Source organism: Megalops cyprinoides, chromosome 17 (assembly GCF_013368585.1).
Source record: "Megalops cyprinoides isolate fMegCyp1 chromosome 17, fMegCyp1.pri, whole genome shotgun sequence".
NCBI lineage: Eukaryota > Metazoa > Chordata > Actinopteri > Elopiformes > Megalopidae > Megalops > Megalops cyprinoides.
The window spans coordinates 8295276-8439454 of NC_050599.1; the positions used below are offsets into that span (position 1 = coordinate 8295276).

Consider the following 144179-nt stretch of genomic DNA (forward strand, 5'->3'; position numbering starts at 1 on the left):
GGTGAAGGGGCAGTAAATTAATTTCCTTTGTGTGTTGGAATCATCAGATGATTACAATTCTACAGGTATAGGAACTAAAGAATTTTAGCCGCTGTATGCGTCATGGATCGACTGGCACCTCTTGGCAATAAAAAATATTTCTTTCTCAATTCCATGTTATCTAGTTTATGTAAATGAACGGCAACTCGATTTTACAGTGCAGACATTCAGTCAAACAGCAAAGAACGGGGAGATGGTATTACTCTTGAGAGATGGGTAGTGCAGTGACAACAATCTCCGTTCGCATGATAGCAACGGGGATTTCTAACGCATATAACCCATATATTTCTTTGACATGGTGTAGGGAAATAATCCGAAAACATGGATATACCAGACCGTGATCCTTAATACCTTGGCTAATAAACTAGAATCTAATACAGGAAGGTTAGACCTCCTTGTGGGAAAAAAATCAGTAGGCTGTTGAAATGCAGGAGCTGAAAGCTAATAGAATCACAGCTGCTATCACTTATCAGCAGAGAGGCAAGCAAGCCACTGGAAGAGCAGTGGAGAAAAAGTATCACTGTGCACCAAAAGGGCCAAATGTTTCCCAGACCTGGCTTGCTCATTGGAGAGTCTGTGGATCTGTCTTGGCTCTCCTGTGCCAGCAGCTGGCTAAGATCAGCATGAACAAGGTGCAGGTGCACCTCATTACAGATTACCAGCAGCAATTATCAATCCCTCCTTCCCCTGCCCTGCTCCCAGGGAAACCATGTTTGGCCATGTGACATTCTCACTAAGGGTCGAAACAATGTGTTTACAAGTTCTGATTATTGTACTGATTAAGTCACGCAACAAGAAGGCCATACTGAGAGGGTGAATGCAGTATTAATAGAACAGACACTCTAAAATAATGGCTAATAATTTTAATACACATTGTATCTCGCCTGCATATGGACATCTGGCTTAAATATAAGTAAATCATTTTTACCAAATTAAGAGTACAATATTGTTTTGAACAATGTAGGGGTAGGGGAAACAAGTGGTGGTAAAGCCCACATGGTATGACCCACAGCCAGGTAACAATAGCTTGAACTGTGAAACATTGAAATGTACTCTCTACTCTCTCCCCTCAATCTACTCAGACAAAGTTTTCCCCATTTCCACCTACAATGTTCTCATTGCTTGTCAGCACTTTTATTCACTCTTGACACACCATTGAGCACTCGCCTCAAGGATTGCAAAGCCATTTCTCTAACCCCTTGGTATACTGGGGCACTATGTGCCAATAGGACTTAACAGCACTCAGTTGAATGGAAATGGAAAAAAAAAACGTTGGCCAGTATCCTCTCATCATGCTCCTATGCAGGCTCATCAGCCTAAAGTAGGGTGACCATACGTCCTCTTTTTCCCGGACACGTCCACATTTAGAGACACATATGTTTTAGGTCCCAAAACGAGGATGTGTCCGGGAAAAAGAGGACGTATGGTCACCCTACCTAAAGCGTTCCATTTTCTACCAAAAATTCATGCAGCTTCTGATGTATCTCGAAAGTTATCTTCTCCCTACTCAATCCTCCTCTATCTTCACCGCCTTCTGCCTAACACTGCCAATGAACATGCAATCTACTTTCAGCCTAAGGTGACAGACTTCTCCATCTGCCCCCAAACAACACCTCCACAGTCACACTGCAGCTAGTTCCACTATCAGCGTACATGCTTTCTCACTGCTCTCTACTGTTTTCAACACTGACCTCCTACAGCTCGTAACGGCTAATATACCAACCCCTCTGCCCACTAGACTCTATCCCTTAGCCCCTCAAACAAGCCTCTGCACCTGCTATCTTTCCGTTTATCTCCTCCTTGGTGAACTAACCCCTGACCTTTGCCTGCATTTCAAAAACCTTTAAACATGCATGAGTCAAACCGCCAATTAAGAAACCAACTTTGGACCCCTTGCTGATATGGTGATATGATGTTATTAGTGTCAGGTGCACTGGAGTTTGCGGCTCGATTCCCAGCAGGTTTCTGTCATTCAGCATCTCCCATGCACAGTGCATATTACAGCATATTACATTATTTATTTGGTTATCAGGTTCCCTTAGCCATATATATATATATGTATATATATATATATATATATATATATATATATATATATATATATATATATGTTAGGGGCATTACACTATTACAGTATGTACAGGCTAAGCAGACACACTTACCTGAGGCATGGAGCAGTAGCCATATATACAATTCAGAAATATAGCCAGCAGCAGAGAAGAGACGTGTGAAGAGTTGTGATCACAGAGATACGTATGGTAGCAGCAGTGCAGTTCTGGGTTCAGGGTTCAAATCTATCTTTGTCCGATCGAGTTTTTCTCTTTGCCATCATCAAGATGCTGTTATGTGCACTCTGAAAAGACTTGTGACAGACCGTCTGTTGCCTTGGAAACCTAACAATGTTGCTGCCTTCCTTTCTTATTTTGAAGGGGGCAGACTTCTGGTGAGAAAGGCTCATCACCCAGAGTAGCCCATAATTGTGACCGCATTACTTTTGTTTTAATGTATCAACACACAATATACATGGACCAGCTTATAGTTATGACTACATATACAGACAACCACAATAATGAAGTGACTGGAAAAACGTAACAGAAAGAATGGTGTGCAATATGGATACGAGGAAGGTTTTGAATATCTTTCCTGAACTGGTACTGAAAGAAAGGAGAGTATCTAGAAACATAAGGTAGGCTTTATTTGATGGTGTTCAAAACCGCTAAGGTCTTTCATTACAAAACATTTTTCCACACAGTTGTACGTGACAGAGATTGGAATGGTACACTCCGACAGAAAGGCATCAGAAAGACTGGACCGACGTAAAGACATACACACCACCCCCCTCGACCTCCATCTTTTACACGCTTGTCCTTCACCCCCTTTTAAAAAATTCACATCACACTTCTACAATGTGCCCACAGGAAAATATATGTTTCATTTCTTTACATCAGCTTTTACTGAGTCTGTCTTATTGTTTTTTTTTTTGTTTTTATTTTTTGGAAAAAAAAAACACTTAATAAATCTGTGCCCATTTTTCACTCCTCTCTTTTTAAACAACTCTTATTAATACTTTAAATAGTTTATGGCTGCATGTCTTGAATATATTACAGTAGCAAACGACCTTTATTATCAGAGAAAAATATGAAACACCCAAAGTACAGGAGACCACAGGGTGGTGTTCACTCAGGTTTCCTACAGAAACTCACTTGTCCCCTTCCCAAAAAACACCTGCCCCCCGCCCCCCCCAACCCCATTATTGGCAGCAGTGTGGAAAAGCACATACAAAATAGACAAATCTTTAAATAGCCACCTATGTTCTATATGTGCAGCACAATCAAGAAAAAGATTTTTCAAGTCATCATTCTCATACCTCTGCCCCCCTTTTCCACGGATTTCATCATAAGGTTTATTTAATAGTCAGTGAAATAACTGAAAGTGACAGAGTAAATCTTTGATTCGACAAAGAAAAAAAAAGGTTACTAATATACTGTGGCCACACTGTAACATTGAAAAATATTCTTGAAATATAGTTGAAATATATATATTTGTTTCTGCCCCAAGAAAATAGCTGGCATTTCAAATATCTCTTTATATATAGATTTCTCTTAACATACTGCTGAGGTTTTAATTTGAATCTTTTTTTTTAACTTTTAATTGGATTTTTTGTACGCCCCACCCCCACCCCCAGCTCCATCGCGGAGAGTTCCCGAGCTCTTCCTCCAGGTGGAGTAGAAAACCGAGTCCTGTGTTATTTGGCACATTCGGTGCTTTCGTCATCCTCGATGACCACGGGCGGCGTCTCGTCTCTGTCGTCAGTGGTAACTGAGGTGCCGTTGCTGCTGCTGCTGCTGCTGCTGTTATTGTTGATGTTGTTATTGTTGTTGTTGTTGTTGTTGTTCTGGGCATTCTGCAAGCTGTGGCTGTTGTTCTGAACTCCTGAGGTATGCTGGATCCGTAGCTCCTCCAACTTCTTCCAAAGCTCCTCTCTCTCCTGCTCTTTTTTCTTCTCCCTGTGGATGGGACATGGGGTGGGGGGGCACATGCCCGTTACACACACCATGACACAGAACCAAACAGTGGAAAAGTCAAGGAGCTCATCAAGGCCAATGGTGTGATGACCAAGGCAAGGAAAGAGCAACCTTTCACAATACAAAAGTGAACATTTACTTGCAGTAAAAGTTGTGCACTCAAATGCTTACAACAAAGTCTGCTTGACCTGGTCATTCTGACAAAGCGCATTGTGACCACAAAACAGCAACTATTATAACAGAACTGTCTGTGTGTATCAAAGCACAGAAAATAGAAAAAGTCTGATCAAAGAGCACAAACATTTACCATAAGAAAATGAGCCCACATTGTTTCAAAGAAACACAGCAGTGGACGTCCTCTCTTACCGTTGTCTTTCCGCTTTGTACGACGCAGTCAGTTCATCAAACAAAGTGCTGTTCATCTCCATCAATGTTTTCAGCACATTGTAGACAAGGGCTACAATCGTTCTGGAGAAAACGGTAACGGAGAATAAAGAGTTAACAGCAGATCGCACTTGAAAGGAATAAACCGAGGACCGATGTCAATCACCATAATGAAACCCTTTTGAAATAGTGCATTTACAACCCATTCCAATGCCATTAACAACAACTACGAACTGAGGCTGACTTACATCAATTACAGGCTTTTATAATGTCATCCATTTATACAGCTGGATATTTTACTGAGGCAATTGTGGGTTAAGTGCCTTGCCCAAGGGTACAGCAGCAGTGCCCTTGTGGGGAATCGAACCGGCAACCTTTCGGTTACGAGTCCTGCTCCTTAACCACTATGCTACACTGCCGCTGTGAAGAGGTCTGAATTACTTTCCTGAGCCACTGTATGTAATACTGGCCTGTAAGGGAGCACCAAATGGACAGTGAGAGAAAGACAGGGAGGAGGGTACGTACGGGTTCCAGTGCTCTTTGGAGATTCTGTACAGGCTGCCAAACATGATCGGTAGGATCTTGTCGATGTTTTCCTCGATGAGGCTCAGTATGTATTCATTGTTCCAGAAGTACAACGCTCTCTCAGCAACCTGGAGACAAGGGACGAGCAGAGAGATGGCCAAACTTGAGGACACGTCCCCACGCTCCTTAGGGGACAGATATATGTGCAGTGCCAGTAACGGCCCACTCCAGCCACCTTCAGGCTTCATTCTGAGTGTGAACTGGAGTCAGTGTGTCACTGTCTAAAGCACGATATTGAAGGGTACAAAACTCAAATGCCACTTCTGATCTGACAAGTCATTCCATACATGAACTACTCTGAGAAGAAAAACTCTATAATGTCAGTGTGAAATTTGCTTTATACTGTACAAATTCACACTTGTGTCTTCTGGTTCTCCTGGCAGACATTATCTTGAGATGTTAGCTTCATATGGTCTTTTATAATAAAGGAACCAACCTGAAAATGAGGATTGGCCACACACTTGGAGATCTGCTTGAAAAGTGGCTCCTGGATCTTTTTAAACTGCGTGGGTTCGATGACATCCAAGATCTCCTCAATTTCACCCAGGAACATGACCTTTGCACAGAGACAACAGCAAACACACAAACACACACTCGTTTAGTGTAAAAAGAATGCACTCTGACTTAAATACCACAAGGTGGTAGAAACAATACAGTGTTTCCATGTATGCCAAACCTGTCGTGCAACCATTTCTGAAAAACATACCTCCTTCTGACTACAGGTTTTAGGCCAAAACTTCAAAAGACCCCTGATCACCTACAAAGAAAAACAGAATTCTGTAAATCATTTACAATGTCACTGCTTTCAATTCACAAAGTGATTGAACATATTTAGTATGCACACACTATATTAAATATGTACTGACACTGGTACGGCATCACATCATGCCTCTCCTCATCACTCCACACTGGCAACCTGTTATAGCTCAGATAAAACTCAAAACTTTGGTTCCTGCCCACCAAGCGTTAACAAAAACTGCGCCCCAATAATTAAAATCTCATCACCCTACACTCCTGCCAGACTATTCCACTATGCTTCCTCTGGTCACCTCACAGTCCCCTCCTGGAAGGGTCGAGCTCCCCAATACTGTCAGATCAGAAGGACCACTGTGTATTTCACAACAGACTCAAAACCCATCTTGGCTCCCCGAAGTCCAACTGCCACCCCCACCCACACACTGTGATTAAAGCTAGTAGCAGTAAAATGAATGGCAATTCAAGCATAGAAGATAAAAGCTTGGTGTAACTGTGAGCTTTTGCCGTGGATAGATCTCAGTGGTCAGCACAGTGTGGCTATACAAACTTTTGGTACAATCCTGGTGGCTGGACACTGGTGCTAATACGTTAAGACTGTGTTCCCTATGACATCACTTACTCCTATTATGGCAACGTTTTCTATAATGGCACTATATTTCAAGGATGGCCCTAATGATTCATCTAATATGGCTAGTTGCATAATACTACTAGAATGCACTTTTTATATGTAGCTCTGGATAATGTTTGCCAAATAAATGTAAACGTAATATTTCTTCATCTTACATGAAAGCCACTCAACACCACTGTGAAAACTGCCCTGAATATGATTTTTTTTTCTTTTAAATCCCCTTTTGTTGAGCTTAATGTCAAACAAAACTGTGCGAAACCTTGAGTAACTTTATTCTTCTATGCAGACATCCCTACAAAAGCCAGAGCTATTTCTGAGGATTACTGAGAGAGCAGGCGTACCGGCTCAGTGAGAGTGGGGTCCTTTTCCAGGAATTGGACGACACAGTAGGCCAACTAAAAGACAAGGCACAGCACACAGACAACTAAATCACATTATGAACAGTCTCATGTTGTCTCATTTAGACTAACTCAAAGTTATTTAGAAATGCCACCAAGTATTAATTAAATGTAACAATGTTGTGTAAATGGCATGAGCTTCTTCTATTATACTGCAAGTATTCAGAATTATGCCACACTGGTTATGCTGTGAGTTTACAAATAATACAATAACCACACATAATCAATACCAATAAGTTACATATGGTATACAGTGATCTAACAACTAAAACACAGTCCAACAAACATGCATGTAATATATACACTACAACCACCAGAGGGTGCCATTGCCCAGTGCAAGAGAAACACCAAAGCCACACAAAGTAGACATTTCAAACTGTTGCTGGTGTTTCTTAATAATTATCTCAGAGAACTGATGCTACATGCCCTCTTTAGTTCCACTCATGGAAATGAGCTACAGTTTGATAATAACTTTATGTAATTTGCATATGTCAGTGACCATGTGCCAACAAAAGATTCTCTGACCGGACAGTGACAGGTCTAGAACAGGGTCCAGGTGGGTCATAAGCCAATTATGAATACTAACACACAGTATACCGTACGCAATATGCACACTGCAGTATACATATAGATTTTGGTTGAAGTCTCCTATGCCAGCTCCGTTTCTCCACGTGGGCACATTTAGAGACCAGACATGTAGGCTTTGCAACACTGTGGTTTGTGATAAAATGAGAAAACTACGAGGAGGCAAAATACCACGTTGATTTCCCCCTGGTGATGTCCCTACCTTTAAACTTATGGTTACACAGAACATAGCCGGTATGTGTTATGCCCTGCCAGCCTGTTACTTAGTGGACAGTGTATCCCAATTGTTCCGACATTCATCTACACATCTCTTCATAGTCAGCACAGATCAGACACATATTTTGAACAAGCCAGAAAATAATGGCCAAGCCAAATGTGGATGTATCTCATTTAAAGTAATGACTATTGTGTATTAGTTTCTTTCCTCTTTAGCAGAGAATGTATTGATTCTGCCAGACGGCGATCGCCAAAAATGCCGTAAGTGGACGGGAGCGAGGGACAAACGTCATTGGCCATAAAGAGTTAACTCACAGAGAGAACACTGGGAATATCTGATCAGTTTACAGATGCAGACGAAGCCACAGCATATTTGCTGCATGTCTGACTTTCAGGGGAGAACTCTCAGATGTTGAACTGGTTAGACAGGTATTCAAATGAACAACCAAGATGAGATTACTGAAGAAAAAAAAAAAAATCACACCTGCGTGGGCCTCAGTAAACAATGTCCCAAAGACTAAAACATACCCAGAGTGGCCTGCATGTATTAGACTGTTCTTTGGAACTAGATCATTTCAAGATACTACTGACAGGCAAGAACAAAACAATGATTAAAAAAAAAAAAAAAAAAAAAGAGTGAAGCAGTGGTCAGAGATTTAACCACCACTTGACCTAGATTAGAGAGAAATGTCCTCTTGGGGGGCGAGGGGGGGAGGTCATAGGTCGTGGGTTCTGGCTGTACCTGCGCGTGGAAGACAGCCAAGCCTTTGGCTGTGTGCATTGGGATCAGCACTTTCATCAGAAACTGTTTGTGTTCTGCCTTCAGCGGCAGTGCAAATCCGTTTATGATGCTGGAAAAACAACAAAAAAAAAACCACACACACACACACACACACACACACACACACACACACACACACACACGCAAGTGTGCACACGTGCAGACGCATACACAGACAAGTACACACACACAATTAGGAACAAGAAATGCATATACACATATTACGTCTTACTATAACTATCGGTTTCTACCCACTAAATAAAAATAAATTGCAAAGTAAGTCAAAGACAGACTGAAATACTGGCACTGAGGGGACACACAGGGCAGGTGTGTTGAAGTGCAACTTGTCGTTATTTCAAACTTCCAGAACATTCCGCATAGCAAAAAGGACCCAAACCAAGTCCCCCTCTGGGGAGAGGCTAGTGAATACCAATACATGTACTGAGGGAGGAGGGGGTGTGATTCTAAAACAATGCAGACATGGAAAGGAACAGGATGTGCTCAATACACCTAAAACTTCCTCTGTCAGCTTCAACTGGACTATCCCAAACGCACAGAAACATCACACAGATGTGTGTGAGAGACTCCCTTGCCCAGTCCCTACACTGTTCATGTTTTACAATGTATCGAACTGCATAGAGGCGACATGCTGTCAACTGCAGCTGGAAAAAGACCTAGTAATGGAAAATGAAGCAAAACAGCATGACTGGCTCAAATCTACCAGCCACAACCCATGAAAGCCCCACTCACATTCTGATCCCAAAGCCCCACCTCATGTACTGAATTTAAGCAAACAATGCATTTACACGCAATATTTTCATCTATGTCAATGACCACTTAAGTTGTGACAGTGTGTAGAGTCACCAGAAGATTACACACTTGTTTCAGTTCATTACATTTGGGGCCAAAGTACCATTGTGGTTAGATTGAATGAGTCTGTCTCTCTGTCTCTCTCCCACCCTTTGCATCTTTGCTCTGCCCTCTCACGTTCTCATCCCAAGAACCAGTTGCCATCTCATCAATTCAATTTTATTTTGTATCCAACATTTTTAAATCGCATCTCTCCCTGACACTTTATGAGCACTTCTATTGTGATGGAAGCTTTGATGAATACAAAATGTTTTTTTTTTTTTTTGTACAGAACCGAATCTCATACAAGATGGCAATCACAAGACGAGGTTTGACTCACCTTCCCAATATCTCCAGCAGCTCGGCCACTCCATTGAAGTGATCAGTCTCGTAGATGAACCTGCAAAAAAAAAAAAGACAAATTTTAAACCCTGGAAAAAAACGAGCAAAAGAAACAGATGAATCGGATTAGCTCAGGTTTTACCCTGCTGTAGCTGCCACAAATGTCTGCCAGTTTCACAAATATAAATACATGTTCATATGGTAGATGCTCTTCTGAAAAGTGACTTACGAAGCAAGATACATAAGTGCACATGATAAAGTCCCACAAGCAAAGGTACAAGAGGGAACATCTGAGCACATCTGCACATTTATCTTTCGTAAGACCTCACAGAAAGCAACAGAGCTCAGTATTCAGGTGTGTTCCCACACACACGTACACACGCGCACACACGTGCACACAGACACACACAGACACGCGCACACACACACACACGCTGCTCACATCCCTTTTCACACACAAGTGCTGGTATTTCACAGACTGGTACTGCCCCCTCTGATGCCAGTGTGAGCGTCTGTGTTCACAGCACAGAATCATTTGATCTCCCCGTCCCAGTTAACACGATCTCCTCAGCTCTCCCACCTTGCCTTCCGGTAGCACAAATGTACAGTATGGAGTAATTACGCCAAACGCCACTTTTTTCTGTGACCTATTTTCTGAGAGCTCTGTGTGGGGTGCTGCAGGAGCCGTTAGCCGCCGCGCTATTTTTGATTCCCTGCGGCAGATGGTCAAGGCGGATGGGGTGGCCGCTCTCCTACACCTGCAGATCCATGCCCCAATCGAAGGATCCAAGCCCAGGGCCTACTGTACCAAACTGTGCTCAATCCCCCATCTTTAAGTAACAGCCATTAGGAAACAATACCCACTACCCATTGCACTGTACTGCACACAAACCCTTACCGCAAAGCATCAAAGCCAGCGGAAAGCAACAAAAAACTGCCTTTTTAAGTAAAATGTGCAGTAAGACAAGAGGGCAACAAAGGGCAAAATTTACCTGAATGTAAAATATAAATATTTGAAATATGCTCAAAACTGCAGATTCCAAATACAGTAAGCCCACAGCGTTTGGCGAGCTTAAGAGCAAGGTGTTCTAAGAACTCATTTCAGAGCACTGGCTGTTCCGCAGGAGCACGCCTGCTCTGTGAGGGATTATATTCCCCACTGAAGCCTGCTGTATTCTCACCCACACAGGACGGAGACGGGAGGCAGTGATTGGACAGAGGGGCAGAGGTGCGCGTGTCTCGGCGGACCTGATTGGAGGCGGCCGACCTGGGTGCCGATGCTTGGTTACCCTCCACAGCGGCGCAGCGGGCGCGCAAGGGGGGAACTCTCTGTCCCTCAGCCCCGCTCTCATTTCCCATTTTAATTACCGGCGGCAGAGTAGCATAGCGGTGAGGACAGGCTGGGCTCATAACCGAAAGGTTGCTGGTTCGATTCCCTGCTGGGGCACTGCTGCTGTACCCTTAGACAAGGTACTTAACCCAGAACTGCTTCCAGTAAATATCCAGCTGCATAAACAGATAGCATCTAAAAACTGTAACCTATGTAAGTCGCTCTGGAAAAGAGCATCTGCTAAATCACAATAATGTAATGCAATTATGCTCATTGATTCCCTGTTGGGTTTGGTGAGACAAAGTCTGCTTAAGTGCTCTGTTAAAACTGTGGGAGGGTTATGGCATTATATAAGGCCGCCTCATCAGGAGTATTGAAAGAGCTCCCTTGCCTACCAGCAGGGTAGCCCAGGCTTGCCAGGCATGTTGCAATACCTCTGCTGAAAACCTGTGTAAGTGATATAACATCTTCATAAAAGTGAGCAATCAAAATCAGCCAGTGATTAATCCACCCAATCAGTGCATGGTAGGCAGAACTGTTAACAAGCAATGCTCCTCTCTGGAAATTCGGGTGGTCTGTGCATAATTTTCTCAATCAAGTGTTCAGCTGTTTATCATGGAAGTGTGACTGTGGGTCTGACACGTGGCTGGGAAGCAAGGCTAACGATGTTGATTCTGGCCGATTCAGGACGATGTGAACTAGCAGAATCTCCTGCAGTGCACTGTGGGTAATCCCGAACCTGGGGAGACTTCCTAACTGTGTTTGTGTGCTAGACACAGATCTAGACACATTGACCGGGGGGGGGGTGGACTTCAGTGTGGGCGGGTTTACAGTGTGGCACAGACAGCTGCTTCTGTCCAAATGCCAAAATGAAGGCGTGCACCCGGAAAATGCTTTTAACAGGCCGCACACTGGAGCCTGGAGCTTTCGCCATGCCAGCAAAAACAGAGGAAGACGTCAGGTGTGGAACTCTGGTTGGGGTAAGAGGCGTGGCAGACACAGCTCTGTGTCTAGGCCTTCTGAAAGAATGCACTGTGGAAATGGTGACACCACATGACCCCACTGAAGGTCAAACAGCACATAAATGGTGTACTTTTTTTTTTTTTTTTTTTTTAAAAGGCAGTCTGTGAGGAAGCCGGCTGTTTCAGTGTCAGGGGGAGGGCGGGGGTGGGGGGGTCTCTCTCTTCTTACCGTAAGAAAATGTTGTTGATCTGTTTCCTGATGAAAGCCCGTAACCCCAGGAACTTCCCGTAGATCCGATGGAGGACGGTCTTCAGGAAGTCCCTCTCCCTCGGGTCCTCGCTGTCGAACAGTTCCAGGAGCTGCGAGGACAAGGAAAACAGAAAAAAATAAATAAATAAAAAAATCACACTCGCGTCATCCCTTCCTCTGTCGTCGCACCCCGCACGCCTTGTTCTAACCTCCGCGGGGCCCCTTTTCTCTCCGGGACACCCTGTGACCTCTTCCGTGTCACATGACAACAGTGGTTCTGTTTACCGTGCACACACACAACGGTATAGGAAGTTCTTTCAACACGCTTCCATTGTAATGTCAAATACCAGCAGAACGCAGATCAACGAGGGGGACACTCTCATTAACTGTCCCTGTTAAAATAGCTAAAATACGGGTTGTGGCTACTGTGTGAAAACTAAACCGCATGTGCTGTGAGGCTCTGAACAAACTGAGGGCGTAATTAAAATACAGGTTATGTAACACACTGCTGAGGATTCTGACTGTAATGATGGAGTGGCTTTCAGGCACCACTGGAATCTCTGCAAATGCTGAGTTACGCTACCGTAGCAACGCCCTTGCACAGCGAAGCACAAGGAAGCTGAGACAGTGCTGCTGACCCAACACAGGGGCTCTCTGTCAAGGCTGGGTTCCTCCGACAGGCCAGTGCTTGAAGCTGTACTTATGGTCGATACCGTGCAGTCGAGTGTGTGCAGGTACAACTGGCCAGGCCTCCTTAGAGGGGACAGAAAATCGATCCCACCGTCGTGCTCGAAGAGCTAACGTAGCGCTCTCTCCTCCCCGCTCCCCCGTTATAACCGAGAGCCAGGTACAGACCGTTCTGACATTCTGACAGAGGCCAAGCGCCCCACGGGTAACAGAAATAATCACGCGTTTACTTCGGTTTTCAAATGTGTATGGAGGAAAACAGAAGCAGGAGCTCCAACACAAGGCCTGCAAACTCATGTTTAGAGCAGAGAGTATGACACAGCTGCACATCTGTGCTGTTACCATGGCAGTGACTGCACACGAAGGTCAGCAAATGCGCATGCGTTCAGAGATTCAGCTCGAACTTCTCGAACCTGGCAAAGAAAATTAAGGAAGCTGATTTGAAGGGAACTTCAATCTCAGAGAGTTTTGTTTGCCAGAATCATTAAAAGCTAAGAATCAAATCCCCATTGTCTCACTGTTCCTCCATCTTCACACTGAGCGTAAGGTGACCCATTGGCTGAAAAATCACACACCATTTCAATGTACGCACTGTGCTTAGCATTTCAATAACATTCACTGCAGATGGGTGTCATTATCATGCTCTCCAACTGGCCCACCATTTGGAGTGTCAACTGCCGTTCCAGATTGAACCAGTTGTGCCAGACCACATTTGTCTCTGACATCACACTGGGCAGATTTGATCGACGCAGCTGCTGCAGTGTGAATTGGACTTAATGGAAACACAGTCGTCGAAGGCAGCTCCACCAATCAGAAGCCTTGAGGTCCTACACTCAGTGAGGTTCTGTGATGTTTTGATGGTAGGAGTCTGTGACAGGTCTCCTATTACTGATTTTAAAGAATAAATGCTCACTGCGGCAAGTGAAAGAAGATGTGCTTATGCATCCTCCGCATGGCAGGAAACCCTTCAGAAAGCCGCTTCTTAAGTGGCAACAAACAAGCTTATCCAAAATACTCCTGACAATGCTCCGCAGCTATTCCAGGAAGAAACAGCATTATTTATTCATATTAATACTTCATATTTATGATTAATTACGTTACACTTCAATGCCACAGTATAAATCACAACAGAATAATACATACTCATAGGCATCACATTAAAAACATAATACATAAGTTTACATTCCATACAGATTTTCCTATTGTTATAAAAGCATTATGATCTGTTCTGGAGCTTCTTGAATAGTTTCAAGACATGGTGCTAAATAAAGACAGAGAATAAAACTCAAAATGTGTGTACTAATTATAGATCTTCTGTGCTGCAAGATTAAATAGCTGGCCCTTTGGCACAGGATGGCAGGAGACAGAAAGAATGCCACCCCCTCCATCTCCAGGTCCACAGAGACAGACAGACAGAGAAAGTCAGACAGACAGAGAGGGAGAGAGAGAGAGAAATAGAGTGACCAACAGACAGTTAGACAGAGACAGAGACAGAGAGACAGACAGACAGACAGACAGACAGACAGACAGACAGACAGACACAGAGAGACACAACAGACGAACAGACGAACAGACAGCCAGAGAAACAGCAGGGGTGGCGTAGCCGGTGTGACGTGGAAGGTGGCTAGGAAATGGGACCGAAGCAGCTAAGTAAACAAGTCCAGTGTATCCGCAGGGGAGCGCAGGCGGGGTCACGACCCCTGCATTTCCTCCCTGCTGCGCGTCTCTGGACCCCCCCCCCCCCCCCCTCCAAGGTGAAAACAGCCTGTCGCTCTTCCTTTTGCTACGTGCCAGAGGCGTGACGGTGCTCTTAAAAATATCCCTGCCTGGGAACTCTCAGCTCAGACCCAGGGACAGCCCACACTGAGCGCTCTGCAGCCCTTAAACCTCCATCACACCCCCACCGCTGCCACACTGCTGGATCCAGCCAAGCCTCTGACACAAACCTAATGCTTCTTTACCTTCAGTTCCCATCCTTAACCGTTTACTGACACGTTATTAAATATGTACCACTGATGAGCACAAGTCCCTTATTGTGTGCGGTGTCTTCTTTTGGACAACTGCAGAACAATAATATTGATAACATTATTATATCTTAACGCAATCTGAAAGGTTAATTTGATGATACTTTAATACAAAGTATTACCATAAGTTTTCTGTTGGTCTGTTTAACTGTGTTCATTAGCAGGTGCCCTTTGGCACATCCCCTTTCAAGCATATTGGCCTGGCCAATCAGAGGCTGATCTGCAGTGAAATTGAGACTGCTGAGCATCATGGGAAAGCTGCTGGAGGACAACCTAACACTGTCAGAGCAGTTGAATGGCCTTGGGTCTTTATTCACTCTGGACAAATAAACGTAGTGGAGACGGCCCTATAAGACAACGGACAACTTTTTTTGAGGCAGGTGTCTCAAATACCCAAAACCTCTGAAGACGATGCTTTTTCTCTACGTACCAGATATGTGTGCATTCTGTCCTTAGCTTTGAACACACAATTTAATTAAGTGCTGCATTTTTTATTTTGATCCCTTGATCCCATTTTGATCCTCCACAACATTAACAGTTCATTTCAACAAAATGAAATCAAAACTCAAACTCACAATGCTAAGCATGCACCTAAAAAACTGTACATTTGACAGTTAGGGACTGACATTAAGCAGATTGCAGTAGACATTGAATCTGGGAACCATCTCCTCAGGAGTCTGCCAGCAGCACAGAGAGAGAGGTGGAGAGAAACATTCCTCCATTACAGGTACAGGCAGCTTTCAACCCCAAGGCCTTAACGCTTCCAGGGTTCACAGCTGAAGCTAGTGACTGTTTTACACCTGAAATACCTGGTGAGGTGACTTCTTGGCTAAATAATGACACTGTAGAGAGTAGATGTCACACCATTAATGGTCACCTGCAAATCAGTCAAAATTCCATGAACAGCATTTTAAAAATCATTTCCTCAACACTTCATGCTGACTTCAAGGCTTATTTCATACAACCCACCCCTAAATATGTGAAACAGGTCCACCCTTCTTTATGTGTTGAGAAATACCAGACACACTTTAGGAGCAAAAGGAAATCTGCCCATCGTTGCCTCGGTTTGAACACTTGAAATGCACACAGTCTTTAAGGCTACACAGTGCAAAAAAAATTGTCAGTGGTTAGTTGAAGACAAATAGCAAATTATGCTTTTCCCATGCAAAATAATTAAGCAGCCTCAGTTATTTTACTCCAGTAGCGGTAAGACCTAATTTGCAAAATTGAATAATTCATTCCAACTAAGGTGACATTTTGGTACTGCATCTAGACCAAGAAAAAGCAAAAAAACGCAGGAGCAATTACAGTACAAGCTTAGTCATTCTGACTAAGGATATTTTAGCTATTACAGGACACAACTTAACAAGTTGCGATTCCATTCAAATGTCAGGGTTTTCAAATGGCATTTATAATTAACCATTCACATTCAACATTCATCCTGCACCCCTGTATCTCATCACATTCACCCTAATGAGAGAAGCACCTGACATCTCCCTCTGAAGTCAACTCAACCCTCAGAGATGAGAACACAAGACCAAACTCCCCAGGAGAGTATACAGCCGTAAGAGCAGTCTCATACTGTATGAACTGACATTCATCTATTTCTGTATTTGTTGCCGATTTAATGTTCATATGAAGATTAAGCAAGGTCTGTGATTAGTTTCCACACTGCTCTGGAACGGGGCGGCAGTGCAGTGCAGTGGTTCAGGAGCAGGACTTGTAACCGAAAGGTTGCAGGTTCGATTCCTCATGGGGGCACTGCTGCTGCACCCTTGGGCAAGGTACCTAACCCAATAATTGCCTCAGTAAATATCCAGCTGTATAAATGGGTAATATTGTCAAAAGTACTGTCAGGATACAACATTAAGGATTAAGGCCCCATCAGGAAATTCACACATGAAACCCTCTACAAACAGAGAAACTGCCGAAAAGAGCAGATATTGTAACAGATTTTCCGGCAGTCCGACAAAACTCCCCTTGCCTAATGAAACCATGTTCAACAGCATCCAAAAAGGCCAATCAGAAAGGCAACAGGAAGAAGCTGATGAAATCCGTGTTTTGTGTCTCCTACAGCGCAGCAGTCCATTACAGAATGTAACGTAATGGATATGCAGAAAACGGGAAACGATTCGCATTTAACATGAAAGCAGGACAAACACCGGCCATGTTAACCTATTGTTCTGAATGCTTTGGAGAGCATGCTTTCCTCCCCTGGACGAATCGCCCATCACACAGCAGCCTCTGTTTGGACTGTACACACGCATGAGAACGCCTCATTGAGCTGGCCGCCTCTGTCCTTGTGCCTGTAACCTTTCAGGACACAGCGGCCCCAAAGGGACTATTCAAATTTGCTTTCATTGATTCAGAGAGAGACGGCAAACAATAACTGAGTAATTAACACCAGCATCGGTGGGGACCAGACTCGCCTGCTTTAAACAATATATTTCCCAAAAGACATGTACACAGTGACATTGTAAGAACATAGGAATTGTAATATTTTATGTGCCTGTGGAACAGTGGCACTGAAAGAGATTAAAGGGATTGTAATTCTGGCAGCAGGGGCCACATGTTACACTCATTATGAAGAGCCTGTCTGAGCCACAGTAACAGTTGCTCTTGAGTTTTAAAGCCATGCAGGCCTAGTGCTGTGTGTCTCCAGGAAACGTGTCAAAACAAAAATCGAAACGCACCTGCAGCACGAACTTCTGATCGATGTAGCGTTTCGCAATGCTGGGCTGGAAGTCTGGGTTCTCCAGAAACCTCAGGAGAAACTCATACACCAACTGAAAGAAAGATTAAAAAAAAAAAAAAAAACACTGTATATACACTGTGTGTGCATGTACCGTGTTGCAGTGTCACATGGTCAATGGCCACTGCACCACTGTACAACAAAATGTGTTTTTGTGCTGCAGCCATCTAAAATGCTACACTGTTTAAATATAAAGATATTTTTGTTCATGCAAATATCAAAACTCCCAGAGGTACGTAACTACCGGCACAGCTGGAAGGAAAAGTACTGCTAAGGGTGTGTTTGTGCTGACTGACAGATGTAAAAAACTGTATTGTTGTACTGTATGTCTTGATCACATTTCTGTTTGTTTTGTGCCAGTTAAACAAACTATTAATACCGATTAGGACTGAGATTAACTTTCACAGCACCTAGAACAATTAACTGAATAAATAATCAAACCCATTCAGGACAGCCACCTCAGGTTTGCTTAATGGGTGGATATTCACAAAATTATATGAAGCAAATAAATATTTAGTTGCATGCTGATTTACAGAAACACACATCTGAATAACACGTTTTCCACAGAGAAATTTTTATGGCTGATTAGCTGTGCAGATATGTCAAATACAGACAAGTATTCAATGAACAGCTTCATCAAGTCTTGTTTAAAGCCGAACACACAGTTTGCATTTCAACTGGCAACTTTACGTACTGTGAACACACTTAACACCAAACTGCCATCTCTTTACCTGAATGTGAGGCCAAGACACCTCCAGTGTGGGCTCATCTTCCTCTGGATCAAAGTCTGGATTTTCACTGGGCGGAAGTGTCCGGAAAATATTGGTGCAAATCTGTAGGTGAGAACAAGGACATATTTCTTAGTTAATATTTGGTCTCTCCATGTTGTATTAGATAGATGGTGGTGATGTGTGTTGAGTATAGGACTGGGTTTTTAACCAAAATGTTGGAGGTATCATTTCTTGGTGGGGTGAATGAGCTACTTAACCAGAACAACCTCAGTAAATATCCAGCTGCATAAATGCATTACAATGTACAGCCTGTACTATGGTAACCCTGGGTATGGGTGTCTCCTTAGCTAATTAATGTAATGTGCTGACAGACGAGGATTTTCATATAACAGGTATGACTGACAGTTGATGATTTGACCACTCATCTGTTAAATTGAACCAAACCCGTTTTTTCTTTCTTTGATGTGTAATGAGTTTGCCAGATCAAGCAAAGACCACTCATCAGTAGCTGATTTATATAACTTTGTAGTTAACTGTATTACCTTCGCACTGCACTTTATAAAAGATAACTGAAATTGTAACATGGATCAGGTTACTATAATAAATTCAGACTTGAGATTGCCCATCACTGGGTGACAACATAGTTATATGTACACTATTCTCCTGTATACCCATTTGAGAAGTGAATCCTACCCAATCTCACGGTATTCAACAGATGGAAATTGAGCTGACTGGAATAGAATTGGGTCCCCAATTACCAACCATGGGTGGCAGTAAGGTGAAGTGTTTGAAGAAACATGCTAAAAATCAGGGGGTTGCCAGTTCGATTCCCAGGGATGGCACTGCCACTGTAACCTTGAACAAGGCCATAAGCTTGAATTGCTACAGGACATATTCAGCATTATAAGTGTGTAATATGTGAAAACATATGGTATGGATGGGGGAATACATAACCATACTAACAGTCCTGCATGTATGTAAATTTGCTGTACAGCTTGCAACATTGTGCTGGAGAGTTATCCTTACAATTCCCTTATGTCCCTTATGCCCTTACTTGCTGGTATTTAATGAGACACCACCAACAACATAAAATAAAAAACAGATAAATACTGCACACTCTGTACATTATCATCTGCAGCTAATCAAACCACAAACAAGATACTAATAATAACCAGCAACAGAATCAATGCATACTGTGGTGCAAGTATTGAACTCAGACTTTGTTTATCAAGCGCAAGCTGAAGATGTGACATCAGAACTTTGGACAAAGGAGGAGTCACACTGAGAGTAGATTCATGTACCTGCTGTTGGAAAGAAAAAGTAATTTCATCTCATTCTACATTCTCACCATTCTTAAAAAGAACAACTTCTCAGAGCCACTTATCAGCATCCCCAGCTAAGGGAGATTACTTCCAGGTTTCTACTAATACGATCACATTGAGAGAATATGAACTTCTATATTTAGCCAGTAAGACTAAGATATAGCAGTTCTCTATGACACATTATAGGCAATTACCTCTGGCAATAAAGTTCTAATTTTGAACCATTTGCAGCTGTGCCACAGGGTAATTATAATGTGAATTAAACATCTGACCCAGAAACTTTCCATGCCTTCAATGCATGTGACTTAATGTTCTTGGCATTATTCGAAAACAGCGTGTTCTGGTGCTATGTTAAGTTGGCTTTTCCAGGAATTGTAGAATTTGTGCAGATCACACATCACTAAGTTTCTATGTACAGTTACAGAACAATACATTTACAGTAAAAGGCAGTGTACTGCGTGGTGGGTGAAGAACTGGTCTCTGGACCCAGATGACCCCTGGTGTTGCACTCTTAAGCAAGTGTACTTTTCCTGTCCTCTAGTACGCAGCCATCAGCACAAATGTATTATCCTCTGTTCCAATTTTGATACCAACAGCCCTCATTGATATAATCTTACATATTTTACATTTTATATACAGCATTAACCATTTGTGCAGCTTAAAATTTACTGTAGTAATTCAGGCTAACTACTTTTTAACGTTTTTAGGGCGCAAGACCAATGGATAGGTGTGGGTAAGGAGCCTCAACAGCTACATCACAGTGGCACTCATACAGTGCACCACTGGCTTGGAGTGGTGTAACAGCGGATGAAGGCATTTGCAAATTAATACTAACATTCAGGCCAGACTGTAATGGGGTTTTAAGGCTAACGTCGATAAGCAAAATATGGGCAAGTGTCCATCTCATGATCCGAGTAAGTTCCTTTGAACAAATGAAGTGGAAATACTTGCATTACCTAAATTTAGAAAAAAGCGCCCCGCACACCAACTGCCGTGTTTCCGTACAGGTTTTCCAGGCTGTGTTGCCAAGGCAAAAATAACCAGCCGGACTAGACCACCAGATTGCCTAACCAATGTGTTTGGTTTTAAACCTGTTGTGCTTGGGAAACAAAAAACTTGTGAAGGCATATGTACATATACAATACCATTATGGAAATAACAGTGTGCACTGATCTGTCACTCAAAGTAATTGCAAAAGAGACTATACAGCATTGTAGCCGGAGTGAGAATTGTAACTGAGAATAACACCCAAGTGAATAAATAATCTCTTGTGAATAATAAGTGAAATATAACATGGTTCAAGCAATCAAGCCCTACAAAAACACAGTTCTGTTACACAAAGGAACTGTTAAGGAGTGCTACACCGAGCGCGTTATAGAGAAAAAAGGCAAGTTGTAACAGATATTGCACAAAGCGGATTATAAAATAACGAAAATTATACAATGACAATAGAGAACAAGATGCAATGTGAATCACAGTGCTCCACCAGGCAGGAAATGTTCGACATGAGTCAGCCCCTGGTGGGCGGGTACATACCCTCCTGTAGGAAAAGTGATGTGAAATTAGGAAAATATTGTATAAATATGGGATTACAGTAAAACAGAGAAAGAGGGGTGGGAAGTAAGGTGACTGTTTGCTCGTGCTGATATCGTGGGCGACTCATCCGTTCTGTGAAGAGTCTGCCTGAATGCATGATGAACAGGCATGGATAATGGTTGGCTTTGATGCTGGACATGTTCATTTGAGGACCACTGGGGGCATTTGTGTAAAGTTTTATTACAATCTGTGCATAAACACTCAGAGTCTGGAAGCCTTAGGAATTCTAAACATTATCACTGTGACCAGGACACAGGCCAGTTTTGTGGGGACAGTCTGAATGGCATTTGTGTCATTTGCATTTAAGGCATGCGTATCAACAACAAAAAAGCTCCCAAGGTCAAAGACCCTCTGTGACCTTGCCCTCTGACCTTGTGACCTTGAGCACAAATGTCCTGGGGGGATAGGCAAAATAAGTGGCATCAGTGGTGATCTGGAGGCTCAGGACTTGGATGGAGTAACATTAACAAATGAGTTAACAAAAGGGGTCATTCTTCCAGGCCCACCACGTGACTTCAATATTCACTAAATGCAAAAATGTCCAGCTGCAACACCTTACAGTTACACACTGCACAGTATTTTTTACAAGATTTGCCTGAAAACAAAAAAGTGCCCCAGAAAGTCCTCCCATTGACTACCCCATGGTTCCTTAAAAGCTAACAGAAAATCTGCCCCTTCGGTTGTATCCTTATGGAAGGGACATAATCTGCTGCTGAAACCGTCAACCCAGCAGCCTCTGCAGGGCCCACCTCCAGCTAGGGCCAGAACAGTGGTATACTCCGCCGCACCTCGCTGGCAACCAAATCACTACACACAGCTCACTGACCTTTAAGAGGAAACCGCTGGAGAGCGTCTCTGATCACAAACCGCACAGGAATAAACATGGACGATCGATCAGTGCCACAGCATGGGGAGGGAGAGTGCTCCCCGGCGCTGGCAAGAGCAACGCCACCTTTTTGTCTTTCCGCCCAATTAGCCGGCCACTATTTTTAGCGACTGTACTCTGTCAGACAGCAGCATCTCTGTGGGTGTGTGGCCACCGCCGGGCCCTCCTTCAGAGTGGCCTTTTATTCAGAGGGAAAACTGCGGTGCGCAAAGCCCTGGCTCGCTGCACATGGGGCGAGAGCCCGTGTGGCGGCTGGCAGCAGGGCTTGCGATCGCGAACAGCTTCTGACAACGTACAAAATGCACAAGAAACGTAGACACTACATTACACCATCATTGTCATTTAGCAGATGCTCTTATTCAGAGCGACTGCCATAGGAGAGAATTTTATCCACAGCTGGCTATTTTACTGAGGCAGTTGTGGGTTAAGTACCTCGCCCAAGGGTAGACCGCCAGTGCCCCAGCAGGGAATCGAACCAGCAACCTTTTTGTTACAAGCCCTGGTCTTTACCACTACATTATCTGATTTCAGACAGGCCGTTTTCCTTTGGTTCAGAATGAAGCAGTGGCATTTTCGTGGGTGCGATATTGCTGCATGAAGGGACAGGCGAGGGATGAGGTTGAGCTTTTAGAGGCCGTAGATTGCCGGAAGCAGTGGGAAGCAGTGAGACTCTCACCTGACAGCCTGACAAAGGTCCTGTTTTAGGACACCGTGCTGCGCAGATTCTCTGATCTCAACCTCTTCGACGGTTAGTCTCATATTCTCTTTTCACTGCTCCATACCATTTGCATACCAAACAGATCAGCAAATCTTTTGCAGCATAACAGCCCTGAACTAGGCATGTGCATTTGATTTTTCTGATATTTGGAAAGCCTGGCTACCAAGACCAAATATTCAAACAATTCCCCTAAACACTGTTAAAAACTATGACTCGTCCTGTGTAAATGATCTCTCACTGCAAACGGCATCTGGTAGTTCTTGAAGGTCTATTCCAGTTATTGCTTTTTAGTGATTTTTACTCCTGGGATATGCATTTCACGTTTAATGCCATATTAGCCTAGATAGCTAGCTAGCCAGCTCTGGATACACACACCCAACAAATACACACGGTGCAGATGCATTGCTGACACTGAAGATTTGCTTTCTGAAGACTTAATCAATGTGTGTTCCCCGTGCTGAAAAAAAGAAGGTATGGCTGACCAAGCTGACCAGGCCAGCCGTCTCTCCCAGTGTCACGGCCTACCATAGCGTGCTGGGGACTCTTTGCTGTCCCTGGCAAAGGCAGACACCGCGTAGATTAGCGCTCTGCTGATCATGTGCAAATCTCATCTAGTTTAATTACCTTAAGGACTGAGGGTGTTGAAGGACACCCTGCATTGTCTCAGCGTACCACTGGACTCTTAACGCTGAGGGCCTGGTGTCCTGGGGGGAACAGGGTCAGAGCTCCTTATGAGGAGGGCAAATGCAAGGTTTACACCTCTTTTGCTTTTAGTTTTCCGTTCTTTTAAACCCACCCCCCACCCACGATGTTTTTCAGCAAACTATTCGAAAAAGGTAAGTTAAAATGACGATTGCCCCATCACAGAAACATCTGCATACAAACAGGAAAGCAGGACAAGGTGCATGCCATCCTTCTTTACACAGCCAAGCCAGTGCAGGTCCTCTTCACACTACAACTCCCACAGTGCACTAGGGGGGGCAGACACCAAATGGAGGACAGGTGCACCCCCTCTGATGTTAACCCTGGCCAAACTACATATGCCTGTTAATGGTGGAACAAAGCCAGTTCCTGTTGCCCACGCCAAGAACAAGCACCTTTACCATCTGAACCACTCAGGAGGCCTGAGCGGGGTGATTTTCCACCAAATTATCATGACTAAGCACCTTTTGAAAACCGGTTTTGGAGGGAAAAAAAAAACCGCAAAACCGAAAGGATGAGAGGGAGCAGAGCGCGCAGAGCACACGCCCTGTGGTACATCCACCCGTCATCCCGTTTCAGATTCAGCGCTGGAGACGGCGCTCTGAGGCAGGTCATCGCCGCCGCAATCAGAGCCGGTTTATTTTTAGCAGGCAGAGATTGGAGGGGAGCGCGGCAGCTCTGGCAGAAGGGCTCCTGTTTTTCGCTCTCTATCCGTTCTCTCCTTCCTGTGCGGAGAGCACAAAAGCAGGTAATTTTCACTCCAAAACAATCACAGCCGTCGCTGGAGCAGCGCAGAGTGGGGGACACAGGCGGGAACGCGCAGCAAAGCTGAACACAAGTCACTGAAGTGGGAAAAGAATGGTAGAGTCATAAGAACTCAAATTACAGGTCTGCTCTTTCCGAATACACGCCAAACTACTAACATTTCCCACACTGCATTTTCCTCCGTACCAAACAAGCTACTGTAACGCCTGGCCATGACGCTGTACATCTGACCAACTCCTAAATGGTACTCCTCCATGCCCATTCACTGAGCCATTTCCTTTGGAATTCAGTTTTGATCATTAATAACTGACCACAGTTGAAATGTAATTAAAGTGGGTGGAAGGTTTCATGGTTAGGGGGAAAAAAAAAAAAAAAAAAAAAAAAGACTGGCATCCACCAAGTCCCTGTGCATAATAATGAGAACAGGTTATTCACCCCATTTTAGCTGGTCATTTCCCTCATCCCAAGAGTGACTCCAGCTCTATATCACTGTGTAAAAGCTCTGCAGCTGGACTGACAGCAGCATTATGCATTTTGTAATCAGTTGCCACCTGTTTCTTATGGCAAACTTTGCTTACATCACATTACGTGCATTTAGCAGACGCTCTTATCCAGAGGGACTTCAACAGAACATCGTATCCAACCGTGTATCCATTATCCAAGTTGAATGAGCAACAGTGTCAGGCCAGGCTAACAACACTCCCAGACCAGTGACAGTGTGAGCACAACGCCATGCAAGCCCTACCACATGTTAACTTGTGCAATCTGACTGGGCAGTGGAAGCCCAGTATATTATGATACATCAGTTTACACTGCGAGGCAGTATGTTAGGCAGTCATCATTCTGCAAAGAGAGAGCAGCTCTGCCACTGGCTCCCACAACAAACACAATGTTCTATTTTTTGGTTAATTCAATCACTACCACCTGAATCCTGGGTAAAAAAAAAAAAAGCACAAAGAAAAAAAAAAGGAGCGGGAGGGGGGCTGTGGGGTCCTACAGCAGCGGAAAGAGTGGGGTGCTCAGGCCTGGCATGGTGGGCGGCGGAGAGAGGGGGCGCTGCTCCGACATTCTTAAGTGCTCTCCTGTTCCAGGCTCTGTAACAGAGTCATCCCACTCACTGAGGAAGCACCACAGCAGCGGGGAAGAGGACAAGCCCGGGGTAGGGACGTGCACGCCTGCTTGTTTGATATTGAAATGTCCGACGGCTTCCAAGACCGAATATTCAAGTGGCTGAGCCCTGCCACCCGCCCCCCTCCTGCGCAAAGAGCAAAACTCCAGTTTTCTGGGTGAATAATGACTCAGAGCGATCCATATTTACTCACACTCTCAGGTGGGAACATAAATAATAATCAGCGGATTATCTGCTATTTTATACAGGATTCACAGGCCGCGCTTCAGGACTGCTGAAACACAACTGGATTCTTCTTTTCTTTTCTTGTTATGTTAATTAACAAGCGTTTCAATGCGGAGCCGAGCCAGCAGTTGGTGACCTCACTCACCGAGCGTATGAATATAGATTTCTTCGCCGGCACGGGTTAATCAAACCCATCGCACCGTTTCCTGGTGCACTCCCGATCCTCGCACCGTGATCTGCCGCTTCTCCTCAGTAAACAAAAGACCGTCTCGCTGAGGGACGAGTATTCATGCATTTACATAAAGGGCCTCATTTGCTCTTCAAAAGGCGATTTGTTTTGGCAACACGTTTGTCGTGACATGTAAAAATGCCTGTTAACAGCCTGCGATGACGGATGGTCTACACTAAACACTCGGCGCTCTCTTCTCTGAAGATTTCCACCCCACTCTCACCCTGCGACGAGGGACTTCCTCATTCAAGCCACAGTCAAACCTGTAGTCTTGACGACATTCCAGAAAGAGAACAGAAAATATATTTAAATCCTTGTTCCTTCTTCTGAATTAGACTAGTCACACATGGATATCAATGGCAAGTTTGAAATGCACTATTTGCATACCAAATACCACTTTACTAACAAATGACATTTCACAGTTAACTTTCTTGAAAGCACGAATGATGCAACAGCAAGAATTTGTAAGTTCAGGACAAGTTTAATAACCAGATATTCAGCTCTGCATGCCATAATTGCTATTACTAGGAAGGTTCTGTTGGGGAACAGGAGGTTCTGCAGCTGTTCACGTTGCTAGGGTCACGATGGATATTCTCTCTTCAAACACAAGTCCCCGTGAATATTCATAAAGGGCCAGCAAATGAAAACTCTTATCTTCAACAATTGTATAGACAGTATTTGCAACATTAAATACAGAGATGAATACCTGATAAGCAAACACAATATCTGTGGTTCAGTCATATCGTAGGTAATATTCTAAAACAATCTGTTTATCCGGTCTTGTCTTGCTAGGTCTCAGACACCCTGTCTCAGACAGCGGATAAATAGAATAATGGCATTGTCACTGACTGCAGGCCATGAAGCTTTTTATCTGTGGCTCTAGCTTTGTCAGACGCTCAAGGATGGAGACTTCTTTTTTTTTTTTTTTTTTTAAACGTTGTCATTTTATTTGGCAAAACAGACTGAAAATTAGATTGGACTAAGTATGTTGGAAAATAATATTTACCATTAAAACAGACTTTTCCTGCTGTCTACTTGTGCATGGTAGTGTTGCATAGTGGTAAGGAGCAGGGCTCGTAACCAAAAGGTTGCTGGTTCAATTCCACTGCATCTGTACCCTCAGGCAAGGTACTTAACCCATAATTGCCCCAGTATATACCCAGCTGTTCAAATGGGTAACATGGAAAAATTGTAATCTATGCAAGTCACTTTGGATAAGAGTGTCTGCTACATGACAATAATAAATGTAATAAAAATATAAATGTAATAAATGTACTTAAATGTTAAATTACGACAGAAATGCCCCTACAATCTGCATTCTGGGTTGCGGTTCAACACCTCCCTTAATTTTGATTTAGCTCATTTATTCAATGGCTCCCATCGGAGGCAGGCCCGAGCACACCAATATCCTGGCATGACTGCTGGCAGATGATAGGCCATCATTACAGGTTTATATTCGTCAGTAGGCAATCGCTCGCCACTGTAGGGCGCAGTGAGCAGAGACACAGGGAGATCAACTTTTCCTGGCGTCAGGGAATGTGCTCACCAAATAAATTTCCCCCCTTTGGCTGTGAACTCCTGTGGGGAAGAGGCGGGTGGGGGATTGCTCCAGCATTCTCAGGAAAAGACACCCTATCCATCTGTGTGTGACTCGATTGTAAAAGTGCCAGATTACAAATAAACACTGACTGATTAACTGGGATAAATCCACTATGTCTGAAACACGGCTGCCATTCCCAGCCTCTGACAGCATTTCCCCATCACCTTCCTCAGCCTTGGCAGGGGGCCCCTGTCACCAGCCGTCTCCCGGGCCTCACCTCCTCCTCGGCTGAGACTGATCAGTCAACACAGCCGGTGGCTATTCAACTGCCTACTGAGTGTCCCCAAAGAAGCTGTCAGCTTTTTACTGGCAACTATTGTTCGTAGGCAGGCGGAGCTGGAGTTACAGCTGATACAACATGCAGGATTCGTTATTTAAACAGAAGTACATAATACTCTCCGTTATACCCCACTCCTGTGAGATAGAAAACACAAGAGAAGATTAAATGCACATATACTCACATATACAAACAATAGTAACACGACAGCAATAATAAAACTACAGTACTGACAGTATTCAGGCTATGATTTAATTTTCATGACTGTATCTCCACTAATAAACTCCAAGAATCACCATAATGCCTGCCATCAGAATGCCTATGTTGATATGCACAGGAGCAAGACAGGGGCATTGTTCTTAGTATTCTTTTCTTTTTTAGATTGGGGGGGGGCAGTTGGTGACTAATCTGCAACTCCATATCAAGAGAAAAAGACATTCGCTGAATACTGACGTATAGCCTAAAATAAACGCAAGAACATATATGGCCAGTCCAAAACCCTTACCCTATACCCCTGACACCCTATACCCATAGCATGGACACAAGGCAGGGGTAGTGAAACTAGCCGCAGAATGTCCAGCAGAGGAAATTTAGGTAACGCTGCTTTTAGTACCCAGTACACCCTTTTGTTTTCACATTAGAAAGTGAACTAATATGAAAGACGTGCCCTTTGTGACAACATGTAAACCAGGAATAAATTTGCAAATGAGTTTTAAGATATAACCAGGGCATTTAGCCAACATGACATTAAATCTGTCACTAAGGAGCATACTAATCTGCAGTCCACCAATTAGACAGCACCTGTACTTCCTAACTGTTACTGTTCTCCGCTAATTCAATAAAGTCATTTCGGCCAATGTGGGAGTCCTCCTCACGTGAGTGTTTTACACTCCTGTAAAAAAGCCTGAAAACATGTCAGGCTCCTATACAAGGCATGCACCTGTTTTTATTTGCTTTCCACCAGTTAACATACTACAGTATGTGATACAGTGTTTTATTCCCTGAATGCAGGGAAGCAACCTTTTGGTTATGAGCCCCGCTCCTTGCCACTATGCTACATTGCCATCCCAAAACATATGCATGCACTGTTTTTGATTGATCAGTGGTTTAAGTTGCACACATATTGAGAACAAGGCACATGTAACTTTCAACAAACGAATGATGAATGAAATATGTTAATTAGAATAAAGCACTACTTTGGGCCTATGTTGGACAGTGTCAGTCAGTTGTATCAAAAGAAAATATGACAATGATTCACTCCATTGACAGAAGACCGCTTTAATATCACACAGGGCTGCACACAGAGCAGAAAAACTGAAACTGAAATGAAGTAATAAAAAACCTCACCAGATATTCTCTGGACACGAGCAGAAATAAAAATAGGCATCTCACGCCTGCGACTCGGGCTCTGTGAGAATCCCCGGGAGGGAGGCAAACAGCAGCTCGCAGCTGTCGGGTCGGCCAAAATTCTCACGCACGCACCCCGCTCTTCCAGCACACGCTGGAAGAGAGGCTGGCCCCTACGCCGAGGGGCGCCAGCCGGCCCTGCCGCTCTGTCTCAGACCCCCTTCCGCCCTCCCCACGGTACACCTGTACACTCCATGCTGTAGGATGACCCCAGCCCAACCCCCATTAATCCCCCACAGGGATTACTCCTAAAGAGCGGTCACACAGGATCTTTGCATGGTCTATCCCCAGTAATTAGCGGTGCCCTTGGGAGGCCTGCGGAGGGGTCAGAGCAGGAGAGGCGAGGCTGTCGCTGTAAACCATAACCCCCCCACCCCCCCCAAGCCATGGCCCGTCCAGAACTCTGAAATTAAATGCTAAGGTGGTAACAATGACAGTTTCACCTCTGTTCATGTATGTGTGCAGCCCTGTGTGATACTACAGCTGTCTTCTGTCAATGGAGTGAATCACTGTCATAATTTCTGTTGATACAACTGACTCACACCATCCAACCCTCCAATCCAAAGTAGTGCTTTAGTCTAATTAACATACTCAACAGGGTGGCCGTGTAGCATAGTGGTACGGAGCAGGACTCATAACTGAAAGGTTGCTGGTTCGATTCCCCACAGCAGCACCGCTGCTTTACCCTTGGGCAAGGTACTTAACCCACAACTGCCTCAGTAAATACCCAGCTGTATAAATGGATAACACTGTAAAAACATGTAATTGTTCTAAGCTGCTCTGGATAAACGTAATGTAACATACTTCATTCATCATTCATTTGTTGAAACAGAAAGTTCCATGTCTGTTGTTGTACCTTCAAAATGTACGCAACTTAAACCACTGATTGAAGTCCATCAGAAACAATACATTCATATGTTACATGACGCAGTGAATGAGACAGACTGCCATTACCAGTATTCAGCCCTCCCCACCTCACCTCCCAGAATATCCCAGACGAGGTGGGGCACTCAGAGACACTGAATATTTCCCAACCGCTGATGTGTGCACTTGTTCCTAGATGCACAGGTCGAGGCCTGCCCTCCAGAAAGGCGAGGCTTGCCTGTGTGCCTTCCATTTCAACACTGTACGGTTTGTCACACTCAGACAGTGCACACTGGTAATGCAGGACGGTGATCATTCATTCAAGTATACATTCAAGTATACTTTCGCAATTAAAAAATACCAGACACTGGTGAGACTCTGAGTAGGTGGAGAGTGACCTAGGAACTGAATGTATGTACTTAGAAACATTATTGCAAAGGAATGCGAGAACTGAACTTCCTGGAAGAAAAAAAAAAAAAAAAGATCTGAAGGGTAACTTATCAGGAAGCAATTATATTTTCACACTTCTTCCTTAAAGACATACCCACGGATTTTTTTCCCCTATCTGAGAGCATCAAAGGGGTGTTTAAGTGAAAATAAAACAGCAGCACCAGCTGCGAGTATGACAGTAAATTCCTCCCTCTTTACCTCCAAACCTCTAAATCTACTGGCTCCTGGTAACAAGGCTGACCGGTCCTTAGCCGTTTAGCAGGACCATGTGGCCTAAGTCTGTGAAAGGTCAAAGGGTTAGGAGTGACACAGGCTACGCGTTTCGGCTGTAATCGGCCTTGAGCCGCCTCGTGTGACACTCCTGTGCACCACTTCCTGCGCACGGTGGCCTGCTCGCAAACCGCATCAGAGGAACAGGATGCTGTAGCACCGGCTGTCGTCTCTTTCGAACGACACTTCGGAGCCTGCAAAAGACACCGCCTCTCAGATTTACTGGGGCCTTGCGCGCCGTGCGGGACATTTTACCCTCTCTTTGCTTTTAATAGTGCCGGCTCGTCAAGACAACTTTATTACTACAATAATAAACCGCAAACTGCGCCGCATTCAACTTCTTGAAAATCACTATGGGGGAAAATGATTTAATTTGGTTTTAATGACCCCCCCCCCTCACCTCCCCCCTTTCCTTCCCTGGGGGAATGATTCTGTGCTTTTGCACAGCCTTTCCATTTGGCACATTAACAAGCACTCAAGAGAGCCAACGCTGTTGGCCTGCAAATGTTAATAGAGCTGCTGGGACGTTGGCTCTGAAGCGCTGTATAAACACTCAAGGGCTTAAACACTGCCATTTCATTCTGTTTTCTCTAAAACCTTTAAAAGGAAAAGGGGACTTTTAAAATAAATATTTCAAACCGTGGAACGTGAAAGCCACAATGGAGACGTGTGACAGACATTAGTCTGTGTCTGAAAGTAAATACAAGCTACAAATGGTTAGCAACTGTCAGCAGAACATGCTACGCCAGGTCTTGTGTCTTACAGTACAGGCACCCAGTTTTAAGTATGCGGTCAGCGCACGCTTTGCTCGACCGCAACGCGATTAATAAGTTGCTGAATAGTTTTAAATAGCTGTGATGGTGACACGGGGAAAGTAGGTTAGGAGATTAAAGGAAGCCACTTACCATGTTAGCAATGTCTGGGTAGGCGGACTCCACCAGCACGCCTCTGTTCGTGGACACGTAGTCAACCAGCTCGTTGAGGGTGGCCCTCTTGACCTCTTTGCTCTTCAGGTCCGTGACCGAGTCCATGAAATCGAACAGCATGCAGCACTGCTGAAGCTTCTGGGTAAAGAGCTCCTGCTGCTCTGTGGAAGGGGCATCTGAACAGCAGAGAAGAGACAGAGATACAACTGGTCAAGACCTAAGGATCCAGTCACATCTTTACATCACAGCCTTTTACATCACAGAACATTGGTCAGCATATTTCACACCAAAAGAGCTTCCACCAAAAAATAGAAATCTGAGAAATCTGCTTTCTTGTCATTGGAGTATCAGTTCAACTTCAAATCTTGTTTTTTAATGTAGACTAAGCTGATACCATGAATTATTTTACTTGGGAAAAAATTATAAAATTATAAATAATTTATATCATAAAACGGACGATGTCATGGGCAGCCAACCTTGCTTGTGGAGTGCCACACACCTGTAGATTTTCCAGGTCTCCCTGCACAGGGCCCTGAAGAGCACAGTAACCTGTAGCTCCTTTCATCAAAAAAACTGATCCTATTATGTAATTAACAGATTGGATGGAATACAAACCAGAGCGATATCTCCAGCACTGCAGGGTCTGGGTTGCCAAGTTCTCATTCCTGGCTCACATGACCAATAAAATTCCCTTCACATTAACAGGGTCAATGGACACCTGCTAAATTCAGCCCTCAATACTGATATTTCAACTTGTATAACCTATTCCACAGAACAAGAAATATTTTGACAACTAGATATATACAAGACCTCCTGTATATTAAAGGGTGTAAGAGATGTGAGTTTGGGTGGCTAGAAGCTTGTTATGTTTTAAGATTCCATCTACAGCTATATATTTCACTGAAAGGAACACATTATGTGCTCTTCAGCTAAACAGTCTCTAGCAGCACTAGTTCCCTACACAAGTATAACTTTCCATAGACATAAACACAATGGAAACCACTGTGGTGTAAAATTAACACATCCAGTGCACGAGTTTTGGTACTAAGAGGCAGTCAGAGTACAGGCTGTGTGTCCATCTCCACTGAAACCTGTCTTCCTGTATAAAGCACATCAGAACAATAACATCCCGTGAAACAGATGTTTAGGGTTGCTGATTTAAATACACCTAAATTTGAAACTGGACTGAAAAATCAAAACCTCAGAAATACTAAAATTTACCAGAGGATTTCCTACTGCTAGCTACAGGTATGCATGTAGCAGCTGCCCTGAATACATGTTCACAACACGGTATAAATGTACCGTAAATCAGATGCATTCTTTTGGAAAGGCGCAGCCTAATAGGTTCCTGTTATTGTGCTTGCATGTTCAAACCCATCAGACATGCTTTGGCATGGCACACTCCTTCTGCCGTTTGGCTGGTGCGTTCGGCCAGGGAGGCGGTGCCGAGCTGAGCTGCCTTCCGTACATCTGCAGAAATCTGCCTCACGGTTACGAACAAAGCACGCTGGGTAAACTTTAGACCTCAGATCTTACCCAGCCAGCTCTACGCTCTCTAAGAGCTCTGTGAAGGCCAAAAACAAAACAAGACTCTGGAGTCTCCTGCTGCACAATACCCCCCCCCCCCCCCCCCCAACCACACACACACACACACACACACACACACACACAAACAAAAAAAACAGTTAGGTCTTTTCCGACACAACGCTCTGTATGTGTGGCTTAATTGCTGTAGACCGTGTGGGCTTTTTTATCGTGAGACCATTTATGGATTAGATACCGTGCCCCGTTATTACAGACGTCAAAGCTGACCCCTGCGCGGCTATAAACAGCATTTGGCAGCTCTCCAAAATACATGGCATACAGTACAAAGCTAAGCAGGAGCCTTGTGCCGTACACTGTATCAGATCGGCGCTGGAAGGGACTGCCTGCTCTACATCTGAGCCGACACGCAAAGCTACTAACTTAATTCATGCCTGCTGAAACCTCATCCTCAGTTACTCAGAGTGACGGCACCAATTTATTTATTTTCTTTCAACATGGGACCCTAATGAAGTTTACTGCCCTCTGGCTATAAATTGAAAAAAAAATATTTATAACTGTTCTATCATTCATTTGCTTGGCAGACACTCTCTTCCAAAGCAGGTTATAACACTGTCATAGTAAGACACACATAGTGTGTATCACAAGAGCTGGAAGACCAAGGGCTTTGATACAGAATAACACATCAGTGATACCATAAATCTAAAGAAAAAGTCTCAATAAAGCACACAGCAAATCAGATACAAGCACAAATAATGTTAAAAATGATGGTAAGTAAATTGTTTACTAACCTTACATAAATGGGTAAAAATAAAGGCTGTATGCTGTTAACACAAAATGAGTACCTACAAACAAGTAACTGCAATACATAATTCAATTTTACTTATTGTCCTATTGTTTTATGTTTTTTTATGTCGTGTGCTTAACAAAAACCCACCATGTTAAGATTTAGGAAAGTGAAGAATATGAGCGCCACAGTAGTATGCTGATGCAAAGGTAACGTTACAAACCGAGTTCTGATTACTGGGGGCCACTTTTCACACAAGGGCAGGAAGACAGATTTTGCCACCCAATACAAATCTGAATAGCCAAAAGTTTAGCAATTGCTGATGCACATCTTATCTGACACTTCCCTGACTGAGTGTCTGATCTCCAAAGCCTCTGCTACCTGTTCACATTTTCCTGAGACAGCTGACTGAGTCACCTGGTTTTCCATGATATGAAAAACTCTTGTGCTATTATATATCTGTAAGAAGGAGTACTTCTGTGCACTGTTCTGGCCTCCCTACACTTTCTGAACAGGCTCCTGTTCCAGGCATCAATACAAAACAGGCTGTGGGAGTGTGTTCTCAAAACCTTTCAGAACATTTCTCCTATATCCCATAATGCACCTGCTTGTTTAAATGTATCATCACATACCAGGGACCATATTGGGTCAAATACAAAATTCCCTTTGTGCATTTGAACATACCGAGATATAACTGAGCTGAGTCTGAGATATTCCAAGGCTATACGATACTGCAATTTATCCATTATTTTGACTTTTTTGTTGTTGTTGCACTCACATGGGACCAGCGTTTGTTTCACCTGAGATGGAAAATGAGAGGGAAAAATCTGTCTACATATTTCAACGAAATTAAAGCATTGAACATGAAACATGTTGCAGTTAACTTCTGAGATTAGTAGCTTCAGCAATGCTCAACCTCAAAATTCAAAATTCTCCAACACTCGTCTTTTTGGTTCTAGTCATGATTATGTTGTATGTATTCACTTTTGGTAGTCATCAAGAATTCTGGGGGATGACAACACCCCCCCCCCCATCAGACCAGCTAGGCCAGTCACAGAAGCCAGAGGGTAAAGCCAATGGCCATTTGGTTAGCTTGTGGACAGAGCAAGCTCCACCTGTCATTCACAAAGTGATAATCAAAATGTGTTTGTCTGGCTTAGTTTTCACAAAGCTTTGCAAACTCAGGTTGGATAAAGAAAGAGAACCTGAGCAAGAATGCAATTTGGAGCTTCAAAGCTATAGAAGAGACAGTGTTTAACTTATTAGGTAGAAGAGTACAAGAATGTATACAACCATAAATAATCCTGACATGCCAAGCTTGGCATGTTTCACATGCAGAGTAATAATACATTTTGTTCGTGAAGCACTTTCACATACTTAAGGCCCTGTATAGAGTACACAAAGATTAGTCAAGGCAAGCAAAACCATCTCATAAGGAGAAAAGAGCAGACACAAATATGAACATCATAAAATGAAGCCTTGAGGCTAAAATAAAAGAAAAACACAGGAGGAAATCCACTGTCCTGATTTTTGACATTCAGGGTTTTGTCCAGCCACAAAAATGCTTCAGTCTAAAACATGGTGTATTATGACCTAGTGATGGGAGAGGGAGGCATCTTGAGCCCCACAATGGGCAGAACTAACTCGTGCTGTCAATCACAGACTTTGTGAACCAATCAAAATACTTTGCTTTCCATAGCAAAACTCTGACTGGTTCAAATTAGCAAGCCCTCTTAGCACATGTTAGCTCCCGCCCATGATAGCTCTGGGGCTCATTTTGGGCCTAAATCACACACAGTCGCTAGGATGAGTCATGGGGGAGGGATGAACCGTCCTGTTTCAGCATGTTAGATAGGGCTGGTTCTGTTGCCGACTGATCACACGCCGGGCTGCGCGGACAGTGTGCTGTGAACACGCACTTTGTTCTGCACGATGACACTGATGGAACGGCTCCACTTCCACAAAGGCAGGGCTTGTGGACGGCCGCAAGCAGCGACAGCCTTAACTTGCATTCGATATGGCTGCACTGGAATGGTTTGGCATGGATGTTCTGCTTTTGCCCCATCAAACAACCCATTCATACATTTATTTTGTGGCTGAATCGAAATTTTCCACTTTATTCCTCATGGTTAGAGCAGCTGAAGAGTCAGATCTGGAGCTACCATCGGAAAATAAGTCACTCTTCATATTAAGAATAACTTCATAATATTCCTAAGGCACCCATAACACCACATATGTCATATGCATGGATTAGTGTGTTACAAAACATCCATTCTCATAAAAGCAAAATCCAATTTAAGAATGAATACCAGCATATTTTGGTAAAGTCTACAGTGTTCCCAATACCGAAGTTCCCTGCAATGTCTCTGAAGTATCTGTCATCGATGTTTGGAATCCCAAAACAGCCCACTGGCTCTGAGGTAGGAGGTGTCACCTTTTCAAGTTTTTTTGTTCAAGTCAACCTGAATCAGAGCTATCTTTCGAAACCCAAGTACACACGTTCACGACAGACTGTCCAGTAATCCATCAGTATCTGCAGAAGATGTACTGCAGAAAACTGCAGCGAATGTGAAAACTGCAAAGGCTGTTTCTTTCTGCTAGTGTGACGTACCGTGAAATTCAGGCTAAAGCTTGGTTTTCATGTGCTTCCACTATCAGGTGGTCCTATGACCTATGAAATGTCAGACACTTTTACTGGTACTGAGGCTGCGGGTGGAGTAGATGAAGGGCTTATTCCTGTAGTAGGTGTGACATAATGATTACATTACATTACATTATTGGCTTTTTAGCAAAAGCTCTTATCCAAAGCGACTTACATGCAATTTTTTACAATGTTATCCATTGATACAGCTGGATATTTACTGAGGCGATTCTTCGGTTAAGTACCTGGCCCAAGGGTACAGCAACAGTGCCCCAGTGGGGAATCCAACCAGCAACCTTTCGGTTACGAGTCCTGCTCCTTAACCACTATGCTACCCTGCCAGATATCACATATAACTGCCAGATGCACACTGCAGTCATTGAAAAAATTAACCTAATAATGTAAAGATACATAATTATATACAAAAGAAAACAAACCACCATGTCTTCACAATTTCGCACAAAAACTGCTAACTGCCACCCACCGAGTGGGCAGGAAGGCGGGTTCTCTCTTTGGGACACCCTCCACCCTAACTCAGCATGTAGCAACAATAGCATTCCAACACAGAACAGTTCAAGAGGAAAGGCGCCGCTCAAAATGTGCTTGGTTGATGGTCTCTGCAAACACTAAGAGAAAAATGTTCACCTAAGCAAGCTAACTAAGTTAGCTAAAGGCCTAACAAGCTGGATAGTTACCTAGTTAGTTAAGCATACTAGCAAATCCTGTGTAATACCGATTAATATGTAATGTTGCCAGAAATAAACAACCCATGTACTGCTGTTTGCATTTAGATTAACAAGTGTCTGCCATGTTTTTGTGTTGGACTTCTCCGCATGTGGCAGCTGCTGACCACAGATCAGTGGTTTGAGCTGCCTCTGTCGTCAGCCTGAATGGAACTTTCACAGACTCGCTCAAAGAGAGCAGCTGAGGGCCTGACCAGCCCCCCCCCCCTTCATTCGCCTGCTGAGGGCGAAGGGATTGAACAAGGGTGTAGGGCGCGTTTCGGCGGGGTACAGCCTGTGTCATCATTCATACTTGGTTACTCCTCCCAGATCCTACAGCGGAGATGCATGTCATGCCGAACTGGGAGGCTTTCCTGAGTATGTTACTGCATGCTGAGGGAGAAGCAGTGTGCACTCACTAACTCACTTACTCATGTTGTACAGCAGGCCCAACAAAGCTGCACAAAAGCTGCTTGCTAATTTATCCAGCAACACATTTACATTTACATTTACATTTACATTTACATTTATTTATTTAGCAGATTTATTTAGCACAGTGTTTTGGCTAGGAGTCATCACTTTCTTGTCCCTCTTAGTGGATAACGTTGCAGTAAATACTAAAGATAAAAAAAAAAAATGCCGGATGAGGTGGCACAAGAGTGGCACTGAAAACAACTGAACACAGACTGTGGGAGAGAAACTGGCAAGGGAAGCTGTGATATCTGCCTGCAACTGGGGCTTATTTATTGGCTGAAAACAGGAAGAGATCCTGCCCGCACATACCCAAATCCACAAAAACCCCCCAAAAATCTGCAAAACTGCAAATGGTAAGGGAATGCTGTATTGAGAAAGGTGACTACATTTAAAGGAACTAAGTAGCAAATAAATTGCCGTAATGCAGCAGACATTTCTCTGGGATTCCACCTGCCTTTTTTTGGTATTCTCCACAAAGTCATGCCCAAATAAACGGAGCTGTCCATTATGTTTAGGTAATTTTGCATAATTTATTTTGTTTCTTCAAACATTTTTAACATTCTTGTCCTTTTTTGCCAATGTTGTTTTTATGGGATGGAGACACGCGTCGCTAAATGCCATCAGTTTACTCAGGAGTGCGGGGGAGGGGGAGAGAAATGCACTTGTCACTGCAAAACACTGACTTTGAATGGTATGCCTTCTGAAAACACACAATCTCAAGACTACAAAAACCTCAGTTTCACTACAGGCAACTGTGCTGCACAGTGAAAACAGCTTCATGAAAAAAAGAATACCTGCACACTGCAAAAAAAGGCCTGACAGATGCAGTGAGACCAAGATAGCATGTGTGGTTGTAAAAATCATAGGGAATAATATATTTCAACACAGGGTGCCATAGTTAAAAGTTAACCACCCAATATTAGCTACTGTAAATTATCTTCTATCAGCATGGCTGCGACTGATAAGAGTCTGTGAGGTGAACTGACACTGCAAACAGACTGACCAATCCATATGCTAGGCTAAATGAACCCAAAAACCTCTGACATGACTGTGTTTATATAGACTGATAGAGTATCAATGTTGTGACACCAGAACTGGAACTCTCAACCCAACAGAGCCTCAGACTGCAATCACATAGAAATACAGCTCAGAAGCACAAAACACAGATTTCCAAAGAAGGAAATCATCCTGTATCCCAGGAAATCCAACGATGCCTCTCCCTTCTAAACCCCAACTGCAACGCACCTCCTTCTCCTCTATCTATCTATCTTGTCTGTTGAGGTACTGCTACATTTTCCTGCATTTTCAGACACCCAAAACTGAATGGCACCACACTGGGTGAAGTAATACTTCACAGTAGTGTACATCCATCCCTGGCTCATGTCACCTCCTGGATGATTCTGGACAGCCTGCTTCTAGGCTGGCAAGAGTGGTATTGTGTCTGTGTCCAAGTCTTGGGGCAGCAGTGTAGCATAGTGGTAAGGAGCAGGGCTTGTAATCGAAAGGCTGCTGGCTCAATTCCCGGCTGTGGTACTGCCACTTCATCCTTGGGCCAGGTACTCAACCCAGAACTGCCTCAGAAAATATGCAGCTGTATAAATGGATAGCATGTAAAAATTTGTAACCTATGTAAAATTACAAGGTAAAAATACCTTGTAACCTAGGTATTGTAAAAATTACAATACCTATGTATTGTAAATGGCAATAATTTAATGTAATGTCTTCCAGTACATCAGATAGCAGTACCCTGTCCCATACCAATACATCAACCCTAGACACAATGTTCCCTAAACTGATGGCATTTTTATGGTGGCAGGCTTTCTCCCTCATTTTCTCCTTGTACTTGCGGTGCTGAGCAAACACAGCTAGCAGGAACACACAGGTATGCACGCGCGCGCACACACACACACACACACACACACACACACACACAGTGTTACTGCTCACTGCTAAATGCCTATGCTACAACTGGGCCAAATCCTCCCCCTCTCTTCAGCTCATCGCTGCTGTCACACAAACACAGGAGCAGTGCTTGTAATCAAAAGGTTGCTGGTTCAGTTCCCACAGGGGCACTGCGCTGCTGTACCCTTGGGCAAGGTATTTCACCCAGAATTAGCCTTTTTCTAGCCATATTGAAAATGAAAATGAAAATGGGTAACGTAAAAACTGTAGCCTGTGTAAGCCACTCTGGATAAGAGCAACTGCTAAATGACAATAATGCAATGGAATGTAATGTCATGTAAAGATGAGCTGGTGCTGTGAAGTGAATGAATCCTACACAAACGCCTGGTCCTATATCCAGTTTCCCCGGGGTCAGGCAGTGGAGAAAGGATGAGCCAGGCCCCTTGCTAGCCAGTCACTTGCCCTCTCTGTGGTCTCATATCCCATTAATCCAGAAAAGATCAGCTCCTCTGACTGGTGCGGCATGCAGGCTATGCTGTGAGGTCAAAGTTCAGCAGTCTCCGAAATACCACCCGTCACGCTTTCCAGGGATATGGAGCGGAGTGGCAACCCAGCATCAACGTCCCTCCTCGAACCCTGAGCCTTAAAGACCACACCTCTTTTTCCCAGCATGCCGTAGGCCGATCTTCCACCAGCCGTACAAGGCCAACCCGCTTTGCTCAGTGTTGGACAGGCTTGTGTCCATGGTCAGGGGCAAGTGCAACTACAACGCATTACACATGCACAAGCTGTCTTAGGTTAGCTTGTATTGCATAACAGTACTTTCTGAGCTTTCGGAGCTTATGTTCCATTTTTAACATGACTGCAGTAACTGCGAGTCTAACGAGCCGCTGGGGATTTCACTGCTTCAGGAACTCCAAGTGCTCTTTCCTCGTTCATCACGTACCGAAGAGGTCTCATCAAGGCTTTGAAAGGCTCAGCCCACTGGTCACATGGGTCCAGAGCCATTCCCTCAATTTGGTCCTGTCTCTTTCCCACCCCCACAACAGCAGAAGCAGGCTTTAGGTTTCCTAGATTCCAAAGGGCGACCGGTTATACCTCTACCTGCTACCTGCTGCTATGGTGATAAGGTGCATGCAAGGTAATTGTACAGCTGACAACAGTCTCACTATAGAGCACCCACACAATCGCTTTCCCAGCAAGCAATGGGCTCTGAGCCATGTTCCAGCAAGGTAGGAGTCCACACCATACTGCAATGACATGGTGTATTATCTTCTCTGCTGGTCTTTAACTAAACATCTCATTCAACATTTAAACTTTCTATCTAGAACTGAAAACTCACTCAGAAAAAGGTCCCTCCTCCTTCACAATGACTTTATAAACATGGCAGGGATTTTTAAAATTTATTATTATTGTTGGCTTACTCAGGGTGAGTTCTGTTTATTTATCCTGCTACCCCATAATGCAGCTGGATATTTTACCCTTCAATTACGTTAAATAGCTTGCTACTCAGCAGCATTGGACCTGGGAGTCAAATTTGCTACCCTGTAGTTATGACCCCAGTGTCTTGGCCACAGCGCTACGCTAGGCTAGGCTGCCCTGGTTACCAGCTGCATAGCGACCATGTTGTGGGATTTGTGGCTTGTATCAGTTACCAAAGAAAAACACCGCAGGGGTGCGATGTTGTGGCACCCACAACAGTTGGCATGAGGGCCGAGATGTACAGCGTGGGTGTCAGTTGGGTGCTGCTAACCCCAGAGTGGTAAAGTGGCACAGTAAAACAGTAAAGTCTCACAGCCACGAGAAACAATAGAAACAATGCAAGAGAATGCAAGAGAAACAATATCAGCTGCTCAAAAAGAGTGTCCCCTGGATGCAGAAAACCAAAAGGAACCACACTTCAGTGAGGATTCTGTATATACTCTGGGAATTAGTCCACGTGGTTTTGAAGGAGGCCGACTGCCTGTAAACAAAAGCTTTGGCCCATATTCAATCTAACCTGAAGTGCACTCCGTTCTCTAATTTTGAGTGACCAATTTACTAGTGTTACATAATCTTTTTTCTGCAATATTGTCAAAACAGTGAGCTTGGAAGGGGCGGGGGGGAATTAATGAAAGCTGTTGAATAGTAATGAAAACATAGAAGTTTTCTGAATTCCTCACTCAGCGCTCCTCACAAAGCACACAGTGGTTAGACTGCTTATGGGACAACGTCTTCAGAGAGAAACAGTTTTAACCTTCTTGGAAACAGCCTGGAGACTATAGCCTGAAATGGAGAGACCTTTCCCCTCGGTGTCTATTTTTGCCCTCTGGGAAAAAAAACACGCTTTGTTGCACACATTCCTCAGAGGGTTTCTCCGAGAGCCTCTGCATACCAGCTTCCAATGCACTGGGGACGAGAACAGCTGGTATTAGGGACACAGAGAAATGATCAGGATGATTAGATAAAAACCACCACAACCTATTCATATATGAGATGCATTCCCCATCAAAGGGGGGTGATATTCAATGTGTTACTGTCAAGACAGAAAATAACATCTCTTGTTGGATAAGAATATCCTCTAAGGATTTAATAATGTCTTATCAGCCTAGATCAATGATATTGTGTTGTATGTCATTACAACAAGCAGCAGTGTCCCTTAGTTATTTGGTTACCTTCCAGGAAAAATGCATAAATCCTGTTCATTTTCTACGACTGACACTTTTCCATTACTCTGATTCTTCCATTTACATACAGCCTGCAGATAGCGCAGCCAGAGTGAGACCTGACACTGACAGACAGATCACCAACACTGCCCACAAATAGCAAAGATATGTCGTTAACAAGAATTGATGGGACACCAGACACCGTGAGAGAAACCGAAGATTGTCCATGAACTCAAGAACTCAGGGAAATATTCCGCACCTGTCCAAAATTCAGTCCCCTCTCTCAATCCCCCGCCCCTCGCTGTGGAGGAAGGAAATGAAAAAGCCTTACATTTTCCACTCTCATCTGAGGTCTTCCACCAGCATCTGACTTCTGTCAAATCTGTGTGAGCATGTCCGTCTGCGAATGTGTGAGTGTCAGAGTATGTTCGTCTACACATCTGTGTGTGTGTGTGTGTCTGCATGCTTTTCTGAGGGTGTCTCCATTTGTCTAGGGCCTGAGTATCAGCATGTACAGATGTGTTTAGTGTTTGGAACACCATTTCTGTACTCTGAGAGGTGTGCAGTACTGCGCAGTCGGACACTGTGCTGAGCCCATGTGCTTTGGGAAGTGTGCAGTGCTGCGCAGTTGGACACTGAGCTGAGCCCATGTGCTTTGGGAAGTGTGCAGTGCTGCGCAGTTGAACGCAGTGCTGACCCCATATGCTGTGGGAAGAGTGCAGTGCCTGGGCTGGAGGATCCTGGATTACAGAGTTTAAGCTCTTTACATTCTCTCAGTAATGGAAACATGACCTGAAGTCTATACACAGGCAAGAAGAAGTCAATTCACACTGTGAAATGACCCAGTTCAATGGACAAAAGCACACTTCTTCAAACATATTCTGATACAAATGGGAGCCAACAAGCATTAGGACTTTTTTTTAGTTATTATTAATACTATTAATAAATTAATTAACTGTTTGTTTAGCAGACAACCTTAACCAAGGCAACTTCTATAGGTTATGCTAACTGTATTAGCTGCACTCATATTTCCTATGTATGGAGCCAGGTAATTTACTGAATCAATTCAGATTAAACACCTAGCTCAAAGGTACAACAATGGTGTCAAGCTGTGTCAAAGTTAAAAGCCCAGCTCCTGGCCCACTCAGCAATACTGCCACCTAAATACCAGAACTTACTTTGACCCAATTTGTGATACATTTCAGACATTAAAAACAGAAAAACAGACAACTTATTCTGTATGGTGATACTGGTTTTGCAAACAGCATGGAAAGAGGAGCGGCACAAACAAGGACATTTTTTCTCTTTTTTCACTGCTTACCTTTATCTGCTAAACTGAACACTTTGTTATAGATATTTCTCCTGTATCGGCCCTTACACCCAACCAGCAGTTGGCAATTATACAATTAAACTCATCACCACTGCTAGGACACCCGCTGAAACCATTCAGGAGCATGGGGCTAGATGAATGCAATCCTCCTATACACATGCATTGCTCACTGCCAGAATTTTCCATTCTACAAGTCTTGCAGTACACCAGGAGGTTAATGCCATCGGAGGATAGATGGAATCTCCTGATGCTATCCGAGTAGCTCATCTGCACCCAAAGTGAATCCTAAGGTACCAAGAGCAGGGCAAGGAGGGGGACAATGGTCAGCCTACCCACTCCTATCAGCAACAGAATGAACCCAATTTGTTCCGCCAATGCGGGCTCCTGGTCACTGACAGCAGCCGATGTGGGCAGTTTTGAAACTGGGCTGTAGGACTTGGCCTGTACTTCAAACAAGAGCTTTTACTGTCTGAGCCACACAGGAGCCGCTTTGAGCCCTTTAGTGAAAGACAGGGAAAAAGTGAAGCATTGTTATGGCAGGCTCATGAGTGTTTGTTATTGTGATTTCCAGACAGACTGCTGGTTCTGTCTCATAACTGCCAACACAACATTCTACACTTGTCAGAAACACACACTCACACATACGCACTCACACAGACAGACACACACACACAGACACAGACACAACTTTGTACTTTACCCCAACCTGTGGGTACTGTGTTTCTTCGCAATGAAACTTGGGTGTCTATATTAAAGATGACAATAGCACAGATTCTCTATTTAGGGGAAAAACACTCAATATATGCATGCATACATGTTTATTTCTTAAAGAAAAACAGACATTTTAGCCATGCTACTTTTAACAAACAAAAGATGCACCTTACGCTTTCCCACTCCAAAGGACCGGGAGAAGAACTAGAGAGAACTCCATCAAATTCATGCCATCAGTCAAAACAAATTTACCTTCCAAAAACATTACTGTCACACTTGGCAGACCTTCGTTTTCTGCTGAAAGCGGCCGGTATATTTAAATACGCAGGGCCTGGCTAGCTGGCTGTAATAAATACATAAAAGCTGCAGACAGAACAGTGGGTGTGTGCTACTTAGTGAATGATAAAGTTAAGGAAACACACACAGGAAATGTAACACTGCAGTGATGCCCACACATCTTATGGACGATCACCGCACTGATTATCTGCACAGGCCTGAACACAACTAATCTGTACTGACAGCTACAGCCCAGTGATTACGGGCACTGTAACTTAGCAACCCCGTATCTCACCACAAGCGACTAACAATGTACGCAACACAAGGCCTCTATTTACAAGACTCACTGCAAAGTAAACGCTTTGTTAAAGAGCTCCTGGATTTATGAGCCAGAATTGTAAAAGTGGGACCTGCTTTACACCAGATGCTCCTTAAACTGATAAAATGCTGGCCTGCGGGGCAAAACACTCAGAGCTACAGGACATACGAACGTCACAGGCAGATTTAATATGCACATGTAGCACATCCATCATGGCTGTACGCTGCCAGTACGCACAAGACAAAAGGCCCTTACAGGAGCGGCGCTTTACGACCGAGCAGCAGGGGGAAGCCCGCATATTAGTGAACGCACGCTTGGAGATGCGATTATGCAACTTCTGTCCATTTCCTGTGCTCCTCTGGTGAAGTATGTGTGCCGCCGGTTGATATTTTAGCGACTCGGCTATCTTTCTGCTTCAGCTGAGCAGCCGACAGCGCGCATCCCAAAAGGCCCGGAGAGACGCTACGCTTAGCACTGATGTATGACACATTCATTAGCTGTGACTGTCTGAGGCCACCGCCGTTAAGGGCAGGCAGGTCCAGGCTTCAGCTGCTGCAGTAGCTGTTTTTCATAAATCCATCACCCACCCAATCAATTAAATTTTGTCTAACACTGTACTCTGGCTAAAAGAACTGTCACAGAGCACTTCACATTTAATACAGAAAATTAAAGTAATTATGGATCTAAACCAAAGGAATTAGAGATGTCCACTTGGATCATCTAATGGTTATATACCATAAGATAAGATAAATGATTTGCTCTCCAGCAAATTAGGGGGGAATTTTATCAGAGTATTTTTACTGACCATCAAAGGTCAAAGCAAATCAAACTAAGACCATCTGCTTCATCTGTTCTGGTGGATGATAGAATTGACCCAACTTGAGAAAAAAAAAAAAAACTAAGCAGCAGCATCCACAGACAGGAAAAACATAAAAGAGGGCATGCTCAAAATTTACAAAGCACAAAAAACCCTGCACTTCCATGACCATCTCCAGAAGAACAGCTGAGCTTTTGACCTAAAAGCTGTGGCTTTGATTCCTGAGGGACACTGCTGTTGTACCTCTGATCAAGGCATTTAAGATGAATTGCCTTGGTAAACACCCCACTGTGTAAATGGATAATGTGAGCAATGAAAGCTACCCTGGAGAAGGACGTCTGCTTTGCAAATAAATAATGCGAACAACAACCACTGCACTTCTGCTCTGACGCTGCAAACGCTTATTGCAGGGTTGAGCGCATAGGGTGATGTTATAGTAGCTGACATTTCCTAGAAGCTTCACACCCCCCCCCCCCCACCCCCCCCCCCCCCCCCCCCCACACACACACACACACACACACACACACACACACACACACACACACACACACACACACACACACACACACACACACACACACACACACACATACAAAACAAATAAAAGCACTAAACATGCAGGCAAAACTCCCCCATGTCACACTTGATCACCGCAATCTGCTCACGGTGTTCTTGCGAACTTTCAGCCGGGCGGCTACCCTCTGTGCCAGTCCAGTCATTTGTTAAGTCCTCTTTGTTCTGTGACAAGAGTGTCAATGGGAGTCCCCTGTGGGCAGGCACTCTCGCTAGGGGGCTGGATTATTTAATACTGCTGTAACCTTGGACCGTCCAGATTACATGAGCATTTGTGTGTGTGTGTGTGTGTGTGTGTGTGTGTGTGTCTGTGTCTGTGTTCAATGTCACGCTCATGCCTGTGGTCTGCGGGACATCAGAAAAACCCCCTTCGGTCTAGCACGCCCCCGTCAATGCCAAAAGGAGTGACAGGGCCTGACAGCGAAACTCCCTGCGTGGCCCTGCCCAGGCCAGGAATGCAGCCGCGCCACGCAGACCCGGATACTGGCAGCTCGTATGCGATTCGCGACACGTTCAGATCTCTGATAACCCCAGCCTTCTTTATGTACATTTGCAGGAATGATTAAGGAGCTGGGCTTGTAACCACAATGATGCAGGTTTAAGTCCTCAGTTCAGGAGGAGCACCATCACCATTGTAACCAACAGCTACATGCATAATCTCACCTGTCTCAGTCAATATCTGCCTGTACAAACAGATATGTTCAGAGAACTTTACAAATCCCCTTGAATTAGGTTCTTTGTTAAACAAAGATATAAATAAAGCCTTCAAGTGATACAGTAATTAAGTAATTTAGTGGTGAAGTATGTATATGGACTAAATTGCTGTTTGTGAAAGTTAGCTGCAGTAGGAAGTGACAGAGACAGTCACTCAGCAAACTCCCACACAGAGAAGAGCTGCATCTGGGCTTCACGATTTCCCCTAATGATCTGCATCTCACTGATGCCGCCACAGAGCAGCTCCGGCAATCTGGCCGAAGAGTTGCAATGACATGACACAAGATATAATTTCCCAGGGGTTTGCTGTATGTCTTACAGAGAAGTTACCTGTACACTTCACTGCCATTCATGACATAGACAATAATAAGTGAATCTGTGTACTTTAACACAGCAGGAAATAGTGTTTTTACCACATATTCTGTGCATGTATGTGTATAGCAGTGCTGGGGCTTTCAGTTTTTCTACCATGTAAAATTATTTTTACTCATTTTCTTTGACACACAGCCTCTTCTACAATGACCATCATCTACCAATTATTTCTTACAAGTTTCCATTTAACATGCTGTCTACTTTTGACATCTAGATACTTCATGAGGTAATTCAAGTTTAGTACCCTGCTCAATGCTACAGCACCCTCACCTGGGAAATGAGTCTTTGGGTTCCAAGACCAGCTCCCTACCACTATACCACACTGCTGCATGGATCTTGCTCAAATGCAAAGAAGCATTGTCCACACTAGGACTTGAACTTGAAACCTTCTGGCTACAGCCCTAGGCTACTCATCACATCAGCATCGCACCGCACAACTGTCCATTTCACATATTAGACACGATTCCTCCGTAATACTCCACAGCACACAGAATGTGACCTTAGGATTAAACGCGCTGCTCGATGTTAATGACAAAGCACTCTATGGTTAGACTGAAGAGGCCCTCGGAACAAGGAATGAGCGACGGCAGAGAGCTCATGGGGTCTGAAGCCGACGGGGGCAGCACCTCCCGTCCTGAAACGCAAGCCGTGCGCGGTCTGAGCCGTTTGATCCCTGATAATGGCTGCAGCTGTCCCCCCTCTACGCCGGTCTCTCTGGGGGGGTCCATGGGGGTTGGGGTGGGGGGCACTGAGCCCACCAATGAGTACAGCCGCTGTTTCCATGCAAACTTCTTCCCGCTGGCACCGACGGCGGGTTCCTGCCAGGACCCAAAGGAGGCATGAGCATGCAGGGGTGGGGATATAGGGTGGCTGTGCGTTCCCACCTCGTATTTCTTCACCTCCTTCAGCTCTCCCCATCATCAACTAGACATGGGCAACTGGAAGCTGGGATAGTGATCAGCACACTTACATTTACAGTTTTAGCGTTCTCAATGTGCCATGCCCACCAGTGCAACGTTGGAATGCTCTCCATCCGTTCTGTCACAAGACCAAGAAAAAAAGCTGCTCTGAAAGTCTGGCCCAAGATATGTTTATACCTCACAATTTAAGTATGACACATTACATTATTGGCATTTAGCAGACGCTCTTATCCAGAGCGACTTCGGTTACAGTTTTTTTTTTTTTTTTACAATGTTATCCATTTATCCAGCTGGATATTTACTGAGGCAGTTGTGGGTTAAGTGCCGTGCCCAAGGGTACCTTTCGGTTTTGAGCCCTGCTCCTTAAACTATGCTGCATTGCCACCCCAATCACATGGGATATCATCATTGCTGAACGACATTTATCAGCAGAAACCTCAGAGTGCTACGGCTGTTAGACTGGCTGCATCTCTCTTTTGTGTGCAAGGCTCAGGGCTCACTTGCTGTGACGCCTGTAGACAGCAGCAACAGAAACAGAGCAACAAAGGACTGGGTTTGACAGCAATGTCATGCTCTCACATACCGGATTCGGCTGTGACATTTACAACACTCACCGGCAGCATTTAAAACACACCAGCAGATGGAAAAATACATGCACTGTGAACAAAAATGAAGTTTGTTCTCCTCCCCAAAAGAATCACTGCAATGAAAAGTGTCTGGTGACCTTGGTCTGAATCAAAGCTCGACAACAACAAATAACCACCCACAGTTAGAAAAAGATCTTCGGACTGCAAGGAGTGTGAAAATGTCTGAGGCGATATATCACCCGGTGGCTTTTTCAGAGAGCTGTTTGGAGACGTTTGGGCGGAGCACTCATCAAGCACCAGTGGAGCAGTATACTGAGGTACTCTGCAAATGAAGCCTCTGTCCACCCAGCATGCAACGTGCCACTTCCTCAGTTTCCAACAGCAACTCCGTAAACAAAACCAAGGTGTGTGCGAACACATCATGAGAACCTCTCCTCACAGCAAAATGAAACATGACAGGCCATGAACAACCGGCAGGAGTCTGGAACATTCCTACAAGGTTTATTACAAGTCAAACAACTTTGTGAAGCGCCGAGTATGTTAACATCTGCCCTAGAAAGCAGCAGAAACATTCACACATTCAATGCATTTTCGGGTGCGAGGTAGCACCTGAAAACTGGAACAGTAGCTGCCACCTGCAACAGATGGAGCTCTCAATCAGATCTGTCCGGTTAGCAATGGCTCGTTCCCAACATTCTGACATCAATATTACTTTGAGAGACAGCGCTATGTTCCTGACTGGTTTGCTCACCGCATACAGACATTTATTGGGAGATCAGTGTGCAGGTGGAGTACCAGCCATTTATTCAAACTTCCCCTCAGAGATACATCATTATTAATTTACTAAAGCGATATACAGCTTATATGACATAAAACGGTCTCCTGAAGCTCCCAGGAATGAGTGAAAGGGAGGACAGTTAAAGATTCCATGGAAAAACAAGTGACGGCCTGCTCGACAGGACCCAATTCATCACGTTGCATTTAAATACGAGCTAAAAGTCTGCATAATAGGACCTTAACTACTACAGCATGAATGAAGTGCAGTTACACAATTGACACTGTGGATACACTCCGTGTGTCTCTCTCCCGTATGCACGCCTGGAGATCAGATCAGACCCAGACAATCAATATGCACTGCGAAGGGGGCCTAAATGTCCCACCCAGCTCTGTGACCCTCTCTGAACCATCCACTCACATCGCAGCGTCGAGGACAGGAACAGACCACCTATATCCTGCCTCGCCACCCTACGGCAGGCTGACTGTCATTAAAGACCCAGATACGTGCAGCATGTCTATTCTCACATACATACAGGAGTTATCTCAATCGCCCTTTGCAAGGGGTCAGGGAACATTTTTCAGTGTTTCACATTCAGTCTCTTTTTTATCTATTTCTAAATAGAAATCAAATTGTTTTTTTCTTTTTTTTTTATTCCTCTAAAAAATGGTGCCTCTGTGAATATCTAACTGTAAAGGGGGCACAATACCAAAAAGTTTATTTGGGTTGACCAATCAATCAAGACAACACAATTTCTGAGAAGGATTAAGGGTCAGTACTGAGAACCATGAGGCTCAGTACTGCACCTCCAAATCACTGGCTTGAAGTGCACAGAACCTTGATATAGTGCACCCTACCCTGCAGTGAGGTCCTGACTCCTTTACATGAGAAGAAGCTTCCCACCCTTTGGTGAGGTCCTGAGCCCTTTACAGGAATCAGAAGCACCCTGCCCTTCAGCGGGGTCCTGAGAACTTTGTGTAAATGATAAACAAGGCAATAGAAAAAAAAAAGTGGTTGTCAAAACTCTGGATTAATGGCCTGCTCACTGTATTGAGTTACTTCATTTTCCAGTTTGCGGTCTGCTTCTTCCCCGTGTCCTGAGCTGCACAGCAGGGACAACGCTTTCACCCCAAACCGAAAAGAAGCGTTCTCAGACCAGTGTCAGAATGCACACACCGCACAGCGAGCTAATAATAGACTTTATGTAACGGATATCGGCGTGTTTGGCCGAGCGCAGTGCGGAGGAGGGATTGACGCTACACGTTCTCACACACAAAAACAAACAGGAGACAGGAATATTCACATCCACACAATAGGTGGTAAAAAAGGGGCTAAACCTGCCACTTTCATGTTGGCTGCAAAAATGAACCGCTTCCGACCATCCACGGCAGAAAGTACACGGCAAGGAGGAGTCTGTCCACTGAGAGCCCACTCACGCCTCTTTGATATCCGAGACGCTCAATTATTCACATTTGTTGGCACACAGCAAAAGCGAGTGACACGGTGTTTAAGGGCATCAGTCAGTCGGGTTAGGAGCCGGTGTCAGAGCGAGGGCTTGCGGCTGCCATGGCAACCGGGCCCGTTTCCACGGTGAGTCATCGCCGCGACGCCGACCGCACGGAGCAGGCGCTGCGGATGCAGCATCTCGACCGAGGGGGGAAAAACATCTTTCACACGCACTCCTGCGGTGATTCATGCTTAATCCCTCGCCAAATGCGTTATTATGTAAACCTGTCCACGGAGGCCTTTCAACACATGCTGAACAAAGGGGAAAAATGCACATTTATTTCAAACAGGAAATCAAAAGCAGAGGCGGCCGCTCCGCCACCGCACTGCGCGGCTGGCAGCTCCGGAGCGCATTTTAGTGGCCTTGTGGTTCGAGCTTCCACGGCATCACTGGAGGGCTGAGGGTTCGTGATCCAATCTAGTCGCACACTAGACACATCAAAGACTTAGAAAAAGGTGCTCCCACAACAAATACAGGGACAGGTGTTAAACATGCGGGCCTAATACTAGTTATGGAGTAATACTGTTATGGATGAGAGTAAATGTGATCAAATGCAGCAGCTGAAGTCAGCGCTGGTAGTTTAAGCTTTTATCTCAAGCCCACGATTCTAGCCCACCTGTCATGGTTGCCGAGCAAAGCATCTGAACCTCGAGGAACGTGTTGCCCTTTCATAAACAGTCATGCTAACGCCGCTCTTTCACCCATTAACTGCCAAGCAAGAGCTAGCAATTAACTGCGATTGCCTCTCTCTGCTCATTAAGGCGAAGTTTCACCCCTAACAGCATGTAATTCCATACGAAGTCACGACAGGCCAAAAAATAAATTCACTCCGTGACCACATCTTCCGCCGTGAAACGTATTACTATGGGAGACAAGGTGATGAAGAGGTTTGGAACATAATATCCACAGCGCCAGGCGATAGGCTTCATGCATCGAACCCAGTGGATGAAACTCCGGTTCTTTCTGTGTAAATAATGACTGACTGTAGAAAGATCTTTCTTCAATCACATCTGCAGGAATGTTAATAAGCACCAGTGTAACACAGTGTTTTACGCAGGCCTCTTAGGCTCTGAATTTAATACTGACGAAAGCTTGTGAACGCTGATCCATGTAGCCTGATCAATGTTATCTCATGGCCAAATAGTGTCATAATCAAAGTGAATGGGCATGTCACACTTTTTTTTAAGGTAGTATCCTCTATTCATAAACCTGCAGTTTATGAAAGGTTTCTTTTAATTCTTGAGAAGTTAACACATGCATTTTGGCACACTGAAATGATGTAAAATCACGGTACGCACCTTCAGGCTCATCGACTGCCCTTTGATTTCCCTGTCAATGTCTCGTCATATGGTTGTGGTGAAAGAGAGAGAGAGATCCATAAGTGGGCTGATTGCGTAACTGTCTGAACGGCTGTGGCGAATCGGAGGTACAGTGGTGCGTGTGCAGCCGGGGCCTTGGATTCAGCATCAAACAAAAGCGCTGCTCTGCCGGTCAGGAGTTCAGCTCTGCTGCTATTTTTGCATTCAGAATCGAGCTGTTATTGTACAAGCGGCATTTTTTTTTATTTTTCATGGAAACTGTGGTTAAAAAAAAAAAAAAACAGGATGAACTTTCCCTCGTGCTCTCTGGAGGACGGGCTCTCCTGCAGACCACAGATGGCAGATGAGTCTCAAACGAGCGTGACAGAAAACAAGAGCGGAGTTTGCACCTGAGACAGGGAACATACTCACACATGCCGTTCGTGTTGACCCGGTCGAGTCCAGGGTACCTCCCACACGCTGCAAACACGACCTGGTCCGGTCTGCAGTTTCTCTCGCATACCGGTCATACCGACCAGGTCATGTCCACGGTCCCTTTCACACACTGCTCAATACCAACCTGGCCAGGCTGACATCACTGCTCTGCTCTCGTAGCTGTCATTTAAAATCGTAAGCACTGTACCTCTCTCCCCATTATCTTGCCACTGGGTAGGAAAAGCACCAGAGAAAGCGCCCTGTCATTTTGCTACTCTTTCACGAGGTCCTAGGTACACAGAACCTCCACCATGTCCTCAATTTGCACGCTGGACCACCTGCTCTTCCCGTCCTGGGAGCCTTCCTCAAACGGCACAGAGGGGCGGGGCCTTTCAATGCTGCCGGGCTAAGGAAGAGTGGGCTGGCCTGTGGATGCACGATGGTGCAATAGTTGTATATGATTCAATGCAATAGTTGTCTATAACAAATTGTTGTACAGACCCACAGCCTGCACTCCTGTACACTATTGTACAGTAACTGTTCATATTTATTCTTTATATACCTCCTTCATTCCATCCTTACTCCACACCTGTGTCCTGTACTGCTCTTGTTTGTTGTTGGATGGTATTTGAAAATTTGAAAATCACTGTATCAACGCAACGAGAGACATTGAAACCGGAGTCAAACTCCTTGCATGTGTAAAAGCATACTTGGCCAATACAGTCCGATTCTGGTTCTGATTCTGTTCTGCAGGCCACAGAGAAGGTGGGCATGCAGCGGCGTTCAGGAGAGAGCGCAGACACAGCTGGACACCGAATCAGAGGCCCGGCGAAGATTAGCCCGCGGACAGACCTCCGATTAACCCCGTCCCTTGCGGCTGCGCACCTCAATCACAAACGCCAGCATGCCGCGAGGCCATGCCCCCCCACCCCCTGGGAGCTTCTGAGGAAGAGGCAATTACGCGCACACCCAAGCACCTCACACATGGAGTCACCTCTGATGCTGACACGGCTCTGCTAAAATTCTAGATGATTACACAGTTGAGGCAATCCTCTGCCAAGCAGCCCATTACCAAGGGAAAAAAAAATAAGAAACGCCCACAGGCCTCGGCTTACTGCGGCTAGAACAGTAGTGTCTCATACAGCGACTACCTGTGTTTCTTTACAATTGTTTTTTGCTTATGCGATGCAGCCAGACCCAGCGCTATGGGGGTGCTTAGTGGTGCACTGCAGCCCCAGATGGACCTCGGTGCACCCCCAGTTGTCTCCTTATATCCCAATGTCATACATAGTATTATATAGTAATTATGACTTTTGTGCATGGATTGCAACTGTACCCCTCTGCATTTTCTCCTGGTGCCGAGCCTGGCTCAGTCACCGGCAGCAGCCAGGGTGGTGACGTGAGGTCACAGGTCCTCCATCTTGTGGACCCACCCAGACAGGCCTCCTTCAGCTTCGTCTCAGCTGGAGCAGACCTGTCAGGTAGCTCTGCCCGGTCATGTGTAACGAGCGCTTGCATTCCATCCGAAAACAGAAAGCTGCCGACGGTTGCCAAGAGGAACTTGCAAACGGAAACGGACTACGACGATGAAACACCCTGAATTAACACTTCCACTGAATTAAGGTCAATTGCTTTGTTGTTGTTGATGTTGTTGCTGCACCTTGACAGGCAGAAGCCCAAACACACAGGGGTGGTGGGTGTACAACTTCCAGTGAACCTCCAAAGAATGAGTCTTTTTGCCAGGGATATGCATACCAAACAGAGCACAAAGTAGTTTCTCATGAAAAACACAGCACCAGCTTTAATGCTTAGCTTGAGTATGTACTTAATTCCCAGAGAAATCTTAGTAATCAAACAGTTCTGAAACAGAAACATGTCCTCAAAGTGCTGTTGTGTCCTACAGGCAAAGGCTTCCCAGGACCTGTGCAGAGCCACTGATCCTTAAATTATCTGGATGGGCTGAAAGCAGCACAGAGCATTAGATAATTTCATCCAGCCCACTCAGGGATGAGTGAATCTTTGTTCCAGAACACTAGGTTCCACTGGAGACATGAAAAAGGTAAATAATCTTCAACTATTCAAAAGGTAACTATCAATTAAGTTTCCCATTTAAAATGTTTTCCTTACATTTAACTTTCCTTGACTTCTTGAATCTATGAAAGGGTAGCATCATCAAAAAACTTCAAAAATGCATGAGGACAATCAAATGACCTGCTAGCTGTACTGCATTTAGTTAAAGTGAAAAATCAATCGGGTATACAGAAAAATGATCCCCTAGTTGTAAATTGTGTTGTAGTGAAAATTCATTATTAAAGATGCTTGTAAATGTGATCATGAAAGATGTTTGTAAACAAGAATGTGTCTACTTAGTTAATGACCCTCAAGGAACACTCCTGGGCCAACACCTCGTGCCTGTAAAAAACACATCTTTAAGCACAAACCTAAGACACATAAAGGTCCCATAAACAACCATTAGTGCTCTAGATTTAAAAGGTCAGGAGAGCCAATTACAAGGGATTAAAAAAAGAAGAAAAAGAAAAAGAAAATATGAGGCAGACTACAGTACTTAGAGTGGATTATTTAACTCTCTTCCAGGGTTGCATACAATGGCATCTGTGTGGAGCCCCGTACATGTGACTCCACAGTAACACAGAGGGCAGAGGGAAATTCATGACCTTAATAGTAAATAGGGTCATTCCTGAAGAGCCGCATAAGCGTAACATCGTGTTCTCCCGGCAAATGCGGGCCTCGTTTGAGCCAGCGCTCTCCATAGCCACTCAGGCTAATTCATAATTACCAGGCAAAGTCATGCCGAAGAGACAGCCCCCCGTTTCAGTCGAGTGCTGACCCCTCCGGCGCACAAGCTTTGCTCTGCTCTGCTGGGACAAGCTCAGAGTAAATGCCACAAGCTCCCATTTGCAGGTTTCAATAGTGGTTTCATCGCCCTTTGCATCTGAGGTGTGGCCTCATTAAAACTGCTATGCAGTCGGACTAGCTTTGTAGGTGGTGAACCTGCAAACACATGGCTAGTCACGGTCGCATTAAACTATTAAAATGGAGCCAGTATACCCTGATCAAACATAAGGCTTTTCACCATGAGGAATTAGCCTCGAAAATTACAAACACTAGCTTATGTTATATAAGTCACATTATGCTACAAGACTAAGTGCCGTGTTGTTACTAACAACTATGATCTTAAAGTGAAACACGACACTGCAAACTCAGCTGATATGCCTTTGTGTAGTACTGTGCGGCATATACAAAGTGGACTCCACTCAGGTAAAAACCTGCTGGAGCAAGGCCTTTAGAGACACTTTCCCTAAAGGCCATTTGTCTTCTCCCATAAAACCAATCCAACCGTTTCCGTTGCTCCATTGCCAGTCACACACAATATGTTGACCATGTGCCGAGGTACACTAAGAAAACTGAATCCATACCGGTCTGTGTTCTGCCTTTGTTCAATGAAATTACATTTTCACAAGAACATCAACGTCTGGCAACTGGAAAACAATTTTATGCTATGAATTGAGTTTTGTGCAGCTTTTTATATGTCTAAGCTTTGTCGAGTATTCGATCAATAATGGCAAGTGTTTCCCAGTACTTTGCAATTTTCTTTAAATCAATTAAAAGGAACATTGCTTCCACGCTCAATGCCAAAGCCCCCCCCCCCCCCCCCCCCCTTTTTACATCGTAAAGCAACTACCTACGGTAGCACGCACAAGCCACATTTAATTTCCGGCCCATTAAACTGAGGTTACGTCAAAGGCACTCGAGAGGCCCACAAGTATATCCTTAGGCTCCTCAGGAAGTTAACAGGGGCCTATGGTCCTCTTATAGGTGAAATGAGCAGGGCGAGCTGAGCTCTGAACAGCACAGGCCTGAACAATGCGCATCGACCTCTCCGCTTTGTCGGTCACTAAGGTTTCCTCACTCCGCGACAAAGGCCGCTTCCTCTCGGGCGGGATCTCTCGCTCGGCAACGTGGAGCGCAGCATAAACATATCCTGCAGCCCCGCGCACACATGTCACTTAATCATCGCGGGAGAGGGATACCCCCCTCACTGGCTGCGGACAGGATGATCTATGGTAACTGAAACGCTCCACTAGGTATAGCCTGGCCCAAGTTAAATAAATTATCGTGGGAGTGCTGGTGACACAAGCCGCGGTTTACACGCCGCTCTCTAAGGAGGCCGGGACAGGAGAGCTCCATCCTGGTCGAGCATTGAGTCTGTGAACCGCCGTGGATCTGTTATAGAACTTAATCAACAGCTTTTACAGTGACAGTGACAATGCGCTGAATTTATAATATACATCAATACCATGCCATGCCACACTGTCTTTAAAATGCACATGATTACTCTATCAGTAAGATCACCATCATCTCTCCATTCTGTATGATCTTCACCTTATGCAATATTACCTTACACGCCATTTCAGTCTGACCATTAGCAAATGTGTTAACAACTCAAACTTTCACACACAGCTGTAATTTTATTTTTATTTTGTATAGCTGTTCCAGTTGTTTTTTGTCATTTCCCTTATAATTTCACTTCACATGAAACTGCACTTGTTGACTTTTCTAAACATCATATTCAATCTCAGAGAAGACTAAGACGGGCCTGTATCTGTTAATGTCCCCAGAGGACACACGCTGTCTCAAGGTGTAAATAAAGGCCACTTTTTAAGGAAAATAATGGCGATTTTAAAACAGAGCGTCACTTCAGGTTATAAAACACAGAAAGTGGTGAGGCGACACCGCACCCGCATCACCGGTGTGTTCAGTGAAAACACCGCTTTCCCTGCATCATTACAGCCAGGAGAACTTTCTGAAAGGTCAGAGGGCGTGCCGTGAGAAGTAGCCTTCCACATGGCTGCCCACAGCCTGAATTCAGTCAAACAGGCATTTCAAGATGCCAGCCCATGAATTAGGCATGTCAAAACAGCCTGTCGAGTGCACAGCCCCATCTGACAGGGTGTCCAGAGCACCTGGAGAAAGCCCCACTACTCCAGTTTTACACACACTGTGGCTACACCTTTCATGCCTTACTTCACATCGTCCTGCTTTCTGAACTATGGGCTATATCTGGCTCCATTAGCCTTGTATATCGGTCTGGATACAAATATGCGCTGAACAAGTAAAATAAATAAATATACAGAAAACAAATGTATTTATAAAATGAGGACTTGATAATCTAGTCTATTATTATAATCTAGTATATTATATTAGTGCAAAAAAGTAGGTAAATGTCACGTTTAAATGACACATCTGAGGGCTTCAAACCTTGAAAATGAAACATGAAATTAGCCAATGCAACATAACTGATTCAACAAGAGTTTTCAAACACTGGTGAATTTTCTTTGCGTGATGTTTGCTCTCACACCTGTGGGGAGTAATGGAAAGACATGGAATGGAAAGTTGTGGTTCACTGAAATAAGCCTCAACACCTTAACCCGAGGTGAGAGGCTAATCCATCATCGGTGATTCTGCCACCTGACTGTCAAAAAGTGCTTTTCCCACGAGCGGAACCTGACAGACCTGTCGGACGAATTTTCAGCAGCTGCCAAGAGCAAAGGGACCCTCCACCTTTCTTTCTGCAGCTGTCTTCTCTTTTCTGTTCTCTTTTCTTCTCTCCTCTTTTGTTCTTCCCCATCTCCTGCAGCTCACTGCTAGCTGTGGCACTGACCCCCCACCCTTTGACCTCTTGACCCTTGTTTATCAGCACAGACAGCTGAGGATCAAAGACACTGTCCCTCAGTACAGACAGCTGAGGATCACAGATTCAGTTGCTCAGTACAGACAGCTGAGGATCACAGACACTGTCTCTCAGTACAGACAGCTGAGGATCACAGACACTGTCTCTCATTACAGACAGCTGAGGATCACAGACACTGTCCCTCAGTACAGACAGCTGAGGATCACAGATTCAGTTGCTCAGTACAGACAGCTGAGGATCACAGATTCAGTTGCTCAGTACAGACAGCTGGTAATCACAGACTTGGGCACTGCTGAAATATCAGTGCAGGAAAAAAGTGTCATACAGACAGAAAGAAAACTCGTTTCAGGTTGTTTCTCTGTCTTACAATTGGATATCACTGCACGTAAGTGATATCCAGTGGCCATAAGCCAAAACCAAAAATTATATTCAGTTACCTAATGTAATATTGAAATAACTGAAGGTTACTTTTGTGGTTTTTTTGACAAAGGCTTGAGGCCAAAACAGTATGCAGTTGACTGCCTGTCCAAAACGAATAATTTCTCTTTGGTTGTGTTTATTCCTCTTCTCCTGTGCTCAGGAGCAACCTTTAGGGACTTTCATCTTTTGCTGCAAAGCCATCTCTGTGTTTTAAGTAAAAATATCAGCATCACATTTTATTGCATGTTTTTCATACTCCTGTATCCTTTTCTACACAATATATTTGAGTCATATCACTAGGCCTCTCTACAGTTGCTGTCTTGCATGGCAGTTTAAGCAACACTAAACCTTAAAACAACTTTTTTTATGTTTCTCCTCACCCTACATCATTTGGCATGCAAATGGCGTGAGCGAAATGCTCCCAGGAGCACAGACCTCTCCCATTACTTTCTCAGTTTATACTCACAAAGCAGCGACATGGGACATTTTTCCACTCCAAGAAGTGAGTGGGTACTTGAGCTCCGACTCCTTGCAACAAGCCAGTGTTTTTACAATCTCAATATGAGCTCTAAAAACATGTTTAGATGACTGTCTCGGACTAAATAAATAATTTACATTTTAACAGGGATGTTCTTGCTTCTTAGGATTTCATCTGAAATGAACAATTACCCCTTCAACATTGGGAAAAAAATGCATTATGGGGTTTGTATGAGGCTTTGAATACCTTGCCGCTGGACATGAAACAACAGAAGAATTTCTACTTAACTCGCTTTTCATGCTTAAAAAATGAGGACTTTTTGATGTGCAATTGCACTACAGTAAAGGTGGCAAACGGCACATACTTTTTTTAAATCTGCAGTTATACTTTAAAGAGCAGTGCTTACAACCGACAGGTTACTGGTTCACAGAACTAAGACACCTTTGAAAGAAGGTGTTTAACCGGACTTGCTTCAGGAAATATACAAATGCAGAAATGGTTAATGTGTAAAATGCAAGCCAGGCCACACTATATAAGTGCATCTGTTAAGCAAATGAATAACGTAAAGCAATACAATATTGCATTTAAGCACATGGCATTAAAAGAAAATAAATACAGAGCAAAAATGCCAGACATTTACAAAAATGAACTAGAACACATTGGAATTGCACAGTGAGATTATACCAGGTGGGTTTTAAATGAGGTCAAACGTTCTTTCGGTCAGCAGCGCTGGCTCACAGTATTGTATACAGTGTGAGCACTGATATCTCTGTGTTGCCAAACACAGGGTAAAGCTGACCTGGAAGCAAACAAAAACATCTTGCACACGTTTCCCCACACAACACAAAGAGTACTGCAACAGCCCACATCCACAAAGAGACCTCGACGGCAATACTGCGCATTACAACACCTCCACTTCAACATTTAAGAGTGACTTAAAAGAGAGCTGAAGTCTGCAGCCTATCTCCAGACCCCCCCCCAACAAATGCAGCCTGTGGTACAGCCTGTGGACCATTCCTAATTATTCACTTGATACTGTGCTGTGTATCAATTCACTTTTTATGTAGCAAGTATGTTAATGTGAATCTGAAAGATAAAGAAATTGCATTACAATTCAGAACTGAGTGACTATCTCCTTACTAACCAGTATGTCGCCTCATTTCTTTTTGTGCTGGGTCACATTTTTTTGTGACTGGCTTTTTAGAAAGCAGTGCAATGAATGACCTACCCATGTTTTTGGGTTTTGGGACTATACCACCAGTCCCTTGGGGCAGAAATGATTCACTGTGGATTAAACGGTAATGACTCTGGGCTCCTCTGGTTGAATCCTGATAGGGTTTGGTGCTGCTTATCGTGCAGTCTCCTCACTTTCAGCACGAGTTGGTCAGGCCCTGTATTCATGTGGGATAACAAGTTGGCACGTGCGCCCATCAGATAACAGCAGTGTACCTGACCTTCCACAGTGCCGTGCTGACAAAGGAGGTCATCATCTTACTACAACTCTCTCTGCTTTCGCTTGCCTGAAAAAAGGGTCGGTAAATCTAGGTAATATACGCTCAAGATGTAAAACATTGCCTGCCTGTTTCTGAGTTTTAAATGAGAGCCACTTTGATTTTTTTCAACATTTGCTCGGTTTACTGGTAGTGACAGAAATAGCCACCGTCACTCATTTTGCAGAGACAACTATTTTTAATTGAAACCAACACAATTGTCTTACATGCAATAATTTAGCCTGTTTGTGCCACAACCATGGAAACAAAGTGTGTGTTTTCTATGACTATTAAAATGGAAGAGTTTGATTTCATATTTTGATGTTTCAGGACATTCACATTCTCCCTAAATCCCAGCTGTAAACAGCACCATCTTTATCAAAACTAACAGAACACGTCAGCACCAACCAGTAAATAAAACTGCTTCAAAAAAGGAGGCAAGGCATGGAGGTCATTACATCACATCAGGAAACCAGGAGGTAAAAGATGATAGCTAGATTCTTCTAAGGTGTTAGACGGATCATAATGCATGCAAGGATATCTACACTTACAAACCTCTCCACAGAAATAGAATACATAAGGAAAAAAAAAAGGTTGAATTGCATCGTCTGCACTCATTTTGGCAAAATGTCAGCAGGATTAGATCTGGATTACTGTGCATCTAAAACATCTGTAACTTCGATAAGAGTTTGACCTTGAAAAACCTGACTTTACTGACACACAGCGTGTTTCTATTAACACAAAATTTGTTTTATTTCCCATAAAGAGCTTTAAGTACTGTTGTAAACAAAAATTGTTCTATGATGTCTAATCAACATACAGGCCAACGCACAGTGGCAACTCTCAACACTAGAAAAATTACATAACATTGTTGTCATTTGGCAGACGCTCTTATCCAGAGCAACTTCCAGTTTTACCCATTTATAACAGCTGTATATTTAGTGAGGCAATTCTGGGTTAACTACCTCTCCCAAGGGTACAACAACAGTGGCCCTGTGGGGAATCAAACCACAGACCTTTTTTTGAGCCCTGCTCCTTACCACTATGCCTCACTGCTGCACATTAGAAACATCATCATTTTTACCACTGCTATCCTTATAAATGAGTTTCAGTTCTGTTGAATAACTCAGAAAAGCAAGTTACATTACATTACTGTCATCTGGCTGATGCTCTTATCCAGAGCGACTTAAAGACTACAATTTCACAGATAACCCATTCACACAGCTGGATATTTACTGAGGAAATTCTGGGTTGAGTACCTTGCCCAAGGGTACAATGGCAGTGCCCCAGCGGGAAATCGAACCGGCAACCTTTCAGTTACAAGCCCTGTGTCTTACCACCATGTTACACTGCCGTCCGTGTGGAAAAATAACACACAACCCATGTTGTAGCTATGTATGTCTTGCCTCTGGAGATACCAAATGAGGTTCAAGAGCCCACATGTAGGCCATTACTCCAGAATTCAAGCAAAGACCGGTGAAGTAAATAGTGCAGTAAACCATAGCTCACAAAACAAACACAAACACATGAACACACTAGCAGTGGAGGTATTGTCTTACGTGGAGAATTCGGAATTCTGCTGCGGTGCAAGTATGAATCCTTCATTAAGAAACAAAAAAAACGGATCCCTCAGGAAAACACATTAAACACATCTCAGCACACATGCCGTTGCTGACAGCAGTCTTGTGACCAAAACATCTACCTTGTATGCAGCTAGTGGCTATACTCAGGCATTTACCTCTGTTTCTTTCTTCTCATATGGAAATCAGTTCTCTCACTCTTATATATTGCTCTTATTTCACTGCAAGCTCTTGAACATCTTGCACTTTCCAAAACAGGTTCAGTGGTGTTTTCTGCATGCTTGAAAACTCAACTGCAATAGGCATTTTCTGAAACTGCGTGCATTCTTTAACTTACATGACCCCACACAGGATGTTGCCCAGTGGACTTTCAATGGTCAGTTACAAATTGCTTCAAACTTTTCAAATAATTGGAATGTTATCCTTTTAAACAAGGTTCTGAGAATGTTTGAGTCAGTTTTGACAAAGGGGGCTAACAGGGCCAGTTTGGAATTTAATGACATTGATTTACTTTCCTTTACACTTATTTTGTTTATGATTATCTTTGTATTTATCCATTTCATAAAATCAGTTGAATACAATCATTTTGAGGATGGAATATCAACTCAAGTCAACAGCACTGATAAAATGAAGCAAGGTAGCATAATTCATCTGTCATGTAATAAAACAAGTGTTACTGGTGCAAAACATTCTGCAGAAAGAGGATGACCCTGAACCATTTTTAGAAAGCTACTGTGTTTCCCTTAAATCACAACATCAGCAATTCAGATGCAGTGACCACCACACTCGAGTCATCTCAGGTCACTCTTCACCTCTACCAGCTCCCGCAGTTTAGGCGTTGTAATAAGAATGAGGCACTATGTCCCTGGCCCCTACTCTGACAATATGTGAAAATATGCAACTATGCCTATCTTTAAAAATACTATTTTATTTAACTGTATGACGGACTGAGTGTTGATTGTAGGTGGAAAACGAATATGATTTTGTTGCCTTCTAAACACCAACACTGTCATTTTCTCAAGCACACAAATCATAACCAGGAGTCTATCTCCATATCCATACGACTTATCAAAACGAATCGGCAAGGCCATAACACAGACCAGGAAATTCCATCTCAGTGTCACCATTCGATTTAGCAGATCAAAATAGCTACCTGCATGCTGGCCAGTTCCCTTTATGTAATTTTGCCGACATGACATGCCAGCATTGACAACTCAGTATCTTCCGTCTGAATGCTCTCACCCTCCGATATTTTCCGATCATTAATTTAGCGCAATGTGAAATTCGCACCTCAGCCCTCTATTACGTAAAAGAGTGCGCGTGCTTCAAAAGCAGTTGCGAGGAAAATGCTTTAGGGTGTTCCAGTAGCGAGCATAACGAAAAGCCTCAGAGGTGGTTAAAAAAAGGGTACATCTGTCTGCATGTGTGCAAAACTGTTCAACAACAGTTACCCCTATCGCAATATGGCACACGGCTATATATTCACACCATTACTTTGTCATACACCATTGCTTTCATATTTGGGCTCGGATCGTTCGTCAAACCAGCTGAAAGATGCGGGGGTCACAGCGGACGCAAGATCAGTTTTGATAACCCATCTAGTTAGGCACACTACTTGCGCTTAACACAAAACATTTAGGATGACTGAAAGTTCTCTTCAATTTAAAAAATCATTTTAATTATTATGTCTCCCACAGAAGCGATCGAACGACTCTAACCCCCCAAAAAAACATTCAGCCAAGTCCAAAGCGAAGCCGATGGAGACATATCGGGATTCATATTTTTATTTGTCAAACAAGTTGTCTTAGATGCAAGTGTCAAAAAATGATTGCATGCCCAATTCCGTGCCACTCGATGCCTTGTAGAATATGGATTTCGTGCCGTTTTGCACTTGCTCCCTGAGTGTGCTAGTATTTACCCACAACTTCAAGACTGTATGTTACTCTTTAAACGACACATACCTAATCAGGTCGCTGCACAGATAGACCATTTCAGTAATGTTTAAATGTCACTGCAATGCAACCATCGATTTGGTCAACTCCATAAGTGTCCTTTCGTCTCTGGTCGTGTGTTTGCAAGCTACCAACGATGTAACTGGCCACGCCACCGCTATTACAACACGGGAACGAAGCCTATTTCGGACGCCTTTTATCTCCTTACCTTTGAGCTGCGGCAGCGGCGAAAGCTCGACGGTGGAGCTCTGGCTTCGAAACTGAGACGATCCTTGCGACCTTTTCTGTTTCTGGGCCTTTCTCATAGATTTTCGCGTGAACCCGTCCACTTTCTCCGATGCAGAGATAGCCGACATTTTGATGCAATTACTGGAAAAACGTTTTCAGTCGGCTAACACATCCACTCGCTTCAGGCTTAGGGTGACACTTCGTTAGCTAGCTAGCTAGCTATATTTTTCGGCACATCAAAAAAGTCGACTATAAGTTCAAATGTGACAGCAAAACTATTCGGAGATCTTACTCGCCACAATTACTGTGCAATCCACGATTGTCAATTTCAACCAACAGTCTGGGTCATACGATTTACCTCCTCAAAGCTCACTTAAGTGTTCGGAATCTTAGCAAACTAGCAAACCTAGTGACTGCTTTTTGCTGCTGGCCTTTATTTTCGAAAGTAATAAAATCCAGACTGTGAAAAGGGCAAACTGGATCATTAGCCAGCACCAACAACGTGCCCTGCTGGGAAATCTACAGGTTGCCAAAGTTAACTTAAGTTAGCTGGCTAACTACCTAGTCTACACTTTCGAAAAAAAAGACAAAATGACGAAATATTCCAATCAGGGGGAAATCCGTAAATTAGGAAAAAAAATGGTTTAAAAAGAATCACATTTTATATCGGGCTCTGATGTTGAAAACCATGGTGTCTTCTAAAATGCATGCAGAACCTCATTTCGCGTCTCTTCCTCCTGAGCACTGTATTTTTGGCAAGATGTAGCACAGACCAGCCTCTGGAAATCTCAAACTATCTGAACAACCACAATACCAACGGAAACATTTTCAAACACATCCGCTCACTCAAAAAAACGCAAGGGAAGTCAAAGTCTTCTAAATATGCGTCTTTTTGGACAATGCTTCCAGCTGAAGTTCAACTTTTTTCTTTCAATAATTTAATTAGCTAAAAAAAAATCCATACAGTCTACGACATACCGTCGTAGGCTCCCCCAGCGGAATAACAACAGCGACCAGGCTGTTTATGCCGACTCGCCGTTCTTTGTTATTTGATGCAGAGATGATAGGCAGGTGCATTGTCCAACCAGAACCTAAAGAGTCTCGGCGATCAGCCCACAACTGTTTTAGCCAATGGAATTCAACTGAGATTAGGCTCTCCCCCGACGAATATTGTGACGGATTGTTTATAGAGTGACATATATCAAGCCAATGAAAAGCGAGAACGCGAACAACTGATAGACGTAAAGGACGCGGTCATATAAATAGACCCATATGCAAAAGAAAAAATTATGTATGGAGTGTAGCACCAGCAAGTGTTAGTTGTATGAATCTATAGTTCGACCAACTATAGCTTTCTGGAGTCTGATTTCGTTGGCATTTAAACATTAAATATGTTTCACTATGTAAAGCTACCGTGTAGCGCAGTACTGTATCAGTCTTCATTGAATGGAACTTTCTTTTGTACATCTGGCCACTTATAGTAGCCCTTTAAGAAGGTAGCTACCTGGGGAATGAGCAGCAACATTGCGACAGAAATGAGAAACTGATGCTATTACTCTGATGCAGAGCATTAGTTCCATTACCATGTGCGGGATCTCTTGTTCCAATGCATTTTAATTCCACCGATTTAATAAATTAAAGTAGATGATGGGCCAGAATAGATCCAAAAACTGAGCAGATGGGACACAAGCTATTCTGATAGAATGATGCTTCAATTGCTTAACGGTAAAGCAGGCATTTCCAATCACTTTAAACCCAAGCTGGTCCCTGGATTGACCTATCCAGGGCAACAGTCTTATGCGTTTGTAGATTTCGCCTGTCAAATAAAATCTTAGACGTACGAGTTGAGACCAATAGTGCCTACAATTCACATGTCCCTTCAGCAAAACGAGAGAAAAAAACTGTGGCACTGGAAGTCATGACAGTCATGATAAAAGCGATGAAGTGTCAGTTAGGAAGCCAGCGGCAAGGACAACCAATGCGCAACACTGTGCACGAGGAGGGAAGAACGCATCCGGTTCCAGTGTGTCAGAGGCTGGTTATCCTTTCCTGGAGGCTTGTTCAGGCATCTTTATCAGGCCATATGTATACGTCCAGCCACCTCCAACCGGACAGGCTCCGATGGTATGAACCATGCTGAAGTAGGCTACAGTAATGTAGTCAACAGTAAAAGAAACTGAATGACTGTGACAACAAAATGCGGACATTTGTGCGGAGCAAGTCGAAGCAATACAGTTTAGCTATTAAAAGTTTGTTTAGAGATATGGTGTGTTGTGAAGCGCAATTTAAACACCACGTGACTCGGCGAAGAGAAGCTTGCCACTAGTGCTCTACGCGTGTCTGTTGAGGTTGCGGTCTTTCATGCTGTTTTTTTTTTAGCTCTTCTCGTTTGTCTAATGAGTTTGTTCATGGCTGTGTGAGATATGTGGTTTCCTTTTTTTGCTTAAATTTCGCATGCTGGGCTGCAGTATTCATCGTCGTTTGCGTGCGAAGAAAAAACCTGCGAAAATTGAATTGGTGAGCAATGACTTAATTCGACTGAATACATGCAACCTTCCTGATCTTTGTCATATTTCATGTCGATTACGTGGTTTGAGTCTGTAATCCAGAATGGTTTTTTTTTGTGATGAACATCAAAGCAAAGAACGAAATTCACTGCACTTATATGGTTGCAATACCCACTATTCGCTATGGACAGACCCATTTTAGTGCGACTATTATTTACCGCAAGTGCTTTATGCTGTAACACCTTAAGCTTTCTACTTAGAAAAGCAATACCCCTTAAAGAACTGTCGCACCATCTGTTTTCTCCAAAACACCTCCCAGAGATTAATGAAGTGTCATCATTATGTCAACCAAATAGGGGAATACCCTCCTTTGTGCACAGGGACTTGGCCGCAGGTGGGATCCGTAATGTTGCGGTTAAATTATAAAAAGCAAAAAAAAAAAAGGCAACAGTGACACGTTCAATGCGAAACCCCGATCTGCGCAATGTTATTTGATTTCTTCGGATATTTGAGGTTTTGCTTGTTTTTGCACCAACCCTTTTGTTTACTATGACCATTTTACAGGCCTGACTCTGTACGGCTTTATGAACACTTGTTTTATGGTCATGCATCCGGCAAAAAAGGAGGTTATTGGTTATATTCTGCCAGGAAACTGTGTGTTTGTTTGGGGGGGGGGGGGGGTGTCATACTAAGCACAAGCAGTGTCGGAGGACAAAGCGACGGGCGATGGAGAGCTCAGGATGTACATGTCAACATAAGGCAGGACACGAGTAAACTGCCCGCATTAGGAAAAAAAACAGCATGCCTAATTCTACAATCATACTGGCACAACATAACAACGGGGAAAGAACAACTACTGCAGTCACGGAGCACCACGCTTGAAAGTGACGCGGTTAATGATAAGCAGGGAGACAGAGGGGAGAGCAAAGCGTTCCATTTGGCTGGAAAAATATCCACTAGTAAGCCGTGTACGTAATGACTATGACTGTACGTAAATAAAAAAAACCTTGCTGAAAATCGTGGCCTAAGTTTGGCACCAAACTTTTTCATTGTAAACAAATGAAAAGTCTGTGGAAAGTCAGCTGTAGAAGAGACGTGAAAACAAAGCGCAGGAAAATAGAGACAGGTTTTTTTTCTCCTCTGAACTTGAGCACCCAGGTAAACCATTATGCTTGATAAATGACAAATGTAGTTAACACAAACATTCTCAGTTAAAAAAATTAATATACAAAAATCTCCAACAGTCAGCAGTTAAAATGTACATATACACATATAGAAAGTAGAAAAAAAAAAAAAACTTATGCACAAGTCATTTTGGCACATTCAGGAATTGCATCTGAACTATTGGAAAGGGATACACTATGGCATGTTATGTACAATTTGTAACCTCTCTACACAAACATCCATTTAAAGTATACAGCGGCAGCCAGAAAGAACAGACATGTCACCCAGTCATCAGATCCTCATTGGGGTTCCTCATTATTTTCTCATTAGAGGACAAGGGGGGGCAGAGCTCTCGGATGCAAGCAGCATTTTCAGTCCATTTCATTGAAAATGACTGTGGAAAAGCTTTCCATTATTTTTGGCTCAAGATAAGTGTGGGGGGTGTTACTCAAAGGGGTATTGGGTGACCCCCCACATACACAAAGCTTGTGTAGCTTGTTGATACCTTTGAGATCATTTTAAATATTTTATTCTAGATGTAATGTTTTTTCCTGTTATAGCTTCATCTGCATAGACAAGTCAGCCAAAGCTGCTGTTTTCACCCTGCCTTGCTTTTAATAAAGTGAAGAGAAAGAAATATGACATTAATTCCTAGATTAAAAATATATATATCTGGCGTAAAATATATGTACATATGTATACTAATATACAAAATACAAACATTTAATAAATGCGCCACAAACTGAAGGCCAAACTGGCCTGCTAAATTATAACCAGAGGAGTTAGGTCAATAATTTGGCAACATTTTGGGGACTAATTTTGCATACTCCTCCAAGTGTGTCAAGGTCCATTGATAGGGATGTTTGCAAGTTGATGAAAATAAAACATTAAGAAAGGTGGAGCTCTCTGCTGCACAGACCTAATCAGAGTCCTTTCTGATGGAGTCACATGGGTGCAATCTAGTCCCACCCATGTCAGCAAACCAAACCCCACCCACATTGGTCATGGTTGCCCACTACGGTGCCATTCTCTGGAAGTAGGAGGAGATCTTCTTCATGGATTGTGGGGAGCGCATTGCCTGAAATCAGGAAAACAAACATGAAAAAAGGAGAATCTCTTCTCAGGGATGTTTTGCTCAGAGGAACCTGAAATATCCATTTTTTTGTAAAACGAATACCTTGCTTCAGCTTTCTTTTTTTTTTTTTTTAAATAAAGTAAAACACCACATAGAAATCTTTCAGTTAAGAGCTTTGAAGATTCTGTAGATATGGTATGTTCATTACTCCTAAGATAAATGTATATTAAAATATAAGAGCATAAAGGAACCCATCACATTTTTTGTAATATTATGATTCATGTACCGGTGAAGATGTTGTTCTGCTGTCTGGTCTCTTGGTGGCGCTGGGGCTCCTAGAGGGACTTCCCCGCCCCTGCTTCAGTCTCTGGCCCAAGGCCGACAGCCAGTCGGCATGCCCAGGGGAGCTGTTCTCCTTGTCTGCCCGTTTGGAAGAGGTCCTCTGCTCCGTCTGAACTCCCTGCGCCCCACCGGGCTCCGTGTCCTTCCTGTCATCATCCGTGGTGGGACAGCACACACCCCCCAGGCCCCGCCTCCTTTTGGCCGTGGGATACAGCTCGGTAACGCAGTCACATTTCTCCGCGCATCCCTGAGCGCCGCCCTCACCGGGTTCCAGCCGCCGCTTGACACGCCTCTCTGAGGGAGTGGGCTGGGACAGCGCAGGGCTCTGTGGGCAGGGGCTGAGGGCCTTCCTGGCAGGGGGCGTGGCCTGTGCGCTAGAGGTCGACAGGCCGGGAGAACCAGGTGTGCGTGCAAGCCAGCGCCTGATTGAGGAGGGGGGCGTTTGCAGAGGGCTGGCTGTCAAATGAGACTTGCTCCCCTGAGGAGGGGGGGTGGATAAGGTGCTGGAAGCTAAGGGGAGGTCAGCACCACTGGGGGCACAAGTAGCAGCCTGGGGGGAGGCCAGAGGCCCCAGACTCTCTGTCCTGGGACTCTTGGCTGGGGTGCGCTCAGAGGCACCTGTAGGCCCTATTCAAGGACAGGAGAAAAGACAGGTTTTCAATCAACAAATCAAATTCTAAGTGATACGGTGCACTTCACAAAGGGATTGTCAGAGATCATTTCATTTAAGCAATTCAAGTAATGGTGAAAATAAGACAAAGGAATACCAATGCAGCTTTAGGAGCTAAGAGAGGAGAAAATACCCAGTTACAGTAATAACATCAATGACTTTTTGAGGCATTTAACATTTACAGTACTAGACATCTCACCAATTGCAGGCTTGATATCCAAATGTGAACTTGCCATTGTATCACAGACCAAACCTATATTGCTCCAGTAAATATACAGCTGTGTAACATTGACAGTATGTAAAAGGTAAGCCTACTCCATTCACCTTCAAAAGAGTGTATGTTTAGCCAAAAAAAAAAAGGAATGCTACATAAATTGAGCCGCTCCAGAGTGATAGGTCAGGGAGAGGACTGCTGGGCAGCATGCACTCACCAGAGCTCCTCCCTTCCAAGGGAGGCTTCGGACATGCCCAGCCCACCAGATTGGCCTCTCCTATCAAGGACTTCATTCCATCGCCCCCCCGGTGCAGACGCCAGATCCGGACGGTGTTGTCGTCCGAGCATGAAGCGATCTGCCACAGAAATCCCAAAGGTTACACAGGACACGACACGTACACACACCCCCACGCATGTATCCAAACTTAATACTTCCAAGGATTCACTTTACAGCACATAAAAAGAATGTTACACAAGTTTGAATCCGTTGAGCTAGATTGGCAGACTGCGTCAGATTCTGAGCAGAATCAAGGCAAAGGCATCTGCCTCAGGGAAAATAGCAGTATGTCAGTTACTTCACTAAAGTGTCTAACAGTTGTGTTGTCTTTTTAGAGCTCATGTGGACTTAACTTCCATGATGAAACTTTATCATGAACAATTTGTCAAAAACATTTGTTTGAATAAGCCTTGTTGTCATCATCTGTCAACTGGAAAACAAAGGCAGCGGATCTGGACGCAAATTCTGAAAATTTAGTGAAATACAATAGAAATCTCCATGCCTGTAGTCGGCACATGGCTATGTGACTGACACCTTGTCTCTCTCGCTCTCTCTCACATACACATACACACACACACAACCTCAGTCACCTTGGTGAAATCTGTGGGGCACCATGCCAATGAGGTCACTTCCTGGCTGTGGCCCTGTAGCATCATGGGAGCACATTTTGGGTCGGAAATCTGAAAATAGCCCAAAGGAAAAGGAAAGGTTAACATAATACAAGACCACAGTAGGTATACAATCCATAAATTGGCATGTAGAGTATTTTCTGTTCTTGTGGGAAGTGGATCTTTGCTTTTGAGAAACTTAAGGATAGCTGCTTTTCAGAGGCTAAAGAACAGAGACTACATCATCAGTGGGTCTCTGTACATTTTAACCATAGACGTCTGGGGAACTGGTCGGTCAGTGATTCAGGGACACAACCACTTCTATGGCTGCCTAATCACAGTCAAAACAAACCAGCAGAGGGCAGCAGAAATGCACTGTGTGGAAGAGGATGCACTAACAAGAGTGCCCTGCGAAGCAGGCACTTCCAGAGGAAACGGCCTCACCTTCCAGATATACGCTTGATGGTCACTTGAGCCGCTGGCCAGGAACTGATCATCCGGGCTCACACTGGACTTTACATAAAACGAAGAGTTCTGGTGACCGTTGAAGACTGCCACTGTGGGACAACAATAAGAGATGATCGTTTCTTAAAATATTTTTTTTTTTTTAAGAAAAAGGAACACAAGTCAACAAGTTATGCTACGAAGTTCACAATGGTAATATTCCCTAATCAAAAGAAAAATAATTTTGAGCTTGGACATGAGGTTCTCTTTCATTTTATTTTTATCTATTAACACTGCGGGGGGCATTCTGAAGACTGCATAGAAATAAAATGCCAATGCATCTTCATACGAGCACTTGAGGTTAAGCTCACACTATGGTTACACTAGATCAGCTCAGCAATTTTAATAAAAATTTAATAAAACGCGCCGCTGCAAATAATGGCCCAATCAACAGGAGAACAGAAGACGTGCTAATCCAAAGGACATACAAGTCATGCCTTATCTGTGATACAGGGCCAGAGGACTCAGAAAGAAGACAAAGGGACATGGAGCAATCGTGACGTCCGTCCGTGTGTCAGTACGGCCTCATCAGGCTGCTTCCTACAGGCGGTGCGTGCATGAGCAAACAGTGCAGGGACCAGCTCGTAAGGCAATTAACTGTGACGAGGAAGAGTTCTTGGCGTGCATATGACAGTCTAGCCTCGCTGTCAAACGCCACCGCTCGCAAAGGCGCCCAAATGCGACTCGGCAGCAGAGAGTTCCTTCAGGCAAGTAACCGAGATGAGAGCGAAGGACAGAGCCCACGCCAACACACTGAACGTTTGTGCCTTAATTCACCACACATAACGGTATGGGAAAGAAAAAAATCACTCCCTGACACAGACTCTGATGCAATGGAACACAAACACCTTTACAAAATTCGGATTCCAAAAAAAAAAAAAAAAAAAGGTTGGCATGAAATGTCTTTTCCAAGGCCAACGGGGATTTGAATGTCTACTTTTCAAATGTTGCCAGGTCTGCCATCAATGGATGCCAGACCGAGCCGCCTCTCCTTCCCTGCAAATTAGGCTGCTCCTTCAGCGGCCGGTGCGTGACATCGGACGTGACAGCGCCACGTTATGGAGAGAGCGGGGGAGATTGATTGTCTACACCACGTGGGTGAAGCGTGCACAGTGTGCCACAAAATCCATCAGGATGGGTTGCAAAACACGACATTTGATCAAGCTGCGGACAATAAAACCCACTTTTCATCACCACACTTAATTGTGCTGTTGTATGTCTACATGTAATGTATTCTGAGATATAGTCTTGCCATATGCACTCGGTGTTAGACATGTATAGTCATACAAAATGCAATCTCACTGAAACCCAAGAAAAATTAAATCTTACTAGCACAATAACAGCAGAAGACAATGCGGCTATGGAAATGTTGAAAGACTGATGTGGCTTTCAACTTTGCGTAAACATTTTGAGGGCTTTTGTCCCAAGCTATAAACAGTGCCTGTTTCCCCAGCAACTGCTCCCACAAAAAGAACTTGCACAGCACAACATGGCCAATGCGCCACCTAGTGGTGTAAAGGCACTCAAGCAGGTTGTGCAAAATTCAGGTATTTCTGGGATTGTTGTAGAAAGGTAAGGGGAAATTGCTTGTAGTCTCTCCCTCACTCAAATGCCTGCCATAGTCTCCATTTATATTTTACTTTTTGTTTATGCTAACGCAAGTATAAATAATCTTAATTATTAATGTTATTAATGATGTTACCTCAAGAAAGCCAACTTAGGTCAAACACATGAATGAGTTAATTGCCAAAGTTTTACCAATAATTAAAACGTCCCTAAATTCATTACACGTTTCTTTGCTTTTATAGAGTGTGTATCAATGGCGGAACATTTCAGTTATTTAAGAGTAGGCACTCAACCAAAGCACAAACATGAAAGGCAGAGGTTTACTTTAACTTCTCTCTGTATGGTACAAAAGGATAAATAGGAGCGACACAAACTAGATTTACAGCCAGCACGAGAGCAGAAAGCAGAGGGAGAACAGCACAGTGACATTTATAAGCTGGTGCATGATGTTACTTTGGTTTGGCGAAAGAAGAAAGCGACTTAAAGGGTGGAACGAATTTGCGTCCCATTAAAAATGTCATCTGCGACCTTAATGCCAACGTGTCTTCCAAAACTGTAGGCGACTTTGAGTTTCAAAGAAACTGAAATCGCACTCGGCGACTGTCTCCTTTAATGTCGGCTAAGTAACTTGGAAAATATCTACTGCGGACTCATGCACAGGGACTCTGGTTTGGAAGCGTGATAAGGCATTTAGAACACGTTTTACCTGGAGTTGTCTTCAGCCCCGTAACATTGAACATGTAGATGTTGTCATCAGTGCAGTTGGAAAAAAGATTGGAGCCAGTAGAATCTAACACAAGTCCAGAGTAACCTGCCACACGGAACAAAGACACACATTAGGGGGAAAAAAAACTCCTTATCAGCTCTAGCACTTAAAACAGACAAATTCAAAGAGATGAAACCTCCAGGCAATGCCCCGGAGAGAGGCGAGTTTAGGCACGCACCCAGTCTGCGTGTGCTGGACCCTGGGTAGGGGAACACCTGCAGGGCCACAGGGTCGCGGTGGTAGGCAGTGTAGTTTTTCCGAAGGTCCCACATCTTGATGGTCCTGTAAAAGGATCATAACTTCAAGGTTAACTTTTTTTCCTGGCACGACAGTACAGTGTTCAGATCTGGAATGTACACTTTAAGAATTTGAGATATGGTGTGAAGAAAGTCATTTAAAAATCAAAAATTTGAGAAATGCTTGTGAAGTCAGCCTTAGCACTGCAGAATGGAGGGAGGGATCAGCGCCCAGCACTCACCCATCAACGGCTCCTGAGGAGATGAGGGTGTGCTCGTCACGGAACAGAACCACAGTGACGCTCTGCTGAGAGTCCTGGTGGAAGAGGAGAAAGGGGACATTATATTATATCATTGTCATTTAGCAGATTCTCTTATCCAGAGCAACTTTTTTACGCTATCCATGTATACAATTGATTATTTACTGAGGCAACTGTGGGTTAAGTACCTTGCCCAAGGGTACAACGACAGTGTCCCAGTGGGAAATTGACGTAACAGCCTTTTTTATGAGCCCTGCTCCTTAGCCGCTATGCTACGCCGCCCCAATACACTGCCGCTGGGACAACGTCGACAGACGGACAGAGGCTTCACTCACCACTGAAGGGGCCATTCCTTTGGGCTGCGGACGCTTCCTCTTCACTTTGGAGGGCGTCTGTCTGTCCGCCTTGTTGTGGGCACCACTGATCTGTTTCACTTGCCTGTAAAACCCATCTGGGGGACAGACAGCAAGGGGAGTTAGTGAGACAGGGACTTCACGGAGGTCAGATGGAAGCTAGTGACACAGGGACTTTATCGAGGCCCCCACCACTTAAACACCATTCTGCCCTATAAGCATACCGCCAAGAATTTTACCTTCTACGTAATACTGTACACCCCCCATACTCTCCCTTTAAGTCTCAGATACCCAACAAACAAAAGAGGAGAAAGACTGAGAGGATTACCTTTCTTGGCGCATCTCGTATCCCAAACCATGATGTTCCCATCACGACCCCCAGTGCAGAAGACAGCTGAGGAGGTGAACAAGATTTCAGAGGGAAATTATTCCTTTTGATCACCCGTGCCTCAGAAAGAAGGCAGCCATGTATACGAGCAACTAGTCTTTGATTCAGTGCCAGTATTCTGTCTTATGATGGAAGAGGGCCCTGCCACGGCTGTTTATGAAGAGATTCCTCATTTGTACAGGACAGACAGGCGAGGGCAGCCAAGGATCCTGCACAAACCAGAGCACATCAAACTGACTGCACACAGCCACGAGTGATGCTATCGTGCCCTTCTTGTGTCTTAGGAGAGGAGCTGTAGTGATCTGCACAGCAGATTCAAAGATATTTGCAGGCAAAGCCCCAGGCTAGTGTGTCTACACTATGTAACTTCTGTGAAAGATGTATTTATTTCCTCTTTTCCAGGCAAAGATTATCTCAGAACCAAATTAGTACCTTTAACCCTCCCACAACATGGCATTAGTTTAGATTCTCTGTGCTAGACTATAGTAATGGTGAGTACTGTACTGTAAGTACAGCAAGTACTATTCCAGTAAGAAAACACTGAAAGTATTTCCACATACTAGCAAAGAGAGTGGGGTTATCACACTTAAAGTGCATTGAAACGAGTCCATGCAAGTTCAAGAGAGCGAGAGGACATCATCACACAAATTTTCCAAAGGACTGAATCGTTCACACTTGCAAATACTTGCTGCTCTTTTAGACGTGTCAGAGTCACCATCTTTTCTTCCACCGTGAAGCCGAACACAGCAGACAGGAGTCATATATCTGGCATGCATCACAATGTGTTTTGGATTCTGATGTATGGTAGTGTGTGTACTTGGCTTCGTTTAAATTCTAGCCTGTTTAGTGAAGTTAGCACAAGTTAACTTGTGGTAGGGCTTGCACAGTGTTATGCTCACTCTCACAGGTCTGACAATGTTGCTCATTCAGCTGGAACGGATACATTTCTGTTGTTTGTGGTGGAAGTCGCTCCGCATAAGAGCATCGGCTAAATGAATGTAACACAACATGTTAAAGGGTCTGTGCAGGGGAGCAACGGGGGATACCTTTCTCCCGTTTGGTGAAAGCGACAGACTTGAGGCTGCACTGGTGTCCCTTAAAAGTGCCCAAGAGCTCCCCTGCCTTCACGTCCCACAGCTTGGCCATCTGGTCCCCCGAGGCGGTCACCTTTAGACCACACAGACAGCTCTTACAGTGGCTGAACTTAGTTGAACAAGGACCTCATGCAGTCAGTTTAATTAACATCAGCTCACACCAGAGGCCTGTGATTAAAAGGCCCACTCACCATGCTGGCCTCCCCTGGCACCCAGGCCACATCAAAGACAGCGTTCTCATGGGCCATCCATTCTATTGAAAATGTCAAAAAAGAAACAGAGGGTTCCATTTTCTACTTTTAGCCTGACAAAACCAATCCCATTCATTCTTTCACAAATCAATATTTAAATTATCATTACCAGACAACTTATTATTATAAATCTCAAATACTCTATTGTTATTTTGCCAAACGCGCATCTATGAGCACAAAAATGTGCATGAAAAGGCAGTAAGCACCTCTGCAAGCTGTTCTTTTAGCATGGATAATCAAATAAAGCTATTACAGACAGCAAGGGCGTCTGCAGTGCGAAAAATACCTTTAAGCACGGGGTTCCTCTTCGACTCCGTGTTGTACAGCCTCACAATCCCCTCCTCATTGGCTACAGACAAAATATCCTGCAGATCTGGGGCTAGCAGACAAAAACAAATAATCATCATTACCATTCTTGCCCAAGAAACATCTGGGGTGTAAAGAGGAGGTACATGTCACAAGGAACGGGGTCATGGCTAGTCTTAGCGTCATAGACTAAGAACAGCTGAGAGAAGCGTATACGAGTTGAGGTTGGAACTGAATACCGCTGAGCATTGTTGTAATTATTTCAACAGTGGCTTGTCAGCGCCACTCAAACAAGCAACTCCCTTACATAATGGTTACGGATACGGTCCGGTGTAACTTGAGCCATCTTAATGAGTCCAAAAGTTTTCCTATGTAATGGCTTCTCAAACGTGGTCTGAGAGAGTACCTGCGTAAAATGCTGTCTATTCAAACCAAAATGCAATTACTTTAGTGCAATGTCACCATTATTAGCGAGCTGGATTAAGGGACGCCTGGGACGAAAACAAAGACCCCATTCAGGAACCCCTGCGCTAGATCTTATCGTCACCGACCCTCAAAGTACAAACCGTCATGCAAAAAGTTTTTCGCTCTTTTATTGCCACAGTAGCTAGATAGTTGGAAAGAGAGGGATTTAAGGATGTTAACTACCTGTGGAGAAAGAACATCCAAAAGGTGGTACTGCGATCCCCAAGTTTCCATAGGAGATATGTTCGTCGTGTCGAGCACACTGGTATCCGTCCAACAAGGACGCCAGTGGGTGCTTCGGCCAGCGGTCTTGTGGGAAGGAGAGAGAGTTAGCATTACTGCGGAAACAAAAGGAGATCACCCACCCAGATACGCCCGTCGTCCAAATTCCAGTCCGCTGAAACTCTGAATTGCCTATCCGGATTTCTACATCAATCACACAACTTTGCTACCGATCATCAAGAGTATACCAGATTGTTATCAATGACTCTGATCTTTTTGACAGATCTATAAGCAAGCATTACAGCAGCCATCTGGCTATCAGTTAATTTAAAAGCAAGGCCCTGGCTGAGCTAGCTGGCATACCTAGACAGCAATCACAGGGCAACTTTAAAACAGACCTTTTTAATACATAACAATTCAGGGGAAATCGATGATCGGATTCTGATCGTATAGATAAATGCAGCTACTTAGATAGCCACCAATCAAGCTAGTTTTACAACGTATAGCGATAGCAAGCTAGTTAATAGCCCTCCACCCCTCTAAAGAAAATTTAGTTAGCCAGCGAAATCCATCGCTTCCTGACCCAGCCTAGATAGATCTAGTAATTTGCTGAAACACGAACTCATAGAATAAATCTACCTACCCATATCTACCTGACAATAATTTCAGTAGTAGTACTGCTTCTTGCTCAAACTCCATCTACAATTCCCTTCAGCTTTGAGAAAGACGCTCAGTTAGACTAGTTAGCTAACCATCTCTCCCACAAAACAATACTTACCATTCCGCCTTCTCTTAGTGATTTCTCGATCAACAATAGAGCGGAAAAGCATTCTAAAAAGTCTACCCTAGCGAGACGATTAATGTACTTTTCAAAAAATAAACGATTGCGGCGATCTTCAGCACTGCCCCTCTGTAGGAAAATGACTGTGTCTTTCCCGCGAATCTAAAAGAGCAGAGACACAACCGAACTCCCCGCTAAATTGATGTCATGATCGCTGATTCGCCGTGGAGGGATGCGTGTGACTCCTTCCTCCACAAAACAGATACGTCTGCCATTGGTCTAAATACAGCGCGCAGCGAATTTTGACCAATAATAGGAAACAGCGCCTCACATGTGGTGATAATAGCAACGATCCACACCGCGCCTGGTCGCCTTAACTCTACCAGTCGTCACTTCCTGCCGCTGTGCATCTAGGGAAGTAGTGTGTGTTGTATTTCCTTCTATGTCATTGTGGGTGATATTATTTTGTTTTATTTTGGTCGCAAAAGTTCGTGAATTTGTTAAGACAAACCATGTCGCTGTCTACAGCACGTTCGTTCCTTTCAGAAGCAGGTTACGGAGAACAAGAATTAGATGCAAATTCCGCTCTCATGGAGTTGGATAAAGGTGTGTTGCTAGTGCTCTTATGTGGTCAAGAACACAATTTTAGGACGATTGTTGAGCATTATTTTAAATGCGGCAGTAAGTGACAGATATGGCAGTAATCTATAGTATGAGGGGTACTTTGTTTCGGTTTATCTATGCATGCAGTCGATTTCATCTACAATACAGGTTGCTAAAATTATACGTGTTTTTGCATGTCATTCATTGTAGGACTGCGATCCGGCAAGCTGGGAGAACAGTGTGAGGCGGTGGTTCTCTTTCCCAAACTCTTTCAAAAATATCCGTTCCCGATTCTCATCAATTCTGCCTTCCTAAAGCTGGCGGATATCTTCAGACTGGGGTAAATTTCTTTTACGTACGCCACACCTTTCTCTGCACACAAATACGCTTTGTTTTGATTTGTTCTTATTCTGACTTACAGTTTTCATTATTTACTTTATTGCATTTGCTTACGTAGCTTAAGTTTTAACATTGGTTAAGTACTGTGCTTATAGGTAGTATACCTACCTGGGAAAGGAACTTGCAACGTCATGTTCACAAGTTATCGACAAGTGCAATTCAGCAGTGACAGACTACTCTCCCACACACGCACACACACTCAAACACCTGAAAACGCTGTTTTTGCTGCAGGAACAACTTCCTTCGGCTGTGTGTGCTGAAGGTGACGCAACAGAGCGAGAAACACCTGGAGAAGATCCTGAATGTGGATGAGTTTGTGAAGAGGGTTTTCTCTGTCATACACAGCAATGACCCGGTGGCCAGAGCCATCACACTCAGGTATCCTGCCCTTCTGTCCCGTCTCTCAGGGTTCAGCACTCTCTGAATCTCTCAGTTCTTCCAGAGTTTTCCCTGCTGACCCTGCAGAGTGTCTGTTTTTTCCATTTTTGTTTTGTTTCTGGAGCATATGTGGAGGACTAATAGGTTATAGGTGTTTCAAAGGTTTGCTTCCTCAGGCAGAAATGACTGGTCCATTAGTGGGGTATTGAGCACATCATTGGGTTTCTTGGACACCATATGTTATTTTTGCAACATGTGAAACAGGGTTGGGGCAAGTTAGACCTTTAGTCATCTTCACCACATCCACACGTCATGGAGAAGATGAGGTTTGATATGGTTTCTCATTGCAGGGGATGTATAATTATGCACGTAATGTTTCTTTTGTTATTCTTTTTGTCTAGGATGCTGGGCAGCATGGCTTCTATAATCCCAGAGAGGAAAAATGCCCACCACAGCATTCGCCAGAGTCTCGACTCCCATGACAATGTTGAAGTGGAGGCAGCCATATTTGCCGCAGCCAGCTTCTCGGCACAATCAAAGTGAGGAAAATGGATCAGGAGAAATCTTCAGTAGTGAACTGTATATTTCTTTTGTTAGCCTGTCAGTCATATGGTGGATGTCATTATTTTTGCACCTTGTTACCTGACCGTTGAACTCTTATATTTGACTTATCTCATCTGCAGGGATTTTGCTGCAGGAATTTGCAACAAAATCAGTGAGATGATTCAAGGTAAGGTTTTTCTTGCATTTAAATGTTTGAATCTTTTCAGAAAGTTTTCAGAAATGCTTATCCCCACCAACTTATATACTCACCCACTTAAAATGACAGCTAACATTTTACTTCCCATATGGCAGTGTGCCATTGTGGTCAAAGACCTATACTTGAAAGAGAAGATTGCAAGTTTGAACCCCAGATGGGGCATTTCCATTCCACTCTTAAGCAAGGCACTAAACCTGAATGAGATCAGTGAAGCAAGTAAGTAAATGACAAAACTAAATAATGCAGAAATCCCTCTTTGATTGTTTTCCTGCCTCTCCAGGTCTGGACACGCCGGTGGACCTGAAGCTGAAGCTCATCCCCATGCTTCAGCACATGCACCATGATGCCGGCCTGGCCTCCAGCAGCAGGCAGCTCCTGCAGCAGCTGGTCACCTCCTACCCCTCCACCGAGATGGTCATCGTCACCCTTCACACCTTTACCCAGCTGGCAGCCTCCTCCCTCATAGACATCCCCAAACAGGTACGCACCGTGGGTGCATCACTGAGCCATTCCTCTCTCCCACTCTCTCTCTCTCTCTCTCTCTCTCTCTCAAACCCTGCCTCATTACATTATATTATTTTCATTTAGCAGACACTCTTTTCCAGAGTGACTTACTAGGTTACAATTTTATCCACTTGTAGGCCTGGATATTTACTGAGGTAATTGTGGGTTAAGTACCTGGCTCAAGGGTACAGCAGTAGTGCCCCAGCAGGGAATCGAACCAGCAACCTTTTGGTTACAAGCCCTGTTCCATGCCACTCTGCCACTCTGCCTCCATCCAAAATGACCAAAATTCTTCTTTCTGCTTGAGGAAGGATGCCAAACTCACAGAAGGCTGGCACATTTTCTATGTGTGTATGTGTGTGTGTCTATCTGTTTGTGTGTGCATGTGGGCTTGTATGTTTGTGTGTGAGAGAGCCAGTGAGAAGAGGAGTTCAGATGGTCCCAGTCCAGGAGGCAGGTTTTTCTCTCATTTTTCCTTGTGATGGGCATCGCTCTGTTCCTCTGGCTCTTCCTATAGATTCAGCTGCTGCTGCACTACCTGAAGGAGGACCCCCGAAAGGCAGTGAAGAGACTGTCCATCCAGGACCTCAAGTTCCTGGCCAAAAAGGCTCCGCACCTTTGGACCAGAGAGAACACTCAGGTGGGGTCATCTGTCTAGTACACACATATGCAAACTCCTCCTCTGACAATTTGTTTATGACAGCCATGATCGTTACATTGTGTGGCCGTAAAAAAACTGGATAAAACAAGCAACTTTTGGCCTGGTCCGTGGGTGGTCCATAAACGCTGAGTAACTTACATCAACAGGGTAGAAATGAGCAGCAAATTCCTCAAAAATGGAACCCAGCTGGATGAAATCATCACTAAGCTACATTATTTTTGTGTTTTGAACAATGTATTCTCTGTCACTGATATGAGTATCGTAATTGGCACATGGTCTGTAATAATGTAATGTAGTGGTCTGTTTTGTGGGAATTGGGTGTTTACTGTTTGGTGCTGTGTGTTGATTGGTTGTCCACGGACTCTTGTGTGACGCTGTATGTTGATTGGTTGTCTGCAGGCACTGTGTGAGTGTGCCCTGAGTATTCCCTACAACAGTCTGAAGCTGGGCATGCTGTCTGTGCTGTCCACACTCTCTGGAACCATCGCCATCAAGCAGTACTTCAGCCCTGCTGCAGGTAAACTAGGACACACTTTGTCTTTGATTAAACCTCCGTGTGAGCTGACGGCAGCATGCCTTAAGCACTGTGACATTTTTGAGGCACGTTATTTCAGAGAAGTGCTGCTCAGCTCTTGTCCTGGAAGACTGTAATTCAGCAGATTCACCTCTATCAGAATCCCTAAAATGAGCTGCCATTTGAGTAAGAGAGTAAAGTAGCAACACTTCTAGAGTTTAGAAGGTTTCAAAGTCAATAACCTTGAATATGTAAGATCATAGAGTTAATGTGGGAAGTGCTAACGTTTCATTTGAAACACTTCAGCAATGTGTTATTTGAGTCAACCTTTTGCTATTTGAATTGTCATTTTGGTAGCCCTTAGTAGGACACGGGTATAATGTGGAAGGTTCTGGAAATTGATGTCCCTCTCTCAGGCAGCGCTCCAGGAACGTCTCGACCCACCGACCTCGTCAGGCTGGCGCAGGAGTGCTGTTACCACAGCAACCTGGCTGTGGCTGCCCATGGGGTCACCGTGCTTTCCAACATCGCCATCTCCTGCCCGGAGAAAGGTAGGAGCTTCCCTGGGCTCGGTGTGATGCGGCAGGGCTGTGTCTCCACTGCGCTGCCTCAGCTGTAGGTCAGCTTTACCTGAGACGAGCCGGAGGAGTTTTCACTGCCCTACGTTAAGTACAGGTCAACCTTACCTGAGGCAAGCCAGAGGAGTTTCTTCTGCCCTGCCTCAGCTATAGGTCAGCTTTACTTGATACAAGCTGGAGTTTTTACAAAAACAGTACACCATGTGTTTACTACACCATTATCAGCCTGCATTAGTAGACTGTTATTTTCTTCAAAAAGAACAGACTTCACCCTGATCAGTCTGGTAAAAAGCCAGCTGTGTAAATATGAGCAAGACTTTGCCAGTGATTTTATATAAAATCAGATCAGATTCCATCTTCCTGCTGTTAGAGAGAGTCCAGTGTTCTCTCTCTCTCTCCGTACAGATGTGTTGCAGCTGGAACAGGACACAGTGCTGGGTGTGGAGTCTCTGCTGGTGATGTGCAGTCAGGACGACAGCCCCAGTGCCCAGGCCACGCTGAAGGTACAGTCCACTTTCCGTGGGTCCCAAACAAGAGCCCACCTGCAACACTTCAGCTGTAGTAACCACAGTTGCCACATCGTATGTCCACATCAGAACTGCACATCTTTAGAGAAAAAAAAACAATAAGCAGCACTCATAAGAAGAGATACAATTTCCATACCCATGTGATCAATGATTTGTGGATCAATTCAAGACATGAATGTTATTGAATATTTAAAGTGTGAAGTTTCCATCTGGAGTCATTATTATGCTGGGGTGGTTGGGGTTGCCCACTCATTCTTTATGAGGATTAAGGCTGTATTAACGTAGCGTGACGTTCAGCATGACGATCAGCGTTCATACTCTATTATGATCCCGGCTGCTCGGTGTCCCCCCTCCTCAGACGGCCCTCACCTCCCTGGTGAAGCTGCTGAAGAGCCGCCCCCACCTGAGCCAGCCGGCCGTGGAGTTCCTGCTGTGCCAGCTGCGATGCGCCAGGGACCCCGCCCGCGTCCTCATGTGCCACGCCCTGGCCGCCATCGCCATGCAGCTGCCCGTGCTGGGGGAGGGCATGCTGGGAGATCTGGTGGACCTCTACAGGGTCGCCGGGCGCTCGGCTTCCGACAAACAGCAGGAGCTGCTGGTAAGGGCTTTCTGTCGACGTGCCAATGTCCGTCACTTTCTCTAGGGTGTGCCATCTGTCACCATTACTCCATTCACTTTTTATAGGCCTTACTCATGGCTGCCCTGAATGCAGACGCGCTATACGTGCTCTGTAAATCAATTATACAGATAGGCTTTTACTCCAGTAATTCAGCTAAAGTCACCCTGCTCAAGGGTAAAGTAGCTTTGTGGCTCATGTGATTTCAGCCCATGACACTCTGGTAAAGGGCCCTTACAGTATTCTGTGCTTTGGCCTCCCCTTTGAATGTTCATTTTGTAACAGCCCTTCATTTTCTTGCTGTATATATCAGCTGGTGAAATTCGGGCATTGTCTCGGTGGTTTTGTGTGATTCTTGTTGATTAGTGTTGCTGTGATCCTTGCCAAGCCACCTCACATTATGGAGCTGATTCATAATTGAACGTTTCCACAGCCTGGCAGAGCAGTGCTAAGTTAGCACTCTCTCTCTCTCTCTCCCACTGTTGAGGTTGTGGGATTGAGGCCAGGTAGGATATAATTAGGTGTGACTCCGTCACACTTTTCTGTACCTGCAGGTTTCCCTAGCAACGGTGGTCTTTGTGGCCAGCCAGTCATCCCTGTCAGCGGAAGTGAAGACGGTGATCAAGCAGCAGCTGGAGAACGTGGCAAATGGCTGGACAGTGTACCGGATCGCCCGGCAGGCCTCGCGCATGGTGAGTGCTGATCCCACCACTGACACAAGTGGGCATGGACAGGCAGCTGCTTTAACAGATGGCACTACACATGCCAACTAGCTAGCCTGCTCTTTTTCCTTTTTCATAGCATGATTTTTCAGGTTCGCTGAGCAGATCTTGATTTGTCTGATTTGTCTGCGCTCTGAAGTCGATGTGTCCTAAAATGCATGTTAATTCAAGTCATTTTTTTTTTTTGCTTCAGGATCTGCCTTGATATGATTTTCATTACATTTGTGACCGTTATTAAAAACATGACACCAGCGTGGTCCTACTTTCCTGACTGTGTTTTATGTTTTTTGTGTGTTTGTGTGTTTGTGTGTTCGTGTGTGTGTGCGCGTACGTGTGGTGCGTGTGTCCACCCAGGGCTGTCACGAGTTCTCCAGCGAGCTGTACCAGAGCCTGCGCACCCGCGTGGCCTCGGAGCACTTCTACTTCTGGCTGAACAGCCTGAAGGAGTTCTCCCAGGCCGAGCAGTGCCTCAGCCGCCTGAAGGACGGGGACTACAGCGGAGCCATGACCGCCATCGCCGAGGCCCTCAGGTCCTACCAGAAGGGCATCGCCTCGCTCACGGTCAGTACCGCGCAGCTGCCGGTACCAGCGGTGCCAGCCCATTTCAGTCATTCCCCCTCCGAAGCTGCATTTTTATATATTTTTATTTATATTTATTTATATATTATATTATATTATTATATCATATATATTATATATTTATTTATATTTATTTATATATATTTTTAGTGACAGAACTCTAGAGGTATGGCTGGTGGTTATTCTGAGGGAAATCTGGCCTGTTTCCTGCCTGCTGTCTTCATTATTGGGCCATCTGGTCCTTACTTTAAAAAGGCAATAATGTACAAGGGGATAACAGGAATAAAATCAAACAGGGAGACATCTTCGGGTGAATGCTGATAAGAAAGCCTGAATGACATTAAAATCCCACAACAGTCCACAACAATCCCAGTACACAGCTGTAATCCACTCCAGATCCCAGTGGCTGATACTCTGTGGCTTTTCCTCATCCATTTCAAAGAGGAATGGATTCATAACTGGAAAGCCTTGACTAACATCGTTTATCATGACTGCTTACGTCAGGTCCAGAGCAGGAGGTGCCCGATTTTGATAAATGCATGCCAGCACAAACAGTAAATGCCATTTGTAAACAGTGCATTAAGCTGTAGTAAATTGTGGTTTGTATATCATCAGTACCTCATCGTCAATTAAATGGAATGTAATTGCATGCATTTTCATTGCATTGCCAATGATCGTGGCAGACCTTTCTGAATCAATGGATAGCTTCCATTACCAAGAAATTTTCAGCTGTGGGGTTCTCCTGTACTTCCAGTCATTTCAAAAAATACCTGCAATTGAATGAATTATAATAGTAATAGTTAGGTAACAATAATCATATAGTAGTTTGTAGTGGAGTATAGTAGTAATAGTATTATTGTAAAGGTTTTCCGTGTCTCACACAAAACTGCATGGGGCACTGTTTTACCACTTGATCATACACACTGTTTAAAGTGACGAGCGGGGCGGGGTGTCCCCTGTGTCTCCCCCCGCAGGCCGCCAGCACGCCCCTGAGCCCGCTGGCGTTCCAGTGCGAGTTTGTGAAGCTGCGCATCGCCACGCTACAGGCGCTCTCGCAGCTCATCTGCACCTGCAACAGCTTGAAGACCAGCCCGCCCCCCGCCATCGCCACCACCATCGCCCTGACCTCCGGCAGCGAGCTGCAGCGCTGCGGGCGCATCTCCACGCAGGTGCTGCAAAACGCGTACACGCATGCACACACCTGCACATATACACACACACGCATACACACACGCACAAACCCATACACACACACACGCACACACAAACCCACACAGACACACACGCACACGCACACAAACCTACGCGCACGTACACACGCACGCACACACGCACGCACACAACGTGCATACAGTATGCATACACGCCTCTGCTCACTTGTCTTGCACGCATACACACACGGAGTATATCACACTCATGCACCCCCACACACACAGTTATGGCTGTACTCTTGAGCACTTTAGCTAAATTTCATCTGTACAGCACGTGTCTTCTAAGCTTTGCACTGTAAGTCACCTTAGACAAGGGTGTCTGCCTGAGCAGTCGGTAATTACCTGGAAGCAATTCCGAGGGGCAGGCCGCTTGCTCATATGACATGCATTACATTTTTCTGCCGATTCAGCACTCTCACGACGCAAGGTGAATAGGCATGAGAGTGTAGTTTATGCGTGCAGGATGCAGTTCATCAAAGGGAACATTTGCAGCTCGTCAAAGAGAGCAGCCAGTCAGTCAAGTACGTACTCGTAGTAAGTGAGCAGATGGAATTCTGCAAACACTGCAATTTGATTGGTTCCAGGAATGGGCAGTGTTGTCCTACCTCTTTCCTGCTTCTAACCCTAAGAGGGCAGTATCTGAGTGCCATAAGCTGTCTGATGCTATACATCACTACTTTGCTATGTTTGGATTCTAGTTTAGAAATCTGTGTGCACTTTTTATCTTTAGTATGGCTTTGTTTTGAAAATAATTGTTCTCTGTAATAAAACTTGTAAAAGACAAGGACACTTCAAGGACAGTGCAGTAGCATGAAAAATGGAGTTTCATACCAGTAAATGCATGTTTTGGCTCAAGGCCCTGACCCCTTGGTGACCTGAACTTATAGAAAAGATTGAAAACATCGCTATCTGGAATCTAGTTAAATATTTCAGTTTACTATTACCCGTTCTTACTATTGAAATAAATTCGTTGAGGTCCGTCGCTAGACCGTTATATATTAATTTGAAAAAAGTACAGCATTTAATGGCATTGTTTAATGACATCATCCTTTCACAGAGAAGACTTTTGCAGTTGCCCTTGATGAGACGAGCCTTGGCCTATGGCCTTGTTCTTCTTTCCTCGGTTTTTCGCACCTCTCCCGGCCGGTAAAATGACCCGTGTGTCTCTGACAGATGAGGGTGTCGATGGACGAGTTCCGGAACCTGGCCACACGTTACGCCGACCTGTACCAGTCCTCGTTCGACGCGGACCCGGCTACCCTCAGAAACGTAGAGCTGTATCCTTCAGAGCCACGGAACTGTGCCGCTACTCTGGTAGGGGAGAGCCCTCTGATGAGCTGTGTGTGACTCCTTTTATGCCTCTGATGTTGTTGTTATTTATGGTAGCCAGTGTAATGAAGGTTGCCTCCAATGCCTCCAATTTACAATGAATAAATAATTCTCTTCATTTTCCCTGAAGAGAAAATCTGAAAGAGCAAGGGGATGATGTGGGGAAAAAATGAATAAATAACCAATAAATCTGTTCTCTATTTCACAAGAAAAAAAATGCTTTCTTGAGGAAGCATTGCTTTCTTGAGAAGTCGAGGTATGTAAAACCTCCCTCATATTTCCTAACGTCCACTGTAGTTTGTGCCCAGTTTTCTTTTAACTCTAATCTCAGGCAACAGCAGAGCTGCCTACTGATCTCTCATGTGATTGAGGCCCTCATTCTGGACCCGCACACTTCCAGGTAAGACAGCCCAGGCAGGTTTCAGCACAGCACAGCCGAGCCACTTACAGTAACCCCAGCCACAAGCGTGGCTCGCTGTGCTCCCGAAGTTTGATTGATGAGATTAATTAATTGCCCGTTAACGCAGCTATGGAAAATAAATTGTAGGTTTGCTTCTCTATTAATGTGCATGGTTGTACTAGTTGATTCAGGTCTTTCCTATTGCGTCTCTTTGTGCTTTTCCATCAAAGCTAGTGAGACTCGGTCACATGATGTGACAGCTGCATCGGCTTCTACGTAGAAGCAACAAAGCATTAACATTTGAGCAAATCCACAATAGCAGACTTTGCTTTAGTCAGCAGCTTGGGATGCCAAAAGTGTAGGATGAACCCTTCGGTTTCAATATATTAAAAAGATCAGGGTTCATTACATCACATTGCATTATTGTCATTTAGCAGACACTCTGATCCAGAGCAACTTACATGGATAACATGTAAAATTGTGACCTATTTATACAGCTGGATGTTTACTGAGGCACTTGTGGGTTAAGCACCTTGCCCAAGGGTACAGCATCAGTGGTCCCAATGGGGCATCAAATCAGCAACCTTTTGGTTACAAGCCCTACCATTACATTGCACTGCTACTTACCCAGGTTCCCGAAAGTAGGCAGAGAAAGCTTTTATCGAAGGGCACTATACTATATAGTACAGTGTATACCAGTTTTTGTCTGGAGCTTCTGGTGCTCCTGAGTGGCAGTGCTCTGACTGGTGTTCCCCTCCTCAGCTTCCAGGACTACAGCATCCTGGGATCGGAGCAGGCGGAGAGTGAGTATGAGCGGAGGATGATGTCCGTCTTCAACCACGTGCTGGAGGAGGTGGAGTCTCTCAGCAGGAAACACCCGCCTGTCTCCTACCTGGTGAGAACATGGGCCATGTAACCCCACAAGAGGTTTAAACTATGGCACTGCAGAATGATGGTGGAGGGCGGAACACTTTAATGTCAGTTGGTCAGTTTTGGCAAGATACGACTCATCACTGATTGGGTGCTTCGGTGTCGTCTGCTTTAGCACACGGGCTGTCTCTGTGACGCGGTCATCGCTCTGCTGAAGGTCCCGCTGTCGTTCCAGAGGTACTTCTTCCAGAAGCTGCAGTCCACCAGCATCAAGGTAAGTGCACTGATGTATACCTGAGCATTGGGGCTAAATTTTGGAAATTTAGCTTTGGAATAAGGGAACAAGGTAAGCAAACATTTCATCAGTACAGCGGACAGGGGCAGTAGCTGAAATACGTTTATTGGACACAAGTCCTGTCCTGCTGTCCCCACCCAGCTTTGATTTTCTGTCATGCATCGATCTGCTGTCGTCCGCTCATTAAAAAGCAATGACTTCTGCTTTTCCCTTGCCATTTTTCATTACTGATATGAACATGGCTTCAGGGTCTCCCATAGCTCACTGGCCCAGAAATGTCTTCTGTGTGAAGCAACAAGGTGTTCACGTGCACTCACTGAATGAGAAACTATCATTTTGTCTAACAGCATTTACATATATATATTTTTTTTCATTGTCAGCTTGCTCTTTCTCCATCACCTCGGAGCCCAACTGAACCAATAGCAGTGCAGAACAACCAGCAGCTGACACTGAAGGTGGAGGGCGTGGTGCAGCATGGCTCCGCCCCAGGGCTGTTCCGGAAGATCCAGTCGGTCTGCCTGAATGTTAGCTCCACCCTGCAGAGCAAGACCGGACAGGACTACAAGGTAACGGATTCCACAGCCTTACTGTCACCTCTGCAGTGCTGCTGCTGTACACTAGCAATGCTGCTGAAAGTCTGAAATATTCAGAGCTCTTTTTATAAAATTTCACATTACAGCGTTTATCTTGCCTGCAGGGGCTTACTCCATTTCTGGGTGATACATCCCGTTAAACACTTTCCTTGTGGTTCATTTTCAATGACAGACTTTTTCAAGAAAACCTAAAATGAAAGCCGGGTTCCTATTGGATATGTTGTACATGTCAAGTGATAAGCTAAAGCTAAACTGTAAGCTAAACTACTGGAGTTTCAACAAACAGCCTTTGATACACTTCACATAATTTATCCTTGCTGAATAATCCCTTTTTTTAGCTTCAGCCTGCTGCTTTGTATTCAGTTTCATATACACCCACAAAAACGAAAGTCATATTCAAGTTTGCACCACTGTTCATTAGTCTTAAGTTAGAAGCTTTTTTTCCCGAATGAATGTATTTTGGGATTTGAAGGCATTATGGGAAACACACATTTTTCCAGAGATTTCACAAATTCTTCCCCAGTTTTATCTCTGAAATGTGGAAACTAAAAACCTTAATGCCATGTCTAAATTATTTGACTCATGAATTAAAAACCAAGTCCTCAGAGAGTTGTATAGCAAACATCAACCAGAACAATGGCCGTCAATTCCCAAAGCACTGATCATCAGCTGTTGTTAAACTGAAGAAAAAATTATTGTAGGTAATGACAGAAAATCCTGGATAAAATATACATTTCATGATTCTGTACTTTTGTTTGTTAACTTTCACTTGAATGAATTTTTTGCCTTTTTGTGAAGCAGCTTGTGATGGAGGCATTCCCTCTAGGCTGAAGGCCAGGAAACTAGTCCATTATTTCAGTCAGTTTCTGTATTACTTTTGGCCAGGTGCCAAAGTTTTAGTAGGTACCAGTTTTAAAAGTATTGGTTTGGATTCAAGGATTCAAGCTTGCAACATTTTGATGTCATGTTGGATCCTGTGCCTTGTGCAGTCAAGTTCAGATGTTTCTTGTGTGAGATATATGTACACACACACACACACACACACACACACACACACATACGTCACAGAAACATTCAGGAATCACAGAGTGTTATTGCCCACCTTTCTGCGGTAAAGATGTCACTCTTGAAAACTGGGCTTGTATAATGTCTTACTCAGAGTACCACTCTTAACAAGGCAAATCAGACTGAAGAGGTGCGGAAATAAGTGAGCGTAAAAGCGTGTATAAAAACCCAACATAAAGTGAGGTCATCTCGGTTTAGTGCTCCCCCCAGTTCCTCCATTTTACTGCACGCTGTATCAAACTGCTGGCATGCCTGCACTAAAGATTAAACACAGCCCACCGAAACCCAAGGGGTGGCACATAAAAACCTCGTTACAGCGCGTTTGTAGCTCCTAGCGGGTTTGGATGAAGTTATCGCTCCGTACTTACTGGCGACATTCGTACTTTGGGCTACTTGCCGAAAGACGCCGGGACCTTGCGCGATTCAGCTGTAGTGGTGGGCCGAGGTCATTTCAGGCTGCGGTGAGTGCAGTGCTATCAGTGGGAAAGGTGGGGAGAGGTGGGAAGCTGATTTAAAAAAAAAAAAAAGCCAGGTGGCCTGTGCCAGGAAGAAGAAGAGTGCGAAATGCCAGGCGCAGCTAAAAAGGACTGGGTTCATTAAAGATGTTTTCCAGAGCCCAAACAACTCCTGGCCCGTGTATATTAACCTAATTGACTTACCTCTGCCTGAAAACCACTTCCAATGTGAATCCCTTCCAAGGCATCGACTGCTTTACAGGTAAAATGAATTTTAGCAGTATGTGTTCATAATCACTATTGATTTAATTAAACATTTGGCAGACACTACTATCTAGAGTGACTAACAAGGATGTCACGGCGAAATGAATATATTGCATGTCATAACGAGAGTAAGAACAAGCACAGGTACACAGTGACAAGTACCATATCAGGTGGTAAAGCCTCAGGTTTATTGCCTGGTGTAAAGGTTACCAAAACAGAGCTGGGATATAAGCATACAACCAGAGTTATTCTAGGGACAGATACAGAGCTTGAAGTACTTTACATAAAATGGCTAACTGATCCAAAAGAGTAGCATAAGCTTAATTTTACACAACTATACACAAAGTGCCCAACTGTTCTATAACACTGCATCTGAGCTAGAATATGGGATGATACCAGTTGTGGTTTTTTTGTATTATTTCTAATCTTAATTTATAACCCATGAATTGACAGAACATGTTCTCCCTCTCTACTTTGCAGATTCCGTTAGAGACAAAGACCAATGAGATCGAGCAGAGGGTGGAGCCCCACAACGATTACTTTAGCACCCAGTTCCTGCTTAACTTCTCCATCCTGGGCAGCCACACGGTCACCGTGGAGACCTCTGTGGTGGACTGCAGTGGCATCGAGTGGAAGACGGGACCCAAGAGCACGGTGGCCGTCAAGTCCCTGGAAGACCCCTACTCCCAGCAGCTGCGCCACCAGCTCCAGCAGCAACAGCAATCCCAGCAGACCTTGCCTCAGCCCGCCCCCCAGAGGAGCGTCTACACCCGCTTCCAGTGACTCCTCCCTGCCCTCCCTCCTGCCAAGCCCGTCCCTCCCTGCTCTGTCCCCTGTGTTTAGTATAAGGTCAGCTGAAATAACCAGTGGGAGCATCTTTGTAAAGTATGGTGGTTCTGTGTTCTGAGAGGGATGGTTCTGTTTAGGGGTGGTCTGGGAGGGGTGAGTCATTTTTTTTATGTTCGCTTCATGTTGGTGTCATCACCTTCTCCACACGACTAGATCAACACTGGATTCAGGACTGTTTCATAGAAGGCGGTCCATTTTCTTTAATGACCAGAATGTTCAGCAGTGCCTCATATTGTTTGAAGTCCTTCATTTCAAGTGTTACCTTGGAGTTCCACCGCAGATGTTTGAATACTTGGCATAGCCAAAAGAAATGCAGCCATAATTATTAAGGCAGAAAAAGGAGTGTATTCTGATTGATCACATCTTGTCTCTGCTTTATGCGCTAGTAGGCGTGAAGAGGATCAAATGAACAAGGCTGCAATGTTTCATTGTTTTTTTATACAACTATTTTTTGCCAAGGTAAGTTGAGACCTTTAACTTACAGAACACCATTTGAAGAACCAGATTTGTTCCTAAAACTACAAATAAATGAAATGCAGCTGACAAGTTACACTTGTCTGTTATTCAGGACCACGTGTCAGGTTTGAAAACGGTGTATTGGCTACATGCACAGGAGTACGTAACTGGTACTTACAGGGTTAACAAAACATATTTCCAATGCAAAAACTTTTGATGTCACAAAACTTTAACATCACTGTTCACGTGAAAACCTTTCAATACTTAATCAGTACTGATTGAAACTGCCAGTGATGTTCCCTCATGTTAATCATTAAAATAAAAAAATCTTTGTTTTTTTTTTTACATTTAGCAGGAGAGGAATTTGTAATCCATTTCCCTTCTCCACTGTCCTAATACTGAACAGACCCTTGACTTTGAATACGATAATTCAAATTGACCTTTGTGCAACAACCTGCCCGCCTTTTTTTGCGTAATCAGCGTGTGTTAAGCAATGAGGTACTCCAGCCCAATCATTCTGTCTCATTATTCTACTGGGAGTCGTGTAGTCTGTTATTACAGCCCTTTGTTATGAAACCAGAGGAGCTGGTCGGAATCCATATGAGTTGGTTCTTCCGCTGATTGCTGTCTAATAAATTGTATGAAATTACCAACACAATCATTGTTTGATTGACAGGCAGGCGTGGGGAGGGACAGGAGGGGTTGGGTGGCTAGCCTGTGTTCAGCTGTGTACAGGGGATTGCCATCCGTCCTAATATCCACTCTCAGCTGCTGTATCTGGACCATGGAATGAGAGGGCTGTTCTCTAGTTAGTGTGTTGTGGCATCAGCTTGTTTTGTAGACATGGACATGAAGACTTTCAGTACACATTTTCCCCAGTCTGAAGCACTTTCTCATTGGAGCAACAAGAAATGATGTGGTTTATTAAACTGCCTTAGAGACCCACCTTTCAATATTTCAGTTACTGTGTGTACACAGCCACAGGTTTGCTATCATTTCTCCGTGCTCATCCGTAAAGTCCCCAGTGATGATACCGTACTGAAGGGCGCTGTATTGTACTGGACAGTACAGATCAGTTTTGTTGAATTCACTTTACAACTCAGGAGAAAGGGGTAATAGCATGGTAAAAAAAAAATTGTTAACACTGTACTGTCTGTACCACTTGGGTCTGAGGTTCATTACAGCTAACACTAAAGTGTAGTGTTAGCATCAGATCTCTAAAGAGCCACCATGAATTTAGCTGAGGTATTAGATCAGTGTTTTATCCCTATGCTTGGTATGAACATAAAATGTCTTGGAGTTGGTCCATCCCACGGTTATGTGTTTTGGAGGCCACTAGAGTGGGGAATATGTACAGCGGTCCTTTGAAAAAGGGAAAACAATTATGCCACATAATAACTCTTGCACTTGTCCTTTAGAAAACATTTCATTTTTTAGCAGTAGCAACTAGGGTGACACTGAATGAAATATCAAAGTCCCTATTTATATGTTTACATTGTCATATAACTGTCTCTCTATTGACTGATTCTTAGAAAATTATTTTTACAGAGATAATGTCAAGCAAAAGATTCAGAGGTGATCTACCATCTATTCCTTTGGAATGTGAAACATTTGCATTCTAGAGATAGACCTGCCTGTCAGACATATTGTTTTGTCTTGTTACTGCAAAATATCAGCATCAAATGTCAGACCGTGTCCTAGTTTCAGCATCCATTAGCTGGGTATACACAGGACATCAAAGCACAAAGCAGACGCCAAGGTCTGACAGATGGATAAGGTAATTTTTAATTACTGGTGGCATAACTCGCATCTCTCTCTCTCTCTCTCTCTCTGTCTATCTATCCGGTGTTCTGGCTGTCTGTATGTGTCAGTCATTTTTTTTCCTCTGTCTCTCTCTTTTGAAAGGTTCCTGCTCTGGGTTTGTAAGGAGAGAACTGCATAACTATGTTCTTGAAGGTCTTCTTTATAAATGAGAATCTCCACAAGACCATCGAGTTGGATATATGTTTTTCCTCCCCTCCATTATACTCTGAAAGTGACTGCATTTAAGCAGCTGTGTGTACGTGCGTTGAATGTACATGGTTAACATGCTCCAGAGCAATTTTATTTCTCATTAAAATTAAAATGCTTGAGATCATTTCATGCACAAAATATTTAATGTTTTCTATTGTCCATTACAATACAGAACATAGAAACAACTACAAAAAATTACCCTGGTTCTGAAATATTGGATATTACTGGTTAGGTAACATTTGGCTGTCACCATGAATTGATGTAAAGTGTACTACAAGGTAGGGACTCACACTAGTAGACATTTGGGAGGGGCAGATGGGGACTTGGTACTGTTGCCATGATACACAGATTTCAAGAGTGTTCCTGTGTACACAGTTCACTACAGGCTGGAGGGGGTGGGGGGGGAGGTGAATGAAAGGAAAGCCAGCCTGCAAAAGGGGAATTGTGCTATCCAGAAAAACATATGTCAAAGTTGACAACAGAAGACCTGTGGCTGGACACAGCTGATGGTTAACAGGACCTTATGTGGCTATCAACATCAACTCAAACTGGGCAATGCCGCTGTGAGAACAGGGGGAATTAATTCTTTTGTTTCAAGCCCTGTGGATTTGTGTTCAAATCAAACTTTCAGTTCTTGAGTAAGGTATTTAACCTGCCCTGCTCTTGATTTAAATCCTGCCTGTGCCAAGGGATTAAAACGACCAAAAAAAGAGAAAACAACTAAAATTTCAAATAACTGATACAATTTTGTAAAATACGTTTCAAGAAAAAGGTTATCTTTTGCTCCTTCAAGAAATATAATATATATGCTGATAGTAAAACTCCAGTGTTTTTTCCCATTTCAGTCGATTTACAGAAATTGGCGTTAGATGTATTTGCAACATTTGTGCCGTCTTGTTAATTCACCAGGTTGTCATATCGGGAGTTTCATACCCGCCTTGCTTAACTTCCTGTGTGGAACTGCGCTTTTTGCCTTCAGGGCACTAAAATCATAGCGAGCCACACTTTCCCTTTCTTATAATGTAGAAAGCTTCATTTCTGAGCTTCTTTATGGTTTCTCTTTCTTCAGTGCCCATTGATTTCTTTTATAGCACATCAATCTTTCCAAGGCCAGTTTATCAATAATTCAGAGTGAACCAGTGGTTGCTTGGGACCGGGATCTATTTGTTTTCCGTCGAAACCACACTCCAGATTTGTTCTTGGGTGACAGACTATACAAAATTATCCTAAATGGGGGCTTAATAATTCATCTCAACATTAATGTCAGAATGACTGCATGCCGGGAATGAGCATTAGCCTCTCTATCATTACATACGCGGTCTTTAGTTTGTTTACTTTAGTGTTAGTTGCCTTTAAAAGGCAGCCTTTTACAATTAAATATGTCAATTGCATTAAAAGTAACTGATCTTCCAAAAAGTAGAAGTCTTAGATGAGAGAGAGATGACACATCTGTAATTTTAACCCACGAAAACTGATGGAATATTGATGAAAAATATTTAACAAATATGGACATGTATTGAGCCTCTCTGTCTCAGGATCATTGCAAGAGTAAATGGTAGGTGATTATGGCTAGAAAGAAAATATTATCTGCTTAGTCGGACTAAATTATGTTCATGTATTTATATCGTGAGCCAGGACACCTAGTATTACGTTGTTGTTGTTAATTCCAGCTCAGAATTCGTTTTGAAAATTCGTTGTTTTACAGAGACGTTCAAATTGAACACATTCTCAGCTGCAATTTGACCTCATTTAATGATGGAAGAAAGGGGACGCAGTCTACAAAAGACGCTACAAGGTGAGCCGGGAAATGGCGAGGACCTGAAAAGTGTCACAAATTGGACATCAGTCGATGACAATAAATAAATAAATAGTTCCTAAAACGTCCAAGTATGAATTCGTTGCCCGCTGCCCCATATTGGCAGTGCCTCTGACTTCACAAAAAGCGTAGCACAACAAAATGCAAATAAAGACCTACTGCCACCTACTACGATCGTTCCAGCATTGTCAACGACTCGACTGCAATAAAATGTTATAATCGATAGTTTCCATACAAGTTTGCATACGTTCATTAAAACTGACCTTAATTGTCATGTGCTATGACTGCCAGCGTTGTTTTAATCTTACTGCGAAACTCAGATAGTCCAGCAGGGGGTAGTAAGCAGCCACCATATCTTTGAGCAACGGCAATACATTTATATTTGGGATATGGTAGTAATGTGCATTGTGTTTTTATCGTTGTTTATGCATTTTATTATTATTATTATTATTAGTAGTAGTAGTAGTAGTAGTAGTAGTGTAGTAGTAGTCGTCGTTAGTAGTATCAGAGAAAATCCATAATATTGCAATTTACTTACCCCGGTTTACTAATAAACTAATAAATGCATAGAAGTAAAGTATCCTGCCATTGGTGTTACTTTATAACGACTTCTGTCCTGGCAAACCGGCGGGACATATGAATGGCCACTCATTCTGCAATGGTTATATGGGTACTTACGATAAAACTATGTATCGCACCCATTGTACCCAACTGGCTACTTCGACCGCTTGCCTATGGGTGCATGCTGACAAGCGAAGAAGAGACTTCACTTAGCATTTATAGCAGTTATCTGGCTAACGCATTACAAAAATCCAAAGAAATGAAAAGATGCTGGGTTTCTGTCTATTTCCACAGATGTTAGCAGTGTACCAGATGTTCAGCCATCTGAACTGACCTTGAAACTAGGAGAACGGCGCCTCTTTACCACAAGGGGAGCCCTTTCGTTATCAAGGACGATTCAATTATTGCGGGTTTAAAAATGTTCCCTCTTATTTTCTAGGATTCGATACTGGCAGGTTTCCTTCCAGGTGATATTTACTTGCGGTTAAGTGGTCAAGTCAAGCACGGAACCACAGGTGCAAAAAATATGAAAAGTCACAACAGCTCCTAACTAAGGTTGGATCGCGAACCCTAGAGTGAGTGGTCCCGGTCCAAGTGCGTCCATCGCACCCAGGCCACAGAGTTTGCGCACAGCTACGCTCTCTTTTAAATGGTGACGTCATGAAGAATCTCCTCGGGGCGGCTGAATGAGAAAACATAATCGAATCTCCCATATATGAGCAAACTGTCTCAACAAATTATTACACAAGCTTAGCTGGCTGGACTTTGTCAAGACCATCCTTGTGATAATAAGAAAAGCAAGTTTGACATGGTCTCGCCCTCAGTGCTTGCTTGCATTTAGTTCGGGGAGAGGGGAGGGAAAGCAAACGGAAACGACAACTTAAAGTCGATGCATTTGCTTATAGCCAAAATGATCAGAACCGCTTAGTGAGGTGCCATGGAGAATCGTCTGCTCTTGGACGCTTGGTTTTAATATTCATTATTTTTGCTGTTAGCTTGGTAGCTAGCTATAGCCATCTGAATTAACGGGGATGTGGTCGGTCTGCATAAGTATGCAGTATGATGACTAGGACCCGGGATATGAAAGGCTCTAGCTAGCTATGTACATGTGACAGGCTGTAGCTAGCTGCTGTGTATATCCATCTTTTAAGTAGCTAGCTATCTGAATACCGTCGTTAGCTAGCTACATCAGCCGGCATTTGCACTGAGGCGAAGGTATAAGCAGGATTTATGTTAGCTAACAGCTACCTAGCTGTACTGTGGGAGAGTGCATTAGCGAACATAATTGTGACACTTTGTGCACAACAAATTATTCATTTTTCATATTCGCTACAATCGGGAAAGGGAAGGCTTTTGTCGTGAGAACCGTTTCGAAACGAATGGACAACACGCTGAGGATGTGATGAAAATGAAAGCTTGATTTGCCGTTACTCCAATCGTGTCACAGTAAGTAACTAGCTTGCTACTGTTATTTGGGGGGAATTATACGTTTGCTGGAGAGGAAGCTAGCTAGCTACACGGGGGAAAAGTTGGGGGAGGATGGCTATCTAGATAACGCTTGCTATTTTAAGTCGTAGCTGGGTAGCCAGCTAACTAATCCGCACAAATAGCTAGCTAGCTGTTGGACCGATTTAGCTAGCTATCAAGCTAGCTAATGTGGTTGCGTTTCTCATGAGGAAATCGTTTATGACTTTGTTTTACAGAGGGTCAGTTTTATTTTATCACACCATTTCCCGGTCATCGCCGATTGCACTATGGGCGCAGTCTCCGTCCATTAAGCCCTGAGCCAGGACTCCAGACGGTGTGAGTGTCCGATCTGTCCATGACCTCCGCGCCTTGGATGGTAATGCAAGGCTTGGAAGAGACGTGATTTGAACCCGGCGTCGGCCTCCGTGCATGCTACTAACGGGTTTCGCCTAGGCTCCATATTCAGGTAAATGATCGCGATTGCCACCTAGCTAGCTAGCTAGACAGCTAGTAAGCTAATGCTTTCATAAATCTGGCTAGGTAGCTACAGATGGCTTGATGCCACTATTTAGTCTAATAGCTAACATTTCCTAGTTAGCTACGTTTGTGTTGCTTGCTTCTTTAGCCAACGAGGATGACTCGCTAACGAGGGACTCACTACACTTCATTATAGCTGCTCTTCCGTGAGACGTTTCGATGACAGGAACGTTAGTTTAGCATTCGCAGTGTGCAGCTAATTATCTAGACTAGCTGATTTGTAGGAGCGGTAACTAGCTAGTTTGTAAACAATAGCTACATTTGGTTTGAGGGCGATGGTAGTTTAGCTGAGGAAGTTTCTTAATTGCATGGGTAATATTGTCTGTGCATCATAGCCTGCTTGTTATGTCTTTAGTCGGGCGTAGAGTTCACCGGCTAGTGAGCCCGACTAGTTGCGTGCTAGCAGATGCTTGTCGCCCATTCATGAAGGGCATCTTCTGTGTCATGCAGCTGCAGACGGGCTTGCCACAGCGCTGGGTTTACAACAACGTGTGATTCGCCCTATTAGCTAGCTTTAAGTATGCACTCAATTAGGTGAAACAATGTAACTGTACGCCACATAGAGAGGAGCACGCTAGCTTGCTACAACCTTGAATTTTTTTCCAGCAAGCCACTTGTTATAGCCTTATGCAGATATTAGCCTTGCAGCTCTACCTAGCCAACCATGCTTTTTCATGACAGTGGACGGCTTGCATTTGAACACCTAGTGAAATATGCAGTGATCATCCGCAGGGTTCGTTTGCATCTCTGACAGTATTTTGGTATCATTCCCATCTTCACAGAAAAGAAGATTTCGGGAGAGACAATGGCACCGCTTTTTGAAGGAGCCCGCAAACTGGGCTGGATTCTGTTGAAGTCCTTGATACGTTTCGCCTTCATGTTCATCAATAACTGTGTCGCCATCCCTTCCTATTGTTTGTACTTGATCCTGCTCCAACCCTTGAGGGTAATGGACAGTCGCGCTTTCTGGCACATCGAAGGAGTTATGTTCAAGTGGATGCTGGCCATGGTGTCATCTTGGGGCTGGGTCGCAGGTTATACAGGTAAGAGAGACATACGTGTGTTTACTTTTAAGGTTCATGAGCTGTCATGAGACATTTTGAGGAACACACATTTCACCCATTTTGTAACTGACTCTCCACGTTTTTCTTTAAGTAGCATTATGTGAAGTCAATGTATCGGATGAAAAAAGTTACTTGGAATTTGGTTCGTTTTCCTGTTAAATCGTGTAAACCACTTGTATTTGATTGCAGGCACATCCCTCGGTAATGGCTGATAAGATGAACCATTTAGAGCAATTATTAACCAAACGTCAGTGTCGCGTCAGTGTCTGTTACGGCTACGTTTACATCCTTTCAACGTTGTAGATAGTGCCCTCACCTTTTCTCTGGATCTTTTATGACAGTCAACGTCTTTTATTGAGAGACCGGCTTCATTCTTTATTACTGTTGCAGCACATTTACTGACATTCCTAAGTAGTCTGCTGAGGAAATATTCAGCCCTTTCTCAGCACAAAATTAATCCCGTCTTCCAGCCTTAGTATGTGTATGTCAGACAGAATTTCTCATCGTTTTTCTTTACGCCGCTCTAGTCTGAAGTGCTGATGATCATGCTGTCTCACATTTCAAAACGCGAATATGCGTATGTATGGGTGGTGCGCTGAACTGAGTGGCTTTAGTGCACTGGCATCTTCCACATCTTTTTATTAGCTTTAGCTTTGTCATAACCTGATCCCGGTGTTATGTTTCAAGTGATTTGTTGCATGAATACAACACATCAAACGTTTATCGCTGCCCCCCCCACGGCATTGTCCAATATTGAGATTGAGACATTTATGTTTACTGAGATGCCCTAGGGCAAGGTGGTGCCTGTGTTATTGTTGTGAAAACACGAGAAATGAACTGGTTCCAGAACATTAAGAGGAGACCAACTGTTTACTAGAAAGATAATGTAATCAATGTGCTTCAGGAGCAGCTGTTTGGTACTGCCCAGCTGAATTACTTAAATTTATTCAATAAGTTAGGTCCTTCTTGTCCTGTGTTGCAAAAAGAAGGAGTGACATTCTTGAGTGAAATGCTGAATGAAGGGCAATCTTTAGTATTGTCAGGATAGATTGCAGGTCTGGCACGAAATCTGTTTTGCCCCTTGACTGTCTGACTTAATTTCTCAAAGGCGCATTGCCCTGTGGTAGTGTTGGGTTACGGTCAGTTGACAAAATGATTACATCTTTGAACAAGTTGCATATGAAAGCAACAAAGTATGCTTATTAATAATGCAAATGCATTCTTTAGCACCTGGTCATTGTTTTGGTGGATCTGGAGGGACGCTGCATGCAGTTTCCTTTTCCTAGCATTCAAAATTGCTGGATGAGGACAGACTGATGATTCATTTGTCAGGACAGTTGTGAAATCACCATAAAACTTGAGTAATTTTTGTGGTGTGGGTGGCACATGGTGTGGATGGGTGGGTCTTATCTGACTACAGAGAAGTCCATACCTTCATTCTTATCATCTGATCTGAATGAAGGCAACTCCTCCAGCACAGTGTTCCTATCATTACGCAGAGGTGGTTTTTGCTGTCGCTGCTGTTGTTTCCTTTAATCCCCTCCTAGTCTAAAGTAGGCATGCAGCAGTCAAGCATAAGTCTTTGAATGTTGTGTCAAACATAAAGCTGACTATTTGACTAATTTAAAAAGGTATTAGTTCCACTAACAAGTTATAGTAGCAATATTATAGTTTCCCTACTACTGATAACTGTAATACTTATAATGTGTACTTTTTTACACTAAATGATAAGGACATTGCACAATAATATATGTTATATATGTGTTACATATGTACATTTATGTAAAATGTGTACCTTTTTTTCTCTGATTCTTTCCTAAAGGGCTTGATTAGTCTCTGGGGAACAGGTCTAAATTCCTCTTGCTGTTGTTGCTGGGTGATATGAGGAGCTGGGGTAATGGCAGAGGAATAGTCTAGTCTGCTGTGTTTGTGTCTTTCGGAGAAAGTGATCTTTGGCAGTACAGTGCTCTGCAGTTAAGTTGTAAAACCAGTAACAGAATAATGGCTAGCACAAGATCTAGATCTCTGTGTTCCAGCCGATCACAGCCACTAACGGTAGGCTAACCCGCACTAGCTGCTGTGAAAGCCTCACTCTGTTCCAAACCCCTTACTTTGTGTACAGGGGTGTGGACATAGCAGTGAATCAGCGTTCCTAGGCAACGTGAGAAAAACTCAGAAGAGCTTGAGCAACGTTCAGCCCAGCAGTAAGAAAATGTTGTGCTGGTCTGTGTTTTCCTCTCTGAAGAAATAAGGGTGTTAGGCCTCGTTTCTTAAACAGAAAAGGAGACTGCTAACTCTCCATGTCAGGGGCAATAGAAGTGGGGATTTTGGGGGGAAGGGGTGGGCACAATTTTACATCCAGTGACCCGGAATCACTCTGACTCTCTAAGCGTAAGGGATCTTAAGAGGTTCTTTCGTTAGGCTTAAGAGAATGATACAGTTTGATAGCACACAGCTTTGTGTGGACAACATTATTGTTGACTGATGGGTGGCTCGCTTCCTCTGGTGTGAGAAGTATTAAGTCTCCCTGGTCCTTGGCACAACACCGAATACTCCCATTTCCTCTCAGAAGTTTGGTGAGCAGCTTTGGAAATGAGTGCCCAGCCTGGAATTGGGAGCTTATATTACTGATGTTTTTTTTTTAAACTTCAGTGGAGTATGTTTTATGAAGGTGCTGTTTCACAGTATCTCACCTTTTATCAAAGCATGGCAGGGCAGATGTCTGTAAGCCAGGATTTTTTATTCAGTAAGGCCTGGATGTAAGACATTTCAAACTTATGAAGCTGGTTGTATGGCACAGGAGACAATGTCATGTAATGGAAATTGTGGAGCGTGAACTTTAAAAAGTTAGGAGTACTTGTGGTGTGTGTTACCTTTTTTAGTTTATATTTTGAGTCAGTCTGAAGGGTCTGGAAAAAGTCAAGATCCATTTGTGTTTCATTGTAGCCAGAACTGTAGGCATTTGCTTTTTCATTTGTACCAATTTAAAATGCTGTCATTCTATATTTTTTGCTACTGTAATATGAATACTGTTAAATCTGCCCAAGATGATTTGATTTTTATATACGTTTGTTTCTTAAAAGATCTGCTCCATATGAAGGGATAAGGTTTATGTTTAAAACAAAGTAGAAATGTCTTTAGCTACGTTGTTTGAATGTTGACCAAAATAACTTCAAAGTGATTAGTATTTTAATGTAGTTCTTTATTAAATTAAATAAAAATAAGATGACAAGGTTTAGCCTGGTTATTCTTTGCCCGTGCTGAAGTAGTAGTCCAAACTGAAAAGCCCTTCTTGGTTATTAAATGATAAAATAAAGAAATCTGAGATTCTTTCACTATTTTGTAACTGACTGCGCAGCAGATGAATTCTTTTACAAACCCCACCCAAAATAACATCTCCAGGGCAGCCACCTGGACGTGCCTTGCAGCGTTCATCGAGGTCATAAAAATATTGACTTGTTGCAGGGAGCCTGAAATCAAGTATCCATTCACTTATAATTCTCTAAAGAGGTGACTTGTAAAGTTCAGATGTCACAGCGAGTGAAAATTGAGAAATGAAGAACACTGTTATTGAAAGTCATTTGTATAGCTCTCTTTCGCACACAGTCTCCCAGCTGTGTCTTCACTTGACCTCCGTTCAGGTGAATGCATTCCCCTTGTGTTTCTGTATGGATTGCAGTGGTTGATGGTTCTGTAGAAGGTGAGTTGCTCTCAGGCACCTGTGCTCATTGAGATTTCTCACGTTTCCCACACCGTTTCCTCTCGTCTGCTCCGTTGCTGTTTCTTGTGTAGGATCCAGAATAAGAGTGAAGGAGAGATGAGGAGGAGAAATGGTTTGGTGGGGAAAAAGAAGGACTGAATGAGTGGGGGGGGGTTGCTTAGTTCACTCTGCAGGCTCCAGCTGTGACATAAGCTTGCTGTGTATAACACAGGGAAGTCGGGCTGGGGGGTAGACAGGGTCATCTTAAGGTTACTCAGATCTAATTTGGTTCTGAACAGCAGTGCTGTTTACATTGGAGTTGAAGGAGCGCATATGGTGTGCCAGAGACACACTCGTGCACACACACACACACTTTTTTTTCATCAACCATCCCCCCCCCGTCGCCGTTCCTGCACGGCACAGCGTACAGGGTGCCGCTGAAAGGGCTGGGGCTCATTTCTCAGCCGGGTGACAGTTTGGGGCTTGGCCCAGTCTCGGGCTTTTGCTGTTACAGAGTGTGGCTTGGCTTGGCACCAGCTCAGCACAGCGGGCCACGCGCGCTCTACTCCCTATCTCATTTCCTCTTCCTGTGAGGTCCCTGGGACTGGGCCGGGCACTCTGAGGCGTGCCCATGCCTCCACTCATTGGGTCGGGCTTTGCAGTGTTCCGGGGCAACAGCGTGGCTGGAGAGCTGGTGGACCTGACCTTTAAGTAAAACTCTGAAGGTATCCTAGGCTCGGAAGGCACCGTTGAATCCCTAACACAGGTTTACTTCAGTGAAGTGTCCGGGTGTATTTATTGGCAATGACAATAGTGGTGTTTTGGTTTTGTTGCACTTATCATTTTCAATATGGCACACAGTGCGGCAGTGTTCTGATACTGTCTGGTGTCCACCGTTTGTAATGTTCGTTGTATGGCACTATATGCACTTTGCTGCTTTGTAAGTTTGCCGTGGAAAAGGGCACCTGTCAGATGAATAAATGTAAATGACATCTCAGCCTCTGTATGTTTCCCTGCCTTTTTCTACCTTTATGTAGTATATGCATTGTTTCACTTGATGCAGTAAGCATAGAGTTTGATCTTGACAATTCTCAACAGTTTAGGCATGTGAGAAAACTGCATCACTATTAATGACAATAATGACATTATTAACAACCATCGTCATCATCAGTTTGCTTGTATGGTTTATTTTATGAACTGGCGTTATACCTTGAGCTTCACAGCTGCAGGGGTCATTTGTAGCAGGTCTGAGTAACAGGTGCTGTAGACTGGGTGATGACAGACAGGGTGAGAGGTCAGACAGGGTAATGTTGCTATGGCTAAAAGAACCCCCCCCCTTTCCAGTTCAGTTCAGGGAGATTAAAGAAACCCAAAGTTTATGCAGCAAAACAACATCCAGGAAATAGTATCTAATTTCTGACTCAGTCACATTCAGCAGTATTACCTAACCTGCTGCTGGTTTTGTGTCTACAGTCTGTAGACGGATTGATTACATCAAATTATGATCTCAGTGGTAGTAAATGTGAGAGGTTGACTGAAATCAGTGTTTTGAGCTGGGGGTCAGTGACCAGTGGATGTTTTGGAGAATTCTGCCATATATGGCATCTACTGGTTCCTTTTGTCCTTTAGGCCTCAAGTATAAGTGCGCTGTACTACTGTGTTGGAGAATCAAACAGAACATGAGGCAGACTAGCATTCTTCTAAAAGAATGCCCCTTTTATATAAAAACAACACTTTTGAATACACAATGTATATAAACAACATTCAGTATTTCATAAATTCAGGCAATTTCTTCCCATCATCACTTGTTGACATTCAATTTCAGCTAATGGTATTGAACAAATAGTTTTTAAAACAGGCCTTTCAGTATTTAATGATACACTGTACAGTTGATGAATAGCAGGGCAATTTCTGTGTAAGGTGGAGAATAAACAGCCCCTTTGAAGGTGGGTGGATGGATAGATAATGGTTGATTACAATATTTAAATAAAAGGAAAACAGTGCAGCTCACCTAATCTGTAGTTCATCTCCATACTAGTGTATTTAATGTGGCTGTGCCTTCTAAGCGTGTGCTTTTTAACTGAAACGTACATTTTTGTGTTTTTCATAGAGGGCTGAAATTGACACTGTTCTTGTTGAGAAGTGCTGGGTCTTGCAGCACACAGTCTGCAAACAGGACTGTTTTACTTCTCTGTCAGATAGGACAAGAAACAGTGCTGTAGAATTTTTCTTCCAGTTTCTCCGTGAAACTCCGTGGCAATCCCTGCGTTGATGCCGATATTTGGGTTTTGTGATGCAGAAGCTGTCCCGTTGCGATGTCCTGCAGTCTGTTTGAAACATGCACAGGCATTGTGAAACAGCTGCCAACACTACCCTAATATGTTATATTGGTATGGAAGAGTGAATTCAAACACTTATGATACTTGAGATCTAAGCTATATGGTTGTGCTTTTTAAACACATCTTGGAAGGTTAGTGGGACTGTTTGGAAATGTTTAGCTTTTTATTGGCTGGGTACATTCCTAAAGTTGACATGGTCTTTCCAATGAAACATAATTTAGGTGTGGATTAGCTGTGCATATTTTACAAAGCCATCCATGATGGAGTGGGAAGGGTGGCCGCCTCACTCAGATTACATTGCATTATTTTCACATAGTCGCATAGCCACTGTCTTTGTAACATACTAATGATGTTGTCAGAGCGGTCTGAGCCAACTTGACAGCGGATAGCTTTCATCCGTTTGTGCAACGTTACTTTGCTACATTATCTATTCATCACGATCCAGAGCGGTGTTTTAGTACGGTTTTCAACCTGTAATCAGGCCTCACCTGCAGTACCGTGGACTCTGGACTGTAAGGGAGCTGACAAAAGCTGTCACTCGCCTGATGGTTTAGGAACCCAAAGTTGATCCTCTCCCGTGTGCCCAAAAAATATTTGCCTGGGGGCGAGTGTGATGTCCATCCTCCTGAATGCCAGCGGCTGTCGCTGCAGCTGATACTGGATCCTGGCCTGTTTCAGGGTGTATCTGAGCAGCTTGCCAAAGCCTTGAGGTCCAAGATCACTGTGGGGGGTGCGGAGGGCACAAAGTCAGCAGAACTGTATTTAACTGACAGGTGCACAGAGCCGGTAGTGCTCCTGGCCTTGTTACTGCTTGGGTGCCGTGCCCCGGACATTATTTGTTTTATTCCCGTTTACAACGTTTTATTGGATTCCCGGACTCCGGGTTTCACTTTGTGCCCACGCCTCTCTGCTGAGTCTCCTCATTCCCGCTACTCGAAAACTGTCGGTCTCCCTCTTTCCTTTGCTGATGCCTGGATGTTTATTCAGCAACTCTTCCCCCTCTCTAAAAAAAAAAAAAAAAACGCTTTTCAGGTCCCTGCAAATCAGCAAACATCCTGATTGCTTGTGACTGCTATATAAAGCCCAGCTACTCACGTGATGCTAAGCCTGCTCACTAGGCTAACACCTTTTCTTTTTTATTTTTTCTCAAAAACGGAAGGTGGCTCGATTTAGCCTTGAAAATTAGGTTCTTCTCCGGTGTCATTTTTAGAAGGTAGTTTTGCACATAGGTGTTATTTTTTCTAAGTGTTGACAGCACATGTTAGGAATTGTATGTGGGTGTTAAATTTTGAGCTCCGGCCATGCCTTGTCGGTTGATATTTGCCTATCGCCATTTTTTTTCCTGTTATCCTCAAAACTCATTAATAATGACGTCTGCAATAGGCACAAGGCCACCATCTGTTTTAGATCATTTTTAAGTGCAGTCTGGCCACTTGCATTCACACAGAATGGCCTCGGTAATCCTCTGTAGCAGTGTGGAAGTGTGTGTTTGAACATACTCAGGAAATACTTTGCACATGTTTGTATTTGCTGTTCTTAAAAATGCTGGTCTCGTAGTTGAATAAACCCAAAAGCTCTTAATTTGTGGAAAAGCACAGTGGCTTGGAAACCACTGTGAGGGGCCCTACAGACAGTTAAATGACACGTTTCCGCTGTATGTTTTCTTTGCTTACTCATTTATGATGTTTGCGGTGTTACTCAGTGGCCAGAGGCATACTTTTCCATAGTGATTAATTGACACAGTCCTGTTCCTGAAAGTTTTTTTCCTTATTTTTTAAAAATAAAACAGCCATTGCTTAGATATCGTAACATTCTTATTTTTATTATTATTATCAGGAGGCCAAGCACCAATAATGGATATGCTCTTATTTTTGTAAGAAGTATTAATATTATTAGTTAGATTCTAACCACAGTTCAACAACCATTCTAATTATGCTCTCACAACCTTTTCCCACCTGCTTAACAGGTACTAACCACGTTCAGCTTGCATATCACTTTCCTTTTGCTGTCCACTGTTTTCCTCCCCTCTTTTATGATATTGCCTTCTCTACCTGCATCCACACCATCATTCCATTGCCTCCTAATAGGTTTAGAATGTATTCACAATGTGCTTCTCTGAGGGCATTGTATTGTGGCCCTTTAATTGTGCAATGAAGCAGTTTGAATTTGTGTGCTATACATCCTTAACTACTACAACTCATGCTGTTTTTTAGTTATTTCTTGGATATTATCCATCTACACCATTGCTTATTTACCGAAACAATACAGTAAATTGCAGGAGTTTTAACCATAAAACAGTTGTATGTTAGATGAAGGTTTGGTGGAAATAAGCGGTTTAGTCTGCCTACCAAGTATAGCTGTCAGGCTAGTCTCAACAATGATTAATGTGAACATGGTAAATTCAGCATTCAACAGGTTGTGAAGTTGTGTATATAAAGATCTATGCTGTTTGAAAAAAAAATTGCAAGGGTTTAAATGTGGTGCCAAAATTAATTTGAATATCGTGAGCAACAGGTGGAACATGCTTGAAAGCAATTGGCTTTGTAGTAGGTCAGATAAGTATAATGTATGCCCTCACACATTAATTGAGCAAGGTGTATAACCTTTATCATTTGGCGACTGCCAAAAATAAATATTGACACTGTCGTTCACAGAAGAAATTTTCCTAGATGTCAGGTGTGGCAATGGTTTATTTAAATCCATTTGAGTATGAAAATTTAAATAACTGAAGCATAAAAGCAGCTACGTAATAGCAACAGAACAGTTGTCCTATGTGATAGATCACGCTGTAGATTCCCCTGTAGCATGCGTGTTGCTTTTCTCAGATAATTTGTGTTTCATTTGCCTTTTTTGGGATGCGAAGGCAGAATGCGTGCACTGATAAGGTGTAGCTTTATCAGCAAAAGTTTCATCCTGCATTTTTTGTGTGTCTTTGTTCTTCTTTTTTTAAACAAACAAAAGTCAGAGAATGCTATTATAAATGGCACAACTGTAAATGTAAGCATTATTTAAAAAAAAAAACAGCCCCATGGACTGGTAAGAGTTGTAATGCATGCTGGAAAGTTTCTTTTGCAGCGGGTTTTGAGTTACTCCTCCAGCACTGTCACGGACCTTAAAAATGTGTGAGTTTCTGATGCCTGCCCTCTTTCTCTCTAACAATCAATAAGGAACAGAACTCTCTGCAGCAGAGACTCTCTCAACAGTAGCAGGCATTGTCTTGCAGGGTTGTTTCAGTCAAACATTCACTCAGAACTGAGGGAAAGGCAGGCTTCTAGCTCGGTATGGGAGATGGACTCCCACACTACTTGGTTCTGGCTTATCTACCCACTCCCAAGTTGCTTTATCAGTTTGCATGTGAATGGCAGACAAATGATGGTGTTTGTCCTTTCTTTTTCCATTAGTGTGCTCTTGAATAGCATGATAAACTAAAGAAATAGCTTTGATGCATTTACATCTGAAAGGGAGTTCCAGCTAGCCAGTTACCAAACTAGCTGACTCGTTAACTAATAAATGACTCGCAATACAGTATTTCTTTATATGGCATTTTCAGGTAATGAGGTGACCACAGAGTCACTAGCAAGCAGCTAGATAGGAACTGTTGTGACTGATAAGATACCATATAATCTGAGTGGACTGCAAGAATAGATTTGATTGAGTTTCGCTTTAGAAATGACCTGTTTTAATTGTTATCAAAGTACCCTCTAAGACTTGGGCTTTGTCACCTATTTCCATAGCCAGAGCTCATTGAACACAGAAGCCAAGAATTTCTGTTGTGTTGTGAGTGGCCTCTTTCTGTCTCCAGCTAGCTGGTAGCTATCAAGGGCTGTTTAATACACTTTAATACACAATAAGTATATACTATTCTAGTATTCACCGGCTGCAAATAAATCTGTGTGTGCCAAGTGTGGTGTTAGTATTGGCTACTATTTCCCAGGCACATCTGAGTACATATTTGGCTGGATAGCTGCATCAGGTAATTTTATGATGGCCCAAATAAAAGAGAATCTCAACTAAATATGGCCTGCTTGTTTAGATAAACTGTTTATGCTTAGTTCTCTCAGTTAGCTTACATCTGGTAACAATTTTACATATCTGTGATGAACAAATTCATTACTTCATTTAAAAACTTAAATATGAACCCTACAGCAACATGAAATTTTTTCCACATTGAGTGCAAACATTCTTTGAGTTCCAGAATGTCACAGACATTCTCACAGTATTGCCATGATGACTCTGTGGGTTCTATGGGTACTAACAGGCTGAGGTTACTCACCATGAAGAAAAGGTTTGTTTGCTATGACACCAGCTTTAGTTGCAGCTCTTAAATGGGGTTATTCATACTGAGATGTTATTTTATTTTTGCTAAGAAACCTGTTGATACCTTTTTAGCAGGATCGATGTTGATGCAATTCCTGTCCATCATAATATCTGCATTCTGCATTCTACAATGCTTGTATTTTATGTACACATGAAGGGCATAATGTTTTGTCCAGGAGAGTGTATTGATCTTCGGGGTCCAACGCTGGGGAAGAGATCTGTCTTGAGAACAAAATGATGCTAAGTAGGAAGTTTTCCGACAAGACTGAAGGAATTCATTTTCCCAGCAGTACAACTTTCTGTGCAATTAAGCAACATTCAGAATCTTGCCTGGAGAAGAAGTTGTGACCACTGACACCTCCTGCACCGAGAATATGTTCACCTTCCCTTATCCACCGATGCTCAAAACTTCAAACATAAAGAACTCCGAGACATCATTTTCTTAAGTTTTATACTGCTTTTACTTTTACATAATATGTATTAAAGCACAATTGTTGGAGAAAGTGGGGAAGAGCAGAGAAATATGAAACTAAAGAAGTTTCCTAGACCTGCCATAGCTACCTATTTTGCTATATATAACAAACTACATAACATGCAGATATTAAAGCTACCACTAAACAAACAAAACAAGCAACATGGTATATGAAAGAATCACTTATTTCTTGATGGTTCACTTCACAGGATTCTGCCACTGTCTTTATGGTGTGAACTGAACACCATGGCACTGAGCTGGTTAATGGACTTGGCCAGAACCATTGATGGATTTGAGTGCAGTCAGTTTCATTTCATTTCATTGCAGCCATTTCATTGTGTCAAACACAAAAGCTTTAACATTCTACTTAGCTAATTCTATTTTATTTCATTGCTTTGTTTGTAAATTGTGGGGCATTGAACTCACCACTCACCAGTGATACCAGCAGATATTCGGTCTCTGTGTTGTAGCCCAAGCTGGATCTTCTTGATTTTTCCTGAAAGCTGTTGCTATTGCTAAAGCTATTTCTTCATAAGGACATTGTTTAAGTCATGAACTTTGTGACAGATCAATGGGGTGCTGACACAGTGTTGCAATGTTAATCATGGGCGTGTGGCATCGGAAATGTCACCATGTTCCTTTTCTGTTTCTGTGTTGGAATATGGACTTTGAAATCCGGTTAGTTTAGGTTCTGTTTTTTTTTTTCCTACTGTTTGCTACAGAATGTATTGAGCCATTATCTTGATTTTTTTATTTACAATGAAACCTGATATTGAGGAGCATTGTTTTTCAGCTGAGAGCGTGTCAAGCAATTATTGATTTTGACATATGACAGCCGAAAAACTGAACACAACGAATGTGGTTCGATATTACGTGGAATCTTACAAACATCATAATGATTCTTCATTGTGGGTATTTGTGTTGAATCCTTCAGCTGGAATGCAAAGTACTTGAAGTTCAGACATGTCTCTTCGTGATGGCTGGAGTGTTATTATGGCACCGTTTTTATGATTGACTCACTGATCTGAACCAGTGATAGTTCTGCTGTGGAGATCACTTTCTTATACTATAATAGTAGTGGTTTATACAAGGCAGTGATTAACGAGACATGGTAGTTCCACCATTATGCTGTTCCTGGAAACTCACTGTCCTGCCTTCTGTGTTTGTGTCCAAATTTTGTTTCTGGAGGGTTGTTTCCTTGAACTGGAATGACTTGCCTGTATGCCTAGAACTTACCCCCTTGCAAAGCCGTGGCCCTCAGTGTTATCAACAACATGCAGATCTGAGAGCCTAATCTAGCGCAGCTTTCTCGTTAACTTACAGTTGTAACCAATGCAAATTGTATGCAGATTGGACGAAGAGATTACAGAGGAGCGCAGAGAAAGATGAAACGCAGGAAGTTTGAGGGAGGCTGAGTAGGACGAGATGAAAGCCCCGGTTCGCTGATGAATCTCTAGCCCCGGTGTGTCTGCCAGGCCAAGACACTCCAGCCAGCGTTTCCCCCACTTTGTTAGGCTCTGTTCTGCAGTCAGGCCCTTTGTACCTCCTTTTTATCCCCTAATCTCTGTTATCATTTACACCTTTCTGAAAACCAGGGGGCTCTTGTGTCTTCAGGCCCTGCTCTCTGCTGTTTAGAGAGCTTTCGTTATCATTTCTTCAGGGACAATGCCTGTATTGATACCAATGATTTACAGACCAGAACCAAGTGTCTGATATATTGGCAGATACTACCCTTTTCAGCCATCTGTAATAGCAAAGCCACACTACAACATATGGGTATATAAAATTATGTATTTATGTATACATAACATGTATTATAAGTATTCATGTTTTAAAAAAACACACAATATAAAAATGACACTTTTCAATTCAATATGTGCAATCACAATATTCAGTGCAACAATTTATGTACATTAGACCTACGTATGATGTGGATTTTGACTTGACATATAGTTTAGTAATTGGTGATGAGTAAAAGGACAAATGAATCTCCTTCTAATATTCATCAATCTGCAAATGCAGCATGAGGTGTAACTCCCACCCAACAAATTACAGGGATTTTTGGAGGCAGGGACATGGACTCTCTCTCAGACAGTGTTTGTCCTGAAGTAGGTGAATGGCTGCGTTTTTCTACACAAAATTGGGAATTCAGTGGTCAGGAACAAGGTGCAGGCAGCATTTTGGGAATATAGCCACTGGTCCTATATGTCTGGGCTCCTCTTGTACTGAAAAGAGTGGTAATTATTCCCCAGGAATCGCCAGAGACACTGATAACAAGACTGAAAATCGATGGCAAGTCCTGCATTGTCTCAGCCAGGGTTCAGAGGTCATAGCTGGTCACATGCACCTCCCGATCTCTCCCTGGATCGCACAGTGCATATCGCCGTACTTAAAGTAAGCTGTCTGGAAAACCTGCCGTGATGTGTTGCATCCCCTCTGAGTAGTGAACTGGAGGTTGTGTGTTGTCTGTTTTTTTTTTTTTTTTTTTTTTTTCTCTTTCCTTTTTGATCACCTCAAACAGAACAGAAAGGAGAGAGATGGGGAGTCCCTTTCTGAATGAAGCCTTTGTCCCTGACATTCCCACCCAAGTCTGCCGCAGTCTGCTCATATAGTGGAGACTCTCACAGTAGGCAGTACTCTCTGCAGCCTCAGATAAACCAGTGTACAATTTGCATAGCACAGTTGCCCAGAGCCAAAGCCTCTGCACAGTGTGGCCCCTTCCAGCATAGTGGGCATGCAAATGAGAATTTTTATTGCTTTTTCTGTCTGTGGATTATCACCACTGAGCTGAACTTCAGCGGGAGACCTTTTTTTAAGCTACCATTGTAAATCTAGTTAAAAAAAAAAAAAAAAGTATCGCATTAAATCAAATCTATTGCTTTTCGGTCATCCAAGATAGCATTATGTTCATGTCTTTGATTTTATTTTCTGACTATTTTCTGCAAAATGCAAGGTTGATTAGGAATAAATCTGCTTGCTGTGTGAAGTAAATCAGTAAAAAAATGAAATGAGTTGCGTTCTTAATCATTTGTAATGAGTTTTAATGTCATGGTGTTAACTGCAAGCCTGTTGCTGTGGTTCATTTTAAGCCACAGAGCTCCAAGCCAAACAATATGGTAATGAACTTGAAATGTATTGGAGTAGACTGGTCTTTTGGCAGCTGATTTCTCTCTCATTTCTCAGTGGCAGAGTCAATATACACAACCGTGATCAATCGTCAGTTAGTGCCTTTGAAATAAAACAACAGTATGCTTCATTTCCAGTACAGTTTGGTGTATATAATAGTTGCTGTTATGAATGGGCAGTTGGCTTGGTTCTCTGTAGTTCGCTTTGCTTACTCGGACATGTAATTCCAGACAGCATTGAAGCTGTGCCGTGGTGCACATGAAGATGGTGTGTGTATGTGATGAAGATCTATGAACCCATTGAAGATCTGTTAAAAATAACTCTGTGTGTGTGTGTGTGTATTTGCAGTGATGGAGTGGGGGGATGATGTGAGGCCCATCTCTGAGGAGGAAGCCATGGTCATCGTCAACCATCAAGCCACGGGAGACGTCTGCACCCTCATGATGTGTCTACAGGACAAGGGCACGGTAGGTGGTCACCTAGCTGAGAACGTTAGTGGCGACGGCCGTCTGTGGCCCTCCGGTGTCGGATTTTTAGGGACCTGTCTTTCATATTGCCATCCATTCATTCTGCCTTTGATTGATTGTTTGATTCAGTCATGTGTTTGCTTGCTTGGCCGACAGCCCCGTCTAGGGCGACTTGCACATTTTATACTGCTACTCGGCACTTAATGAATCCGCTACTCGACATTTAATGAAACTATTTAGGTCAGCTACCCTGGTCCGTGGCACAACAGCATAGCCCAAGTTCGAATACTGCAGTCCTCTGGATACAAGTGCAGTTTCTCAGCCATTGCCACCAATAATCCTGTCTGTCCTGGTGCCACCATGTTTGTGCGCGGCCTTTTATTCGCACTGTAGCTCCTGTCTACGCTGTTGTCAAAGGTCTGCTTTTACAAGAGTGCTTGACTCTGCTCAGAGAGTGTACTGTGAGTGCCAAGTCAGAGGGAAGCACTTCAGTGACAGTGTTCCTGCAGTTACTGATTTTGCTTTTGGATCCGTGTCCCTTGTATCCCGTTGCTTGGCACTAGAGATTGTTTTCTTTGACATGTAGATTATGATTTGCAATAGTTTACATAGTTTACACGTGGGCATGACTTAAGTTTATGTTGCTCTTAATGGTCTTGATTAGGCTTTGTGTGTATGTTAGCGTAAATGTGTTGTTCTTGTGCATAATTGTTATGCAGTATGTATATATTAAATGACTTGGTGTTGTTTGTTTCAATTATAGCAGTTTTTTTAAACATGATGCTTGAGGCATAATCATTATTTTGCTAGCAGATCCATATCTCTGTTATTTTTTTTCTCGTTGGTTCTGTGCTGTATGTTTAATGGAATTTGCCTTGATTGCCTGAGGTCACCTTGTAGGAGAGTGGGTCAAATGAATAAAATGCGGGCGAATGAAATCTTGCAGTGCACTTGCATGCAGCCACGACTATTTTTCCACTCTGCATGTCACACAGTGCACCACAGTGAAGTGGTCACCGATTGGAGGATAGGCCCTACTCAGCTGACATCATCAAAGCAGTCCAAGTCCAAATATTCGACCGGTCCCTGGCACCATTTCAGGAGCTCTCAATGGGTTTACTTAATGCAATTAAACTGCTGTGGGTTGTGCTGCTGAGATAAAGCCACTTCACAGAAATCTACCACACCCAGTTCTTTCCATGATCCTATCACTATGCTCGTAGATATGTACAGTGTTTATATGTATAATACACATAATATGTGTATTCAATGTGTATATGTAAGAATAAGTAAGTTTGTTGCTCAACGTTGAAAAAATTAAAGCAGCATAACAAGTTATGCTGGTTTTTCTCAGCCAGGGTTCAGAGATCATGGTTAAGCACACATGTACATGTATGAAATCTTGCTGAATTGGAAAAGTTTTAATTGGTCTGAATAAGATTTCCTATCTGGAATGTCAGCGATGTTGCAAACTCCCGGTGAGTCTGCGTCTGATTTTTTTTTTCATCTCGGTGTCGGGCGCGAGCGCAGTTCGGCGGATCGCGGGCCTGCCCATCACCGGGCGGTGTGGTGCCAGGGCTCCGGGGCGGGTTGCCAAAGTCATCGTCCTCCCTCCAGGAGGAGAGAGTCCTTGGTAGGCTGCCCACTCGCAGCCGTGATCAGCTGTGGACGGGGGAGGGCATTGTTTTTGCCGGGCTGATGGAGTTCTGTCCGGGAGCTGTTTGTCACGCCGCGCTAGAGCAAAATGACATGATCGGCTGCAACAACTACATCTCCGGCCCCGTTCGCCCCTGCAGGCGTCGGGCTTGAACTGGCAGAGGTAGAGGACAAGAAGAACTTCCTTCCAGATCCGCTGTTGAGTAACAGGCGTGCATCTGAGATGGAATCAAATAATTTTAACTCCGTTCGCTTGCAGATCTAGCAGGGCAGTGTGAGGCTCTACACCTCAGCTGATTTCGGATGATTATCTCATGTTATGGATATTATGTTTTATTTTCATCTCAGAGTTTTGCAAAAGGTCAGCTGTGCTGAGAAGCAGCCCACGTTGTTGTGCTGGTTTTGTGGGGCTGTGGGTTTGTGCAGGAGCTTAATGGTATAAAGCGGCGAGCGAGAGCCAAGGGATGCGGAAAGGAGTACAGGCACAAGCAGTGACCCAGTGTTTGGGAAAATGAACAGTAGAGGAGCCTGAGAGAAGCAAGTGAGAGTGAAGACAGACTGCAAACAAGCAGCAAATAGGCATCTGTTCAGTTCTTACACATGCTGTCTGTGTGTGTCTGTGTCTGTGTGTGTCTGTGTCTGTGTCTGTGTGTGTGTGTGTCTGTGTGTGTCTGTGTGTGTCTGTGTCTGTCTGTGTCTGTCTGTGTCTGTCTGTGTCTGTCTGTGTCTGTCTGTGTCTGTCTGTGTCTGTCTGTGTCTGTCTGTGTCTGTGTCTGTGTGTGTCTGTGTCTGTGTCTGTGTGTGTCTGTGTCTGTGTCTGTGTGTGTCTGTCTGTGTGTGTCTGTATGTGTGTGTCTGTATGTGTGTGTGCGTGTGTGTGAGAGAGAGAGAGAGAGAGTGAGAGAGAGAAGTCAAGCTACATTGACATTCAATGCAGAATTTAAGCAAACAAGATGATCTTCCTCCTCACTAATTTGTTGAAAGGGCCTCCCTTTTAAACCTTGCCCTCTGTATAATGAATTATTTTCATTCATATATTTTGATGTCCAATTTGCCTGTGCTCTGTAATGTAGTTAGCAAACCAGCGATCTGTGCAAGCCTAAAACAATGCTAGCAGTACAAACTAATCAAACATGCTCCAGCCACGGGGTTATTAGCATCTTTTTATGGTTTTAACATAAAAATTCAAGCTTTCAGCCTTGCCTGGGCGAGTGTGGATACATCATGAGTGTGTGTGCAGGCATTATTGAATGTGTGCAATGCTGAGTCCACATCACTGCTCTTTGTCTGTTTCTGGGAGCGTTGCGCAAAGTTTTTTCTTGTGGAAAATGCAGGGCGATGTACCTGAATGCAGCGGGGGGTTGATGTCAGGGGAACCTCGGCTGACCTCGCCTCCTCCCTCTCCTCTTTTCCAGGTGGTCCGGAAGATGATGTGGTTAATGGACCATGTGTTCAAATACACAAACTTCGGCCTGGTCTCTCTAATCCACGGGGATTTCTTTATCAGACAGGTAAGGGGCCGAGGGATGTGTGTAGACCTGCTCTCTGTCACGCTGCTACACACTGCAAGTGCTGGTGAGGGGAGAGTGAGGCTTCATTACATTACATTACATTACACTACATTACATTATGTTACATTACATTACATTCTGTAGACACTCTTATCCAGCACAGCTTCCAGCACACAGGAACAGAAGTGTATCCATTCAAGTTGAACCGTGAACCCCCAAATGTGAGGACCCTTTTATGATGGTAGCGAATCGCTCATTGAGCCAGTCTTTGAATGCAGGGTCTTGATTGGCTCACACAGCAGGAACTGGTGATTGACAACATACAACAGCGTTCTCCCATCACTAGCTTAATCCATACATCGTAGTGCGTATGTAATACTTACAGGTCGTGCTTACAGCTGAAAAACTTTGAAGCGGAACTTAAGTTATATAAAACTTAACTGGTGGTCTGACACAGATTTCTGGAAGACACCGCTCTGCTGACTTACTCAGCGCTTTGACTTTGAACATTGTGGATACTGGAATGTTGCCCAACGATGCCTATATGTTCAAAGTGGTATTCCACAGAGGTGCATTGGTCTTCAAATCCTGCTTACATCCACACTGATTTGCATCATGACTGCATAAACGTGTGTTGTATTGTATGATCTCTGTAAATGATCCTATAAGGCTGAGATTTTTACTGTTGGTCTGAGTGGCCCCACTGTCTACTGCTTACTGCCAGACATTGGAAGAAAACTGAATCAAAGATGTCTCCAGTGCCTCTCATGTCACAGTTTGGGAGCTTTCTGTTGTCGGTCACACAGTAGTAGTTGGAGCACTACTCAGTATTAGAACTTAGCATCCTGCCTTAGTGTGTGCCGGGTACTGTGTTTCAGCTCATCTTCTGTGTGTTCCCCAAAGATGCCTGACTTAATGCCTGACTGCCTGACTTAATGCCTGACTGCCTTAATGTCGCCAAGTCTGTCATACATTCCCATGCTTGCAAATTAACGGTTTTTTGACAGCGCGAGATGAACCTTTCAACTCCACCACAGCATGTTTCCTTCGCTAGTTTAGTGACGTGATCTCCGTCCCGGCAGGGTAAAGCGCACAGGGACAAGCAGCTCCTCTACCTGAAGGACCACCTAGACAAGTTCTACCACAGCCGGGACAGGAAGTGGATCGTGCTGTTCCCGGAGGGCGGCTTCCTGCGCAAGCGGCGGGAAACCAGCCAGTCCTTCGCCAAGAAGAACAGCCTGCCGCACCTGACGCATGTGACGCTGCCGCGGCTGGGGGCCACACAGGTCATCCTGAAGACCCTGGGTCCCCAGCAGGAGAACGGGACCCTCGGGGCAGGGGACAGTGACCAAGCAGGTACCCGCACGCGCAGCGAGGGGGAGATGTGGGGGATACGGCGGCAGTGTAGCATAGCAGTTAAGGAGCAGGACTCGTAACCGAAAGGTTGCCGGTTGGATTCCCCGCTGGGGTACTGTTGCTGCACCCTTGGGCAAGGTACTTAACCCACAGTTGCCTCAGTAAATATCCAGTTGTATAAATGGATAACATTGTAAAAAAACTGTAACCGATGTAAGTTGCTCTGGAAACGAGAGTCTGCTAAATGATAATAAAGTAATGTAATAATGAACGTGGAGGATGGGGTGGGCTTCCTTCGGCCGCCACCTTTTCAGACCTGCTCGATGGTCATCCTGCACTGCGTTTTGAACTGGCTCAATTTAAAAGCATCCGGTGTGTGGAACACTCGCAGCCCTTTCTCTCAAACAGGAAGTTTCCATTGTGTAATTCCTCATTTAACCTGGAAACGCAGCATGTGCTGATCTCGTAAAGCTTTGCATTGTACTCTTTCTGTTGGTGCCATTCAGAATCCTTCATGTGTCAAAATGTTGTTTTCATTCATTTTACTTTTTATTTTATGTTTAATTATTTATGTGTGGATGTGACTATTACTCAAGTTTATCTGAGGGAAGTTGAAGCTGGTGTCTTTCCCAGCTGCGATGAAGTATTTCTTTAAAAAGACACTCATACTTTAAGAGGCTACTCCTCATTATGTGAAAAGAAGAGATAGGAAGATTTAATAATTTTATATGCACAGTATATTCACTGTGTTAAAATCTGTCAAAAAAAACTGAATACTGTAGGTGCAGTCCTTCCTGAAAAGCTGTCTTAGTCTCACATACAGTTGACTCCTGATTATTTGACTGGATTGTCTGGTATGCAGATTATCTGCGCCAAGGCCTCGCGCTGTTACCGCGGGTAAACAGGGGTGGGCTGTACACCTGTGCTGGCACTGGACTTCAAACCCTGTAAACCGGTGTCTTTCACCCAGAACAACGTGGAGGGTCCAACCTGCTTTGACCTTGGTAGGGTTGAAGTCCCCAAGCGACATGACAAGTCAAACAAAAGCGAAGTGTTGTGTAGAAGGAAGTGGGCTGTGTGGGGACAGTTTTACGTACACTATTGATTATAATAGAGTACAAATATTATTATTCGTACTTACTTGCTTGGCAAGCACCTGTATCCATGCTAACTTGGATATTTAATTTGTCCAGTGTTATATACTACTGTATAGTTTGTTTAATGGGTCTTTGTTGAGATTGAAGCACATCCTGGTATTACTGTCTGCTAATTATGTTTTGTGTTTTGTTTACTATTCAAAACTGAACAGAAGCGACTGTCAGCTGGTTTTAAAACCCTCCCTGATTTCATGCTTCTGATGCGCGCTCAGGTGGGGAGATGGGGAGATGTGCTGTGTCTGTCCGGAACAAGATTAAACCGGCAGTTTGTCCTGACCACCTGGCGACCCACGCTGTTGTCAGCAGTGCTTTGTGTAACAGAGCTTTAAGTGTACGGCAGAAGTTCCTCACAGCTCCAGCAGCACACCTTGGAAACAAACCAGCCGAGTCCCGGTCCTGAGTCCCGGTCCTGAGTCCCGGTCCTGAGTCCCCGGTCCTGAGTCCCCGGTCCTGAGTCCCCGGTCCTGAGTCCCCGGTCCTGAGTCCCCGGTCCTGAGTCCCCGGTCCTGAGTCCCCGGTCCTGAGTCCCCGGTCCTGAGTCCCCGGTCCTGAGTCCCCGGTCCTGAGTCCCCGTCCTGAGTCCCCGTCCTGAGCCCCATTTCATTGCACTACGTTGCTGCAGTTACCACTGGCACTCGTCTGATTTTTTAATCTGAAAAAGGGTATTTACTGCAAATTAACTATGAGTCTCATTGGTTTGATGTCTTTTTTAGCACATTCCATAAAGGGAAAAAGAAAGGGCAAATTTGATGTGGAGGAACGTCTGGTGAAGCTCTCCACCTCTCACTCATCAGTCCCCAGCTTAAAATTAGATGTGTTCTTTGTGGAAAAGATGCGGGAAAGTGCTCCATTTAATTTTTTTTATATCCAGAATGGTTTCCATAAATGTTTCAGCCTTGCGCACCAGCTTGTCCACAATACCGGGAATCTTTTTGTGGTGCATTAGCAAAGTGTGCAATCTCAGTTTGAAATGTGCGACGGTGTGAGTCTGTTGCAAGGACTACAGCTGACGTGTAGGGGATGTGGTCCGTCTGAGGACACCCGGGGCGAAACGGCGTCCTCGTCTGACACCTGCAGACGACGCCGTCAGACAGCTGGGGTCGTGCTGCCATTCCATAAGGGAAGCCGCTGCACCCGCTGCGAGGGGACGGTCTGCTATAATTACCGCTGCCGTGATTCATTTTCAGAGCCGGTGCCCTTACCCAGGACGGCTTGCGTAGCTAGTGTCCGTTTTTGACGTGTCCATTAATACCAACTGAAATTTACGGAATTCTTTCGCAAGGGCGCAGTGGCAGTGTCCCGCTGCAGGGTCAACCCCTCGGCCCTCCTGTCCCGAAGCCTGTCCCCAACGCCCACGCCGTGCTGCTGTCATTTACACTATTTATTTAAGTGGCGGCCAACAATGCACAACACAGTGGAGAAATCTGTACGAAATTGTAACCGCTCTCAATCACCCTGATGAATAATTCAGCAAAATGAGGCAGAAGGCAAAATGAGAAGGTGTCTGTAATTACTGCTCAGATAATTGGATTTCTCTTTCCTCTGCAAGTTTGTCTATTGTTCCGAAAACCAGAGGATTGAGCATTCGATATTGGTTTGATCAAATCATTATGGGGGATGTCCTTTTTTTGTAGCTGGCTCTGATGTGTACAGTGACTGAATACCCTCTCAGTAAAGATGAAAAGCAGTTAGGGGGTACTGACAATTGGATGAGTGGGTGGGGGAAAGGAAGGAGGAAATGCTACTTGGTTATACCTGCAGATGTCATAGGATTTATTCTGTAAAGACAGGGACCATTCTTTCATCAGGCTGTTCAGTAATCAGAAATCGGTAACCTGCATGTGGAGAAGCTAACCAACACTTCTCACAAAAATGAGCCAAATGAGTAATAATTTATTTTAAAAAGAAACCAGCCTGAGCAAAGATTCAGCAGAAACAAACTGACACCCCCCCCCCCCCCCCCCCCCCCCCCCCCGGGCTCTCCAGCCACACACCTGTTTAATAGGCCTTTAATTAGGCAGGTGTGGCTCATTAACCCAATGGGCTGCTTCACATAGACAGACACATAATTACAAACAGGCAAACAATTAACAGTTTTGGTTGCACTTGATAAAATAGGACCTGTTATTGGTAGGTTTGAATTGTGTAGATGAGAGAGGGTCCTTGAATGTTTGACATTTCATAAAAATTGACACAAACTAGCAATTAACATTGTTTCTAGGGGAGGTGAAGGCTCTCCTTCACATGGCTCCAGTAATTAATTGGGAACAGGAGGCATTGTTTAGATTTGCAGTATAGTAGGGAACCGTCCTGTAACTGAAAAAAGTGATAAATATCCTGAACTTATGAGCATTTGACTGGCTTCGTGGTGCCTGCCGCCGTAGGCATTTTTCTGTGGAGTCGTTTACTCTCTGGTGTCAGCTGTGGCAGTAAAATGTCTGCCTGCAGTGACGGCAGGGTCCTCTGGGGAGCAGTACTGAGTGACTGATGGCCTCTCTATTTCTCTGTGATGTTACGCCAGCCTCTGAATACTCACCTTTTCACGCCACACCTGAGTCCGTCACTCTCAGACCTGCTCCAGTCCGCCGGTAGAGCCGATTCCCCGACACGTCTGTCTGCCTTTTTCCTCTTTCTTTCTTTTTAATCTTCGCTGATAGCCGAGAGCTAGTTACAGTCATGATTTATACTGGACTTGCACTTAGGGAATTGTGCTTTAATTGGCTGGGATGGCTGTGCGTTGCCTGTCAGATAATAGGATGTGCTGCAGAATAAATAAGCGAGCGATAAGCGTGCGGCCACAGTGTGAGAGAGAGCCTGCGGTGTGAGGGGGGGTCACCTTGCACCTGAGCGTGACAGAGCCCCCCTCATTTCAGATGCAGGTCTCACACACACACACACACACACGTGTGCGTCTGCGTCATCCACTCCTGCTGCAGAGAGAGCTGTCCTTCCCCCGTCCCTGCTGACCGAGCCGAGAGCTCTTTCCCCGCTCTCAAGACAGTCCCCCGCATCACCTCGGTCGTACCACAGATATGAACCCAGCCCATCCACACCCGCCCCCCCCCCCACCCCCCCAACGCCCCCACCACTCCCGCCCCCCTTACTGCTTTCCTTTCCCATCATCCTTTAATCCTCACTCTTCATTGTGATTTGTCAGGTAGTGTGCTATCCGTGGCCATCTGGCGGACAACAAGTTTAAAACGTGGCTGTTCCCAAATTTACACAAGGGCTCCTTTTTACCCACCCCAGCCCCACCAAGCCACACTGTAAAAATATATCACGGTACCCTCCCACTCCAGTCTCTGAAAGGTGACGTCCAGTAAAGGGGCTTATGATCAACTGTGCTGTCTTGTGACACAGAGGTCCGATTTCCGCTGGTTCTGTTTGTCCTTTTTCTCTCTGTGCTGTTGCTCAAAGCATCTGACTGCTTCGGAGCTCGGCAAAATTAATGCCGTTAAGAAGACCAGAAGTACGCGCCGTAATCCTCCAGGAATAGAGGGACATTTGCACATTTTTGCATATGGCACAGGGTAACTAGAATTACAGGAAGTATATAATTATTGTAGATGTATGAAGGGCTTCAGAATGAAGCTGTGCTTTGTATTCTGAGAGAGAGTGTGGTTAGCATGGTCAGTGCTCAGTATATTTCCCTGGAGAAGTTTTGCTGGCTATAGCTGCCTTCACTCAGAAGGCAGTCAGGACCAAGGCCCAAACAACCAGGAAAATGTGGGGTGAAAAACATGTTCATTTCACTCTTAGTTCTGCAGAGCAAGTCTGGTCCTCTCTTTACACAGGGTAGGTAATGAATATCGTGCATTTTTAATGAGACTCCTCCCTATGAATGGATGTCCATTAAGATTGTAATGGCAGCGAGTTCAATACAATCATTGGGTGTACGATTATGATACAGTCATTACACATTTATACAGTCAAAGCGGAAGCTCCGTTCCCACAGGGCCTCACACACCCTGGTGACGTAGCCTTATCCTCGGTGTCTGCCACCTGTCAGTTCCTGGAAAGCATTTACCAGCATGTGAAGTCTGCTTGGCAACTGTGACACACACACGCGCACACTCACACGCTCTCATATCCATTCCCTCTTTGGGCTCATATTATGTGAAGCGCTGGAGCTGATCTGTCCCTCCTCCAGGTTCTGCCATTTATCCTTTCTGAGAAACTGGGTCCACAGAAGGGAAATTGATCTTGTTTCAGCTTGGATAGGGTGAGCCTACTGACACACTTTCCCATCATGCTCTTCTCCACCCACTTTTTTCTGCCAAGTCTTGATCTACCCAGTTTTTTCTTTTACCTGCCTGGCGAATCATATTTGTATACAGTGTTTCTTGTCTAATTTACTAAGGCTCTTCAGTCTGTGATGAAGAACACAAGTGTCTTCATCCTTCAGTCTGTGGTGAATAAAAACAGTGATACAAAGTGGAGAGGTTGAGATGCTGTTTTTTTGCAGAGAGAAGCCATTAGGGGAGGGCTGGTGGTTATCCAGAGGAAGTGTTTGCGTATGCTGCATCTTTTCTTCATATTATGGTGCTCTGCCGTGATAAATCCATGAAATGGATTCGCCATCTTACGATGTGTGGAAACACCTTAAGAATGTGGCAAAACTCTTTATAACCGGCATCAAATTTGCCAAACTGGCAACTCTGATTGCTGCACAATACATAAGTACACTGTTGCTTCTGTGTGCAAATACCAAATTTATGTTTAGGGGAAAGTGTATTGTGTGAAAATTCCCATGGTTCTCCACGTGCTGGCTGTAAGCCAATGCATATGCACATTGAACTATCAGACAGCATCTGATTCACATTTTGCAACACATCGAAAAATAGGTTTTTAGGTATGTTTTGGGTAGGTTGTATTGTTTTATGGGTTTATGTGTAATCCAATGAGCCACTAACGTAACCTAAAATTCGAAATCGAATTTCACCACGTGTTCTCGCTCTGGTTCGTAACGCCCACCAAGTTTTTATAGACTTTACCTTCAAACATCTCAGTGGCTTTTAAACACTTGAAGAACTGTAATTGGAAATACTAGGGGAAAAAAGGTTTTATTTTATGTTTCAGAGGAGCCTGGTCTTGCATTGAAGTTCCCTGAATCCCACTGCTGATTTACCAGCGGTTTAATTTGCTGTCTGGAGACCGGCGCTAAATTCACTGACGGAGTAGGAAGGCGTCGCCGCAATTAAGAGATGCTGAAATTCATCGGTTTTCCATCCCCATCCATCACCGTCGGACTTAATTGTGTCCTTTTTACAGTGAATCTGCTGTCACCCTGACGACGGCTGCCGGCGGCCGGATCGATAGGGCCGCCTCGGCGCCGATCGGTTCGCGAAACAAAAGGCCTGCACAGCCACCGGCTCTGCCCGCCACCAGCGTTTCCTGGCCCCAAGTCAACATCCAGTTACATTACTTCAGTCCTCCTTTCACTGGGAGAGAGAAAAAACAAACCCGAATGCCTCCCCAATCAAATTGCATTCCACCTACTAAAAAAGAAAAAAAAATGGCTCTCTGAAGATTTGATCAAAGGCAATGGCTCGGCAAACTTAATTTTCTCGACTTGGTGTTTTTTAACGACAGGCTCGGCCCGCCGGCCCGGTCGCCGGTGTCTGACAGACAAAAATGTCACCCGGAGATTGGTGGAGCCGGCTTCGAGAGCCGGGTCTGCTCACTGTAATAAATAACGGCTGTGGTCCTCTCCCTGTACTCTAAGCGTTTCCCATCTCGTAATAGTCATTTTTCGAGGGTAACTGAGTGGAAGGCTAAGCAGCAGGCCCGCTCTGCTTTTAAGCTCTGATAATAGCATTAGGACAGTCAGGAGTGCTGCTTCCATGTCTACACTTGCGTGTTTTTTTTTTTTTTTTTTCGTTTTTTTTTTTTGCATAATCAAAGGGACAGGGACCTTCATCTGTCCTAGGAAGTATCTGCGCAGCTGGCTGACTCAGACCCAAGAGAGGGGCGGAGAGTGGGGACGCAGAAGGGGTTTCTGGGTAGTGTGCACAAAGGTGTGCTGTGTGAGCGAGTCTCGGGAGTGCCGGGGGGTGTGCGTTCAGAGTTAGTTTGGGGAAAAGGGTGGAGCAGGGAAGTATGATGACTTGGGGACACCTGCTTTACGAGCTGGTACCACAGCTGTCATGGTTCGCGTAAACGGTACCTGGCATCCAGGCAGTGATGCTGCTGATGGTCCATTGACGCACAAGGGCTGCAAATGTGCGCATCTAAAGCTCCTGGTACCTTCCTTTAAGGTCATTATGCTTTTGGCTTGTTGCGTTTAACCAGTGTCTGTTGGAACTCTACTAATGCAGTGTTAGTAATTGTGATCCGTGATTAATTTCATGTTCTGACAGTAATTTTGTGTCGATGTTGGTATTTGACTGCACACAAATACATCTGACCTTTCTAGAAATGTCTCACACAAATGCACACACACGCAGGTACACATGCAAAGGCAGACCTAAACATATAGACAGACACACATGTGTACATGCATGCTGACATACCCAGTCACACACTCCTACCTCCTACTTTCAGTTACGTTGTTATAGAATGACACAGAACAGAGAGCATTTGACAATTTAACCCACCCCCCCCCCCCACCCCCCTTGCAATTACCTGCCCTTCACCAACAAAGCCTCCTTCATGTCCTTCTGAGATGTGATCCTAATTGCATGCATTAAGTCATGTCATGACTCTGGCCAGGCGTCTGATGTCTGCTCCTGTCTGCCTCGTTGGAGGAGTGTCACTCGCCCTCTTCTGACTGCGATGCACGTACACCCTTCTGTCTCACACACACACACACACACACACACACACACACACACACACACACACACAGTCTGTCTGTTTTCTCAGTCACATGCATGTACTCAGCCAGGGCTGTGTTCTTTCTCACACGTGTGTGTGTGGTCACTGTATTCTCTGCCACATGCATGTACAGATTCGCTCACAGCTGGGTTCTCTGCCACATGTATGCGCAGGGCACTCGCACCTGTATTCTGTCACACGCGTGTACCTGGTGACACGAGGCTGTACTGCCTGCCGCCTGCTATTACCCCCAGTCACTCACATCCCTGTCTTCTGCCTCTTGTCATCTGCAGTGAACAAATCCAGAGGGCTGCAGTGGGTGGTTGACATCACCATCGCCTATCCCAACGCCAGGCCTATGGACATTCAGACCTGGATCTTTGGGTACAGGCCCCCTACAGTCACACACGTGCACTACAGGTAAGAGCTTTCATTCACTGCCCTCACGGCCCTCATACGTACTGTGTCTGCAAAGCCCGCATTTGTTGAGCCGTCAGTGTACGCTGAAAGTTACAGTTACAAAATGATGTACCGCAGCTGAACATCTGATGCCAAGGAGAAGGGTTTTCTGTGTGTCTTGAATCTTGGTTGCCATAACAAGTGAACAACCCCTACACACGCACACACATTACATTTTGCAACTACTTCGCGGCTTTGTGTTTGCGGTGATGAACATTCATTGTAAAACACAACGGACACAACCCTTCTGCTACAGCAGACATGTATCCGAGCAGTTCTAAAGAATACATTTCCATGTATATTGACATAGGGCTGTAGTGCACGATCCCCTTTTTGTTGCCATCTTCAGTGACGGTAATGATACACGACAGTTGTGTGTTGGGTACAGAGGAAGTAACACTGTAAGCGCAACGGTATTGTTGGGTTGGCTTGGTAGATAACATTAAACAATAAGACATTTTCTTTTGTTAACTCCTGCACCATTAATTTGTGCTTGTTCCATACTAAACCATGCAATAAAGGTTAACTAGCCAACTAGTAAATAGCTGCTGTATCATTTGAATGGATTCCTGTCACATTGTGAGGTGGGTCAGCAGAATCCTTCCTTAATCCTTAAAGCTGCACTGTGGAGATGGAGGAAGTTCCTCAGCAGCAGAGAAATCCAGACCCATCTCTCATTAATATTTACAGACAGAAGTGATTTAGTGTGGCTCTCCTTGAACAAAGTCTCCTGGGGAAGAGGACAGTAAATAGACGGGACAGACTTCTGAAATGCGTTCATATACAAGTGTGAATACAAGGAAGTGTAGCAGCTATCTTGTGATAAAAGTTTAAGATTGCTGAATGCTCACATATTAAATTAGAGAGAGGAGGAACGTGTCCCTTATTCATGAACGCAGAATTACTCTGTGTAGCGTAACGTTTAATGTTAGCATGTTGGAGTGCACCGCTTCATTCAGCTAAATTAAGCATTGCCTTTGTGACTGACATGGAATTTCTGCCTCTGCTCTCTGTTGTCCTGGCCACCGCGGGTAATCGTCTTCTGTCTCCTCTGTTGTCAGCAGAATGAAGACGCATCTCTGCCTGATCAGTTGTTATGCCGATTTTATAGCGTTGATGGAAACATTCTGCACGTTTTTGTTTGCTCTGGGGCTCCGCAGAGTCTGTGTCTGGGGGTAGGGCTGTCGTCTCGATCGAGGCTGAGCTCCAAGGCAACAGAGTGACTTTAACGTTGAGCCCTCGTGTTGTTCTTAGAGATGGAGAGAGAGAGAGAGAGAGAGACAGGACCAGGCCATATTGGCAGGGAACTGTCTCTTGTTGTTCTGTTAATTTCATAAGTGCTAGGCCCCATTACAACAGCCATTTGCTGCGGAAATTTGTAGAAGCCTCTTAAGCAAACGCAGGGAATTTTAATGTTGCTCCCCTTTATTTCAGGAGAAAAAAGTGAGTATAGAGAGGCCTCGTGAGCACGAGAAAGGGTGGAGCTGTCATGTGCTATCAATGACTCACTGCTTTGAGCCAATCATAGTGTTTTACTGTAGAGTACAGATTCTTCTGATTGGTTCATACCAGTCAGCACATGATATCTCCACCCATTGTGGGGTTCATGAAGTCCCACTTCCCCCATCATCATTTAAAACAATGGAGGAGAACTATTGATGATAACACTGAAAGCTTTAGCAGAGAAGTCCCACTTCAGTCCGATGCCGAATGATAAATCTGCAGATGACGTATAATGACGTGCAGCCTGTAAGTTTTTACATTTGCGGCACGTCGCGTCACGCCGTGATTCACGAAGCCATACTTTTCTACCCTCATCGTCTTAATCCCTTTCTTTCATTTCCCTGACCTTGCCAGCGGTCTGTGTTCTGCGGTGTGATGGGCCTGTATTTCACTCACACGGAAATTAAAAGTGACCCTCGATTTAGGGGTCAGGTACTGTCATTTTACCGAGTAGACAGAGAAGTGGAATTGCTTGCACAGAATTACAAAAAGGGCTAAAGGCAACACAAAAAGGGCTCCCACACTCTCCATATTATCTCTTGAGCCCTGGTGTAAATAAACATTTTAATGTGTGAGAAGAGACTATTAGGAGATTTAGTGGTCCCAGTATCCAGTCTGAGTCTTGCAGGAATTAATCAGCAGGAAGAAGCTCTGTTGCGGCCTCCGGTCCTGGGTGCTGCAGCCCGGTTGCAGCTCCCTATAAAAACCACCTCTTCCCTAGAGCTGGGTGCGTTTGTTAGATTAAGTCTCGCTGTTGCCCTGTTGGAGCCTAGTCCAAATTCAGGGTGCGTTTATCCCGTGTTTGACTTGGCTGTTAGCTGAATTTTTTCACATGACTAATGAGCCCTCTCAAACGTCCCCCGTGTTTACTCTACCGTTCCTCTCTGATGTTCCTCTGCGCCATCGAGGTTGAAACCAGGGGCTTAACTTTGCTCCATTTCATTCAAGGCTCGTTTGCGCGCTCACTGGTGTCAGTGACGGCAGGAGAGGGCTGATTACATAAAATAAAACCATTGACCTGTCATGAAGCTAATTTATGGAGAAGTAGTCGTTTAGCAAATACAACAAACAGGCACACATGATGACAAACTAACTAACATGAGGGAAAGCTAAGGGCCGTTAACTGCAGAAGTGATGTATGGCCAATGTGCTTTCAAACACCATCGCTGCAACAAAAAAAAAAAAAGCTCCTTTTTCTCTGCATTGAAAGTAGAGGTCGTTCAGTCATCCCAGTCAAAGTTCTGCACAAAAATATTAGGTGCTTGGGGAAAAACGCATTAGGAGTAAATAAGGGCGTTTTTTTTTTTTTTGTGCGTGTGTGTGTTTTGTTTTGCTGGAAGGTTATGTGAGACGCAGCGCTGATGCTGTGAGCTGACAGCCTGATTGAGTAGGTGCCTCTGAAATGAGGAAAGATGCAGCCCATCTGTAACCAGCAGCCAATTATCAGCCGTTTGTGGCTCCGTCTGTGCAGAGTGCTGCGTTCAGCATGGGTGGGGGGTCCAGAGGCGTAGTGTAAATCCCGTCTCTAATTACTGAAGTTGGGGAAGTAGGAAACATCAATAGGGCGTGCATGTAAATGTCTTCCACATTTCCAGCGTTCTTGTTGAACGGTGAAATGTATTTTCAAGTTTCCTGGAGGACGACAATATTTTCTTTGGGTACAGAGAGATACATACTTCAAACTCATTCTCTTTTTTCATGGTGCAGAGGAATGGGTGCGTTCAAAATGTGCTTCGGTGTCAAAGTGGTGACAGTGTTGGCATAGTTACAGAACTGGATGGTTGCCGGTTGAAATCCCAGCTGGGACACGACTGTTTTACCCTTCAGGAAGGTACTTAACCTGATTTGTTTCAATAAGTATCCACCGGCATGAATGGGTAATATTTAAAAATATAAATGTCACCCTGGATAAAGGTGAGTTCTGAGTAAAGCCAAAATAGTAATAACATCCCCAGGGTAAGCAAGTAGGTGTCTCCCTAAGATAAGGTGCATCTTCTGATGGATGCTACCACATTTAACACAGCAGTGTCAGTTTACAGTGAGATATAATTATCCAACTCAAATCCTAATTACCAAAACCTACCAAATTAGATTTATGGTAGTTTTATCACCCTTGCGTGAGATGGAAGGTGGAAGTCTGTGTTTGGTTGAACGCCCGGGCAGACAGGCTATTAAAAGACCTGGCGAGCTCGCACTGGTGACGTTGGGCAGAGGTCATGCCGTCTGGGCACGGGCAGCAAAGCGTTTCCTGAACACTCACCCTCCTCCTCCTCCAGGCCGTACTTTGTGGGGCCCTCCGCCTCGTCAGATTAAGGCTAAAGACTCATTAGGCTGGTAATTAAGCTCCCTGAGCCGGGGGCCTCCGATAGAGCGCTCTCTCCCCGAAACCCCCCCCTCGCTCCGGCCAGCGCCTCCCGGGCCTCATTCATTACGAGGTCCCTCCGCGAGGCGGCCACCATGGAAACGGCACCCCGGACCCCCCGCGCTGCGGGAGGCGGAGTCTCCACGCCAGACAGGACTGTCCGCAGGTAGAAGGACCCATACCTGAAGATTATCCCATCATGCAGATTACGAGCTCACTTTCCCCAGTGTGCTGGTGTCTGCACTCAGCCCGCCCCGCTGTCTCACAGATTTCTGTGGCGAGTGACAGACATGTAACCAGAAGGTTGCAGGTTTGATTCCCAGACAGAGCAATGCCTTCGTGCCCTTCGGCTAGGTGCTTCACCTGCTCCGCTTCTGTAAATATGTTCAGCTGTTGAAATGGATAAATTGTGAAATGTTGGCTGTAGAACCTGCCCTGAATAAGAGGTGTCTGTTAAGTTCATAAAATTATTGACACAATCATATATGTCTGTTTGTACTGAAATAATGGGTCCAGTGAACACTGATGATGTTAGACATTCAGATTGTCAGGGTCTGAATCACTGACTTGAGTTCTTGAAGGACGCTCTTTCAATGTATTCCATTTTCCTTTTCTTATTATTGGAGAACATGAGCTGACACTGAAAATCTTATCAAGGAAAATACATAGTGTGTATTTGTATTTCCTCCCTTTTTTAAATAAGTCTGTGGGGCGTAAATGCTAACGCAAAGCTTAGTACCATATTCTGGGAAATATAATCATAGACTTTTTTTGCATTTAAATGTAAATTTATTAAGAAAACAAAGCAAGCCCAAGCAGTGAACCAACATTCAGATCTATGAACTTGTTTTTAACATAGTGTTAACTGGTTTGAGCTGCATACTGAAGGTAATGTTTGGGGGTCATTTGTGTTTGTTTTTTGGATGATGTAACATGAAGATATTCATAAAGGTACTGCTCCAAATTACATTGAGAATCCTCATTTTGAGATCTTTGCAGATTCGCACAAGCACATGAACCTCAGCCTAAAAGCAGACCTGATGTAGTTTGTGTATGCAGTATCTTTGATGTCTACATTCCTCTGGATTTAAATTGAAAGATTTCTTATTCTCTGGAGCCACAGCCCATTTGATGAAATAATACGACAGTCTCAGTGCAGTGGTTCATTTTGAGTGCTACTGTTGCTTTAAACTCTGACACGTCGTTCATGTGAAATATATTTTGGAAATTATTATCCCAAATTAGCTAACAGAAGAGAGCCATTCTACACTGCAGTGTCGTGATTCACACCGATATGTTCAGTAATATTAATATGCAGTTTAATTGAGGGCAATATTTATTAATGACTACCTGTGTTGATTCTACAAGGGAGTAGGGGGAGATATTTAAAGACAAAAACTTTTTTGTTTTAGTTTTGCTATGCTGGATATATAGATGTAGATGTGTGGCTTTTAATGGGAAGGAAAAACTGGTTTTAATCAATCTTTAAGCTTCATTGGATCTGGACGGGATTGCAGGATCCTCCGAGTCAGCTCCCTTGAAGAGCGATGATGGCGTTAGTGTCAGTGGTCCTGAGCTCACTTCACAGCTTTACTGTGCTTCAGAAAGAATTTCAGAGCACCGACCAAATGCTGGGAGGGAAATGTGTGTTATTTTCGGTATTTATTTTATGACACCGTTAGCCAGGGGAAATAAAAAATGGGGATGTGTTACACTGGAGAATCCCTGCATGTGCACTCAGGAAACGGATGCCTCGCTTTAACCTTTGTGCTGGATGGACTGATATATGGGCATCTCTCGGCAGTTGGCAGAAGCCGATCATTGACCGCTGAGCTCTGCATGCGTTATTTTCCAGTTCGGCTGCATCTTGGGGTGTGCAGGTCTGCATTTTCTGAGGTGATTGCGCAGGTGTAAGCTGTCCTGACTTAGTAGCTGTTTCGCATTGGATGAAGAAGACAAAAGGAGGTGAATATATGAATCTTAAGTGAAATGATCTTAGGAACCTTCTCTTTTTCTTAGTCCGTCCCTTAGAATTATCACCATCTTTCAGGGTATCGGGCCCTTGAAAGTGCAGCTGTTAAGGTCAGGTGGGGGGGGGGGGGGCGGGGAGTGGGGTGCGGGGTGTTACTCTCCTGCTTGCTCCCCCGTTTTCCGCCGCTGTGTGCGTTTCTGACGACAGATTTCGAAACGCGTGCAGGGCACCGTGATTTATGGTGCTGGGCTTGCCTCGTCATCACTATGATGCTCCACGCCTTGCACCTGCAACGACATCACTTTTAACTTTTTTTTTCTTTTTTTTTTTTCTTCAGGGAGCTTAAAGCAATGAGCAGGATTTCTTTGCTTTCTCACTGTGAACTGCCTTTGGGCAAGTCTCTGTCTCTCTGTCCCACGTAGCACTTCAGTTAATTTTCTCCAGCTGAAAATATGAAATATTACATTTTTTAAAGGTCATTTAAGGGGGAGAAGACGACATAATCAAGTCTGATAGCTCAATACTCGAGGCCATAGCATATCGCGCCTGTACATCGGGTACGTTTCCTACCTGCGGTTGCTGATCATTTACCTTTATGGTGAAGCGCATGTCTTCAGTCCTCCATTGCCTCTGTGTATAAAGCAGGCATTCTGTAGCCTGCTTTGCTTCCAGCAGGCAGACACACAGAGCAGGCGCTGGCACCCTGAGTCTCTAAGGTCCCTGTGTCTTGTGTGACACTGTGTTTTTGCTGTGATGTAGCAGGGGGACACGCTGGGGAGATTGCATCATGCAGTCTACCTGTCCCCTACGTCTGCTATTATTATGTGTGTGTGTTTGAGGATTTCCTCATGAAAGACTTTCATATCGTACGTTTTTGGACATTATCCATTTGCTCAGCTGGGTATTTACATAAGCAACATAGTGCCCCGCCCATTATTTGAACCTGCAACCTTTTGCTTGTGCGCCTCGCTCCCCACGCAATACGCCCCGTGACCACATGCGTGTGTTATATACAGTATAACATGTCTGTGACCTTCCCAGTTGAATTCAGTGGTGTGTTTCTGTTAAATTTTCAAGTCATTCAAAGTGTCTGATTCAAAATTAAAAAGGGGAGATGGGTGTACTCTTAGCTCCCTGCATCCTGTTATGGGTGTGAGAAACGCCCCCCCCCCCTGTGCAGGGTGCTTCTTCGGCTCCTGTTTTGAAAGGTGAGGAGCCGCTGATTGTGCGACTCCCTCACACCTGGACTCCCCGCAGACCGGAGAGGAGGAGGGCCGGGATCGCTCCTCCTCTGGCTGCCGTGCTGGAGTCCTGAACGTCCCCCATGTGCGCTTCTGCTCTACTTTAGGGTTCAAAACAGCAGGCCTCGGTGGGATAAAAGCTGGGACTTTGTCCTTGAAGGAGAAAGGGATTCTGGGTGAAATTAATCTTATCGAGAAGATACGCATTCTCAGAATGGCACACTTCGCTCAGACAAGGCAAAAAGAGAGGCTCGTCTTTTTATTTTTCCTGTTCTAATTGTGCTTGGAATTCACCATAAAAGTGAGCTGGTATTGATCGATTTGTCGTGCAGTGTATTAAATATTCACTTTTGTCCCACAGTGAGAGAGCCTTTTGCAGGTGGTCGGAGGTGGTTCCTTAGAAGAGCAAGGGTGCCCTCGGAGGTCCCCCAATCCTCTGATGAGGGCCGTGTGCTTTAGGAAGAAGTCTGATTGGAGTTATTGTGTGAAAGCTGCATTGCCACTTGTCTGAAAAATGTGTAGCGCATATCTCAGTGTGCACTTGGGCACCAGGCATCTCTTGCGTAACGGGGGTGGGTTATATTTGGGACGGAGCAACACCAAGAGTGAATGCAAACCCCATTTGTCACAGGGACGTCACCGAATCGAATCTCTGCTACTCATCACGGAGCACTTTTATTCATTGATAAAACATCACAAGTATTGGCATGTAGATCAGTTGTAAGTGCAGTTTTTTGTGCTTGCATTTATTTGTCATTTTCACAGAAAGTAGCTTTTTTTTCTTAAATTGTCTTTTACTGGTTGCTTGGGTTTTTGTAAATCAGCTGTCAGATATTCAATAGGCCCTACAAGTCAAGAGATAAGCTTCTGATGGCTCTCTTTCACATGTAAATTTAAACAGAATAGAAGATCCATCCGTCCCTTAATGGATCAGTGTAATTTTATTTATTTGTGACTAAATTTATTTTGCATGCAAAGGCTTCTGTGCTGGGAAAGGTAAACCCGGGAAAGGGTTTTTGTGGGATGTGAACCTTAATGCATTAATACATTTGGCTTCATGTGGCATCTGTCTATAGGGCTACCAAATTCAAGTAATGTGCAACAGACCCAAGTGCACAATCGTGTTTTCTGATTCTGCATAAGTCATGCTTTGCAGTTCTGCATGGAAATGCAGTGCACCTCAGCCATTGTTTCCGGACAGTATTACTTGGTTTCAGCCGTACTGTAATTGGTAAAGCTAGGCTTTTCCTTAGTAATGGGTACTCCTTTGGTCTAAAAGGGCTGAAGTATCCAGCAAAAACAATATCTATTGGCTTGGCCTTTTGATCTCTCCACACAATTGAAACCAGTTATTTCACAGCGGTTACTAATGTGAAGTTGTACATTTTGTTTGGGCAGTATTCTCACTCCAGCAGTAAAATCATGCGTACAGACGCTTGCAGGGTTTATTCTTGGTAATTGAAGCCAGGTAGAAGCGTATTAACAAGTCTTGGGGCTCTACAGCTCTTGTTCAGTTGTTGTTTCCTACCTGTCATGTGGCCTAACGGGGTTGTACTGCTGGGGTGTTCGGCGCAAAAAAAAAACATTTCCTGGAACGTCAAAGGCCTGCTGAGGGGACATAAACAGGAACATCCTTAAAAAAAAAAGCATTTAAACTCTGGTCAGTTTGACCTGACATCACTGGTAGCGACTGATAATCAGTGTTCTCGTGTGTTTGGAAATTCGGTTGTGTTGACATTTCATTTTGGGCAATTTCCAGCCCGTCCTCCTGTGAGTAAACAGTCTGAAAAGGCCTGACAATTCTCTTAATGGGGCCTGTTTGAATTTCATCAGCAAAAAGGCCTTTCCTCCATTTTTAGAAGTCAGTTTCTGTCGAATTGGCAGGCCGAGGTATGTCTCACATTTGTGGATATTGAATGCCACAGTGAAGCTATCATTTTTTTAAACTTTTTTAGTCCCAAGCCTATTCTGCAACAGCGTTGTGTTTGATTACAGTCTGACAGCGAGCGGCGTTCTCCTCTCAGCGCAGTTTTCTCTCTCGTGTCGGCGGCGTATTGCTTTCTCTATTTTAAGATGTTCAGTTTACAGTATCTGAGCTGTAATGGGAACACGATAGCTTGTTGCTAACAGTTTCCTGTAGCATTGTGCTCGGCCCATCTCCTAATGTTACCTGTAATGATATGTGTTTGCTTCTGGTCCGCCTGACAGCAGCGGGACATTCACAGAAACGAAAGAGCTCGTCCGTCCGGCTTCCTTCATTATGGTTTATTCTTATGTAATGATAAGCCATGTGCCTTCAGTCACGTAAAAATTTTCACATCGGTCTGTACCATAAGAAGTTGCACTAAAATGATTCCATTTGCTTTTTAGTGTGTCTGAATGAGAATAAACCTCATCTGTTTGAGGCAGCATAACAACCATTCATCTGTAAATGTTAACAAACCCTACTTATGCAATGCTAATATTTTGCATAAGGCTGACACATTTGCCATTAGCCAGAATTTTTTTGCGTAATTTCTCTACTACTTAGCTTGGTAATTAACTTGTTTCATTAGCAAGTGTGCCAAAAAAAGTTAACCATGAATTTCCTAAACTGATTGTTCAGTTGTCTGATTTACTCAGTGCAACAAAATGCAAGTTAATGCCACACATACTGATCAGCAAATTCCCAGTATGATTGATCTTGAGCAGATTTGTCAGAAGCTATATTTTGCATTCTCCCTGTCCTTATCGTCTGGTTTTTAGCTAAAGCATTGTCATTGCATTCAGAAAAAACTTCTTTACTTCATCTTAGTTGATGTAAGGCAGGCCTGGCTCTGTTTACCAGTAATGTGACCACAGATGCTGCTGCCAAAGTTAACTCTTTGAACCAAAACAAGCTGCTCATTAGTGCCTACTAGATCAATCAGGAACTAGGTCTTCCCACTGAAGTTCCAGACCTTTCTTGCTTCATAAACTTCAAAGTTAGCTTTTGTTTTGCCCTTATCTTGGATTTGGCATTAAATGAAACTGTATGATGTGTAATGTTGTGTCTTATATTCCAAAGCAATAGAGATTTTCTCGTTGGAGTCTTCAGCTGCTCGTATGTTGTTAAATTGGGGGGGGGGGGGGGGGTGCTCTGCCCTTTGTTTTCAAGTGTTTTACTGTGATTAGATTTAGCATCAACAAAGTGTGAAGGGGCTGGTTAATTAGTTGCCATGGAGATCGTGGGAGAGGGGGAGGCTTTAGGTTTGGAGAGCTGTCGGGCACACTCGGCTCAATTCTTGGGCTTAAACAGGTTGAGTCAGTGCCAGGTCAGGAACCCTCTGGGCCGAAGGAAGGGAAGGACTATTTTTGATGGGACAGAACAGTGAGCTGTTAGAATGTTAGTATTGGCCTGTCCTCAGGCAGGCTCACTAGTCTCTGTACTATAGCATCGTCTAGTTAAAGTGCAAGTCTCATGCCTTTTTCATTTTTTTTATGTAACCACATCATTTAAATTAGCATAAGCACACAAATGAAACTGAGTAAATCTCAAGGTAGACAAACAGATCTTTTCTGCTCCCTCCCCCCAGAGAGAGTGAAAATCCCAGCATGCCTTGTTTCTCAGATCTCACTCAAGATACATTCAGGGATTGTTTTTTTTCTAGGACATAGCTATAGTTTGGTTCACAGCTTGCTCACAGATTCACTTACAATACTAATTTAACATTCTTCGTATGTAAGTAATAACGTTCTCTTAAATTATGTTTTTTCCCTGTTTATTTGAAATTTGCCTACGAGGCTCCTGACAGCTTGCACATGACAGCTCACTGTTTGGCTCAGACCGGGTCCTCAGAATCCAGCAGATCATATCAGAGCCGTACCCCATTTCCATCCTGCTAGACGACATTCATTTACACAGATCTGAAATCATTCTCTTTTTTCTGTCCATACTTGTAGCTGAAGCATATAACATTGTTTGCTTGGTGAGAGTTGAACTTTTTTATGAATTTAAATGTTTAATGTTGTATTGGACTGGCTTGTGAATGCTCTGAACATTCCTTTCAAAGACATCTGAGGTGGTCCTGTGGGATAGTGGAGCTCATGGAAAGTGTTTTGGCTGCATGTACAAAAACCAGGAACTTTGGAGGCAGATATAAGTAGATGCAAGGGCGATGCACTCGGTGGGTGTTTGGAACAGTGTGTCCAGTTTAACACCTTCACAGAGGTTAATTCTCAAATATGTTGTCTTTTTCCATAACACACAGATAAAATTTCAGGTTCCACCCATGTATACTAGGTGAATGATCACTGAAGTAAGTCATATGATAATCTTTTGCTGTATTACATTGCGTTATTGTCATTTATCAGACACTTTTATCCAGAACAGCTTACAGATTGCATCTATTAAAGTGGCATAAAGAGTTGCACAAACAGGACACCGCTAACAACATATGAACAAGCGCCGGTTACAAAAATAGTGCTGAGATCGCAAGTGCGTGCCTAGATCAACATGTGCAGCACAGAATACACAACAGAGAGACTGTAGCATTCCAAATACAAAGCACATACCCTGAAGTAAACTTCCACATAAATAATTACACATAACCCTGAAGTATACTTCCACATGTATAATTACACATAAGGGGAACAAAAGGTCACACTTGGTGAGGGAGGCTGATATGTTGCCTGAAAAGGTCTATGGAAGGTGGTCAGCGTCTCCGTTTTTCTGACCGTAACAGGAAGCTAGTTCCACCATATGGCCAAGACAGACAGAGGATGTCTTGGCCATATGGATGGAGTAATCTCTTAGGACAGCAGTGTGGCGTAGTGGTAAGAAGCTGGGCTAGTAACCGAAAGGTTGCAGGTTCGATTCCCCGCTGGGGCTGCTGTACCCTTGGGCAGCGAACTGAACCCACAATTTCCTCAATAAATATCCAGCTGTGTCACTGTGGATAAGAGCGCCTGCTAAATGAAAATAATGTATGTATAAGGTATTGAACAGAGTTCTAGGTGCGCTGTACTGGGTGACGGAAATGCCGTAAGTGTAGTTCTAACATTTACACAAGGTTCGGGTGCTGTTGTGCAGCAGGTTTGGTCTCGATTTGCTCAGCGCCACGCGTGCGTGGTGCACCGTTCGTCGTGAGGATGTACAAGCCTGTCAATACGCCTTTGAGGGCATTGACACGAGAAATCCGAGCGCCAACCTACCGACCGTCTGCCCTCGCGGGTGTCAGGTTCACATTCAGGGATCTGCCAAGTGGGTTAGGATGGAAACTGTTCAGGTCCCGTGGCAGCTCTCCAGCCCGCCACCCGACCGGGGAGGGCTTGATTTCCCCAAAAGTCCTGCTGCTGATTTTTTTTTTTTTGGCCTGTCTTTTAAAATTGCAGTATGTGGAGAAATATGATTACTGTGATGGGCCACCCCCCCTCCCCACAGACTTCCAGTTGCAAAATAAAGCCATAAAACTGCATTTGAAATATGACCTGTCATTTCACCTGTGTGGGAACAATGCTTGAGGGGGAGGTCCTGATTACCCATTACTATTCACTGTGTAGAGTAGGTGTTGATGGACAGGCCTATCAGAGCCTAAATGATGAATGGTAATTCAAAAGCCCTGGGGCAAGTACAGGCAGGGTAGGCTACAGGCAACCAGACAGACGAAATCTGCCTGGTGTGCCATGCTTGTAGAGTATTGGATTGCTTGTGTACCTTCTGAGCCAATCAGACGAGAGGAGGGTGTGGCTTGTGGATAGTTTGAGCCAAACCTAAGATTGAACCCAAAACAACTGCCAAAGGATTCCACAAAACTGAGCTTGTGTTTTAGTTTGAGCCAAGTCTGCCAAGCCAGTGGCAGTCCCTTAGCTAGAAACTGCAAGGTACTGAATTTACCTATAAACTGATAAAGTCTTGAAGCTGTGCTTGATCATGGCTTCTGCTAACGTGTGATCCTTATTTCCGGCATGCTTGTTAGCTGTGCACAACAATACACCATGTCAGGGTGGTGATCAAATAAAAGTAAGCCCGCTGCCTCCCCTATTTCTAGCTCACCGGCTGTCACTGTGCCATGCCATGTGAAAGACCTGGCATAGCCTCCAAATGCAAAATTAGCAGCAAACAAGAGCAGTATCACAGTTAAATATAGATGCTTGGGGTGTCTGTTCAAAGCGCTAGGTTGCATGGGATGTAGGAGGTTATGTTTGCTATGCTTGCTCGTGTACTTCCGGGATCAGTTTATAGCTCCTTGCTGGGCAGATGGTGTGTGCGTGCATGCGTGCATGCGTGTGTGCGTGCGTGTGCGTGTGTGTGTGCGTTGGAGAACTGGACTTCAGCGGTGTGTCAGTTCAAGTCCAGGTTGGTGCACTGGTGTTGCACCTTTGAGCAAGGCATTTAAACTGTGTTAAGTACATATTCAGCTGTATAAATGGATGGTGGCATAAAATGTAAGCTCTATAAATTGCCCTGAATGAGGATGTCTTGAGATGAATGTCCAGAGCTTCTGAGAATGTTTAGGGCTTGTTTCAGTCAGAACCATTTTTTAGAGGGAAAGAGAAGTTGTGCTCTTACCCCTATTGGACAGCTTTTGGTGAGTCTTGAGGTTTGATAGCAGTCTTGCCATGTTTGTGTTGCCTGCCTCAATGCTAGTGGTGCGTCTCCCAATCAAGCCAACACTGCTAAAGATTGATAATAATTATGCTTTTGTGATTCTTTTGAGGGCCTTCTGTGAGAAGTCCAGACATAAAATACAAAATGAAAATAAATACAACTACAAAAACCATAATTGTATATACCTTTATGTATGTTTACAGAGGAGGGACTAATATAAAAAATATGTGTCTGTACAGCAGCGATACATAATGGAATTAGTCTTTTTAAAATAATACATTCCCAGGTAGGTTCCATCTACAGATTGTCTTCCTTTGTGACAATCTGTAGATGGAAAGAATCATAACCGTCCCTTTAAACAGGTTATGAAGCTGTTACCACTCCCAGCCTAAAACAGAAGGCGTTTGCAGGGCTGTTTTTGCAGGCGCTGCACTAATGAGCCTAATTCCATCCGAAACCGATGTTTACTCGAGCCGTTGGAATGACGAACTCCGCTCAAGGGCACGGCACTGCCCCATGCGCTCTGGTCACCAGTTCAGTGTCCTGATCATAACCCCGGACAGCTGTTTGGTTATCGTTGGGGTTTATAACCCCGGACAGCTGCTTGGTTGTGGTTTGGGTCTATCACCCCGGACAGCTGTTGGATATCATTTAGCTTTAATATCTGTGGAAAACACTTCAGTGTTTCTATGATGACTGATACAAGGGAATGCAGCCCGACCTCTGTCTCACTGCTTTGATACAGTGTCACTGGCATCTGGCAGATGTGACACTCTCTTTAGTTCCTCTCACCGGAGCCAAGCAGAACGAGAGGTGAGAAAGTAAGAAATGTCATGTGAATGTCGTGTGATGTGTGAATACCATTTGAAACAAAAAAAAAAAAACAAAATTATAAAGATACAGCTGCACCCGTCGATCACTGGGGGGCCCAGCAGGAGCACGGCCCAATTTGCACACAATTGATTGGGCAGCTTAGCTGCGTGACCTTTTGACATGGCTTTATCAACCGAAGCTCAGCACAATAACATTGAGGGCCGAGTAAATTGAATATAAAATATCCTGCCATAAGTGCCCCAGACAGTGGGGGGGGCAGGGGGGGGTGGCTGAATGAATAAAAGATTAATCTTGTAAATGAATGAATATGTAACATGTTACAGAGCAGCTAGACTTGTAGCTTGCATGTGTTGTTGAGCTGATTTTTTTTTCTTCCCTGGAGCATGTACAGATTTTCAATACCATTCAAAATATCAGCCAGCCATTTAGCAGAGATTGGCAACCCTGCTTGACCAAGCTAGCTGATTTAATCAGTGTAAGTTACACCCTGGTTTCGACCATGTTGCAGTTACTCAAGTCAAAGCAAAATAAGGAATTTGGCACTGCATACAGGAAGCCGGTTTATTTTCTTTTTGCCCTATCATGCACCCCTCTGCTGGCAAGCCCCTGCCCTGTTCCCCAGAGGAATGGAGCCCGTTTATTCTGCCACCGTGGGCTAACTGTCATCGTCAAAGGAAGACAAGGCTGGGATCGAACCCGGGTCGTAGAGTCCAGCTTGCACTCAGAGCAAGCCTCAACCACCGAGCTGCTTGAGAACTCCCTTGCAAGCCAGTTTGTATTCTGGGCGGATTTACATGTGGAACGCGTACATTTTGTGACTACACAGCCTTTACAGAAATAATAAGTACAATAAGTACTGTGAGGGTAGTCATTAGATGATCAGGTGATCCATTTTATGTGCTTACCTCATAACAAGTATAGATATATTCATTTTTCAGAGACGATTTGATTCCATCTTCTTAATTCTCTGCGTTTGGCAGCTGCGGAGGTCTCAGGTTTTTTTTTTTTTTGTTCTTAAAAGCGCGGAGATCGATTCAGTATGTTTCGTGTTACGATTTCCATCTTCCCCAGAGCACTCCGTGCACATGGATTGGTCCCATGTGATCACTTGTTAGGTTCTTCGGAGTCTAGAAAGCATGCAAGAAAAGAGCGATCGCCGTGCAAGCTCTTTGCATGCCACTTCCCCCCCCCCCCCCCCCCCCCCCCCCCTATGTACACCCGTGTCTTACCCTTCAGCAGAGCAATTTATCGATTTACTACAGCAACAATAATTCCCGCCCCCTCCTTGTG

The 144179-nt window shown here is 44.1% G+C and overlaps 4 protein-coding genes across 4 annotated transcripts in view; 2 read left to right on the forward strand and 2 right to left on the reverse strand.

Annotated features, from left to right (window-relative positions):
• Window positions 1-2734: 2734 nt before the first annotated feature.
• Window positions 2735-65890, reverse strand: ppp2r5a (protein phosphatase 2, regulatory subunit B', alpha isoform). The gene is made up of 13 exons (XM_036549574.1): window positions 64879-65890; window positions 31670-31866; window positions 18325-18426; window positions 17535-17627; window positions 12110-12240; window positions 9587-9646; window positions 8359-8467; window positions 6759-6812; window positions 5740-5790; window positions 5470-5589; window positions 4974-5101; window positions 4431-4532; window positions 2735-4046 (listed from the first exon to the last, which is right to left on the reverse strand). The coding sequence occupies exons 1-13, from the start codon at window positions 65024-65026 to the stop codon at window positions 3785-3787; spliced, it is 1557 nt and encodes a 518-aa protein (XP_036405467.1). The 5' UTR covers window positions 65027-65890; the 3' UTR covers window positions 2735-3784.
• A 3694-nt stretch (window positions 65891-69584) lies between these two features.
• Window positions 69585-78996, reverse strand: dtl (denticleless E3 ubiquitin protein ligase homolog (Drosophila)). Its single transcript, XM_036550232.1, has 15 exons — window positions 78945-78996; window positions 78128-78253; window positions 77460-77552; window positions 77114-77175; window positions 76875-76995; window positions 75769-75834; window positions 75423-75538; window positions 75070-75143; window positions 74770-74873; window positions 74532-74636; window positions 72200-72312; window positions 71738-71827; window positions 71088-71226; window positions 69931-70613; window positions 69585-69647 (listed from the first exon to the last, which is right to left on the reverse strand). The coding sequence occupies exons 1-15, from the start codon at window positions 78994-78996 to the stop codon at window positions 69585-69587; spliced, it is 2007 nt and encodes a 668-aa protein (XP_036406125.1).
• A 389-nt stretch (window positions 78997-79385) lies between these two features.
• ints7 (integrator complex subunit 7) lies at window positions 79386-94274 on the forward strand. The gene is made up of 20 exons (XM_036550497.1): window positions 79386-79553; window positions 79761-79890; window positions 80181-80327; window positions 80729-80866; window positions 81011-81057; window positions 81368-81567; window positions 82109-82231; window positions 82652-82769; window positions 83183-83317; window positions 83750-83847; window positions 84230-84469; window positions 85042-85179; window positions 85564-85770; window positions 86763-86957; window positions 88173-88276; window positions 88660-88728; window positions 89491-89623; window positions 89774-89872; window positions 90274-90459; window positions 92751-94274. The coding sequence occupies exons 1-20, from the start codon at window positions 79460-79462 to the stop codon at window positions 93051-93053; spliced, it is 2904 nt and encodes a 967-aa protein (XP_036406390.1). The 5' UTR covers window positions 79386-79459; the 3' UTR covers window positions 93054-94274.
• A 4390-nt stretch (window positions 94275-98664) lies between these two features.
• lpgat1 (lysophosphatidylglycerol acyltransferase 1) overlaps window positions 98665-144179 on the forward strand; it is a 54016-nt gene continuing 8501 nt past the window's right edge. The window contains exons 1-7 of the mRNA XM_036549990.1: window positions 98665-99411; window positions 99669-99898; window positions 100752-101012; window positions 115336-115454; window positions 118526-118621; window positions 119704-119977; window positions 128244-128370. Coding sequence (XP_036405883.1) covers window positions 100775-101012; window positions 115336-115454; window positions 118526-118621; window positions 119704-119977; window positions 128244-128370 — 854 coding nt within the window. The 5' untranslated portion in view covers window positions 98665-99411; window positions 99669-99898; window positions 100752-100774. The remainder of the gene's footprint in view (window positions 99412-99668; window positions 99899-100751; window positions 101013-115335; window positions 115455-118525; window positions 118622-119703; window positions 119978-128243; window positions 128371-144179) is intronic.

What these genes read in the sequence shown, in the direction of transcription:
- ppp2r5a (XM_036549574.1), bottom strand. Translation starts at nt 65,026, where the DNA reads ATGTCGGCTATCTCTGCATCGGAGAAAGTGGACGGGTTCACGCGAAAA. An exon ending in TGTCTTGGCCTCACATTCAG is followed by an intron (nt 17,628 to 18,324) that starts GTAAAGAGATGG and finishes TCTTTCTTTCAG; the next exon opens with TTGGTGTATGAGTTTCTCCT. An exon ending in TACAAAGCGGAAAGACAACG is followed by an intron (nt 4,047 to 4,430) that starts GTAAGAGAGGAC and finishes TCCCATCCACAG; the next exon opens with GGAGAAGAAAAAAGAGCAGG.
- ints7 (XM_036550497.1), top strand. Translation starts at nt 79,460, where the DNA reads ATGTCGCTGTCTACAGCACGTTCGTTCCTTTCAGAAGCAGGTTACGGA. An exon ending in TCATAGACATCCCCAAACAG is followed by an intron (nt 81,568 to 82,108) that starts GTACGCACCGTG and finishes CTCTTCCTATAG; the next exon opens with ATTCAGCTGCTGCTGCACTA. An exon ending in AGACCGGACAGGACTACAAG is followed by an intron (nt 90,460 to 92,750) that starts GTAACGGATTCC and finishes TCTACTTTGCAG; the next exon opens with ATTCCGTTAGAGACAAAGAC.
- dtl (XM_036550232.1), bottom strand. Translation starts at nt 78,996, where the DNA reads ATGCTTTTCCGCTCTATTGTTGATCGAGAAATCACTAAGAGAAGGCGG. An exon ending in TGCCAGGGGAGGCCAGCATG is followed by an intron (nt 76,996 to 77,113) that starts GTGAGTGGGCCT and finishes TGTGGTCTAAAG; the next exon opens with GTGACCGCCTCGGGGGACCA. An exon ending in GTCCAGCACACGCAGACTGG is followed by an intron (nt 74,637 to 74,769) that starts GTGCGTGCCTAA and finishes TCCGTGTGGCAG; the next exon opens with GTTACTCTGGACTTGTGTTA.